General features: G+C 36.7%; 1 long non-coding RNA gene across 1 annotated transcript; it reads left to right on the forward strand.

Moving 5' to 3' along the window:
- The first annotated feature begins 17,510 nt into the window (after nt 1-17,510).
- LOC103105911 (uncharacterized) lies at nt 17,511-100,933 on the forward strand. Its single transcript, XR_470230.3, has 3 exons — nt 17,511-17,890; nt 37,463-37,558; nt 100,714-100,933. It is a non-coding gene; the product is annotated as an uncharacterized LOC103105911 (long non-coding RNA).
- Nucleotides 100,934-144,179: the final 43,246 nt, after the last annotated feature.

The following is a 144,179-nucleotide window of genomic DNA, read 5'->3' on the forward strand; positions in this document are numbered from 1 at the left end:
TTAAGGACTAGTCAATTGAGGTTAAGTGACTTGACTAGGGTCATATAGTTAGGAATTATCTGAGGTCATATCTGAAACAGGTCTACCCAACTGTAGGTCTAGCACTCTATCCATTGATACCCAGCTGCCCCTGAACTGATGTTCTCTCAAGTTTCTTCACCTGTAAGATGCTGTTAATACCATTTGATCCCTTCATACTTACAGTGACATTTTGCAAATTTGCTCAATAATGTCTTAAAGGTACTTTGAGAGCCTTGCAGGACATTTCTAGATCAGCTCTTAGACCAAGGGGCACAGTCGAAATGACTCAAACCTATATAACCTTAGAAAATCTTCAGATTTGTAACTGAGCAAGAATGGTTCTTTTGGATAGGTTTTGGGCATCTGTCTCTCCCCATCCATTCTTCCCACCTCAGTCATTATTTGAGATTTGTCTGCTAGGGCTCAGCTGAAGAAATCGTGCCTTGTCAGTTCCCAAGATACTGTGGGGCAATGGTCTCATGAAGGCTCAACATTTCATAGCCCTTTCCATCTTTTGTGAGCATCGTAGGTAGCTATCATAAATAATCCCTAAGTAGACTAAATGATATTTTTATATGGCTTCTGCATTACAGAGTAGAAACAAAGCCATCTTACACCTTCTTCATGTCACTTTTATATGGGAAGTTATAGAAAGGAAGCATTTCTGGTAGGAGGAAGGTGGCTAAAAGTGTGGAAACTAAATAGTAGCCTCTGCAACCTGGAGCATTTGAGTTCCTGAGGTGTGTCCAAGCGCTTCAGAAAATTGCTTGCACAGACGATTTCTTTAGTAATCAATTTAGTCTTGGACAATATACTGAGAATTAAGTTAAATATATCCTGAAGATTTGAAACTTGATTCTTGTATGGTTTGATATGCTTTGTCTGAGTGTGATTTGGATTTTAAAAATATTTTATTATCATTTTCTCTTTTCATGTGTCTCATGATTGCTATATTCAGAGAATTACAGAATTTTAGAATTCAAAGAGACCTCAGAAGTCCTCAGGCTCATTTATACCAGTATAGGAATCCCCTCTAAAAAATCTTCAATAAATGTGTGGCAGGTAAAAAGTGAAATGCCTGAGGAAACTAAGGTTCATTTTCTGAGAAAAATGATTTATTAAGCAATGCATGATAATTGCCCAACAAATCAGGACCAGCTTCTTCCTTAAGTTGACCCTTCTCTGCTAGCTATTTATCTTTTCAAGGACTGTTCCTTATGAAATGGAATATTTTTCCTCCTCACTTCTACTTCTTAGAATTCCTGTTATTTTCAAGACTCAGCTCAGTAACTTTCTGAAGAAGGTCATTCTTGGTCTCTCCAGCTATAGGGATTTCATCTTGGGGATGCCTTTATGTCTTCTGGCTGTATCTTGCATTTAAATACTTATTTACATAGATTCTTCCCCATTAGAATGTAAGCTCCCTGCAGGCAGGGATTACTGTCTTTCTTTGCATCTCCTGACCTAAGTTTAGCACCTGGAACATAGTAAGTACTTAATAAATGCTTGTTGATTGATTTTCAGTCATCCTTTGGAAAATTTTAGTGATTAGGAAAATATTACACCTTTTCAAAGAACAACAAAAAAATCTTTAACTTTTGTTGGAATCAATATTGAATATTGGTTCCAAGTCAGAAGATTAGGAAGGGTTGGGCAATTGGGTTTAAGTGACTTGCTCACGGTCACCTAACTAGGAAGGAACTGGGTTTTGAACCCCATGATCTTCCAACTCCAGGCATGGCTCTCTATCCACTGAACCACCTAGCTGCCATATATCTTGAAGCAGCTTATTCTATTTTTAGATGGTTCTAATTATAAGAAGTTTTTCTTTTCTTGGAAATTAAATGTGCTTCCCTGAGATTGCCTCAATTGCTTATAGTTTTACCCTCTAGAATTAAGCATATTTAATTTAAAAAATTACCTTGTTTCTTAGAATCAATACTGTACATTGATTTCAAAGCAGAAGAGTAGTAGGAGCTAAGCAGTGGGGGTTAAGTGACTTGCCCAGGGTCACATAGTTAAGAAGTATCTGAGACTTGACTTGAACCCAACATCTCTTGTCTCTAAGCCTAGCTCTCAATCCACCCTTCCACCTAGCTATCCCTCATAATCCCTTTTAACATGACAGCTTGATGGTTCAGCATATAACGTCAAGCCTGGAATTAGAAAACTCATCTTCCCAAGTTCAAATTTGTAGTGTAACTACAAATTTGTGTTGTGGGCAAGTTGCTTAATCATTTTTTGCTTCATTTTCTTCCTCTGTCAAATGAGCTGGAGAAGAAAATGGCAAACCACTGCATTATCTTTGCAAGAGAGCACCAAATGGGATCACAAAGACTCAGTCATGACTGAAATGACTGAACTTGAACATGGCAACTCTTTAATTAATTGATGACAGCTATAAAGACCTCCCTAAATCTTCTTTTCTGAGTTAAATAATCTCAAATGCCTTCTTCAGTCTTGCTATAGGATAAACTACATCTTGGTCCCACTCTTCGATTATCCTTCCTAAAGTATGACACACAGAATAGAATACAACAATCCAGATGTTATGAATACTACAGGATTAAACCTCCCTAGTTCTGTATATTCTATCTCTGTTACTGAAGACAAAAAAGTATATTCTTTGGGTTCAAATTAGACTTTGTCTACTAAAAATGCCAGATATTTTTTCACATAAATTTTTGTCTAAAACAAACCTCCCTCTGCCTTTTATTTGTGAAGCTGGTTTATTAAACCCATATGATATGTTGCATTTTATTTTGTTCTTTTTAATATTATTTGAACCATTGTCTTAGTCCAAAGAAATATTTTTGATCCTTTCTTGCATCATATAAGCTTTCCTCTACCAGCTATGTGTTGTCTGCAAATTTTATGCCTTCTTTGTTTTCATCCATAACATTGATAAAAATGTTAAACAGCCCAAATCTCAACTCTGCCTCTGCATCTTCTGATCATTGATCATCTCTGCCTCATGAGACCTAACAGAATAAGCCTGATCTTTCTTCCATGTGACAACCCCTCAAATACTTGAAATCAGCTATCACATCATTCCCTCAGTCTTCTCTTCTCCAGCTAAATGTCTTCAGTTCTTTCCTCTGGGGCTCATGTTGCATCATCTAAATTTACCCCAGGCAACGATAAACTCTCCAGTCCTGGACCCTAGATCTCCTTTATGTAGCCAAAGATTGCATTGCTTTCTTAACCTTTGAATCATGCTGTCAACTATATTGAACTTACAATCCATTAAAACCTTTAAATATTTTTCATATGTACAATTAGCCAGGCAAATTTCCCCCATTGCATACTTAGGAAGTTAATTTTTTTTTAAACTTTGGGTGAGATTTTGCATTTTCCTTTTAAATTCTATCTTATTCAATCCAGTCACATGTTCTAGCCTGTTAGTATCCTCGGCACACTTTTATGTCAATATTAAATTACTCATTCAAAAATCAGTTTAATAGAATTATTGTTAGCCATTGTTTTCAATGGACACAATAATAGTTGTCCTTCTCTACTAAAACAAAATGAAAAACCTCTCGTACTTTTCAAAATCACACTTTTACAATCACTATACATTTCTCACCTTTTTAGGTAGGGTTCAATCCTCAGGTTAATATAATTAGTAAACTAGTAATATAATTTGTGACAAGGGTAATAATAGTGATAAATAAACTTGGGAATATGGGACACTCAAATAGATTTTAGAGGATTTTAGAATGCTAGAGCTCAATGGGATCATAGTGATTTTCTAATCCAAATCTCACATTTTGCAGATAAACAAATTGAAACCCCATAGAACTTTGGTCAGTGGTCCAAGATTACACAAACTGTAGGTGTCAGAATTGGTATTTGAGCTTAGATCTCTCTCTCTCTGTTTTTCTGTTTCTGTCTCCCTGTGTGTGTCTTTCTTTCACAGGTCTAGAGCTTGGGTCCTAGGCTCAGGAAGACTGAGTCCAAATCTGGTCTCAGATATTTACTGGCTCTAGGTGACCCTGGGAAAGTCACTTAGCCTTGCTTGTCTCAGTTTCTGGAATCTGGAAAAGGAAATGGTGAAAACACTCCAGTATCTTTGCCAAGAAAACTCCAAATGGGGTCCCAGAGTCAGACATGACTGAAAAAAACCAACAAAAAACTGAACAACAGCAATCTTTCTTTCTCTCCTAGGGGAGAAAGCCTTTAAATAAACCCAGTGAACCATCAAGTTGAAGACCTGTTCCTCTGGTCCTTGGCTTTGGGAAGCTCCACTTTTTAAATTACTCATAGAGACAAAGTGTGTATGCCTGAAACAATTATGAATAAGTAACAGTTTCATCATATGCAAACATGCTGAGAGAAAAATCAGAAAAAGGGTAGAAATTACAATGGGGAATAGGATAAGGAAAAATTCATGGCATCTTAAGGTGAGTCTTAAAGAAAATATTAGATACATGGACTGAAGGAGAGGAGGAGTTGTCTTATGTATAGACACTGAAATCCAAGTATAATACTTTTGTACTCACACTAGATAACTTATTTGACTGTTTTGGGATTAAATTGGTTGTTAAGACCAGGCTGCAGCTGTATACCAATCAATGAATCTTTCTTTGAAAGCAAAATCTCATTATATGGTATATGTGCATGGGTGAGGGTTGAGGGAAAGAAGAGATTGGAGATTAAAAGTTTAATATATATATATATAAATGCGAGCTTGTTAGAGTGGCCAGGATGTCAACATTGGAATCAGAAAAACATGAGTTTCAGTCCTGCCTGTGACATATACTTGCTATATGTTCTTTGTCAAGTCAAACTCCCTGTGGTCCAGACAACTCTTAGGAACATAAGCATCAATTATATGAGCATTCCACCCTGGGGCATATATTAATCCCATTAAAATATTAAATTCATTTACCACTCTATTTGTAAAGAACAGAAATTAGACTTTTGATCAGTCAGTCAGTTGTTAATAAGCATTTGTTATGGACCTACTATATTCATTATTGAATAGAGAAATGCAGATTAAACAATTCTTAGATTCCCCCCCGCATATGTAACAGAATAGCTAATATGGCCAAAAAGGAAAATAACTGTTAGAGGGGATGTAGGAAAATTGGCACACTAATACACTATTGGTGGAATTGTGAACAGAATCAGCCATTCTGAAGGGCAATTTGGAACAATGCCAAAAGGGCTATGAAATGTTTATACTTTTGGATCTAGTAATACTATTATAGATTTATATCCTAAAGAGATCAAAGAAAGGGGGAAAAGGTCTATTTGTAAAAAAATGTTTACAGAAGGTCTCTTTGTTGTGGCAAAGAATTGGAAACCATTAATTGGAAAATGGATGAACAACTTTGTGGTATATGACTAATGGAATACTATTGTGCCATAAGAAATAATGAATAGGGTAATTTTCAGAAATACCTGGGAAGACTAATATGAATTGATATAAGGGAAGCAGAACCAGTCACAATAATAGCAATATTGTATGATGATCAACTGTGAATGACTTAACTATTATCTGCAATTCAGGGATCCAAGACAACTCCAGGGGACTCATGATAAAAAAAGCTATGCACTGACATAGGAGGAAATGATGGAGAATGAATACAGACCATTATTACTTTATTTCCTTTGTGAGTTTTTTTTGTTATATGTGTGATAGGTATCTTCTTTTACATACTATATTTGGAAACATGTATTGCATGATAGCAAATGTGTAACCTATATCAGATTGTTTGCCATCTTGGGAAGAGTTGAATGGAAAGGGAAGGAGAGAAGTTGGGTCACAAAATATCATAAAACAAATGTTAAAAAGTGTTTCTACATGTAATTGGGAAAACATAATAAAATATTACTGGAAGAAAAAGAAAAACATTGGGGGTCAGGGTCATGGCCAATCTGGGGAGGGAGAGGTGTGAAAATACCTACCATGTGCCAGACATGATACTAAGATCTGATGAGACAAAGAAAGGCAAAAGAAAGTTTTTGCTGTCAAGGACCTCCTTGTCTAAGGGAGGCAGGAAAGGGAGACATCATGAAAGGAACTAGTAAAAATAAGATAAATATATAGTGAAATATAGAGAAATTGATTTAACCTTTAATCTAGGTTTATTCTGCTAATGTAGAGATACAAAGGATGCATGAGGCTTTTTATCAATGCTTTTCTAGTACTCAACCAATGAATTCCTGTAGCATTTATTTGTCTTTTATGAATTTATAATATACTCTTTATTTATTCTTATTTATGTGTCTATAATCTCTCATTTTAGAACAATGAGAGTAGGGACTAAATAAATTCATCTTTGTGTCCCTAGTGCATATTATAGTGCCTTGCATTTGGTAGATCCTTAATAAATACTTATCAATTAGAAAATATTTTTTTTTACATAGTGTAGTGGGATAGAAGGAATTTTGTCTTTGATACTGACTATGGCAAAGTCATTGAACTGAACCTCCATTTCCTCATGCATAATTATTATATTACTTACTTCCAAGGATAGCTATGAAGAAAAAGATTTCAAAGCTGTATAAATGAGAATAGAGGTTATTATTGTTAGCATTATGGTGATTATTACAACACAAATCCAGCATTATGTGATAGCCTTTGAGGATATGGAATCAGAGACCCTTGTTGTAAAGTATCTTATAATGTGAGATAAGAACTGTCACTGGTATTGGATAATCCCAAATAATAAAATTCCCTCTACCAATATATGCCTTCACGTTCTGCTCGTAGAATTGCAGAGATGTTAAGTGACTTACCCAGGGTCACAAAGGATGTGTCTGAGGCAGAAATGAATCTAATTATTGACCCTGAGGTCAGCTCTCTATCCATTACCTCATATTATCATTCAACCTATAACTTAAACCCGGCTATTTTAGAGAGCCCAACCCAGTTACCTCATTGTTAGCTAAGAAGTCAATTTTTAACCAAACTTCATTAGAAAAAATTCCCATCATTCCTTATGTGCTTGTGAAGCTCTCTACTTTTGACCTATCAAACCTAGTGTTTTATCTTTAAGCTGGGGCAAAAATTGTATTATTCTCATCTATGTTTAGGCATCTGAGGCAATTTAAACTTCCTATTTGTACAAAGCTTTTTTTTTTTTTACCTCACCATTGAGATTGTGGTTGAAGGGCAGCTTGTCATCTTAGACATCTGTAGTGGGTAAAGAGTTGTATTTCTTAAAATACAGGATAGGAAGAACTGCTAATAGAACTGTGTTCCCTGAAAGACAATCGGTAGATCTGACACAAGGGCATCCTTGCCTTGGGTAATTTTACAGCTTAAATGGGTTGTGCAGTTAACTGGAAAATTCAAATTCATTTAACCAGAATATCCAAGAATCACAACCATGCTGGTTGACTGAAGTAATGCTGTGCCTTAAAAAGCAGAGATAGAAAACTGCTTGATCATTTGGTATTCTGTAAGCCTAGAATGACACCCACAAAAGCCTAAATTTAATGTGTATTTATGAACCTGAACTTGAGCATTACTGAAGAAAGATTGTTATTGACTCGGTATTGGAGACCCAGGTCCTAATTCATTGATGTGTAACTGAAATGCATTATTAATAGAATTAGCTAAAAAGCAGAGTCTATGCAATGTGTGTACTGCCCTGGATGAAGCCTTACTGACAAAACAAATGAAGTTTTCACTGGACCTTGTTACTCTGTCTGGTCTTTTAAGGAAGGTCTTAACTTGCATTATTCAGTGTTTGGGACTTATTTATAATTCTTGGAGGAAATGCTGCAGTAACCCACAACTTTTCCAGATGTCACTTATCACTGAATTACTGATTCAGGATTGCGAAGAAAGCCCCGGTGTTTATGCCAGTTTATAACTTCCTGAGCAAGGACAAGAAAACTAGTAGAACTTCAAGGAGAGGGAGAGAAAGTGAAATCAGTAATAATACAAGAGTCCTCTTGCCTAATTTTGTTTTGCTAAAAAATACAAAGGCTAATATAAACTAAAAGTGTACTGTTGGGCTGGGGGAAAGTTCCTTATATATATATATATATATATATATATATATATATATATTCTTTCAGTGCTATTATTATTTGATGATTGGGGATATTTAAGATCAGAGGAAAAAAGATTCAATTTATATTTGTGGGTGGAGAACAATATTGGGGGAGGAATATGGAAGAAATGTAGAGGGAGGTGAGAAAGAAAATGACAGAGGAAGCTAAAATGAGAAAGCGTGATTGCTTGTGCAAGTAGAGGATGGAAAAGGACATAAATATAGAAAGGATGCATCCTGATAATCTTACCTCTTTACCTGAAAGATAAGCTAATATACTCACATTCTGTGTTTCCTTTTTAAATCTTTCACTTCTAATTTTTAGTCAAAAGCCTGATATTATGACTTCTTTACAATTGGAACAATACATCAGATTTTTAGGGGGATTTGAAATCAAGAGGATTTGGATTAAAATCACTTCAAACATTTACTCGCTGTGTAAATCTAGGCTACTCACTTCCTTTGTGTCTCAGTCTCCATATCTGTGAAAGAGGACTTTTCAGACTTTCAATTCTAAATCTGAGATCTTAGACCATGAGGCACATTGATTTGGTCCCAAGGGAAATCAGACAGTTAACTGCCAAGGATGGAACATGATGGGTTAAGAAGAGTGGGGAGTGATGAAGGCCACTTTTACTGGCTTTTTCTTAATAGAAATGAACATTTTATTTGTAATATCTGGATTCTGTTCTCAATGACTCAAGCTCTTGGACATTTATTTTGAGATAAATTGGGGTGTTATAATAGTGTACTTTGTAGCCAGTCAATAAGGAATTTGATTAGTTCTTGGCCAGGCACATAAATACTTTGATGATTCAGTCATTCTTGATAAAGGGGAGATTTTAAAGGTAGCCTGCTTCTTATAAGTTATACCACCTTTAGAAAATGATACTTATTACTTAAATGTGACTATTTTTGAGTTGACTTTGTGTAATCACTGCCACCTAATAGGTGAGAAAACTGGGATTGCAATCTTAGTAAAATTTTTTTGTTTGATGGATGATTAAAAAAATCATCTTAGAATCAATACTATATATTGGTTCCAAAGCAGAAGAGCAATAAGGGCTAGGTAATGGGGGTACAGTGACTTGCTCAGGGTCACACAAGCTAGAAAGTGTCTGGGACCGGACTTGAACAAAACGTCTCACCTTTACATTTGGTTTCAGTCCACCAAGACATCTAGCTGCTTCCAGGTGGATCATTTTAAAGGAGGATCTATATTGTTGACCTATTTTTCCTATCCAGAAGGAGGCTTTTCCCTTTGACCTATCTTATTTTCATTAGGTAAAAATGTACATTAGAGAAACCCACTAATACAAATGGAAAAAAAAAACAAAATAAATATTGTCTTGAAAATCAGAGCTTATATATATGTTCAAGTGCCAAACCTCTGGGACTTAACCTCCCAGAGCCTCAGTTTCCTCATCTGCAAAATAAGAGTTTAGAATATGGCCCCCCAAGTCCCCTTCAAGGTTGTAGGTCTATAATTCTATGATAAAGGTAGGTAATACATAGATAAGCATATCTAGAGGAATATGGTATTTATTTATAAGGCATTTTCAAGGTTAATAAAATAACATTTACCATTTGCTTCAAATCCCAGTTCAAGAGCTACTGTATAAACAGATTGCTAATGCTAAAACTGATGGTTTTTTTGTAGCAATAACATTATCCAGCATTCTCATGAAAGGAAAGGTGATATTAAGTTATAGATCTCACATTATTATCATTATCAACTTTTCAGTAGGATTGTGTTTGGGTGGGAAAAAAATGCTCATCAGGCCACTCTGTGGGTAGTGGGACTTGTGTCGCTGTTTCCATCCAATTTCTTGCAATGACAGCTCCATTTCCTTCTTTTTTATTTTCCCCTTCCTTCCCAACTTCAAAGGCAATCACTCTGAAGACACCACCTGCTTCCCCTCCCTTGACATAAGCACACACTATTATGCGCTCTGCATTCAAAGCTGGAATTTGCTATTAAGCTCGCTACCTAGCTAAATAGAGGAGATTAATATCTATCTGAAAGTTGAACCATGCTGTGAAGCATTTTTCAGAGGCAACAACTGGAAATCAACATTTCCCCCACTTCATAGAATAGTGATTATGGCAGTTCTTGAAATGGCTGCCCAGGCCTTTAATGAGTGGTTGTCCTCTCCCTTCTTGCCTTTCTCTGGATGATTTAAATGATTATAAAATCACTTCAAGAAAGGAAATCATCCCAATATTTCAGATTATGATTAAAATAAGATAGAAGAATAACATTGCTAGAAGACAAAAATTATATTAGATCATCAGCTACATCATAATTGTAACTTTGTTCAAGAGTTCCTGAGGATGGAATCTTGGGAGAAAATTGCCTCTTCTTTGGGTAGAATCCAGCATTTATTGGTCTACATTTGGCTCAGGACGGATCTTTCCTTCATTTTGAAAGAGGGTGAATTTCCCCCCTTTACAAATTCTACCTTTCTTGACCCATAAATTCTGGCTAACAATTTCAATGTAATGTGGAAGAGGGAGGTAAAAGAGAGAGAGAGAAAGAACAGAGAAAGAGCAGAGGAGAAAAGATGAATATAAAAAGGGGGACTCTAATGGGAGGGGGAGAGAGAGAGAAAAAATAGTGGGGAAGTGGAAGAAGGAAAATTGAGAAGTAGAAGAGAGATCAGGGAAAGAGAAAGAGGCAGGGGGGAAGAAAGAAAGGGAGAGAGGAAGAATGTGTGGGTAAAGGAAGGATATATATATATATATATGCTATATATATATATATATATATATATATATACACATATATATATATAGAAAGAGAGAGAGAGAGAGCAAGCAACTCTTTGTTGGCCCTAGGTTTGGTTTTCTTTGTTTTTCTCCTGCTAGTCCTAATGACAATCAGAAGAAAGCCTAAAGGAACCAAGGATCATTTAACCTTCGACTTGCCATAAACCATGGGACAGTATCATTATCACAGCTCGTATGTCAGCATAGTTTTAAATTTCTTATAAAGTAAGAGTTTTAAACTTCAAGTTGGTCCACTTCCTGAGAGGAGTGTGGATATGGTACAGCTGTCTGGTTTGGATCTCTAGGAAATTTTCTCAAAGGTTACCTCCTGTTTGCTTCAAAGATTGCATATTCTGAACCAGAGAAAACTTACATATTTAATTTTTTTCATCCTTCCCTACCCCCTACTCTAGATTCTTCTCTTTAAAGATCATATTTATCACTTGTATGCAGCTTAAATATCTATATAGGAGGAAATATAATGGCTTCAAACTCTATCTCCTATCATACCACTACACTTTACCTTAGCTTTATTCAACCTTCATTGCTACCACCTAAATTGTACTTATCCCTCACCCTTCAAAAAAATCAATTAATTAACAAAAAAATTTATTGAGCATTAATTTACTGTGCACCAGGTAGTCACTTTGTTAGATCTAGGGATGTGAGACCCTTTATGCCCTCATATTTGTATCCATGGTTTCTAGCATTGTAGAATATTTAATAAGTATTTGCCAATTACTTAATTTGTACATTGACAGAAATAGGACTGGGGAGCACAGAAGGATTTTGAGAGTTTGGTCTTTAGAATATAACCCTTTAAATTAATCCAAAGTCTTGATACTGTAACTTAATAACTGTGAGATCTTGGAAAAGTCACTTAACTGTTCTGGATTCTGGTTTACTTATCTGCAAAATGCAAGAGTGATTATGGTATTTCTTGGAAGGATTGGACTAGATTATCCCTGTAGATAATCTTCCAGTTCTAAAATTTTACAATTCTATGATACTTCTGCCTATCACTTGAGGAGCAATGAGATAGAGAGAGCAGAGTAACCCCCAGCCCAGTCATTTAAATTTTAAATGTCTTTTTCCCTTTGGAAAAGGAACCTATTTTGGCAGAGAAAATGCTTGTATAGTCTATTTCCACTGGGGGGGAAAATAAAAACAGCATTTAAGGCCCACATTTTTTATTTTTGACAATTTGGCAGTCAGCATAGTTTATAGTCCTAGAAAGGAGGAAGTCTTGCCAACCATTTAAAAAAGCTTCAAAACAGAATTTTCAGAAGGAATTTTTCTTCTTTTCTAGTAATTGTAAAATAATTTCACTTAAAAAAATAAGATTTTTTCCTGATTTTTTGGGTAAATTAGGTTTTCATTCTAATAAATGCTTTACTTACTGGCCAATTCATCAATATGGATCTACTACAAGGTAGGGGTTTTTTGAGCCCATGTGCTGACAGCTTATGTGGCATACAGAGAATGGTGTGTGATTCTTGCCTTCCAGAGCATATGCTAAAGCAAATCCTAAACTTGGCTGTTATGAATTTGTATTGGAGAGGTTTATTTCAGAAGAAAACGCTCTCTGGAAAATACTGGAAGATTTGGTCTGTTAGACTTAAACTATAGGATTGTAAAAACATCTGTTGGTACAAAAATTTTTTAACATAAAAATGTTGCTTTTTGTTTTAATATCATAGTCATCTCCCCTAACCCTCTCATCCACTATTGAATTATTTCTTGTAACATGGAAAAACATTTCAATAAAGCACACATATACAGGCACTAACTCTGACCACTCGGACAGTGTCTCTACTTCATTATGTAGAGACCCTACCTCACTACTCAGAGGAAGAAGCTTTGTTTTCTGGATAGTTCTTTCAGGACAAGAATTTTCATTCTACTTTATCTGGATTTGACTATATTTTTAAAAAATCATTTCTTTCATGATGGTTATTTTATATATTGATTTTTAAAATTTCCTTCATTCTGAATCAATTCATAGAAGTCCGTCCTTATTTCTCTGAATTCCTCATACTCTTTGTTTCTTCAGGCACTAAAATAGTCTATTATATTTTTTTTAGCCATTCCAAAATGGATGGCTTCCATTGTGTTTCAATTTTTTTTTCTACCATGGAGTGACATAAACGTTAAAGATGTCACCTTCATTTTCCACCTGTAGATCTGAAGCTCTACATGAGAACTATTGTGCCTGACATACTTGCTGTGATGGCTGCCTTCTTGGGATCCTGCTGTCATTGCTTCTGTGGTCCCCATCATGGTGGTGATGGGGATGATGGTGGTAATACTGTGTGGATGAAGGTATATGCAAAGAAAGAGAGAGAAATATGGCAGACGTTAGAATACATAATGTTAAAACTGGAAGGGACAGTGAAGAAATCATAGCTGAGATATCTTGGGATTCATGGAATCTTCCCACCCCTACACTCCCACAGTCCTCAAGGGATCTGTGATTATATTTCATGGGTCTATGAACTTGAATGGGAAAAAATATATACTCCTATTTTACCAGCCACTAACTGCAATTTATAATTTCCTTTAATTATGGTTTATTTAAAAACACACACACAATTTGGAGAAGGGTTCTATAGGTTTTATGAGACCTCTGTAGGAATTCATGACAAAAAGTGTTAAGAATTTTTGATCTAGTCTAACTGTCTCATTTTCATAGAGAAACCAAGGTCCCAAGAAAGAAAGTGACTTGCTAACCATTATAGGTATCCCTTTCACATTGTGACTTTCCCTATCATGGTTTCTATATATCACCGGTTGACATAAGAAATGAATGGGAATTTTGAGGGAGTTGTGTGCAAGCTGTAGATGATATGCAAAGGCCAGGGGATGACGCAGAAAAGGTTTAGAAAATCAGAAATGCATAAAATGTATTTATAGCATTGTTTAAGATCAACATATTTTATCTTTTAATACCATAAACATATATATTTTCTTTTTCAAAGTTAAAATAAGTAAAAAAGTTAGTTTGTTAAAAGAACATGAAAGCCAGCCAATATTAACATTGACCCTATAGCCTATGAACAAATCCTTAACCCAGATTTTACAATAGGATACAGTAAACAGCCCATAAAAGAAAAAAGGAAAAAATCCAGACTCCTCTGGTGCAAACAGAGAGCCAAAAAATTTCATGTGGATTTTCCACATCATGGGGGTGTTTGTGCCCTTCACTCTTCAAATGTGGAAAGGATACCTGTCTATGAAGCATAAGTCAATAGTTGGTCCAGAATTAGAAGCCAGGTTTCCTGGTTTCCAGTACATCATGCTGAACTTCCTCTTCTAATAAGCAGGATCCTTCACATCACCTCCCAACCATAGCAGTTTACTCTGCTACCTGCACATCCCTGGAAGCAGAATCTGACATCATTTGACAACAAAGTATCTTTGCTCTATGAATACTCTTATAGGGATTTCTGGACCAGTCCATTACATTTATAGCTAAATTTAATTTTTTTGAAAAAAAGATGTCAAGTGTTTTTGTTTTAGTTAGGCATAATACACAGGCAACCCAAAGTGAAGTCTGAGTCTTCACAGTACTGCTAGCCCCCCAGTTTCATTATTATTGCATTCCTAATGATGTTAGTTTGTTTTAGCTTCTGTTTGCAAGTCATCTGGGTGACAGAGAACAGTGGCTTGAAATCTAGGGATCCAGTTAATGCGTGTGACCCGCTTCAAACCCTCCACGCACCCTCCGTGATCCCCCTCATTCTTTGCTCTCTGTTGTGCAATTTGAATGCTGCCTCAAGATGGAAGGTCAGAGGCACAGATTGTGTCATTACTTTATTTTTCTGCGTTGCCTCATTTATGATAACGTCCTCTGCTATTATGTTGAGAGCCAAGTCTGGTTTTTTAGGTGCATTTTTTACTCCAAAGTAATACTGGAGGAAAAAAATAGCAAGCATAGATCAGAACATCAAAGTAAGCCCCACCATGCCTACAGTGTACAAATAGCTGTTGATGAGTTTGCCATGCTTACTGAACTGAATAAATATAAAAGCTTTTCGTGTGCATTCCTATTTTCAGTCCCAATACAGTGCGTTAACCTCAGAATATCAAATTGAATCAGGGGTTGTGAGAAGAGCTGCCTGCAAAGCAGTTAGAATGACACTCTTCATTACACTATCTAGATTCAGGTTTCAGACAACCATAACCAGCGCTTTCACAACCTCTCACCTAAAGTCAGATAATGTACAGCCACCCAAATAAGCGGCTGAATTCCCGGCAAGGACTCCCAAACCTCTCTAAATGGGAAGCCCGTTGCTGCCCCGGAAACACACGGAAACGGTGATGAAGAGATGCAACTGGATGAAATTTTTCCTTGCCAGGCACAAATAAACAGCTCTCTATAGGGCGCTCACCACACAGTGTGTCAGCACATATTATACAGTCTGCTGCTGAGCCGATGTGTCAGCTGCCCATTAGACCACACTAAAATAGAATTGCTAGGAGCTTGAAGCATGAAGCATGATATTAGATAAAGTGATGAAATTTCACTCGATTAAAGAGCCAGGTCAAGGACAGTTACCTCAGGAAATTCTCCAGCCCCCACCCCAACCCCATCATATTCTTGCAACTTTGATGAATTTATCCCTTTCCTACCATTTTTTTAATTGTTCAGGACTCTATGAACAATGAAATATGCCTTCAGCAGGCCCTGACATATTGGAAGGGATCAGAATCAGAGGGTTTTTTTTTTTAATATAAAAAAGGAAGAAAAAAGACAGAATTGACATTGCTACAGGTCAAAAGCCCTTGGAAATGTTGGATTGATTTGTTTAGACAGTTGTTTGATTTTTCTCTTTTAGTAGAGGGGAAAGGAAAGGAGCAGGGAAGGATTTTTTTCTTTCTTTAAAGCTAGTTCAATGATAGAGGGGGGAAAAGCACCAGGCTTGGCAGAGATTTTTTATTTTTGTTTATTTGATTTATAAGGAGAGGGGAGAAATTCTTCTTTCCAAATGCTTCTTTCATCCAAAGGACTCATGAACTGAAAGTAAATGGGCCCTATAGCTGCCTTGCTTCTTAAACCTGAGGTCTGAAAGCCTCCCCCAGATGGGAAAGAAGTATCTTTGGCTGGTTTCTCCTCGTTGTTGAAGAATAAGCTGGCATTACTCTCCTCTATTAATTTCACTTAGGAAGAAGGGAAGGAGTAGTGAGGGACACACATACACATATAAGAGAAAGGGGGGGCAGAGAGAGAGGGACAGAAAGAGAGAGAGAGGGGCAGAGAGAGATAGAGGAGAGAGACGGGGGGGGGACAGAGAGAGAGGGACAGATAGAGGCAGGGACAGAGAGAGAGAGGAGAGAGACAGAGGGGGGAGACAGAGAGAGAGGGACAGAGAGAGGGGCAGAGAGAGAGAGAGGCAGGGACAGAGGGGGGGGCAGAGAGTGAGAGAGAGGCAGGGACAGAGAGAGAGAGAGAGAGAGGAGAGAGAGACAGAGGGGGAGACAGAGAGAGGCAGGGACAGAGAGAGGAAAAGGGGGGGGTAACGAGTTTTCAAAATCCACAGCTTTTATCAAAGTGCTAATGATTCCCTAACACTTCTTCTTCAACTTCTGCCAATAGGGGTCAAGGCGTTTGCATCAAGTTTACACCCTCAGATAGCAATGAGGGAATAGTGCTAATTTCAACTAGTTAGATCACATAATTCAATTCATTCAACTGGACATTCCTCAGGTCAGAAGGTTCACAGCTTCTTTAGACAAAAGCCTGGGGGGATGAAAGATGGAGAGCCTTCCAGAGATGTAAAAATCTCAGTAGAATCAGTAGAGAGCCCTTCCATCCCCTAATTTTTATAACTGACTATATAGGCTGGGCTCCTTGGATTTCCTACATATTTTAATTTTCTGTAAAAATGCTGTGTGTATTGTTCTAACTAAGGGATCTTGGGAACATCACTTGAAATGCTTTTGGATTCTTTTTCCATAAAAGGGGATAAGGATAATCTTATAATATTATTAGGAAGATCAGTGTGACCACATTTTAAGCAACTTGTATAGGCATGTTGACCTCTTTGGAAGAAAGGTCCTAATAACTCCAGGATGTTGTTATAATGATGAAGACATCTTAAGTGCTTAAAAGAGGGTGTTATAAAGTCTTAGGGCAGTTTAAAGCTTTAATAACTTAAAACTTCACTAAGACTTTTGTGACACCCTTTGTATGTTAGTTAGATCGAATGGAATTTTGGAGGGATCAGTCTAAGAGAGTTTAAAAGAACTGTGTTTGGTGAATTGACTTAAAATCAGATACTATTTTTCTTCAAACTCCCTGGGTTGATCTCTTCTCAGCTCTTTTTAATGGAAAAGACAGGGAAATAGCTGGGGATTTAAACTTCATGTGGTTAAAGATTCCTAAAATGATTTGTAAAAAACATTTTGAGATCCTTACAATCTAAAGCTCTTTACTAGTGAAAACCCAAAGAAATATTCTTTTTAATATGTTTTCTTTTTTAATTATAATTTTGTACATCAACAATCATTTTGATATACAAAGAATAATAAAAAGAATTTTATATGAAACTAAATTGCTATATATATTTTAAAGGGATAATTAAATTTAACACAATTTTAACAAAGCTGTCTTGCTTGTGTCCTCTTCCAAATGGTAATAGGAAAACTACATAGAAGCCAAGAGAAAAATTTATAATAGAACAGGTTAGAGGGCTAAAGGACCGAACCAGAAAATTGTGAATTTTGCGGTATGTTTTCCCCCTGGACCTAAAATAATAAAACTTATACAAGTTGCAGTAATGAAGTTTGAGAATTATCTTCAGTTTTAATTCTTTTTTCTCACTGCAGTACAGTTTTGTTTTCTGATAATAGTGACATGATTTGAGAGGTCAGCAGGAAGTTGTTTTAAATCTTTTTTGTTTTCTCCTTGTTAGTGTGAACATGATTCTACTCTCCTTAATCCTTTTGGGAGAAGAAGAAGGGAGCTGGCAGCACCCAGGGAATTTCAAGGTGGCATCAGGGAACTCTTTTTCACCAAAACAAAAGAAGGCATAAAAATATCCTGCCTGTAAGAAGATGATGAATTTGTTACTTTTCCTCAGTATGAGGTAAGGATTAGAGACCTGAAATCCTCAGACAAAAGGTAACCTCATGAGATGGGGGGATCTTAAGCTTTTCCTTCCCCCTCACTCACTGCACTGAGCTGGGTTCTTCAAGCCAATTGTCAGAGGACAGCAACCTGAGAGAGCCTTTGTTACTGGTTTCTCTGTGTGGTGGAGCACAGGGTCCCTGCAACAAAATTCCTTGTCTTTCTTCCTGCCAGTGTTTTTGTACTTTTTTTTTTTTTGTAAAGCTGCTTGAGTTGATGTCTCAGGTTGTCTGCTTATATTGTTTTAGTCAAACAAAATCCTTAACTAAGCCAGAGATTGAAGGAAATCAGATACTAAGTGTCATTTGGCAAGGTGAGGGACATCCTTTTTAAGAAAGACAGCTGTCTACACTACTTTCCATTACATGCTAGGACAATAATGGGGAATAATTACGTTGCACTATGGGTGCATTTTTGCTCCTATTCGTCCACCATTTTCCTCCCAGAGTTCATCCAGAACAGTTTAAAAAACCATTGCCAACAAAAATTGCTTTTGAAATACCTCATTAACCAAAGAAAAATTAGCAAACATAGGTTAATTGTCTACTATGTACAAATAACTAGCATTTAATTAAGATCTGAAAAGCATTTTGCACATCATCTTATTTGATCTTCAGACAACCCTATGAAACAGGGGTTCTTAATATTCTCTCCATTTTACATATTTGGAAAACTGAGTCAGAGTGATTACTTGATTTGCCCAAAGTCAGAGAATTAGTAGATATCTGAGGCTGATTTTGAACTCAGGTCTTCCTGACTCCAAGTCCAACACTTTGTCTATCCACTGAAATGGGCTAAGAACTTGGGGTGCAAATAAATAGAGCACCATGCCTGTTTTCTCTGAATCTTTAATAAATCTAGTAAATAATCTATTAGAAGGTGATCATTCCATATGTGGATTGGGTAACCTCTTGGGTAGTCTCAGGACCATAAATGCAGTAGAAAGTCACTCAGGGACACTTTCAGGGAAGAAAGAAGTCCTTTTTTTTTGTTTGTTCTCCTTCAACCTTTTCCCAAGAGGCTTTGATTAGTTCAAAGTTTATTCTGTGTCATTGAAACAGGAAAATTTCCACACAAGATTCTACAATAGAATCTCATGGGACAGCTAAATACCATGGGAAAAAAAGATGTCAACCCTATCACCTGGGGAAAAAATAAGCTGCTTTAAGAGAGAAGAGGGGAGAAACCTCATGTTTCTGTAACAAATATTACAGCTTTATTTTAAGATGTTCTTAAGACAGTAAAAAGCCTTCCCTCTGAGGGTAAGATTCTGTCCTGAGAGAATATCTAGCCTCCTTCTAGGCTCAGTACAAGTGTTGCCTCCAATACAAGGCTTGTCCTTTCCTTCTAGTTGTTAGCACCTTCCTCTAAGCTTAGTTCTCATCTACCTAGGACCTGATTATGAAAAACATAATAAACTTTGATACTCAATTCTCAATTATCCATCCTAATAGAGATGAGCTTCCCCAAACCAAAATTACTTTTCAATTACTTTGTAAATATTTGAGACTTTCTTATCATTCTGTATATCATTTAGCTCAAACAGCTTATAAGCTGTTTGAGAAAAGGAGCTATTTTTATGCTTTTGTACTTCTGGCATCCAGTACGATGCTTGGCATATAGTAAGTGCTTAATAAATTCTTTGTTGTCCTTTTCAGATTACCCCAGCATCTTAAATAGATATGTGTATATATACACACACATATATGTCTTAGACAATATAATGTAGAGATTTATGTTATTTTCACATGCATTATATTTTATATACTACCTTTTTATATATCCATATCTATTCAGAGCTATATTTAATGAGAACTATCACAGCAAAATATTTAGGAAACCAGTCAAGGAGCTGGAAGAACTCTATGTGTGATCTGCATGACCTTGTATGAGTCACCTAAACATTCAGTAAGCTCCTTCCTCACATTCCTTCCCCCCTTCCCCCCAATGTTTTAGATGGCTAGAAGTTTCAGAGCTAGAAGAGAAGCTCCCCATACAAATGTAAGCACAGGTTCAGCCTTACCCCAACCAAATAATTATCTGCCACATTAGCTGGTTATGAAGTAAGAGGCAATGTTTTTGTTTTCTTCCTTCCTACACTGGTGGAGACGAGATGACAAACTAATGATGGAATGCATGCTGATTCAATTAGGTCTGGTACTTAGAGCTATCAACACAACACAAGAAATTTTTTAAGCCTTTGTGACTACTTTCCTCATTGCTCATTAAGTGGAATTTGAATATTTCAAATTCAGAGACCCAAAAGATTTTTGTTTTGTTGTCTTTGATAACCATTATGAAGCACAATGGTCTTCTTCTGTCCCTGGGCAGGTAAAGCATAGCTCTTAATTGTGGGAAGCTAGTAGGCATAGCAGATGAAATATTGGACTTGGAGTCCTGAAGACTTGGTTCAAATCCTCTCTCAGATGCCTTGCCCCTTGGACAAGTCATATAGCCTCTCTAAGACTGCTTTAATTATCAGTTAAATGGGGGTAATAATAGCACCTCCCTCTTAGGTTTTTGTGAAGATCAACCAAGAAGAGATATGTACAACACTTAGCAAATGTTAAAGTATATATGTATATCATATATATATATAATTAAATGCTAACTATTATTATTTTCTTATTTAATGAGAGGCATTCCTGTTATGTAACCAGTATAATGAACTTTTCTTTGGTTTTGGTCACTGTTAAAAGGAGGGATTGCATGTCTTATGAGTGATCCATCAGTCATGTCACTTTGACAGATCATTTTCTTTCTCAAGAACTACACAGCATACATTTCGTGCTAGATTCAGATGGATGCATTCCTCTCTGGTTCAGTGTGTCTTTGGTGACATGATGTGCCAGAGAGCCTGCCTGAAGCCAATAATAGGATTTCTCTAGAGGTCTAGAGCACCCCTTAAATGGCATGGGAATTCCACAATGACATCACAGATATACTTCCTGTATAATGGGAGCCATAACCACAGCTTTTTGTTTTGTATTTTTTTTTTGCTACTTGTTGGCTTAGCCTGTAATTCTTGGATATGAGCAGGTGGTGATTCAGATACCTAACAGATTTCCATGCCAAATTAATCCCTACAGCATTAAATAGTTTGAATTTGATTCTATTTGAAATGTTATCTAGATATAGCTCATAGATTGAGATTTAGAATTGGAAGGAACTTTAAGAGGCCATCTAGAATAACCCTTTCATTTTTTTTAAATCCTTACTTTCTGCCTTGGAATCAAAACTAAGCATCGATTCCAAGGTAGAAGGATGGTAAGGGCTAGGCAATTGGGATTAAGTGACTTGTCCATGGTCACCCAGCCAGATTTTAATTTAGGACCTTCTGTCTTCAGGCTTGGCTATTTGTCTGTTGAATCACCTAGCTACTCTTTGTGACTTGGCTTTTAAAACTTATGTTAACCCAGCTCTTTCCTACTTTTCCAGTTTTTTTTAATACTTTATTTCCACTTATTTATTCTATAAAGTAAAGTGACACTATTCTCTTTGTTATTCTTCACACAAGATAAACTCTGTCTCCCAATTGTCACTCATGCCTGTTCCCATGGAATGCTCTCCCTCCTCATCTGTATTTTCTAACTTCTCCAGCTTGCTTCAAGTGTCAGCTAAAATCCCATTCTGGAAGAAGCCTTTACCAGTCAGTACTCCTTATTCTTAGTGCCTTCCCTCTGAGATTGTCTGTCTTGTAAGTGTCTTGTCTATATGTAGGTGTTTGCACATTTTCTCTCCTGTTAGACTATTAGTTCCTTGAGGAAAGGTCTCATTTTTACTTTTCTTTATAGTACTAGTATTTTACAAATAGTAGGAACTTAATAAATTCTTGTTGATGCTTGATCACATGGGTCAATGGGGATATGATTGGGGATGTAGACTCTAGACAATCACCCTAGTGCAAATATCAATAATATGGAAATAGGTCTTGATCAACGATACATGTAAAACCCAGTAGAATTGTGTGTTGGCTATGGGAGGGGGTTGGAGGAGGGTAGGGAAAGAATCATGTAACCATGGAAAAAGTTTTCTTAATCAATTCAATTAAATAAAAAAAATACATTCTTGTCAATTCGACTTTCTTGCTGAAAATGCTTTTGAGAGTAAGCTGGTGGAATTAGGAGAATGGGGTCATTGGAGTTAGAACCCAAATTGGGAACTATCTATTAAACTATTATTTCAAGATTAGAAATAAAGTTCACCCAAATGATTTCAATTTCTCAAATGAAGTATATGATGAAATATATTCATGGAAGGATTTTAAAAATAATTTTCTATTCCTCATTGACCTGGAGAAAACACCATTTCTGCCATTTCCCTCTAAAATACTTCAGTATTTCTGTAGATGTGTTAACATATCAAAAAAGGTATGACTTCAAGTAGTTCAGACTGTAATTCATCCAAGTTTTTTCATTTTGAGAAATTTTTGTCCATGTACTCCCATAAATGTTCTTAGGGGGTTAATTCAGTACTAGAGGCCATGGCCATGAATTTTTAATCTTTGTGTGTATGTGTGTGTGTGTGTGTGTGTGTGTGTGTGTGTGTGTGTGTGTGTTTTATAGACCCCTTTAGAAATCTGGTCAAATTCTATCAGACATGTTTTCCATTGCATAAAATAAAATACAGAGAAGCATAAAGAAAACTAATAATGTTAAGATGTATATTATTTTTCAATTCAAGTTCATGAATCCTATAAAATTAAACACTTGGAGGTCTGTGGCCCCCACGTTGAGAATCCCAGAATTATCTATTATTTTAAATATATATGTATATATATATATATATATTATGTGCCTGAATATCAGCACAGTACTCATGGAATCCATCTTTTATCCATCTTTTATTGTATGATCTTCTCTTACCTTTTCTGATCGTATTTTTCCTGCATAATATCTTTTGTGTCACTCCTAGAGTATGCACTTCCATTTTATTTTGGTAATATGAGGAATCTATATTCTCATCAATGGGCTATTCCCTCCAGTGGTGCAGGTTGCAATCCATTTGTGGGTTCTGTTTTTGTGTGACTATTGTTCATGTCCTTCTGTAAATCCTCCATCCGGGGATCCTCTGCATGTGTTGGGTGGACTCCTCTAAGTTATCTTGTTGTTGCACAGATACTGGTGGAGAATGTAGGCTTTCTATAGATAATTCTTAACTCTGCATAGAGGACTCTCTCACCTCCTGTTCTAATTATATATCATTCTGATGGCCAATAAGCATTTACTAAGGATTCTGTTCCAGGCACTGGACTAAGCATTGAGGGTTCACTAAAAGGTAAAAGACAGTTCTTGATCTCAAGGAACTCATAGTCTCATGGGGAAGACATCACACAAACCACTATGTACAGACAAGTTATATACAGAATAAACTGGAGATAATTAACAGAGAAGAGACAATAGCAATAAAACATATTGGGAAAGGCTTCTTATAGAAGGTAAGATTTCAGCTTAGACTTGAAGGCAAATAAGGAAACCTGGAAGTGGAGATGAGAAGGGAGAACATTCCGGGCATGGAGTGAAAACACCCAGAGTTGGAAGATTGAGTGTTTTGCTCACAAAAGAGCAAGGCACTTAGTGTCATAGAGACATGGTAAGGAGGAAGTATGAAGTTTGGAAAGGTTGAGAGGGCAGGATTTGAAGGCTTCTGAACACTAGAGGACTTTAATTTTGGACCCAGATATAGGAAAGAACTGCTGTTTACTGATGTGGGTATATGAGGCATGGCAGCCAACCCTGGGCTTTAGGAAGATCACAGTGATTCCAAGCGGAGGATGGATTGGAAACAGAGTGTGTGGAGTATTCCTATCTAGAAATATTTTGAAAATATCAATATACAGAGTAATTGCTTAGAAAAATCTATGAATAACATGATCTATAGCTAGAATCTTTGGTATCTGGGACTAGTTTAAAAATAAAAAAAACATGTTCAGGGTAAGTAATATGGAAAATACCTTGAGGGACAACTAGGTAGCTCAATGGATAGAGAGTCAGGCCTAGAGATGGGAGGTTGTAGGTTCAAATATGACCTCAGACACTTCCCAGCTGTGTGACCCCAGGCAAGTTGAACTGCAATGGCCCAGCCCTTACCTTCCTTCTATCTAGGAACCAGGACAAGAAGACAATACTCCAATGTGGATAGAGACAAGACATTGACTTATCTTAGAGAGACAGAAGGAAGGAAAGAAACCAGCATTTTTTAAACCCCCTACTATGTACCAGGTATTGCCTTTAGAACAAAGGACAGAAACACTGAATAGCCAGAAGTCGGTCCTCAGGCATGAACAGATGAGAAAAGAGCAAGGCCAGATGTTCAGGAGCTTGTCTGGGTTCTGGCCAAGGTCCACAAGTGCCATCTAAAGAATTCCTATTCTAACTCATTGTTGTTGCTAAGCAGGTGTTAAACCCAGCGTTTATGCCCTCTAACTTTTGGAGCCTTGAGGCAAAGTTTCAGTTTTCTTGACTTGTGTATATTTCTGGTCACATGATAGCATTTAGCCTAAATTTTAAGGTTGAGCTATTTTGATGACCAGGAAAAAAAGGTGTGAGGACAACCCAATTTGTGAACACCTCCCACCAGGTCAGATTGATAACAATCGCTTTAGGACTTAGATAAATCAAAGGGAGTTTCCAGAGTCACACAGAAGCTTATATGGCACCCAGGGGGATAGATCCAGTAAGCAACAGGAGTCGGGTCTTTAACTTGGGTCTTTTTTTGCCTGTAACTTCTCCATGATGCCTTCATTTCCCATCTTCATTTTACCAATAATGGAACTGTAGCTTGGCAAGGTCACATGACTCACCTAAGCTCACATAAGTCCCAAGTCAGAGCTAGGACTTCAATCTATATCTTCTGATTTATCAGTAGTGCTCTTTGCACTATTAATTTGGGGAGATGAATGTGAAAGGGAGAAGCTCTCCTAAATTTGGTGGCAGGGGCATAATTGGTCAATAAAGTGCAGTCAGTGCCTGTTTTTTTTTTTTTAACTCTTACCTTCTATCTTAGAATCTTCTAAGACAGAAGAGCACTAATGAACTAAGCAATGGGGGTTGTGACTTGCCCAGGGTCACCCAACTAGGAAATATCTACAACCAGATTTGAACCCAGGACCTCCCATCTCTCGCCCTGGCTCTCAATCCACTGAGCCACCCAGCTGCCCCAAGTCAGTGACTTCAGAGGAACATAGACTTTGTCTAGTCCTACTCTCTCTTTTTTACAGATTCAAAAATTCATTTGTCCCTTTACGTGATGTGTATTCCCAGAAGAAGATCAGCTCCTTGAGGACGGGGACAGCCCTATTTTTGTCTTTGTGTCCCTAGTTCCTAAAACGGCCAATGGGAACAGAGTCCGTATTTAATAAATGCTTCCTGAATTGGATTGACTGACGATCTAGAATTTACGGAACTCGAGAGGCTCACGGGGCAGCCCTTAGCAGATTCATTAGCCTAAGTCGCTGCAAAAGAAGACAGTGTGTTTGTCAACAGCAAGCTATTCTGAGGGAAGCAGCCCTGCTGAAAATGGAGGGCTGGTTGTGCGGATGGCTCCTCAGATTCAATCACGCACGGTGTGGTGGGAACACACACCTGTAACGAAGGGACTGAAGTTACCGCGAGGCAATTGCTTTAGGAGCCAAGTGCTTGTCAGTGTATTTAACACTGGTGGAGACTACTTGAAGTCTGGCAAGGATTCCAGGGTCTTGGGGCTGTGTGCTCTCAGCTTTTAAATTGCTTGCCGCTGCTTCCTATGGAAAGGCTTTAACAGAGTTAAGATCTTGGTAATAGACTTTTACTGGCATAATATTGCATACAAGAGTGACAAACTGTGTTAGAAAATGGGCTCAACCTCTCCCAGCAAGGTTCAATGTGTGGCGAGGGAGGAGACTGATGGAAGAATCGTGACTCTTGATGAGTCAAGATCATTTCTGGAAGGAGTTAAAGGAGAATTAAGCATTTCCGAGGAAATGAGTAACCCGTTTCAAGCGGTCTCTCCAGGCTGTCAATTCCTTTAAGTGCTAAGGAGGGGAAATCTGCTCAATTACTTTGTTGGAGAACTTAGAGATATCATAGGCATGATATGAGATTTCCATAGAAGTATTTTACCTCATAGAGGGGAGTCTGGCTTCAAAGAGGGTGGTGGTAGATATATTGGAGAGACAGCAACAAACAATAAAAGATGTACTGGATTTGGAGTCGGAAGACCTGAGTTCAAATCCTGCCCTTGCTCTATGGCATTGGGGAAATCATTTCACTTTGTCTGGGGCTCAGTTCTGAAAGTCATAAAATGAGCGGATGGGGACCTGGAGTTAGATGGTCTCCAGATTAGTTCTAAATCTATGCTATTGAATGGGAGTTCCTTTCTGATGCTTTAGCCTGAGGAATGTAGCCCTACCCTTGAACTCTTGAAAGCCACACACATCCTTGAAAAAAAGTATGATATATAAACATAATATGTGTAACAAGAAATAGAGAATACAAAGAAATATGGAATTGATGCAGAGTCATAGACATGGTCACTACCACCATGTCATTGAAAAGGAAGCCAAGCTCTGAGTAACTGGAAAACTAGTGAAGGTCCCAGAGAACATAATGAAACAATTCCCTCCTCATGGCAGAGAGGTGGGGGACAACTGGGACACAGTTGTGTACTGTCAGATATCATCACTTTGTTACGTGATTTTTTTTGTTTTGTCAGGAGGAAGGGTTCAATCTAGATGGGCTGGTGGTGGTTTCTGGAAATGATAATAATAGAAACAAAGATATTAACAAAGAGCATTGAAATATAAATCATTGCGGGGGGGGGGGGGGGGGCAGCTCTATGCTGTTCAGTGGATAGAGAGCCAAGCCTGGAGTTAGTTAGGAGTTCGAATTTGGTCTCAGACAGTTCTTAGCTGTGTGACTCACTCCCTAGCCCCTACTGCTCTTCTGCCTTGAACCTAAACTTAGTAGTGGATTGAAAGACAGAAGGTAGGATTTTTAAAAAATCAATCATGATGCTAAATAAAGAGGAAAATACTAATCCACCACTTTCAGGTGAGCTATCTTGAGAATTTTTTAAAAAGTTCCTTTTTTAAAGGTGTGAACATGGATAAAGTTGTAAAGTCAATGAACAATAGGCTACAAATCCCCAAATCATATGAACTAAAAATCATGGGAAGAGAACAAGGAAGGTCAAATGAATTTAGGATATTCTTAACTTGGGTGCTTCTTGCCTTGACTCTAAAGAGTCTTTCTGAATTAATTCTGTTTCTACCTCAGGCCCAATATGAGTTTTCCTGTTAATCCTTAGTTGTGATCTGAAGAAGCAACATGTCTCCTTTGTCTCATTTATTGATTATTTATTGAATTAATTCATTAATTGAAATACACTTATTGAAAAGCTACAGTGTGCTAAGAACTATGCTAGAGATGGATATAAATTCAAAGAGTAAAACAATTTCTACTCATAACTTTCCTAGTCTTTTCTCAGCTTAGCAATTGTTGAGTCTTGAGTCAGAGGATCTGGATTCAAATTCCAAATATGTCTCTTAACTATCTGTGCAACCTTGGAAAAGTCACTTAGTTCCTCTGAATCTCAGGGTCCTAATCTGTGTCCTATTCTAGCCAAGAATAGATGCCCTCTAAGGCTCCTTTTCATTTTAGGAACTGAAACAATTAAGTCCCATGCTTTCATTGCAAGGAAAAGAAGTGGGATTTGAATCTAATTCCTCTGACTTACAGGGTTTTTTCTCCATGCCCAGTGGCTTAGTTCCTATTTTTCCCAAGCAGCAAGTCTATTCTGATCTTTAACTTTTACTCAACTAGACTAGTTTTTTAAATGCTCTGGCATGCTTCTCAGTCAAATGCTTATATCAAGCTGCCAAAGTATTTGTTAGTTGGCACTGGGGTCTTGTATTCTTTACTAAGGAATTCTTAAAAGTTAGTCATAGTGTTAGTGAGGCAGCAAGGAGGCACCATGAATAGAGTGCAAGGCCTGGAGTTAGGGAAACTCATCTTCCTGAGTTCAAATCCAGCTTCAGACACTTACTAGCTGCCTGATCCTGGGAAAAGCCATTTAACCCTGTTTTGCCTCAGTTCCTCATCTATAAAATGAGCTGGAGAGTGAAATGGTAAACCACTCCAGGAAATTTCCAAGAAAATCACATCTGAGTCACTAAGAGTTGAACATGACTGAAAAATAACTCAACAACAGCACAGTGTTAGCAGAGAGACTATAACTCTTTCTTTTTTTAAACATTATTTTATTTGGTCATTTCCAAACATTATTCATTGGAAACAAAGATCATTTTCTTTTCCCTCTGACGCATTATTCCACCGGGTATCACACGTGTTCTTGATTCGAACCCATTTCCGTGTTGCTGGTATTTGCATTAGAGTGTTCATTTAGAGTCTCTCTTCAGTTATATCCCCTCCACCCCTGTAGTCAAGCAATTGCTTTTCCTCCGTGTTTTTCCTCCACAGTTTATCCTCTGCTTGTGGATAGTGTTTTTTAGATCCCTGCAGATTGTTCAGGGACATTGCATTGACCCTAATGGAGAAGTCCATTACATTTGATTGTACCACAGTGTATCAGTCTCTGTGTACAATGTTTTCCTGGTTCTGCTCCTCTCGCTCTGCATCACTTCCTGGAGGTTGTTCCAGACTCCATGGAATTCCTCCACTTTATTATTCCTTTGAGCACAATAGTATTCCATCACCAACATATACCACAGTTTGTTCAGCCATTCCCCATGAAGGGCATCCCCTCGTTTTCCAAGTTTTGGCCATCACAAAGAGTGCAGCTATGAATATTCTTCTACAAGTCTTTTTCCTTACTATCTCTTTGGGGTACAAACCAGCAGTGCTATGGCTGGATCAAAGGGCAGACAGTCTTTTATCGCCCTTTGGGCATAGTTCCAAATTGCCCTCCAGAATGGTTGGATCAATTCACAACTCCACCAGCAATGAATTAGTGTCCCTACTTTGCTGCATCCCCTCCAGCATTCATTACTTTCCCCTGCTGTCATGTTAGCCAATCTGCTAGGTGTGAGGTGATACCTCAGAGTTGTTTTGATTTGCATCTCTCTGATTATAAGAGATGTAGAACACTTTTTCATGTGCTTATTAATAGTTTTGATTTCTTTGGCTGAGAACTGCCTGTTCATGTCCCTTGTCCATTTATCAATTGGAGAATGGCTTGATTTTTTGTACAATTGATTTAGCTCTTTGTAAATTTGAGTAATTAAACCTTTGTCAGAGGTTTTTATGAAGATTGCTTCCCAATTTGTTGTTTTCCTTCTGATTTTAGTTACATTGGTTTTGTTTGTACAAAAACTTTTTCATTTGATGTATTCCAAATTATTTATTTTGCATTTTTGACTCTTTCTAAGTCTTGCTTGGTTTTAAAATCTTTCCCTTCCCAAAGGTCTGACATGTATGCTATTCTGTGTTTGCCTAATTTTCTTATAGTTTCCTTCTTTATGTTCAAGTCATTCACCCATTTTGAATTTATCTTGGTGTAGGGTGTGAGGTGTTGATCTAAACCTAATCTTTCCCACACTGTCCTCCAATTTTCCCAGCAGTTTTTATGAAATAGTGGATTTTTGTCCCAAAAGTTGGGTTCTCTGGGTTTGCCGTATACTGTCCTGCTGAGGTCACTTACCCGGAGTCTATTCCATTGATCCTCCTTTCTGTCTCTTAGCCAGTACCAAATTGTTTTGATGACCTCTGCTTTATAATATAGTCTGAGATCTGGGACTGCAAGGCCCCCTTCCTTTGTATTTTTTTTCATTATTTCTCTGGATATCCTTGATTCTTTGTTCTTCCAAATGAACTTTGTTATGGTTTTTTCTAAATCAGTAAAGAAAATTTTTGGAAGTTCCATGGGTATGGCACTAAATAGATAGATAAGTTTGGGTAGGATGGTCATTTTTATTATATTGGCTCATGCTACCCATGAGCAGTTAATGTTTTTCCAATTGTTCAGGTCTAGTTTTAGTGGTATGGAGAGTGTTTTGTAGTTGTGTTCATATAGTTCCTGTGTTTGTCTTGGGAGGTAGATTCCTAAGTATTTAATTTTGTCTAAGGTGATTTTGAATGGGATTTCTCTTTCTAGTTCTTGCTGCTGAACTGGGTTGGAAATATATAGAAATGCTGATGACTTATGTGGGTTTATTTTGTATCCTGCAACTTTGCTAAAGTTGTTGATTATTTCGACTAGCTTTTTGGTTGAATCTCTAGGATTCTTTAAGTAGACCATCATGTCATCTGCAAAGAGCGATAATTTGGTCTCCTCCTTGCCTATTTTAATGCCTTCAATTTCTTTTTCATCTCTAATTGCTACTGCTAGTGTTTCTAGTACAGTGTTAAATAGAGGAAGTGATAATGGGCATCCTTGTTTCACTCCTGATCTTATTGGGAATGCATCTAGTTTATCCCCATTGCAGATGATATTAGTTGATGGTTTTAGATATATACTGTTTATTATTTTTAGGAACGACCCTTCTATTCCTATGCTTTCTAGTGTTTTTAATAGGAATGAGTGTTGTATTTTATCAAAGGCTTTTTCTGCGTCTATTGAAATAATCATGTGATTTTTGTTGGTTTGCTTGTTGATGTGGTCAATTGAGACTATAACTCTTAATGAGAATTAGAGAATTATAGATTTTATTTACCTAACCTGCAACATTTGACCATACCAAAAGACATACCAAATATTAGCATTTGAAATTTCATGTTGTAATTCTTGTTACATCAAAAAGAGAAACTCAACATTGCATAGTTATAATGGCTAATCTTGGCCATGGTGAAGAGTTGAGAAAATACATCTCTCTCCTCCAATTTTTAAAAAAAATTTTACTTTCTTAGAATCCATACTAGGTATCAGTTCCAAGACAGAAGGGCTAGGCAATTGGGGTTACATGACTTGTCTAGGGTCACATAACTAAGAAATATTTGAAGCCAAATTTGAAACCAGGATCTCCCATCTCCAGGTCTACTTTTTTGTTCTACTGAACCATCTAGCTACTCCTTTGTTATTCCTTTGTCATAAGATTCTTTGTATTTGGACCTGGGCACTAATATAGGTTCAAGTTTCCTAATTTAAAAATGATGTTATATTCAATTTTATTTTTAAGGACAATGTGTGCATGGTAACGGGTTTTGGTGGATTTTAGAGAGAAGATGATGCAAATACTTTTTTTTAAGAACATACTTCTTTGTCCATATATTTTGATCTAGAAATCCCATTTCTAGGTATATATCCTAAATAAGCAAAAAATATAAAATAAGCATAATTATAATATAATATAAATAAAAATATAAAATAGCATAATTATCACAATATTAATTGTAACATTTTGTGGTAGCAAAGGACTAGAGACAAAAGAGGTGCTCTTAACTGGAGAATGGTAAAACGAATTATATTACATAATGTGATGTAATATTATTGTGCTTTAAGAAACAATAAAAAGGAATAATCTAGAGAGTTATTGAAGGATATATAGGAAGTGACATAGAATGAAATATATAGAACCAGGAAAACAATATATAAAAGGACCACAAGAATGCAATTAAGTAAAAAGAAGAAACTCAATATTGTATAATTATAATGATTTATCTTGGCCTTGGTGAAGAGTTGTGAAAATGCATCTCTCTTCCCCTAATTTGTTGCAAATGTAAAGAACTACAAAAAAGAATATTAAATATACTCTCAGACCTGGTGGATATATTGGTACTTTGATGAACTATTTTTGTTTTGGTTAAACATAATGATTCACTGGTGGGCATGGGGAGTAGAAAGAGATATATTCTGGATGAACATGATATAAAAAATTAATTAAATTAGATTAAACTTAAAAAACTTACATATGAACTCAATATTAGAATCAAGGTAACTGTAACCAATCTCTTGTTGGGAGAAAGGGCTACAATAATATTTTTATCTTAGTCCTCCTTCATCCCTTACAATTCCCATCTGCTTCTTGTTATGGTGTCAGATGACAGTAATTAACTAAAGGCTCTATTTGTGCCTACTCTGTGATTTTTGGAGTTATCAATGGAATCACCATGGAAATCAGAATATTTACTCTGGAAGATTGAGTGATGCTTTGTGCCTTTACTATTTGAGACCTTTCAAGAAATGGAGAGCAATAAGATCTGGGCTTCATCAGTTCCCGAGAACACTGACTATATCAGGATGCAGGTTTTAACTAAACTAGGTAGCTTCCAGAGGATCACACCCAAAGTGGTAAAAACTCACAGGTTTATGCTCTATGAGAGTCATTTGAAGGAACCAGGAATTTTTAGCCTGGAGAAAAGATTTATAGGATGCATAGTAGATGTCTTCAAATATTTAAGAAAGCTATCCCTTAAAATAGAGATTTGTGTTCTCTTTGATCCCATAGGAGATAGCAAGATGCAGAAGGTAGAAATTGCGAAGAAGAAATTTTATATTTAATAGTAGAAAGAAAAGAAGAATCATAACAATTAAAGCTATCCAAAGTGGAACAGAATGTCTTAGATAGGGACTGACTGACTTCAGAACCTCCATTTCTCCCTTAAAGCCCTCTTGACTTGCTTGCTAGTCTAATAAGTTCTTCCCAGTTTTCATGTTAGATACTCTATTCTCAGATAAGAATCCATTGTTTGAGTATCTTAAACTAAAGTCTAGAAAATTATCCATTTCAAATTGGTATTCATTCAAAAGGGACCTCAGAACCATCTAGACTAAGTATCTACCCAAGAGAGGAGTCCCCTATACTCACTGGAAATTTTTAAGTGAAGGTCTAGTGACCACTTGTTTATGTTGTACATCTTTTTCACATATTATTTGGAATAAATGGACCCTGAGATCCCTTCCTATTTTGAAATCATTGTTCGGATGGCCTAAATTTCTCTTCGTTATTTTCCCCAATGTAAAGAGAATGTGAGGAAATTCACTGGCATGCTGGGTAGACCCTCAGCAGTGAATTTATGGAAGACATGTATGAGAGTTCCCCAGGATAGACAGGAACAAATAAACTCTGATCTGCACTATTGGCAGGAATATCTACATTGATGACATCACATCCAGTAGGGAGCACAATCCTTGCTTATTAAAATTTCAAATATAATTTTCCTCATTAGATAGCTACTGCGAAATATAATTTTAAGAGTTTTTAAACAAATGCTAGCTTTGTGAAATTAAAAGTGCCTGGTAAGAATAATGATCCAAATCTATTACATAATTTTAAATTGAGATTTTATGTATCGAAGTTTATTATGAAAGAGGAAAAGGAAGAAGAATGACATGTTTGCCCTTTGTTCATTATTTAAATAGAATATGAGCTTCCTAAGATACAATTGTTAGGGCAAATTTGGGATATTTTTCGGGAAATCTATTTTTATGTAGACTTCTTTTTTTCTGACTCATTTTTAGCAAATAGAATTTCATTATGTTTCCTTGAAAAAAATATCTTCAGAGTATTTTACTCAATTTATTTTCTCTTTGGCAATCAACTATATACCCAATCTTCATTTTATTTTTAATTTAGAATGAGAAAAATTTCAATAATAAATATGGTTTAAAATATTTAAGAAACACTGTGCTCTGTTCTTCCTCATCGAATAAGTCATCTTTTTGAATTGAGTATAAGAAAATACCATTTAGCAAGGTATTGTTTCATTTCAGAAGATGGCACCCTACTGGCCTAATGAGTTGATTCTGTCTCGTTCTGTGTCAAAGATTCTATCAGGGAAGATTTAAGCTCAGTACAATGCATAGTCTCTTGATACTTTATGTAATTTAGTTTGGGGGTTTAAGAAAAATAGTAGCACTGGATCACATTTAAAAATATATATATATTCAGGATAACTTTACTGTCTTATAACAGTCAGGAGAAACAACCTTTAAATATGTTCAAAGACTTAAAGTAATTAATTAAAGTCAACTTGATTAGGTTGTTTGGCTTTTGGTTTGTTAGCCATGACCATATGACTATAACGCAAAGATTCTGTATAAGGGATTCTTCTTTTGGGTAGATATTTGGTCCAGATGGTTCTGAGGTTCTTTTTATTTCTTTGTTTCTATGATTTTGCCATTTGAAATAGATAATTTTTAGACTAGTTTAAGATATTAGAATTATGGTTTCTTAGCTGAGAATAGAATATCTAGTATGAGGACTGGGAAGAAATTATTAGACTAGACAACGGGCAATCTAATCAAGAGGGCTTTAAAAGGAAATTGAAGGTTCTGAAGTCAGTCTATCCCTATTTTCAAATGTGTAACTTAAAAGAGACTCCTTTTCTTCAAATTTTGTCTCTGCAATAGGAGTCTTTTCTCTTTTCAAGCCTCTTAAATATATTTGAGCAAAATATAAAAGGATTAAATAGTTATGCAATTATTTATCTCAGGATTCTTCCAGAATGTGCTAGACTTTTCTTGCAGCAATTGTTGAGTGCAATGTTGCATGTGAATGGATAAATGGAATTTAAAATCTTTTCCAGGGAATCGATTATATGAGAAAGTGGAACATGATGGATTTGATTGAATACTTGTTTTATATTTTCATATCCCAATAAACATTTTACCCCCAAACTGGATATTAAAGAAATGAATGCATTAATTATGCATCATGTATAAAGAAGACATTATTGACCTGTAGTATGGGCATCTCTTGGACCTGTTTTTTTTTTTTAAATACTAGTAATGAATAGTACTGAATCAGTCATACCCTCTTGCTTCATCTGCCTTATAATTAAAATTACACACTTGAGAGGTGACTGACCAGGATTAGGGGCAAAAGTAATCTGGGGTCTGAACATGAAAAATTTTGTATAAGCCTTGGGTTCCAATTCAAACTTTGCCATTTAATAAATCTTCAGTTTTGCACAAGTTGTTTTACCTTTCTTAGCCCCAGGTTCCTTAACAGTGAAAAGAGAAGTGGCCCTGGATTTGGAGATTCCTAACATGGAATTGATGACCTGATAAATGTAAAGAATCCCTACACTAATTGTCCTCTAAAATCTATAAATTTTATGATCTCCTGAATCTAATTTTAACCCTGAGTTTAGGATTCCCTGACCAATTACTCTAAGTATATGTAAACACATGGATGGAATTCATTTGAAAAATAGTTGAAGTTGCAGAAATGTGAGATTCTTGATTTGAATTTCAAGCCCGGAGACGGTATCTATTGAGCTAACTTTATCTGGCACCCAAGGAATCTCCAAGCATATCTTGGTGATAAACATTTATTTTTGGATAATTACGATGATATTTGTCATGAAGAAATACCAATGATGCCCACAACGGTGGAGAGAGACACTGAGGGCTTGAATGTGGTTCTAAATTTAATATTTCCTTAGCATGGTGAGTTGTTTGGGACACGATTCAAGTAGATATTTGTAGTTTCTAAATTTTCAACAGCAGTTGTCTTCTGCTATGTGTCACTATATATTCAGATTTGACATCTGCTATCTGAGCCACAGAAGCAGTGCCATGTTTTAAACTGCATCCGCAATTGGCTTCTGTTTTATCTTCGTCTAGGCCATGTTATCACTGCATGTGACATCTCTGTATATGTGTTTGTGAAACTGGGATAAAGTTGGCAAAACTTGCCATGGAGGAAATGGGCGCTGAAGCATAATTTTTTTCAGTCTCTGAAGAACAGGTGGTGTAAGCGTGTCTGGCATAGAGTGCAGAAGGAGAAAGAGGAGAGAGAAGGGAGATGAAGAGGAAGCTTCATCTAGGCATAGAGTGCAGAAGGAGAAAGAGGAGAGAGAAGGAAGATGAAGAGGAAGCTTCATCTAGGCATAGAGTGCAGAAGGAGAAAGAGGAGAGAGAAGGGAGATGAAGAGGAAGCTTCATCTAGGCATAGAGTGCAGAAAGAGAAAGAGGAAGAGAAGGGAGATGAAGAGGAAGCTTCATCTAGGCATAGAGTGCAGAAGGAGAAAGAGGAGAGAGAAGGGAGATGAAGAGGAAGCTTCATCTAGGCATAGAGTGCAGAAGGAGAAAGAGGAGAGAGAAGGGAGATGAAGAGGAAGCTTCATCTAGGCATAGAGTGCAGAAGGAGAAAGAGGAGAGAGAAGGGAGATGAAGAGGAAGCTTCATCTAGGCATAGAGTGCAGAAGGAGAAAGAGGAGACAGAAGGGAGATGAAGAGGAAGCTTCATCTAGGCATAGAGTGCAGAAGGAGAAAGAGGAGAGAGAAGGGAGATGAAGAGGAAGCTTCATCTAGGCATAGAGTGCAGAAGGAGAAAGAGGAGAGAGAAGGGAGATGAAGAGGAAGCTTCATCTAGGCATAGAGTGCAGAAGGAGAAAGAGGAGAGAGAAGGGAGATGAAGAGGAAGCTTCATCTAGGCATAGAGTGCAGAAGGAGAAAGAGGAGAGAGAAGGGAGATGAAGAGGAAGCTTCATCTAGGCATAGAGTGCAGAAGGAGAAAGAGGAGACAGAAGGGAGATGAAGAGGAAGCTTCATCTAGGCATAGAGTGTAGAAGGAGAAAGAGGAGAGAGAAGGGAGATGAAGAGGAAGCTTCATCTAGGATCTCAGGAGAAGAGATTGAGAATGGGAAGGGTTGTGGGGGTCCATCAAGGGTAAAGCCATGCTTTGGCCTTTAGAGATGAAGAAACTGAAGTGTAGAGAAGTCAAATGACTTGCCCAGGGTCCCACTGCATGTACATTACTGTGGCAGGGTTTGAATCACATTCTTTGTGACTTTATGTTCAGTGCTTCCCCCTTTATATCATAGATCAAAAGATCTCACTAAGGAAAAGCAGTAAGGAACTTAGGATGTGGTTCAAGCAACATAAATTGAAGAACTCTATATCATTTTCTATGTGTAGTTTTCCCAACTAGATGGCAAATTTATTAATAGTAGGAATGGTATCTGAGACATCCTTCTATGTCCTGGGCCTAGTATAGAGTCCAGAAAAGAATAGACAGTCAATCAATATGATTCAGGGCAGCTAAGTGGCAGAGTGGATAGAGTGCTGGGCCTGGAGACAAGAAGACATGGTTGCGAGTTCAATTCTGGCCTCAGGTTTGAGCTGGGAAAATCACAGAATTGTATTTGCCTCAGTTTCCTTATCTGTAAAATGAGCTGAAGAAGGAAATGGCAAACCTCTTCAGTATATTTTGTCCAGAAAACCCCAAACAGGGCCACAAAGAGTTGGACACAAATGAAATGAATGAACAACAATAAGATTCAATTTAAAACAAACATTATATACTTGCTATACGCAAAATTCAAGTAATAGACAAAAATGAAATAGTTCCTTCCCTCAATAATAACAATAGCTCACATTTATAGAGCACTTATATGTGCCAGGCTGAAATCACTGAACAACAGCAACATACCAGGCATTCTGCTAAGCACTTTTTAATTATCTCATTTGAGGCTCTTGGCAACTCTGGGAGGTAGGTGTTATTAGCACCCTTATTTTACAGAAAACTGAAGCAAACAACTTAAATGACCTGATCAGGGGTCACATGAATATTAAGTATCTGAAGTACTTTATGAATTCAGGTCTTCCTGGCTCAAGCCAAGAATTCTATGGAACTTTCTCTTTTTTACAGATGGTGAAACTGAGGCCCAACCAGCTTAAGTGACTTGCCTTGCTTCACACAGGCAATGAGATTCAGAGTTAGAAGAGGAACCCAGATACTCTAATGGTAGGAATATACTGCTCTTTTTTTTCTTATTTCTGGTATTCTTTTCGTTGTTTCATTTTGCCTTTTCTTCCAATCCCCCTTATGAAGCCAGTTGAAACTCAGGTCATGCAAGGTAAAAATGGAGCTCAACATGATAGAAGACAGTAAGACCAGTTTAATTATAATAGTCTGAGAATGACTGCTAGCCATGCCATGTTTTGCTTTTTAAAGGACCTGGATTACTCGGATTTGGGAACCAGATATCAGAGTTATTACAAGATTTCATGCCAGGTCTGGTCCACATTTGGTTATACAAATCAGTGCTTCCTTCTTCAGTATCAGGGACTAAGTAGCAACTACCAACCAAGTTAGGTACAGCTGGGGTAATTTGTGGGAGGGAACATAATTATTACTAGGGAATAAACCCAACAACTAACTGACTGACCAACCATTTTAGAGTTCTGAATTGTACACTAAAAGACACTTTAATTCTTTGAAAACTTTGAAACCAGTAAAGACCTTCAAAAGAGGGATCTAAAAAAATGAGACAAGCAGAAAAAATTAAGATTATAATGTTAAAGATTTCTTTTAATTGAATTTATTTTATATTTTTCTATTACATTTTTATTTAAAAAATTTTCTGTGATTCCATGATTCATGTTTTCTCCTTCCCCTTTTCCCTCCCCCCTCCTGGAGTTGATACACAATTACACTGGATTATACATATACACATACATATATATTATCACTTGAACCCATTTCCATATTATTAATTTTTATAGAAGAGTAATCCTTTAAAAGCATAACATCAAATAATAAACCCATATAAACAAGTGATACATTTTATGTTTTCTTCTGGATTTCTACTCCCACAGTCCTTTCTCTGGAGGTGGATGACATTCCTTTTTATAAGTCCCACAGAATTGTCCTGGATCATTGCATTGCTATTTGTAGCAAAGTCAGTTACCTTTGATCTTCCCACAATATTATATTTTTTGTGTATAATGATCTGGTTCTGCTTATTTCACTCTGCATCAAATCATGTAGATCTTTCCAATTCTTATAGAAATCCATCAATTATTCATTCCTTATAGCACAATATTATTCCATCACCATCATATGCTATAATTTATTCAGCTATTCCCCAATCTAGGGACATCCCCTCATATTCCAATTTTTTGTTACCATAAAAAGCAGAGCTATAAATATTTTTGTACAAACATATCCTTGCCCAGATTTTTTTTTAATCTCTTTGGGATATAAACCCAGTAGTGGTATCAAAGAGCATGCATTCTTTTAAGACGATAAGGTTAAAAATTTAGTTAGAAGGGACGTTACCATTGAGTTCCAACTCCCCTCATTTTGCAGGAGGGGAAACCAAGGCACAAAAATGTTAAACGATTCACCTAAGGTCATACATAAAGTAACAGTATTAGTCAGAATTTGAGCTGAAATTTCCTTGATTCCCCAAAACAGTGCTCTATCATTTTGAAGTATGTGTAGCTATTTTCTGAGGCTGGTTCTTTCATTGGCAGCATACGTCCATTAGTAACCCTGAAACATTCTCTGTGTTGGAATAACACGCATTAGCATTTAACCTGGGGGGAAAACACACATGAAGTTATTTAAAATTTACATAAAATTATGGAGTAAACTCCAAACAGGTCGCCTCAGCAATGTATAATTACACTCAGCAGTGCTGTCAGCATACATAGAAACAATTTTATTTCTAATCATCTTCTGCTTTTATTCACTCAGGAATGTATCATTAAAATTTCCACAGAACAATGAACCTTAATAGGTGCTAATGCAATTGTGAATTGTGGTAATTGTTACCTAAATTAATCTCTGTACTTTCAATTTCTCGTTGCCCTCTGCATATGAGGAGTGTGAAGAAGATAATGTAGAAACTGAAATTTGTATAAATGATGTAAAAACTTATCTTATTTGATTAAAAAAAGAATTTTCCTGGAACTTGCTGTAGTTTACAAAGTAATTTCCATGAACAGACTCTTTAGATTCACTATGGACAAACACAGACAAGGAAGACCAACGTGAGTTTTGTTTAATAATACTTTGTTAGGTTGATCAATAATGGAGAAAGTTGGGTAAGTTGGTAACTTTAATTTTTACCATAGATGCATTTCTGTTTCCATATGTGTATTTCATTGATATAATTCTTATATCCAAATGTTTGACATATTAATAAATTTAACATTGCATACTACTTTTTTATTTATACATTTCTTTGATATCTTCTATGCTGCTTTTCCATTCTAGTTATTCACTGATAATATATTTTACAGTCTACTTCTACCCTCTGTATACTACTTCTCTTTTGGATTCTATTAGTATTTTCTAAGCTCTACCTCGATTGTAAATCATATCTTCTTTCCATTTACCAATGGGGTTTGAAGACATGGGATTGTTATTGTCCATGAAGTACTTTCCAATGCATTGATTGCTGCTGCTGTTGATTTCTGTCTGGATATAATAAACATTTGAAGGGTTGTTTTGTGGAAGAAGAATTGTATGTCTAGGTCCCAATGTGCAATTGGCTTTTGATCAATTAGTTACAAAGAGGCCAGATTTGAACCTACTTTAACAGAAATGTTTTTAGCAGTTAGAGCTGATCAAGATTGGAATGTGCTACCTTGGGGGTAATAAGTTCTTCACTGATGGAATCCACAGGAAAAAATACTATTCACTATTCTAAGCATTGTTGGACTCCATTCTCATTACAGTATGGTTCAGACCAAAAGGTCTATAATCCCTTTCAGTTTGGAGGTTCTGTGCTTTCTGTTCAACAAATATCATTTCTGAGAGAACAGGGCATGGTGGAAGAATGGTAGCACTGAAATCAGGAAAGATCTGGGTTGAACTTAATATTTTATTAATTGTAAATATGGGTGGATCACATATCTTCTCTGAGCTTTCATCCTCCAACCTTAAAAAAAAAATGGGATGATAATTAGAATACTTATCTCACAGGGATTTTGTAAAGATCAGATGAGATAATTTATAAGTGTTTTATTGACACTAAGTTTGATAGCACTGATGTCTACAAGAATTCTCCCTCCCCAGTCCTGCAATGTGGACCAGGAAAAGCAAAAGTAGAACTTGATCGACTTTGGAATGGGGCAAGGATCAATCCGTGCTTTCCTTGATGCAGCTTCCTGCTGGCGTCTGGCCATGATAGCTTGGCTTCCTGTTTACCTGGGCTCATAAACGGTGCCACTTTCTGGAGAGGGAGGTCTATCAATTCAGTTACTGTCAGAAGACCACATGATCACCACAAATAAATAGGGGAAAGGATGCAGCATATATAGAAGCTACTTGCTAGTATATGCTTATTATATAGCTGTGTCATGTTCAGGCTAAATAAATCTCCTTTTGAAAATTGTTAAAGACCTTCAAGTGCCTTATTTCACCCCATCTTTAAATATAAATATAAATGGTATAGGAATTTCAGGTGCAAAGTAGAGAATAGAGTGGCTGAGCAGGAAGGAGTATGTATGAATTGGGAAATAAAATAAAATCATGTTTATTAGTGCAAAGGGTTTTGCATGGTATTTATTCAACACACATTTATCGAGTATTTACTAAGTGAAAAGCTCTATGTGGGACATTAAGAGAAATATAATAATAAATACAATGTGGTCCAGGATCTCAAGGAATAGTCATTCTATATGGTATCCTGAGGGAGAAAAGACATTGAATTTGGAATTAGAGGGTGATTCCCAACCTGCTGATTAAAATGTATGTGCTGCTCAACCACAAGGGTCGATGGCAATATGATTGGGGATATAAACTCTAAATGATCCCCCTAGTGCAAATATTAATGGTATGGAAATGGGGCTTGATCCAATGACACATGTAAAACCCAGTGGAATTGCACTTCGGCTATGGGAGGGGCTTTGGGGCAGGGCAGGGAAGGATCATGAAAATTTGTAACCATGGAAACATATTCAAAATTAATTAATTAAATAAAATTTAAAAATTAAAATCCATGTGACTTTTGGCAAAGCCTTTCATCTCTCTGGGTCTCATCTGTAAAATGTAGGGGGCTTGAACCAGATGATTTAGTAAAGCATGAGAATACTTTCTAGAACATCAAACAGGTATTAGCTACTGACTTCTGAGCCTGTTTCTATATTGCAGTGTACATCCACTGCCCCTCTTCTGACCTCTGATTCTTTCCTTTATGATGCTAGAATTGTGGTTAGCCGCAACATGCCAGATTGCATTGAGGCACCAATTACTTGGTATTCATGAATAATGTCACCTTTGGAATAGAACAACATAAATAGGCAAAGAAGCACTTACTAATTATTGGACTCAAGATATTCCATAATTACCTCTACAACTGAGCCTTTATGATTGCAATGATAATTGGATGCTGGAGGGTAACTGGAGAAGGGTAATCGGGATAATGAAGGGACTCATACCGTATGACAGTTGGTTGAAGGAAGAAGGGCTATTTAGCCTGAAGAAAAAAAGACTTGGTTGAAGGGCTGGGGAGTGGGGTGGGGATGATGCCAGTTGTCAAATATTTGAAGGCTTATTTCCTAAAGGATGAATTCACCTTTCCCCCCTTGGATCTAGGGGGCAAAAACCAGAAACAATCAGTGCATGTTGCAAAGAGGTAAATTTAAGCTAGTTTAGAAAAACTATTGTAGCCATGGAAGACAGTCAAAAGTGCAATGGATTCCTTTGGTAGCAGTGGATTCCTTTTCTCTGGAGATACTAAAGTAAAGGGTCACTGAACATTTGTTGATTATTCTGCGAAGGGGACTGATTCTTGTTTGTGTACCAGTTCAACTAGATAGCATCCAATCCAAACCTTATAATTCTTGCTGAACCCAACACTCTTAGATGTCTCTTTTCTATTTTTTAAACTCTTACCTTCTGTCTTCTTAGAATTGATACTTATTATGGTTTCCAAGGCAGAATTGTAATAAGGGCTAGGCAATTGGGGTTAAATGACTTGCCCAAGACCACATAACTAAGAAGTGTCTGAAGCCACATTTGAACCCAGGACCTCTTGTCTCCAGATCTGGCTCTCTATCCACAGAGCTACCTAGCTGTGCCACAAGTCTCTGTTCTCAGCAGACAATTTTTTATAACCAGATTTATGATCTCATCGAATTTCCCCTGTAAAAATCATGTCCACTGATGTAAATTGAAAAGTCATAATAGTTTTAGAGTTTTCTGTTACATGGAGAGGTTAACTGTCTTGCTCAAGGTCATACTTCCAGTTTGTGTCAGAGGTAGGACTTAAATACGAGTCTTCTTAACTCTACCACTATTCTGTCTCATGAATTTGCTTTGTCATTGAATATATTATCAGAGGGGGATCTTGCACTAGTTACTCTTATTCAGACAACAATAGCATTAGTATTTTGTAAATTATTCTTTAAGGCTATAATTGACAGAACAGGTGCCATCCTACAATGTAGAATGAGTTTCTCATTGGGAATTTCCCACACCTGTGAAAATGAAGGTACAGTACAAGAAACAAAGAAATAAAAAACCTTCCAAATTGCATCATAGAATTCTTAGATTTACAAAGTTCCTCCCCAACTAAGAAATGGGCAAAGGATATGATGAGGCAGTTCTTAAAGAAACTAATACTCTACTTAGTCATGTAAAAAAAAAAGTCATGTTTCAAGTCACTATTAGAGAAATGCAAATTAAAACAACACTGAGGCATCACCTCACACCTACCAGAATGGATAACATGATATAAAAAAGGAGGGTATGTGGAAAAATTGGGACACCATTGGTGGTAATATGAATGGATACAACCATTCCAGAGAGCAATTTGGAACCATGACCAAAAGGCCATCAACTGTGCATACCTTCTGACTTAGCACTATCACTAGTAGGCCTTTATCCTAAAGAGATCAAAGATAGTAGAAAAGGACCAACTTGTACAAAAATATTTATAGCTGTTCTTTTTGTAGTGACAAAAAATTATAAATGGAAGAGATGTCCATCAACTGGGAAATGGCTGAACAAATTGTGGTATGTGATTATAATGTAATGCTAGTGTGCCATTAAAAAAGCATGAACAGGAGATTGATCATAAAAAATCTGGAAAGACTTAGATGAAGTGATTTGAAGTGAAGTGATCAGAACCAGGAGAATGTTGTAAATACTAACAGCAATATATGAAAATCAATGGTGAATGACAACTAGTATCAGCAATATAAGGATCCAAGACCATTCCAAGGGACTCAATGAAAAAAAAAAGCTATCTAGCATCATAGAAGGAACTGATGGAATCTGAATGCAGATTGAAGAATATTTTTTCACTTTATTTCCTTCACAAGTTTTTTTCTTATATAAATGATATGTTTTCTTTTATTATATGATGAGCATTGAAATATGTATTGCAGGATTGCACATGTATAACCTATATCATATTACTGCTTTCTCAGGGAGGAGGAAGGGTAGAGAAAGATGAAGAGTTCATGGATTGAAAAATGTCAGAAAAAAATTACCAAAAATTGCATTGACATATAAATGGGAAAATATATAATAACAACAAAAGCAGAAAAATACACAAAAAAGATTTACAAAGTCTTTGCCTCACACACATTATATGATGGGTTGAATATTATTGTGTCAATTTTATATAGGAGGAAAGTGAAGAACAAAAGTAAAATGGTTTGCCTTGCTCACCCACTTTGCAAATGGTAGATTGAGTAATTAAATTCAGTTCTCCTGATATCAAGTCTAGTGCTGTTTCCAATTTCATTCCAATGTAAAGCTCCTGTATTTACAGTATTTGTAGGATAATATAAGTATTGATTGCCAATATCCCAAGTTATCTATGTAAATCTCAGATTATGATAAATCCACTATGCCAGAAGTTCTGAAATGGGAAGACCTTTCTAATACAACTCTTCAGGATGATCAAAGGGATTAATTGTTTGGGACAACACATTGACTCATCTCATGAAATGCAATGCAGGGAACAGCCAGGAAAGAAAATACCTGAAGAATTCAAGTCATTCATAATCCATTTCCATGAGTTTTTAAGCTAATGAAAAAGGCCTTTTGTGAGAATATTAAATCATTTTCCCAAAAGACAGCTATCATATTCTCTTGGCCCTGTTTCATTGGCATACCTATCTAATCATAAATTGGTCACATGAAAGTGTTTCTAGAAACTATGTCTAATGTTCTGAAATCTATTCTGTTATTAAAAAGAGCATAAGGAATGCAGCATGTGCCAGGTTATTTGGCATAATTTGTCAAAAGCAACTTTTTTCCATGCTAAATGATCAAGGATCTTCATTTATTTGGCAGAACCATCAGATGGAAGGACTTCTTGACACTGATAAACACTTTATGAAAATGAACATAAGTCCTAAATCCAACTTTCACCTCAATAATTATAGATCTACATCAGGAATCTACTGAACACAGATTGCCTTCATGTTCTATCACTTCTATTAATGGACTGTTGACATGAGTTAGAACCTTATGGGATATGCAGGGAAATAATGAAAAAAAATGTGAAGGAAGGTGGCCTAGCAATACCAGGTCTCAAACTATACTGTAACGCAGTGGTCATCAAAACAATATGATACTGGTTAAGAGACAGAAAGGAGGCTCAGTGGAATAGACTTGGGGTAAGTGACCTCAGTAAGATAGTCTATAATAAACCCAAAGATCCGATCCCAGCTTTTGGGACAAAAATCCACTATTTTGCAAAAACTGCTGTGAAAATTGGAAGACAGTATGGGAGAGATTGGGGTTGGATCAACATCTCACACCCTACACCAAGATAAACTCAGAATGGGTGAATGACTTGAATATAAAGAAGGAAACTATAAATAAATTAGGTAAACACAGAATAGTATACATGTCAGATCTTTGGGAAAGAAAATATTTTTAAGACCAAGCAAGAGTTAGAAAAACTTACAAAATATAAAATAATTTTGATTAAATTAAAAAGGTTTTGTACAAACAAAAACAATGCAACCAAAATTAGAAGGGAAGCAACAAATTGGGAAAAATTTTCACAACAAAAACCTCTGACAAAAGTCTAATTACTCAAACTTATAAAGAGCTAAATCAATTGTACAAAAAAAAAATCAATCCATTCCCCAATTGATAAATGGGTAAGGGACATGAATAGGCGATTTCAGATAAAGAAATCAAAACTATCAATAAACACATAAAAAAATGTCCTAAATCTGTTATATTCAGAGAAATGCTAATCAAAACAACTCTGAGGTACCACCTCACACCTAGCAGATTGGCTAGCAAAGGAAAGTAATAAATGTTGGAAGGGATGTGGCAAAGTCAGGACACTAATTCATTGCTGGTGGAGTTGTGAATTGATCCAACCATTCTGGAAGGCAATTTGGAACTAGACAAAAGGGTGCTAAAAGGCTGCCTACCCTTTGATCCAGCCATAGCATTGCTGGGCTTATACCCCCAATAGATAATAAGGAAAACGACTTGCACAAGAATATTCATAGCTGTGCTCTTTGTGGTGGCAAAAAATTAGAAAATGAAGGGATGCCCTTCAATTGGGGAATGGCTGAACAAATTGTGGTATATGTTGGTGATGGAATACTATTGTGCTCAAAGAAACAATGAACTGGAGGAATTCCATGTGAACTGGAAAGACCTTCAGGAATTGATGCAGAATAAAAGGAGCAGAACCAGGAGAACATTGTACACAGAGACTGATACACTGTGGTACAATTGAATGTAATAGACTACCAGTAGCATTGTGATGATCCTGGACATTTCTGAAGGACTTATGAGAAAGAACACTATCCACATTCAGAGGAAGAATTGTGGGAGTAGAAACACAGAAGAAAAACAACTGCTTGATCACATGGGTAGATACGGAGAAGATTGGGGATATAGTTTCCAAATGATCACACTTGTGCAAATATCAATAATTTGGAAATAGGTCTTGACTAAAGACACATGAAAAACCCAGTGGAATTGTGTGTCAGCTATAGGAGGGTTTGGGGGAAAGGGAGGGAAGGAACATGATTCTTGTAACCAGGGGAAAATGTTCTAAATTGACTAATTAAGTAAATTTAAAAAAAAAAACTTATGGGAGTTGATTTTACAAACAATATTTCTGAGAAGTCACTACAGCTACAAAATAGATATAGAATTCTTAATTTTTTTTTCTCTTTCTCTCTGGCCACTCAATTGCTTGAAGTCAAGTTATTACACTCACATGTATAATTGAGACACAGCATCACAAATGTCTGTAAATTTCCTCGTGAAAAGTTTTCATTAGAGGGAAAAGATGCTACGTATGCCAGGGAGAGCTATGGTAAAATGTTGAGACTATTTATTTTCACTTCCTTTTAACATTTGTCTTTTACAATTACTATGGTTTGTACACTGCAGTGATGTCCTTGGTACTACATTTTTCTATAAAAAAAGGATTGTCATTCAGTCAACAAACATTTATTAAATGGTTATTAATGCTTGTCTATTTTTCCTGATTGTCCTAGAGTATGTATCTGCCTTCAGGACCTCTTTTTTTGTTAGATAACAGTAGTAGCAGAAAGCACACAATGCTTTTCTTTATGGACAAGGTTTTATTTTTTTTAACTATCACTCAGTTGTAGAGGATAACTTCTGTGGTGAAAAAAATCCAGGAATTTGTAACAAATGTATACTTTCATTTCAGGATCAATATATTTAGGAGAATGGTAGAATGTCAAAGGTATAAAGGACCTTAGAGACGGCCTTATCCAACTCTTTCATTTTATTGATACAAAAACCCATACACCCAAAGAGGTGAAATGTTTTGTTCAAGGCCACAAAGCAAGTAAATGTCAGCGCAACCTCTCCTGATTGGTATGTATGTTTATTCCCAGACTTAGAAAGATTCAGAAATTGTGGACTGAGTGAGCACACAGCTTGCACCTTAGAGCAGGAATGAGATCAAGAGAATTTATTTACCTTGACACATCTAGGAGTGAGAAGTGGGAATTTTTCAGTGAAAGGGGGTCACATAGACAAGGTCTTAACAGATACTCGGAGGACCCTTTTGTCTGTTTTCCAGGTACAGTATAGTCTTTAAAAATGCTGAAAATGTATTGACTAGTTCAGGAGGTGTGTTGATCTAGGGCAGTCCAATAAGAATGACAGGCCATTCTACACCAAGATAGAAGCCTAAATAGCAGATGACAACTCCAGCAGATGGCGGCAGCAGCTTGGTGAGAATTGGTAGCTGGAATCTCCAGAGGCATAGAGAAATTGAAGATGATAAGTGGGTCTAAAGTGGATGATGACTGCGGAGATGGAGTGGAGCAGCAGCATCAATTCAGTGAAATAGGACTTTTTCCACAAACCTTTCTGAGATGAGACTTTTTGACTGATGGCTTTAGAGGAGTATGCATTATTCAAAGGGAACAGAAAAGAGAGGAGACAATAATATTGCACATTAAGAAAATACAATTGATAAAATCCAGGAACAAGAGGGGAGAAGCATGGTATAGAACATTTGGGTAAAGATCAATTGAGAGAAATAGATAGAATCTTTTCAAGGGTGTATGCTATAGATTACCTGGACAGAAGAAGGAAATAGATGAGCAGTTTGGAAAATAGATCAGTAACTTAAGATAAATGCATGATATATAGTAGTTGGAAATGTAACAGCTAATTTATCAATTATCCATCTCTCCATCTGTTTCTCTATCTTTCAAAATCAGAACAGCAAATCCATTCTTGACTTAATTTAATGACAATTTAATCATTCAAAAGATAGAGGAAATGAGAAGTCAAACCTCTATCTCTATCTCTGGGCAAAAAGATGGATTGTTTGTTGAAGAAGTAACAATTGGAATCTTGTTGGGTTTGAGTATGTGTGAAAGATTACTATGATATCTTAGAATATCTGATAGAAAGGAGAAGGAAATCCAAGGATGGTGTGACATACATCCTAGATCTTGGGAGAGGAATTCAAAGAATGTAGAGAAACTATAGGTATAATCTCATGACCTAAAATTATATAGGGGGAAATGAGCCTTATAGGGATTAGAAACTTTCGAGAATGAAATTTTGATGATACAAAAATGAAACAATTCCAGTGTGAAAGAAAGGAGGGAATTTCATCAAGAGAACAATGTGGCTACATAGGGGACCCATTAACCAATTTATGTATTTTTTAGAAACATGAAAAGAAGGAAGCTAAGGCAGATCACAGAGGTGGAATACAAAAGAGACGTATCTTTCTGAAAGAGTAATGCTGGAATTGCTAAAGCTTAGAAAGAGCTGAAGCTGTCAGTGAATAGTGAGCAAAATAAAAAGAGCTCTTTTAGCTATGTTGGGGGGAAAAGATAATCAAAGAAGAGATAGAACCATTGTTCATAGAGGATGAGATAATGATAATGGACTATTGAGAGAAAGCAGAACTAACTAATTCCAATTTGTTTCTGTTTTTTTTTCTCTCTACCAAGGAGAGTGATTCTTGGAATAGAAATGATGGAATAAAAATTGTTAATAGTAAGTTGAAATCCAATATAAGTAGGAAGAGAGTAATAGAGCACTTAGCTGGCCTCAATGAGTTCAAGTGACTTGGCCCAGATGAACTACATCCCTAGTATTGAAAGAACTGGTGAATGTCAGTGTTAGTGATCTTATAAAGATTATGAAGAGCTCAAGAGGCACTGCAGAACTAGAGAGAGGAAAATGTCTGGATTTCAAAAAGGTAGAAGATAGTGAATTTTGATTTCCTGAAAAATTCTACAAGGAATTGGTTATAAGCATCTAGAAAGGGAAGAGGTGATCATCAAGTATCACCATGCCCTCAAGAACAGGTTATGGGGGCAGCTAGGTGACTCAGTGGATAGAATGCTAGGTCTAAGGATTGGTTCAAATCTGGTCACAGTTACTTAGATGTGCAGCCCTGGACAAGTCACTTAACCCTAATTTCCTAGCGCTTATTATTTTTCTGCCTTGGAACCAATACTTAGCATTGATTCTAAGACAGAAGGCAAAGGTTTAAAAAATAATAGGTTAAGGTAGACTAATGACTTGCCAGAGGACCTGTAATGTATTAAGTGTCTAAATACTTAATGATAGAGAAGCAACACTGAGTAATGAGTGGAGAAATGATCTCAAAGCCAGAAAAACTAACATGTATTGGTTATGTGAACTTGTGCATAAGTCAGTGCTTTCAAGAAATTCTCTAGGATTATCAGGTGCATAGAAGCAGCTTACTTGACTGGTAGAGGAAGTTTTTTAAAAAAAAATAATAATGGAATCCTGTATAAGAAAGAAAAAAAAGAGAGAGAAATGCTTATTGAACTTTTTGCACTTCTATCAGTGTTTTTGGAGTGGCAGATAAGGGAAATTCTGCAGATTTCCCTAGATAGCAGCAAAGCATTGGAAAAAATGAAAAAAAAGATTTGGAAAAATCTTTCATGATTTTTTTTAAATGAACTAACTTATTTTTTTCCATTTACACTTAGAAACAATTTTTGACAATTGCTTTCTGAAATTTTAGGATTCATATTTTCTCCCTCTTTCTGTTCTGTACCCCCAAGGCAATCTATACTCTAATATAGGTCATACCAAGGCTTTCATGTGATGCATATTTCCATATTGTTCATGCTGTGACAGAAGACACATCCTATGTACAATAAAAACTTATGCAGGAAATAAAATGAGTGATGGCATGCTTTGCTTGCAATCATATTCCAGCAGTTCCTTCTTTGGCCAAGGATAGCAATTTTCATCTTCCATCCCTTGTTGATATATCTTGGGAATGTGCTTTGCTAATAAGTTTAGTTCTTCCCAGTTAATCATTGTACAATATTTCTCTTGTTGTATACATTGTTCTGGTTTTGCTCATTTCAGTTTGCATCTGTTCATATAAGCCTTTCCAGTTTTTTCTGAAGTCATCATGTTTGCAATTTCCTCTTATGATATCTTTGTATGGGCAAGGGGAAATGTGGGCTAAGTGATGCTGTAGTTAGCTGGATTTAGAAATGGTTTAGTGACAAGAACCAAAAAGTAGTCAGTAACACACTGATGTTAACTTTGAGGGAGATATCTAGTGGCATGTCCTGGCTAGAACCAGAATTTTAAAATATTCTATAAATTAGATGATTGTTATAGTTCAGCTGTTTCAGACTCTTCATGACTCTATTTCAGGTTTTTGTGGCAAATATACTGGAATGATTTGCCACTTCTTTCTCCAGCTCATTTTACAAATGAGGAAAATGAGGCAAAAAGAGTTAAATGACTTGCCCAGTCACCGAGGTAGTAAGTGTCTGAGTCCAAACCTAAACTCAAGAATATGGGTCTTCCTGACTCCAGGTCTAGCACTTTATCCACTGTTCCACCTAGCTGGCCTCTACGAATTAGAACAATGGGACAAATTGAACAGGATGTAACAATAGAAATAAATGTTAAGTACTACATTTATGTCAAATGAGCTGTACAAGCACAAGACAAACAAGGCTTGGGTACATAATAGTTCTTGTAAAAACATATGGCTGTGTGAACCTGGGCAAGTTGTTCATCCCTGTTTGCCTCAGTTTCTTATCAGTGCAATGAGCTAGAGAAGGAAATGGCAACCACAACAGTGTCTTTGCCAAGAAAACTCCAAGTTACTTAACTTCTATTAAAAATGAAGGGCTGGAGCAGCTGGGCAGCTGAGTGGATTGAGAGCCAGGTCTAGAAAGTCCTAGGTTCAAATCTGGCCTCAGCCACTTCCTAGCTATGTGACCCTGGGCAAGTCACTTAACCTCCTTTGTCTAGCCTTTACCACTCTTCTGCCTTAGAACCAATACACAGTATTGATTCCAAGACAGAAGGTAAGGTTTTTTGTTTTTTTTTTAAAGAGGGGCTGAACTCAATGGTCTATGAAGTCCCTTTTAGCTTTAGCCTAAAACCTAAGAGTATATATGAAATATTGGAAGGGTTTGCTATAAAGAATATGTTGAACTAGGTGCTCTTTGAACTTTTTTCCAATTCTGAAATACTGTGATTCTATAATTCTATAATTTTGTAATTCCTAATGATTCAGTTTTTGAAATTTCTGTTAACTGTGTCCTTTTTTCTTTTCCTACTGCTACCCATTCTTTTAGATGTCCAAGAACAGCCTTGAATGACAGACTTTTAGTATATAACTAAAATAATAGTAGCTAATATATATATATATAATATAATAAAATAATAGTAAATAATCTTAATATACCTTCCCATCTTTAATTCCACTCTTCTCCCAAATAATCCTTTATACTGCTTCCAGGCTTATACTTGCTATGCTAGAGAGGCAGTACATTGGATGTAAAGTCACGAGACCTAGTTTGAAATTTGACACTACTACTTATTACCTCTATGACCAACTTTTAAAGTAACATCCAGATTTAAATTTATGATCTTATTATTGGAAAGAGGGATTCTACCATCACCCCAATTAATCAATCAATTAAGGAATTTTTCCTCTGATTCATCACAACCTATAGCCAAGATCTTAATCAAATTGAAATGATTATAGAACTTTGGGCCATTGGATGAAGGCAGTCTTGTGCTTGGCTAAAAAGATCAGCTCATACATCTTGAATATGTATAAAAGGGTCAGTTAGTCTAAATGTAAGTGAGAAGAGGTGAACCAGTCATGGACCAAGTATGGGACAGAAGAGTTATAGTCAAGCCCTTGAGAGGGAACATCCATGAGAGAGGAAGAAAGTTTCCTCCTTCCCATCACCTCCATGAACATGTGATAGAGGAGATGAGAATGATAGGAGACAATGAGTCCAGAGGACCCTTCAGAGATAAAAGATGGACAAATGTAAACATAGGAAGATCTGGTGATATCGCTACCTTAGTGAGGAAGAAACTTTGACAACTATGACTCCTTGCATAAGAGAAGAATTTTGAAGAAAGAAAAATGTTGAAGAAATTTGAAGAAAGGACTTCCAGTGCTCAGGAGTTATGACAAATCGCCCTTTGGATAAATATGCTAATCACATCTGTTTTATGACCATTGTACTGTAAGTTTAAGCCTTTTCTTTCCCCAGACATATTTGTGAGAAAGACTGAAAAACATTCTCCAGCTTGGGAAGAGGGCGGTGATGGTGATGCTTTGTATCAGTTGGGGAAGTAGATCTGGATGGTGGTCTTACACTATGAGAATAACATCCTTATGAACTAGTCAAATATTTCCCTTTTTTAGAAATGTTCATTAGTTGATTATTGCCTATCTTTAAAGTTCTCATTTTTTCCCTCGCATTAAAGACCTTCTACTTTCCATCCTTGCATCATATTATTTTTATCCACATCTTATTTATTTAGTTAAATTATTTTCCATTCCCTGTCCATGCCTGACGCTTTCTTTCCTTCTTGCCTTTGCTCATCCTGCTCTCTATTCCTGGAATGCCTTTTCAGCTCTCACTCCATCTTTACCTTTTGTATTCTTGTCCATCTTTTAAAGCTCAATTCTGCCAAGAAGTCTTCTCTGACCCTTTTGTTATGTAATGATCTTTCTTTCCTATCAGACCTTATACAACCCTTGGCTTATGTTAGTCATTGTATTTTTCATGTATTATTTTGGGCTGTAAGTAATTGGCTTGCCATATCCTTCCATTAACTTCATAGGCTAGGTATGACGTTTTACCTAATTTTGCATCCTTCCTCCCAATTGTCTAGCAGTGTTCTCTTGTACATTTTACCAGAGAGGTGGTTAAAGTGAAATTAGTCAGAAAATCCTAGTTCTGAATGCTGCTGTAGGCACTTATTAGCTAGGTGATCCTGCATTTAGCATGGTGCTTGGCACATGGCAGATATGTAATGTTGTCATCATTCTTTTATTTGTGAAGAGGATCAGTGACATCACAGGGTGTTGGATTTAAGTGAGGCCGACTTGCAAAAAATTATTAGCCTCATTCTCTTCTGGAGTCATCAAAGTCCAGTGGCAAGACAAAAATCAGGAGGACTGAAGATGGCCTTGGATGCAGTACAAGACCTTGGCTTCTTTGGTGTCTAACCAAGCCCTCTACAATCCTTGCTTCAACTGTCTTCATGACTGTTGGAATAAATTGTTCTATTTTGCCGACCTTGCCAGGGGAAATCTGAATGACTGACTAACCCTGGGCAAGTCACTTACTCCCACTGAGTCTTTGTGTTCTCATCTATAAAATGGGTATACCATTACCACCTATCTCCCAGAGTTAAGGTGAGTATCAAATGAGATAACATATATAATGTTTTGCAAACCTTTAAGCACTATATAAATGCTAGCTATTCTCATTGATAAATATTTACTTTAAAAGCACAGAGAATGTGTGATTCATGCTTAAGAGATATACAAAGTATTAAACAGGGAGAGTTCAGAAGATTAAACAGGGTCACTGGTTCTAGTCATTGGAAACTGAAGAATAAAATGTCACACACGGGTATAGAGTATGAAATAGCTTGACTGGCACAGATAGAGTGATCTTCCTCTGTAGTTCTGTAATTTTACTCTTTCTAGTTTAGCTGGGAAATAAGGCAAGGCACTTGTTGCTCATCTCATCTGGGGTTAAAGTTCAGCCATAGCCCATGCTTTTATTTTTTCTGAAAAGAGCTGGTGAAAGGGACTCTTAGGAGGTTTCTAACTTTAAATATGTTGTAGTTTTTGGCACACCTACCTGTTTTCCATCATTGAGGCCACCATTAGTCTTTTACTTCAAGATATTACACTAGGAGGCAACTAGGTGGCTCAGTGGATTAAGAGCCAGGCCTAGAGATAGGAGGTCCTGGGTTCAAATTTGGCTTCAGATACTTCTCAGCTGTGTGATCCAGGGCAAATCTCTCTTTCCCTCTCTTTTTTAAATTTTAAACATTATTTTATTTGGTCATTTCCAAACATTATTCACTGGAAACAAAGATCATTTTCTTTTCCTCCCCGCCACCCCTCCCACCACCTTTCCCTCTCCCATAGCTGACACATGATTCCACTGGTTATCACATATGTTCTTGATTCGAGCCCATTTCCCTGTTGTTGGTATTTGCATTAGAGTGTTCATTTAGAGTCTCTCCTCAGTCATATCCCTTCAACCAGGGCAAATTTCTTATCCCTCATTGCCTAGATTTTACTGCTCTTCTGCCTTGGAACCAACAAACAATATTGATTCTAAGATAGAAGATAATGGTTTAAAAATAATATTTTTGAAATATATACATATATATGGAGAGAGAGGAGAGAGGTAGGGAGAGAAAGAGGATGAGAGGAAGAGAGAGAGAAGGAGAGAGATGGAGAGAGAGGTAGGGAGAGAGAAAAAGAGAGAGAGAGGAAGAGAGAGAGAGGGAGGTAGGGAGAGAGAGTAAGGGGAGAGAGGGAGAGACAGAGCAAAAGAGAGAGAGAGAAAGAGAGAGAGACAGAGACAGAGAGACAGAGAGAGAATTTAATATCATCACTCTGATTTGGGGTATCTGAGATTCTCAGATTACAATAATCTAAGACTAACAACTCTTAAAGAGATATTAGAGGCAGAGTTTAAATGACTTGTACAGAGCTACATCATATAAAATCAGATTTTACTGATTTTCATCTCAAAACCATTCACTATAAAATATTATAATTAATAAAATACATATTTTAAAAATACTAATTACATATGCACATGTATGTATATATGCTTGTAAAGCCTATGTATTTGGTACACAGACAGCATGTTTGCTTATTTGTAAATTTGTATATGGACTCATGGGCCCTTTGAAAATTATCCCTGAGCCTTTCTGGATTCCAGGATAGGAATCATGGCTCTCTTCAGTCTTGTAGCCATCTGAGGCCCCCATTCAGATGACTCTCCTCCTTCTTTGCTGAACTCACCCCCACCTCTCTATTCTTGGCTGTTCCTATCTCCGACTTGTACCCTGATCTCCTCCAATGGCAGACTTTGCTTTTGTGTTTCATCCTTGACTCCTCCATTGCTGGCTCATATCTTTCTCCCACGCTGTTTCTTCACCATCTGGAATAAGCTCTACAAGTCTAATTAACTCCCTAAGCATGTTCAGTTCCTGTTTCAACAGCCATCATTTCTTTTCCCCTCCCTGACTTTTGACTCTTGACCCTCTTGCATAAAACAATCATGTCCTGTTTAGCTTCCTCATGCTCAGTTGTCTCTTGCTATTCTTGGCAGTCGTACCCTTTTCAGTCATCCCTTCTGTTAATAGATGTAAGTTAGATGGTACACTGTAACCTGTTTATTTTCATGTCAAATGGGTAAAATGGAATGTATGCAACAAAAATTATAACATATAGGAGAAAATATTGTCTAAAGAATACAACAACATAGCTGCAGGTAAAAAATTGTGTAGTATATTCTACCAAAGTAGCCCCTGAGGTTTTTTAAATGCATTCATAAATAAACTTAGGAGACTTATTTTTATCAGTGGTGGCAACATTCTTGTTCATAATTATCTTAGGAGGTATGTTTTCATTAAATAGGTATTAGATTTACTTGACATAAAAGACATTTTGATGAGTGATACCTGTAAATAACCACAATGTGCCTTTTTTTCAAGCAAAGCAAAAAAGAAAGAAAGAAAGAAATAGCCTTGTTGGATGGGAACTTTGGATCAGGTTGGAGGAAAAGAGTTTTATTTTAGCTTCTGACAATGTGTAGTAAATATGAACAACTAAGCACTTTGTGCCTCCATTTGGAATTCCCAGAAAGGAAAGAGACAGAAAAAAAAATGACTTCTTTGTAATTGTATTGGAATAGATACCAGTACTATGTAGCCACACAATTAACTTTAGAAAAATCATTTGTCTGTTGCTAAATTCTTGCTGTCAATAGGCAGCTAGGTGTCACAGTGGATATATAGCTGTGCCTGGAGTCTGGAAGATCTTAGTTCAAATCTTGCCACAGATATTTACTTAATAATAATGGGCGTCATCTAACTTATCCCACCCTCGGATTCCTTATCAGTAAAATGAGGATAATAATAGCACTTATTCACCAGGATTGGGATGAGGATAAAATGAGATAATATATACATAACACTCCTTACAAAACTCTAAACACTATATAAATGCTAGTTATACTTATTTTGAATGTAGAAAGTAATAGATATTAATTGATTTTATAATTTAATGTGTTGCAGGAATACTATATCAAAAGGAAGAAGACAAGATTCATTTGTCATTTGTTTCTCAAGAAGGCACTATAAAAATGCCATTACTGTGTGTACTTTTATTTTTATGCTGACTTTTTATAATGAAGAAATATTTGACCTGAGAATGGGATGACATTTTTATCTTTTGTGCTATCTTTTTTATTTTTATAATGATATTTTATTTTACCAATTACATTTAATAACAATTTCCAATATAAGTTTTCTGAAGTTTTATGATACAAATTGTCTCTCTCTATTCCATCCCCCTTCCCAGGCATGGTAAACAATTTCATCTGGCTTATATCTGTATTATCATGTAAAACATACTTCCATATTGTTCATTTTTGTAAGAGAATACTTATATAAGACCAAATAACCACAATAGAAACCCAAATGAAGTGAAAAATAGTTTGCTTTTATCTGCATTCCAACTCCAACAGTTCTTTCTTTGGAGGTAGATAGCATTCTTTGTGATAAATCCTTCAGAACTGTCCTGTATTGTTTTATTTCTGAGAAAAGCTGAATTTTTCACAGTTGATTATCATACAACATTTCTGTTACTGTGTTTAATGTTTTTCTGGTTCTGCTTATTTCATTCTGCATCAGTTCATGTAGGTCTTTCTGGCTTTTTCTGAAATTATCTAGTTCATCATTTCTTACAGCACAATAGTATTCCATCACCATCACATACCACATTTTGTTCAGCCATTCTCCAGTTCATTGGACACCACTTCAATTTCCATTTCTTTGTCACCACAAAAAGTGATGTAGATATTTTTGTACAAGTAGATCCTTCCCCCTGGCTTTTAAAAAATCTCTTTGGGATATAAACTTTGTAGTATTATTGATGGATCAAAAGATAAGCATAAATTTATAGTCCTTTGGACATAGTTTCAACATATCCACCAGAATGGTTGGATTAGTTCACAACTCTACCAACAGTGATTATTAATGTCCCAATTTTGCCACATCCCTTCCAACATTTATACTTTTTAAAATTGTCATATTAGTCAATCTGATAGGTGTGAGGTGGTACTTCTCTTTTAGGATATCTTGATACCTACTGAAGAATGTCCTTACCCATCTGGGGTATAGACAATAAATAATATCTCAAGGACAATTTTATAATTTCTATTATTTTAAATATGTGTATGCAAATATATATATACATATATATAAACACTTTATACAGATATCAGAATAATTTTCCTAAAGTGCAGATCTGAACATGCCATCCCCATTCCTCATCAATCCATAAACCCCAATGTTAGAGGCAACTAGATGGCATAGTAGATAGAATTTAGCATTTGAGTAAAAATCCTGACTTCAAATACAGTCTCAGACTAGCTGTGTGATCCTGGGAAAATCATTTAACTTGTTTCACTTAGTTTCCTCAACTGTAGAATAAGGATAATGACAGCACTTACTTTATTGTGCTGTTACAGGGATCAGAAGAAATAATATTTGTAAAGCACTTAGCACAGTGCCAGGTACATAGTAGGTGCTATATAAAAGATATTTTCTTTTCAATTGCTCCCTGTCACCTCCAGGTTCAAATATAAAATACCCTCTTTGGCTTTTAAAGCTCTTCATAGCTTGGTTCCCTTTTATTTTCCCCCATCTCTGTACAATTGTTTCCCTCCACATTTTCTACAATACAGTGATACTGGCATTTTTTTTTTGGCTATTCCTTCTCTTGTCTCTGGGCATTTTCATGACTGTTTCCATGCCTGTCCATTTCCCACCTTTGCTTCTTTGTACAGCCCATTCCCCATGCCTAGAATGCTATACCACCACTCCTTCACTTTTGGGAATCCCTAACTTCCTTCAAGTTTGCCTTTGGGTCACCTCTTACTGAAGACTCTTCTTGATCACTCTATTTCTTAGTACTTTCTCTATATACTCTGAAATTGCCTGAGAGTAATTATTTATACATTTTCAATTTGAAGTCCTTGTTCATAGACATTCTTTAGCCATGTCTAGCACCTACAGTGCTTTTGCCTTCAATCAGAACCTAATAAATGTTTGTTGAATTCAGTTGAAACCTCTGAAAAAAATTCTCTGCAAAGTTTCTGAATGGAAAAATAGGCAATACTCCCATTGTGAATGATGGATTAGCAAGTTGCCAAAGAAGAATTCTTGGGTGAACAAAAACAGGAGGCACCTGTCTCCCATACAAGACTGATTACTACGACTTTTACTATATTCATTTCCACAACAGGAGATCCTGTAAAAAGACCTCAGGACCTTTCTATTTTCAACATTAGCTATATACATTCTCTTTCTTTATCTCACTCTTTCTTTTAATTAATAGTCAGTAGGAGGGGTTAAGAAGAAAGTTTTCTTACATTTTCAAGAGAGCATGGAGCCAGAGACATTCATACTCATACTTTAATACCATCCGATCATTATGATTAATGAGGAAGGAAGCATCTAAAATCTAAAACAAAACAAAACAAAAAAGCAAAATCAGACCAAGACTTCTCATGATAAAAGGGCATTGCTACAATGGAGGAAAAGTAGGAAAGCAAGAAAAGAAGTGAGATGGTTTAGGAGAAAGTATATTTTATGGATATTCAGGGAGATGGTAGAAATTTGGGGGTTATGCTGACAGTGAGTCTGAATACTAGCCAAGAAGTGTGCTACATTGCCTGATATCAGGCTTCCTCTGTAATTATTACATTGTTCCCCTACTCAAAAGATGAGATATCCATTCTATGTAGCATATATATATATATATATATATATATATATATATATATATAGTACATATATATGCATATATCAGAATGGGTACAAACTACTGTGTGAGGTCCTATCTAGGAATACAAGTACAAAATTGAGATAATCCCTGCCCTCAAGGAATATGCTTTCAACTGATGGAATATGTTCATAAATAAATAAAGGCAGAATCGACATGGAATATTTGTACATTTGAGGGGATTTGATTTGAGGGGAAGGATGCCTACAACTGGGATACTTAAGAAAGCTCTTTAAATTGGAACCTCAAAGTGATTCAGAGATTCTAAATGTTGAGAAGGGAAAACATTTCAGAGATGTAGGGCAGTTGCCTCTGCAAAAATAGAGAGGAAATGGAATGTCCTAGTACAGAGAACATCAAGTTGGCTACTTTGAGGGGAAGCAAATTGTAATCAACTGGGAAAGATAGCTCAGAGTGCCAAAAAGGGGGGTTGTATTTTATTCCAGAGGCTATAGGATACCATGGAAGCTTTTTGAGCAGCAGAGTGACACAGTCATATCAATACTTAAGAAATGTCCATTTGGCTGTTATGTGGAGGATGGATTAGAGAGGAGGAGGAGACTGGATTCAGGGAAATCCATTAAGAGGCTCCTGCAATTGTCCAGACAAGAGGCTATGAGGGCCCGGACTGGGGTAGTTGTGTTATCAATGGTAAGTGGATTGAAGTGGATAAATGTGAGAGATATTGAAGAGGTGGAAATAATTAGGCTTGGTGAATTATTGCATATAGAGAGTATAGAAGAATGAGTAGTTCCAGATGCTTATTCAGCTGGGTGATAGGGTCTTTGGCAGAAACAGAAGTCTGAGGAAGATATGGCTTAAGGTGGAAAGACAATGAGTTGGACTTTTTGACCTTGAAATTCCTACAGGAAATTCAGGTGGAGATTTCAGCAGGCAATAAGAGTTGTGAGTCAGGAGCTCCAGAAACAAATTAAAACTGGAAGAATATATTTTGAGTCATTTGCATAAATATAAAAGTTGAATGCATAAGGGGAGTATATATAAATAGGTTTATATATATATGTATATATATATATATATACACACACACAAACATATATGCATACATACATATAAAAGAGGAGAGGGCCAAGGGCAAAGGGTGAAGATGAAGATCCTTCGAAAAGAGAAAAGAAAATAGAGTGAGACTGATTCAAAAGAAGGGGAAAGAAAGTAATGCTGATTATTTAAATATTGTTAATAATAAGGGCAATTCTTGAGGGAAAATACTGCAGAATTTCAGGATGGAAAAGAAACTAGCCAAGGCATAAATGAATTTATTGTAGAAATGAGGAACTAATTATTATTATTTTCCTATAAATTTGCTTCCATAGTATGTTCCATGTAGCTTGTGGGTATCCATATTGGTTGTATAAATATGGTTTGCAAGGAAGTAAAAATGGAATTTTGCCCTACTAGGAACTTCTCTTCCTGGAGGAAAGAGCAGGAAATCGATGCAAGTAGACTGCCACTCTGCTCTCCATGGAGGGAATAGTGGTCTATAATTATATCTATCTGGCCTCCTAAATATTTCTAGTGTAAAGGAAATTATTTTGTTCTTTCATTCAAGCTTCTGTCCTATTTGCTATCCCTTAAAGCAAGGATACAGTTTAAATCTAAAGGTTTAATCAATTTCTTCCCACCAGATACTAGTTAGGCCATGACAAATAGTGAATAGTGAATAAACCCTTTAACCAACTAGAGAGCAAAGAGAAAACAGGTTAAGTTATAAAGATTAGACTATGCCAGGCAATATAGAGTTAGAGTGAATGAAATCTCTCTCTGGGAGAAATATACCTCAGGTCAACTGAGAGAGTACTTGAGCTCTTCCCAGAGAAAATTCCCCCAAGTCTCCAAGTGGTCAAGGTGGAAATCAAGGATATATCGAGGCATTGTCTTCTCTGTATGTTTGCTGCTTACCAATTTTTTTTCCTTCTTTCACTCTGATTTTATCCCTGAATAAGGTCTGGAACCATTTATGCCTTTTCTTAAAATAGTAAGCATAGAAGCAGACCTCACTTCTTACGAACTGTTGCCAATGAGGAAAACCTTATACAAATAAATGCACCAGACTTGAAACCTGGATTTCATTGATACCAAAAATACCTAGAGAAAACTTCATGTTTACAGAAGTTTGCCCCCAAAGCAAAAATGGAGACCAGATTCTTTGGAGGTTATCCCACTTATCATAGAAAAGTCATATAAAATGTTTTCATCATTAGAGGTGGCTCATTTGTTCTTTTAGTTAGAATGATAGTATCCAGCTACAAGATAGATTTCGGATCTGTTGAGGGAAATCTAGACTTTTAAGGGAGTACTTGCTCAATTTCTTCATCCATAAAATGGAGATACTACTTGTGGGGTACTAACCCTAATCAATTATTGGGGAAAGATGGACTAAGTTGACATTGATAATATCTCACATGTACTTTGTCTTAGTAATTGTGGTCACAACATATATTCTATAAAATCTAACCTTAGAGGTAAGATGGATGTCAGAGAAATGTAAAATTAGGTCAGCAGTTCAGCTGGGGGTTAATTAGAGTCTTTATGCGTTCAAAAAGAAAGAAAGGTAGCCAGAGCCACCTATGGTGCCCTATGATATATTTGTCAACTAAGCTTGGTTGAATTAGAGCAGATAGAGTAGAACCAACAAGAGAATTCAGGGACAGAAGTAAACCTTAAGTCTGATTGAGAGGACCAGCTAGGTGGTGAGGCGTGTAGAGGCCTAGGCTTACAGATCAGGGTAGGACACAAATGAAAGAGAGAACAAATGAAGGAGAAAGGACAGAGGAAACCAGAGAAAGAGAGACTGAGAGTACTTTCAGAATTAAAAATGTAAAGAATCTTTAAGGATAGATGAAGGGATAAAAGGCCAGTAATAAATTTGATTACTCTTCACAATTGGAACTTGGAAACTTTTGGAATTTTCAAAATTTTCCAAAAAATCTGGAAATATGGGGGAGGGGAAAGAGGTTGGAGGGAAGAGAGAATAGCAAAAGTAACTTCCACAGGTCAAAACAATTGGCTTGGGCTGCAGTATCCCAAGAATATTCAAACTGGATGTCTATGAATGTGTGGAACACCAGTCTAGAGAAGTCAGTGGTCTGGACAGTGAAATTTATAGGGAGAAAATTATGACTTGAGTTAATATCAAAGCTAAGGTCAGACTGGAGGCAACAGAATCACAGTTAACCTAGTGTCTATATGTGGTTCTTTGGACCAGTATTATAATATAAAATATTTGTAATTTATTATAATTAAAATTGTCACCCTCTTTTTTTCTGGGGTGGGTATACACACTCCTCTACCACATTTTCTACTCATAAACCTTTATCATTCACTTTATTTTAAACCAAAAGGGTGGTGTGTGGTTTTCATGGCATGAGAAAGTGGAGGGATCATAGGATCATACATTTAGAGCTGGAATGGATCATTCAACTCAATTCCCTCATTTTATAGATGAGAAAATGGAGTACAAGTTAAATTAAGTGACTTACCTAGGGTTACATAGCTAGCAAGTATATGAGTAAGAATTTGAACCCAAGTCTTTCTGACTCTTAATTTAGTGCTCTGTCCAAAACTATACTGCTTTGAAAGAGTTATATAGTCCTAGGAAATGGAGATTGTAAGAAGTAGAAGAAAGATAATGCAATTAAGTAGAAGACCCAATTTTTCTGGATTGTAGATAGCTGATGAGAAAATGAAACTTGCTCATAAGACTGGAGTTACATGAAGAATTGTAGTTCCTTACTCCCCTTTCCAGGGTCCAACCATGAAGGATCACATTTATCCACTCATTCAACTTCCTTGACATGGGATTTTGAAAATAAGTAACTATGGGCTCTAGAGGCCTCTGAACTCTCTCGAAATTCAGTGCGACATTAAATCCATTGCATTATTTATTTCTACAAGCTAAAATAGAATTTTCATTGTTTTTATTTGAAATAATAATAATTAATAACAATTATAAACTGGTGACCAGTAACATATTTTGAAAACAGTAAACCATCCCTTTAATATAAAGGAATGGATTGAAAAAAAAGTCACATTAAAAAAATGCTCTTCTGTTGTTAAGGGTAGAGATAGAAAGAAATGATCTTGTATGAAGTGACATATGCTGGTAAGATTGCACTGTAAATATGACGTTTGGTGAGAGCATATTTCATCTGGGAGACTAAATTCCAAACAGAAGGCAATAGAGAACCTTGCAATTAACACAGAATAGGAAGGAGTTAAGAGGAAGCTTCAGATGGGGGTTGGGGGATGCGGGTGGGCTCTCTTAGCAAGTACAGATGGAGACAAAATCCTCAAGCGCTTGGATAGCTTGATAATTTTGGTGGAATACTTGACAGTGGGCCCCCTCACTTCCCTATTGTTCCTGGAAGAGGCCCTGATTAGACAAAAGACTGTTGCCAACTTTTTATTCTATCTTTACCATGAACGTAAGATACTCTTTTTATTCCGTGCTCAGCCCACACACTGACGCAGCACTCCATTCCGACCTCCTGCTTCCTTGTCTTTTTTTGGGCAAATTCTATCCTCTTTTTCAAAGTGTTTGCGTGGGGCAGGGAACATGCCAATACCCTGTTTGACTGGCAAAGACTTCAATCAGTGGCATGCCACGAATGCATTCTGGTGACATGATTTGTAAATGAGAATTTTTCTTTCTTTTTTTTTTAAAGACACCCTTCTTGATCTGCTTTTGGCATCTTAGTCTTAAAAACTAACTCCTGGGGGGTCTTCCTTGTCTCCCCAGCACCTTCTGATCCTAGTGTACAAATAATGTTTATATTCCAGTTCACAGAAAAGAAGAAAAATGAAAATATTTCATTGAAAACTGACAGATTTAACGAACTTTAAAGGTTAGCCCTGGTGCTAGTTAGCATATCTATTCATGTCTCCATCACTCTATTGAATTACTCAGCTGAACACGTACACAAAAGCAAAACTTGAAAAAAAACTCCATAAAGCCAACATTAATAATTCATAAATACGAGAAGCTTGTGACTGACAATTTTTCCCCCTACTGTGTTGAAGTCTGTTAAGAACTGAATCCTGATAGCTCCTAAGTTACTTTAGAAGCTCAGTGAGAGACCCTGCCCAGGAATGTTAATGTTTCTGTAAGTGGTTAGCTACCAAAACATATTGCGAGTTTTCATCCCCTCAAGCAGTTGTTCATGTTCCTTTAGATTAGGAGAAGGTAGAGTTTTTCAGGAGATGTTTAACTGACAGTTTTTGTATTTGAATTTCACAAGCATCTGCAGACCATAAAGAACTCCAAATTCAACCATAATCCTCTGTTACAAAGTAAATCGGAATTTTTGAACAGATTCCAGATGCAATTATGGTATTAATGAGGATATACAATCTTGCTTGTCTTCTTTGGTGGGATCAGAAGGGACACGGTAGTCCTGAGAGACTAGCTTGCCCTTAACTTCTTCTCCCTCTCCTCCCATTCCCCACCTGGCCAATAAATTAAAATTTGGATTATTAAACCTTCCAATTGAAAGTGAAAGCTATTAACATGTTTCTCTCCCAGAATTACCCATTTTCTTGGGAACCAAGTGACAAATGCTGCAGCTGTTGCCAGACAATGAATTGATTTCAGGCCTTGGTGTATGAAGAATCGAAATCCAAGCTTTAAGCAATTAGGGAGATTTAGCTGAGGACTCCCACAGAGAACTAAGAAGAGAGGGCTTTGGAGTGTGGTCTGTTCTGGCCTCTCAAGGAAGTTTCTCCATTATATTCGGGAGAGACCAGAGTGGACCACAGAACAGACATTCTGAACTTGTTTGTAGAAAAATCCAAGCCTGTAGTCTGAAGGGCCCAAGACTCCTTCAGGCTTTGGGTTTTGCTCTACCTTTCTTTCCTTAAAAGATTCCTAAATTCTTGTTTTCCTTCTCGATGTTTCCACTTTTTGGAAAGGACGGTGGGAGTGCTTGTTTAAGAGCTGCTTCCTTACGAGAAAGTGCCTTCCTAAACACCGGATATAGCCACAATCTCAGAGACCATCTCTTCTAACTCCTTTGTTTCACAGAGAGTCTCAGGTAGTAAGCCACAGGAAGGATTGTTATCCAGGTCCTCTAAGTCCAGAGACAGCATTCTTTTCCATTATACTTGATTGCTTTTCCCCATTGCCACCTATGGACCTCACAACAATGTTCCCTCCTATCCAGACCTACACCTGTGTGCCCTAAATCTAGAAAGTATTTGCCTCACTAAGTTCTGGGCCAGAAATGTGTTGGTTTATTTTCTAAGAACTTAAAGAAATTACTCAAAACTTACTGTTGTTACAAGCTGTGCAGTTTCTGAAGCAACAACAGCCTGGTAAATTTCCCTTGGTCCTCTTCCATCAACATGAATGAGTCATATAGAAGGGATTCATATGAGCCATTTATGAGAGCCCAGAGATATCTCTAGGCACATAGTAGGAACTCTTCCGGATCAGTACTGTTTGATTGGAGAGGGCAACTTTGGTGTTTTATTGGAGTTGGATTGGTCAATAACATGATCAGTGCTCATGTAACTGTTTGTTTTGCAAAGTTAAATTAGCTTTGATCTGGAGACAGTAGATGTGGGTTCAAATATAATGTCTATAGGACATTATTTCCTATAGGACCTGAGGCATAAATCTATAGGCTTTAGTTTCCTTTCCTGCATAATGAAAATGTATAAATAGTCCAGAGGTTCTTAAATTGGAGTCTGTAGACTTTTTTTTCAACAATATTTTGAGAACTCTATTTCAATATCTTCAGCTTTTTGTTTGGCCATTCCTATATATTCTATTTCTTTTAAAAACACTATTCTAAGGAGCTGTCCATAGACTTTACCAGACTACCAAAGCATTTCATGCCACAGTAAAAGGTCAATAACCACCTGGATTAGGTGGAATAAAAGAAGGATTTAAAGTTAATGTCTGGATTGGATCTGGAAGTCAAATCTATTGGCTCCTGTCAAGTTGTAAGTATGTTATTTCCATCCTCTCTCAGCACCTTTCCTTTTGTAAGCTCCTTAGTACAAAGAATCAAGGAAACTTTGCCTTGCTAAAAGTAATAAAGATAAGATAGTTATTTAATGAGACTAATACAAATGTAGTTGGAATATTGCATTGGTTTAGGTACCTAATGGGTCATAGTAAGACCTATATTGTAACAAAATGGTTAAGTAGTAGAGGGGGATAAATGCAAGAGAATCTTTAATATTTTATGGCCATTTGGCTACTGGTACTCTTGAAAATGTTCTTATCTTTATAATGGATGGATTGGTCAATGAAGGTCTAGTCCTTGATGGTTATGCAGATATTCTGTGCCTGACTAGTCAATCCAAGAGGCCATGTGAAAATTTGAAGAGCACTAGGTTTTGGACTAAGGATTAATTCTGTTGGAAGGATTGATAGATGTGTTAGGAGAGGTTGAGCTATAACTTAGTGTTCATAAGAAGGGTTTGAAAGGACCAATCAATTAATTAATAAACATCTATTAAGCATGTGTTCTGTGTTGGGCATTGCGCTAAGCATTGGGGATACAAAAAAGAGGCAAAAGACAATCTCTACCCTCAAGGGACTTATTGTCTACTGGGGAAGACAACATACAAACAAATATATATAAAAAGCAAACCTATGCACAGGATAAATAGGTAATATCAACAGAGGGAAGGCACTAGAATTAAGAGGGTTGGAAAAATCTTCTTGTAGAAGACAATATTTTAGTTGGGACTTAAAGAAAGACAGGAAAGTCATGAGGCAATTTTGAGAAAGGGGAGAATTTCAGGCATGGGGTTTAGCCAGAGGACATACTCAGAATGGAGAGATAGGTGTCTTGCCCATGGAATAGCCAGGAGACCAATGTTACTAGACAGAAGAATAGATTTCAGGGAATAACGTGTAAGAAGACTAGAAAAGTAGGAGGAGGCCAGATTATGAAGGACTTTGAATGCCAAATATAGCATTTTATATTTTTGGCCTTGGAAGCAATAGAAAGCCTCTGGAGTAGAGGAGTGACAGACCCGTGCTTTAGAAAAATCACTTTAGTGGCTGAATATAAGATAGATGGGAGTGCATGAGAGACTGGAGGCAGGCACCACAGCAGAATATTGTAATAATCATGGCATGAAGTGACAAGAGCCTTCAATAGGGTGGTCACAGTGTCAAAGGAGAGGAGGAGTTATAAAGGGGAGATGTTTCAAAGGCAAAATCAACAAGCCTTGGCCACAGATTGAATGTGGGGAATAAGAGATAGTGAGGAATTTTAGGTTGAGAGCCTAAGGGACCGGAAGGATGGTGTTGCCCTCTTCAGTATGTTTGGACAGATGGTTTAAGGGGAAAGATAATGAAGTCTACTGTGGATATATTGAGTTTAAGTTCAATATTGAGACGTCTGAAAGGCAGTTGGAGATGTGAGCTTATAGGTCAGCAAAGAATTTGGAGCAGAACTGATAGATTTGAGAATTATCAGCAGAGAGAAGATATTTCAACCTATGATCTCTTAGTCTCTGCCCTGGTTGGTTTTGAGTGACAAGAATTGTTTTGAGTTGCTGGGTTGAGGAGGGAAAATTGTTGCTTTCTCCCCAGATTTCTATTTATGAGAAAAAGGGTGGCTCTAGCTTTTGTAGTTCTTTCCTGATTTTCGATTAATGAATATCTTGAGTGGGAACTACCCAAGAAACTGAAGATCTCTCAATGCCATTAAAGGTACTACTAACTAGATAACCAGACATGGTAGCTAAGTCCACCAGAAGAGTAGTGGTTAACAATAGATGAAGTGCTTGCACTTTGTGAGTTGGAAAGACAGTTCAAAGAGGGCTGTAGCTTTAGGAACTATGCCTCCCTCCCCCATCCCCACCATGTCAGAGAGAAATGGTAGCCATGGATTATATAATGAAAATGATCTACCAATTCAAAAAGAAAGCTCGACCTAAGGACAATCTAATAAGAGCTCCATGACAGAAGTAAAGGACTTCTGGGGCCAGGATTTGGAGGGTATCCTTCAGTCTTACATATTTTTACTTAAATCTCAATAACTTGACCATTTAGTTTGGGTTCATTTTTCCCATAGATATTGTATGTACCAGGAGACAGTGTGCCTCCAAGGTGGAGGGGTGGAGGATGTTTTATAACTTTTATTTTTGCTATTGCTTCTCAGTGAATACCCTTATTTATATATATCAATAATATATTTATATATATCAATATTATATACATATGTCAATAAATCCAATGATTTATTGATAGTGGGGGGGCACATTGAATAAAGGCAACAGTGTAAGAACACTACACTCAACAATCCCTTTGGATTACTCCCAGAACTCTGAGGAGAGTGAGGAGAACAGTAGCATTCACCTTTCTGGGCATCCAACCTCCCAAAGGGAGTGAGAGTTGAGAAAGTGAACCCAGGGAGTATGCAATATCCTCAAGCCAATTAAAAAAAAAGAAAAAATATGGACACTAAAAAACTCACATAGGTTACTTATATGATTCAGTAGTAGTTATACTTTGTTTCTTTTAAAAATATTTTAATAGTCTTTTGTTTCATTATACCAAATAGAATTAATTCATAGACTAGAGAAGGTAGTGCCAAAGCAATTTTTTTTCTTTTTCTTTTAAAAGGACAGGTTAAATTTTAGAAAATGACGACTAATAGGAGCTTGGAGAATGTTCATCATAGGATTCACTCATTTCTTTATCTTTTACTTTTAGTCTTTAAAAACAAAACAAAACATTTAAAACTAAATGGAATCAGGGGCAACTATGTAACTCAGTGGATTGAAAGCCACACCTAGAGACAAATCTGACCTGCCCATTTCCTAGCTGTGTGGCCCTGGGCAAGTAACTTAACTCCTATTGCTTAGACCTTGCTGCTTTTCTACCTTGGAACCAATACACAGGAGTGATTCTAAGACAGAAGATAAAGGTTTAAAAAAGAAAAAATTGGAAATGGAATGAACAAATGCATAACCAGTGATTGCATAATTGCTTGATCTCTTCCTTCTGATTTTGTGTTCATTTCATTCTCAAAGCAGAACTAAAGTTGTAAGCTTTGAGTTGCAAGCCAAATGTAATTGTTGTGGCTTTGTTTATGGAACCTTACTTAAGTCACTTGATATCTTTACTGTTTTAAGAGACTTCACTTACAACTTTTTCCTTAGAACTATAGTCATCCAAATATTTTTTCAGTGCCCTAGAGGCAGGAAACTTTAAATACAATGATAACATGTAGTCCCTCCCATCAAAGAGTTTACATTCTATATTCATACCTATATTGACAGACTATTAGATAGTGTGCTAAAATTCAAATTCTATTTCTTACTAGTCTTGTTAATTCAGTGAGTATGAACAAGTTCTTAAAACTTACTAAATACAAGTTTCTTCCTCTCTAACACGAGGGTGTTAGATTCTCTGACCTCTAAGATCCCATTTAGTTATGAAAGAATATTCTATGATATTAAAGAGTAAAGAAAGTTAAATATGATTATACAAAACAATATGCTATTTCCAAGGGGGAAAGAACTTGCCTTTGGAAAAGTCAAGAAAAGCCTTGTTTAGGGAGCATCTCCTAATGTGCTTTGAAGGAAGCTTGGGGTGCTATTAAGAAAAGAAAACAGGAGTCGGAACAGGAACATGGAAGTAGGAAATGGGATTTCATTTGCAAGCAATAACTTACAGTCCCACAAAGGCAAAGGCAAATCCTACAATGATAAATCCTCCACAAAGGGGAGAAACATGAGACTAGAAAACACAGTTAGGGAGCATATTGTGCCATATCTAGATTTATCTAGAAATTTGATAAAATGGCTAATGCTATTATCCCTGGCTCACAGTTATTGTTTGAAAGCTAAAATTTGAAGATTAAAATCCTTCCCTTTTTCCAATTTTAATAAGCTTCACTTATACCCGGGTAACTGCTCAGGAAGTTACATTGTCTCAGGTTAGAGCAACATGATTTCTGATTGCTAGTACTCTCCTTCCTCTGCTTTTTCCCTATTAAGAGCTTGATTTGGTTTGGTATCATAGTGGATAGAGTGCTGGTCCTGCAGACAGGAAGACCTGAGTTCAAATCTGATCCTATACTAGTCCTGTGACCTGGGCAAGTGACTTAACCTCCAGTTGTATTTGTTTTCCCATCTATAAAATGGATGCAATAGCTGCACCTTTCTCTCAGGGTTGTTGTGAAGGTACGAGATAATATTTGCAAAGTAATCTTTCCCCTTTTCTTTTAAAAGGATGGGTTAATTTTTGGTTAAGAAAAATAATAACTAATAGGAGCTTGGATAATGTTCACCACAGAACACAGCCATTGTTTCTTTATGTTTCACTTTTGGTTTTTACAACACTATATAAATGATATTGTTTGTGCAATTTTCAGTCACATCAGATTCTTCATGATCCAAATTTAGAGTTTTCTTGGCAAAAGCACTAGAGTGGTTTGCCATTTCCTTCTATAACTCATTTTATAGAGGAGGAAACTGAGGCAAACGGGGTTAAGTGATTTGCCCCAGAGTAACAGTTAGTAAGTATCAAAGGCCAGATTTGAACTCAGGAAGATGAGCCTTCCTAACTCCAGACTCAGTCCTCTATCTACCATGCCATCTACATATTTATATATAAATGTTAGCTGCTGTTATTAGGGAAGGATGAAGAAAGGAGGTCTGGGAGAATCTTTTTTTGTTATGGCAACAGCTTCCTATTAACTGTATTTGATGGCTGTGGACAGGTATTTAGAATAAATGGGCTATATCCTTCTTAGTAGGTGAATTCTTAAATCACCAATCCTTTGTGTTGTTGTCCAGATAAATCAGTTTGACACCAGAGGCTTTCAAAAAAGGCCCGTGGAAGCACTGGGTTGATTCCTAAAAGCCACTCAGAATCTCAAGTAATGTTCTTTTTTCTTTCCTGATATTTTCCTAATAGTTTCTTGTTGACTTACCTTTTCCTCTTTTCCATTAAGTGTTGCTGTTAATTGAGCATATTTTAGTTATTATAACAACTTATGTTAAGAATGATGAAACTATAATTTTTGTCCACCAGATAACATACTGAGCGATGTCAATCCATCGATTATATCCTTCCATTCCCTGACTTGACTCATTTTAATTACAGAAATTGTTAGCCTTAGCTGCAAAGGTGGGTAGGAACCTTAACATACCCCAAACTGGATTTAAGAACAGTTTTCCTGTTTAGTTAGTGTTCAATTTGTCACAGGATGGGGGGAGAAAAAGCTGTAGTGATCTCACGCTGTTCTCAGGTTATACTTTTCAGTAACACTAAGAGCTTAGTTGGCTGGGTAACTTGATTATTCCGAAGAGCATGCTATTAGCAGAGCAGGAAAGAATAAAAGGAAACAAAAAAGAATCTACATTAAGACCACAGACATGGTATGCAATACAATTACTACAGTTTTTAGATTCAAAGTGCTATTTAATTATTATTATTATTATTATTTCTTTCAGCATGCTGGTGTTCTGGTATGGGGCTTAATAAGAGTTGAGAAATGGACAATTGCCCAGAAAAGGGCCAAAAGATTGCACTGAATGGTGGAAAAGAACATGAGGTTGAGGTTCTGGAGGTGCTAATTGTCCCCTCATCTCTTCTTCCTGAATTGGTATGTTAAAAAAAGGGTGAATCCTTTCATTGTACCTCAGTCTCCACATCCATAAAATGGTAATAAGAATTCCTTTCAGCTGACTACTTCATGGAGACACTGCATGCATGAATGAGATCATATGAATTAAGTACTTCAAGTCCTTTGGAAGAAAAATGGTTTATGTATTAGAGTTATTATACTGGAGCTTGCTATAACACTATTCAACTAGACAGCAGAAATCAGTTAAGTGACAAGGGTACTTTGGGTCCTATTCAAAGGGGCTTAGTGACTAGAATACTAAAAGGACCTAATTAGGAGGGAGTTTTACCTATTAGGTGGTCCCCCAGCATGAATCCCAAGTATAGCATTATAGTCAGGCTTTTGAGTATATTGTCCTTTTCTTATCTGCCCTCCCTTAGGTGCCTTCTAATTGGCAGAAGGACAATTGGAAATAAGCCCAAACAGCAAGGGGAATTACCAGGAAGGCCATGGAAAGTGTTCAAACCCCTAAGGAGAATCAATGACTGGGTGGCCCAAAGGGATTCATATGTCATTTTCAACCTGTGCTGCATTGCTTTTCTTTGGAACTCCCTCAATGGCTCATTGGAGGCTATAATAACTATTGTCTACTGACTAGGAGGGGTTCATCCAAATCCAGCAGAAAAATGTTTGAAATTGCAGAGGAGGTTAATTTCTCTCTTTCTCTCTCTCTTCCTCTCACTCTCTCTCTCTCTTTCTTCCTTTCATTCTCTTTCTCTTCCTCTTTCTCTCACTCTTACTTCCCCCTTACTCTCTTTCTTCTTCTTTCTTTCCCTCTTTCTTCCTCTTCCTCTCTTCCTCTTCTTTTTCCTCTCTCTCTTCTTCTCTCTCTCTTCCTCTCTCTCTCTCTCTTTCTCTCTCTCTCGCTTTGATCCCCCTTTCATTCCCTACCCCATTACACACACACACACACACACACACACACACACACACACACACACACACACACACACACACACACACACACACCTATCTATATATAGCTAAGTGGATAGGGTTCCAGGCCTGAAGTTAGGAAAATATATTTTTCTGAGTTCAAATCTAGCCTCAGACACTTCCTAGCTCTATGATGTGGGGAAGTCGCCTAATCCTAATTGTTTCATTTCCTCATATATAAAATGGGCTGGAGAAACAAATGACAAACTAACCTAGTGCATTTGTCAAGAAGTCACTAAATGGGGGCACAGTCAGACACAACTGAGATGACTGAATAATAACAATATATATCTACACACACACACACATATATCAATTGATAACTGTTTTTCAATATAGTTGCTTTCCTTTATAATCCTATGTATTTTATTTAATGCATTTAAAACATTATTTTGAGAAGAGGTGCATAGGCTTCACTAGACTGCCAAAGGGATCCAGGGGAGAAAAAGGATAACTGCCCTCATCATGCTCAACCCTGATTGGTGGACTTTGGGCTTATCTGTCTGGAACTAGGCTGCCATAATCCTGGCCCCTTAAAAGCAACCACTCTCCCTCCCACTGACTTTCTTGCTCCTTTTCAGGTCTTTCCCCTACCATTAGAATATAAGCTTCTGCAGGTCAGGGACTGTCTCACTTTCATATACAAGAATAAGGACTAGGTAATGGGGGTTAAGTGACTTGCCCAAGGTCACACAGCTAGGTAGTGTCTGAGGCCAGATTTGAACCTAGGTACTCTTGTCTCTAGGTCTAGTTCTTAGTCCAATGAGCCACCCAGCTGCCCCCATAGTAAATGTTTAATAAATGCTTTGCCACTGATCTATACTATTGTACAGTGGAAAGAAAACTAGTTCTAGAGTCAAAAGACATAGTTTCAAATTTATTCTATCACTGTCTAACCTTAAAGAAATTAATTAACCTCAGCCTGCCTCTGATTCCTCAACTGTAAAAGGGAGATAATAAGAGCACCTAACTCAGAGAGTTGTGATGATCAACTGAGATAAAATTTGTAAAGTGCTTAGCACAGTTCCTGGCACATAGTAAGCATTTAACAAATATTCCCTCCCTTCGAGTTTACCTCTCTCCTTCCTTCCTTCCTTCCTTCCTTCCTTCCTTCCTTCCTTCCTTCCTTCCTTCCTTCCTTCCTTCCTTCCTTCCTTCCTTCCTTCCTTCCTTCCTTCCTTCCTTCCTTCCTTCCTTCCTTCCTTCCTTCCTTCCTTCCTTCCTTCCTTCCTTCCTTCCTTCCTTCCTTCCTTCTTTCCTTCCTTCCTTCCTTCCCCTTCCCTCCCTCCCTCCCTCCCTCCCTCTCACCTTCCCTCTCTCCCTCCCTACCTCCCTTCCTCTCTCCCTTCCTCTCTCCCTTCCTTCCTTCCTTCCTTCCTTCCTTCCTTCCTTCCTTCCTTCCTTCCTTCCTTCCCTCCCTCAAGTACTTTTCCTCCATGTAATAGACTCTAATGGTCTTTGGTAGCATCTGCTTGTAGAATCATACCATTATAACATCTTTACCCCCTTGTTTTGCCTTCTATTTATATCATTCCTTTCTGGATTACAATAGCAAAAGTAATTTAGTAATTCTGTGCCCCTGTTCCTTAAAAATAACAAAATGACATTTATCCCACATATCAAAACACATTCTGATACTTAATAAGGACCTGGTGCATTTGTAACAAATTTATAGTTTCCTAAATGAAAACTTCTTTGGGAAAATATACTCTCTTGATGATGGTAATAACAGACCACTAACCCACTCCATGACTTTAATATTCTTCACACTTTCCACAGATGACTTGATTGATGTATTTTTTTCTCCCAAAGCCCTAGAGAGTTCTCTGCTTCAGTATGAAATACTGAGATGTGGTGCTCAAGGCTCACTCTGTGGAGTGCAACTTACAAGAAGATCTGGCCGTGTGGAATGCATTTAGAATGAGTGTGTGTGTGTGTGTGTGTGTACCTGTGTAGGGAGAATTAGATGAATAGGGAAAGTAATCAGGTAAGAAGGTTTGTTATTTTGGCTTTTAATAATATGCCAACATTTTTGAAGGGACTTACATTTGTAATTTATATTTTATATAATTTATTTTATATAAATATATTTAAATACATATATATATAATTTATATCCATTATCCCACATCACTCTCAGCAAACTTTTGAAATAATAGTAGGCAGACTATTGTTCCTATTTTATAGCTCAATCAATCAAAATTATTTATTAAGAATCTACTATATGGCAGGTCTAGAGATATAAGTACTATACAGATGATACATGACGTTCCAGAAGTTGAACAAAGTATATGCTGGAGCTATTTTGCAAGAACTAATTATTACATGTGAGCTTTTATACCTCAGAAATGGGCAAATATTGCAAATGAATGGGCATGATTTATAATTTTTCTTTATTTTCTAGATTTATAAAAGTGACAGGAAATATTAATAAGCAGATTAAATAAAAGGGTCACAAGCACATTTTTCCCACATTATAGAGTCAGTTGATGAATCAGCAGATCACTGGGTAATCATTTGCTTTGAATTTGCAATTCTTAGGGGTAGAGCTGGAGGACATAAACCAAGTCTTTTTTTTTTCTGTTGGTCTCCCTTTAAAAAAATTATTATCATGCAAAACATTTTCATATTGGTCATTTTTGTAAGAGCACACTCATATAAAATCAAAATCCTGAAATAAAACCATAAATACAACTGATGTAAAAATAGTATGCTTTGATCTGTGAATATCCAACTCCAACTGTTCTTTCTCTGGAGGTTGATAGTATTCCCTGTCATAAGTCTTTCAGGATTGTCTGAGATCACTGCATTGCTGAAAGTAGCCAAGTTTCACGGTTGATCATCGTATAATATTGATGTTACTGTGTACAATTAAACCAAGTCTAACTATAGATCCAGCTCTCTTTACTTTATACCATGCTCCTTCCTCTAGGCTTTTCCTCCCAGTTAGACTTGGTTTGCATTCCTTCCTCACAGTCCCAGGTGTGAGTCCAGTGTGTTGACTACTTATGCTGAAATGATTCCTGCCTAGCCTCAGAAGCTGAATCCAGGGTTTTATGGCATGCATCTAATGTATGTGTATATATATATATATATGTATGTATGTATGTATTTGTGTGAATGCATATATATATATATACACACATGCCCATATAGATAGGTGTTTATATATGTGTGTATATATATATATATGTGTGTATATATATATATATATATATATTCAGAGTCTTTTGTTTTTATGTTGGTTGTTCCTAAGGATTAGTTAGTAATAAGTGGTTGACTAATTGAATAAGAGGCTTAAATAAAGATGAGCACCACTTATGTATCATTTTTGGCATGAAAAGATTCTAGACCCGTCAAATAGAAATCATTTAGTTTGACTTTAATTCTTGTAAAAATTTGGAGCACATTATGAAAGGAATAGTTTGTGAAAGTAGAAATAGAAGCAAACTTCCCTATGAGCTGGGATAGCATGGGTTAATCAAGGGAAAATGGCCAAGATAAGCTCTTTCTTCTTTTATTGTATTGAATTACTAGTTGGGTGATTGTTGTAACACACCTAAAACTCAGTGAAAAATTTGGATCACTTTTTCCGTATTTTTTATGAACAAGATAGATGCAAGTTGGATGATAGTTCAGGGGAATAGATTAGGAAATATTCAAGTAACCAGATCTACAAAATAGTGATTAATGGATTTATGCCAACGTGGCATGAGGCCCCTAATGGAATGCTACAGGGCTCTATCCTTGGCCCTTTTCTGTTAAACATTTTTATCAGTCGTTTAGATGAATGCCTGGCTTATTAAATTTCAGATGGCACAAAGCCGGGAGGATAGCAAATATGTTAGATGGCAGAAATGATGGGCCAAATCTAATAAGATTAAACTTAATGGGAATAAATGTAAAGTAAAAAAGTCAACTATATGAATACAGGATAAAAGAGACATAGCATTTCAAGATGAAAAGTTCTGAGGATTTTAGTGGACTGCAAGTTCCATAAGCATGACAACATGGAGGGATAAGGTAGATCTTAGTCTGAATTAAGAAGCATAGTTTTCACAATAGACCTATATTTTGACCTGGTTCTATTACACCTGGAATATAGTGCTTGTTTTTGAGAATTACATTGTAAGGAAAACACTGACAAGCTGGAGTATTTCCAGAATAGGGCTAATGTGGTAAGTGGACTCAGAACACTAAATATGAATTATCATTTGAAAGAAATTGGATGCTACTATCAGTGTGATCTTGGGCAAGTCACTTAACTTTTGGTTGTCTTAGTTTCCTCAGTTGTAAAATGGGGATAATAATAGCACCTACCTCACAGAGTTGTGAGGATCAAACTAAATAGTGCTTTGCATATTGTAAGCACTATATAAATGCTAATTTTTCTTCATCTTCATGAAGTTTCCCTTCAGCTTACCTGGAGGAGAAAAGACTTTGAAAGACAATAATAGCTGTCCTATTTTTTGAATGATTGGATTCAGAATATAGAATTAGCAACCAGAGGTGGATGTTGCAGAGAAATACATTTCAACCCCTTAGAAGAAGAAGAAAAAAAAATTTTTTCCCCTAACCGTTAGAACTACCTAAAAAGGAAATGGGTTGTTGGGAGATAGTAAGTCTCTCATCGTGGAAATTCATTAATTGGAAATATCAAGTTAACTTGGAAATATTATAAAAGAGGTTTCTACTCAGGGACAGGATATATAAGATCGCCTTTGAGACCCTTTCCAACTTTGGAATCCATTGTCAATAAATGATACATCATATGTATCTTTTAAAAAAAAATTCCTTCTTTCTAACTTTGCATTATGTTTGATCTTTGCTCTAAGAAGTTGTTGATTTGACTACGAATAGGAAACTGTGAAATTACTTTGTATTAATGGTTGTAGATTTTGTAATTGCTTTTTAAACTACATATTGTGCTAATCCCCAGAAGAATATAAGGTCCTTGAAAACCATCAACCAGCATTTCTTTCTTTTTAAAAAAAAAATTGAGCCAAATTATTCTCCTCCCTATCCTTTGTCTTCTACCCTCCCTGAGATGGCAAGAAATCTGGCATAGATTTTTACATGTGTAATAATGTAAAACATTTTCTCATATTAATCATTTTGTGGAAGAGAACTTGAACAAAAACAAATTAAGAAAGTGGAATATAGTATATTTCATTCTGTATTCAGACTCCATTAGTTCTTTATCTGGAGATGGATGTTATTTTTCATCATGAGTCCTTGGGGATTATCTTGGATCATTGAATTGCTAAGAAGAGCTAAGTCATTTATAATTTTTCATCATACAATATTGCTATTACTGTGTACGCAGTGTTATCTTGGTTCTACCCACTTTACTTTGAATCAGTTCATTTGGTCTTTCTAGATTTTTCTGACATCATCTTGCTTATTGTTTTAATAGCACAATAGTATTTCATTACAATCATATGCCCTAACTTGTTCATCCATTTCCTTCATTGATGACCATCCCTTCAATTTCTACTTTTTTGCCACCATAAAAAGGGATGCTACAATTATTTTTCCCTCTTTGATGCTCTCTTTGGGATATAGACCAAATGATAGTGCTAGATCAAAGAATATGCACAGTTTTAGAGCCTTTTGGGCATGGGTCCAAATTGTTCTCCAGAATGTTTTGATCATCAGATGTCATTTGTTAAGCACCTACTATCTTCCAGATGCTATGATATGCACTGGAGATAAAGAAAGAAAAAAAAATAGCCACCACTGAGTCCTTTCTCTTAAGAAGCTCATAGTCTAACAGGGGAGTAAACATGCAAACAATGATGTACAAACAAGATAAATTTCCAATACTCTTATGGGGAAGCACCAAGGATAAGGCATACTGGGAAAGTAAAAAGTAGGACTTTAGCTGACCAATACACCTGAAGGAGGCCAGGGAAGCTGGGAGCGGGAGATGAGAATGAAAAGAGTACCAGTCATGGGAGACAGCCAATAAAAGGGCCCAATTTGGGACCTAGACTGTCATGTACAAAAACAATAAGAGGCCGGCATTACTGTTCAGGGCAAGTGTTGTTTCATTTTGGAATTTATATCTCCAAATGCTAGCACAGTATCTTGTGCATGAGGTCATGGTTTATCACTATAAGGGATCTCAGATCTCATGTAAGCCCATACTCCTTATTTTATAGATGAGGAAACTGAGATTAAGTGACTTGTTCAATGTCATACAGTTAAAAAGAGGTAGAAGCAAGATTTGAAACCAGGTCTTCTGACTCCAGCACTCTTTTCTCTATACTATGTTGTTTCTCATAATAGATGCTTTAAAAAAAAAAGTCCTTACTTTATGTCAGTATCAATTCTAAGACAGTAACGCAAGACCTAAGCAAATGGGTTTAAGTGACTTGCCCCTGTTCACACAACTAGGAAGTATTAGAGGCCAGATTTGAACCCAGATCCTCCTGACTCCAGGCCTGGCACTCTATCCACTTTGCCATCTAGCTATCTCAATAGATGCTTAGTAAAAACTTGAGTTGATCCAGTGAAGTTGAGGGAGCACATTTCATATCTTTAAGGAAGGTCAAGTCATTTCCTTACATATCCAAGGAAGATCTTGGCTGCTGATATAAAACTATTTCAAGAATTACCTATAGAGTATTGTGGGGTGGTATTCCTATTGGATAGGTCTCAAAGGGAAAAGGATAACCAACTTCCTTAAATCTACAGAACAAAGATGAACAAGAGAGTTCTACAATGAAAACCAGATCTAGTGGCATAGTCTTAGGGAGTAAGAGAGCATTATAAAACTGATCACCTTTGATAATGTGTTTAAGAAGCAGGAATTGCCCACCCAGGAAAGGGAAGTTTATAAACATCCTGCCAGAACTCAGGGGGCTCTTAACTGTGGCTCTGTAGTCTCTGGGAGAAATATCTGGTCAAGGAGAAGGAGAAGAGAACAAACATTTATTAAGCACCTATGATAGTGATGGTGAACCTTTTGGAGGAGTGGGTGATATGAAAAAATGTCCTCCAGCATCTGTGGAGAGGCAGAGGAGAACAGGCTGGCCTCACATCCCTCTGGCTTTCTAGTAACAAACTCTGACAAACTCTGTGCTGGGACAAAGATGCATGTGTCCACAAAGAGGGCCCTGAGTCCCCCCCCTCTGGCACATGTGCCATAGGTTTGGCACCATGGTCTGTATTAAAGCTGGATCATGTCTCCTGATTCCAGGTCCAGTGCTCTATTTACAGATTTTATATTTTTCACCTGGTGATTGTCCATCATCCACACAATTTGTCTTGGTTTTTTTTTTTTTTTTGGCTACCAGAGTTGATGTACTGCAAAGCTTCCTTAAAAAGAACTTCTTTTCCAGCCAAAAGCTGGAAAAGACTATCCTCTTCAGGACCATGGCTAATGCCAAGTCACCCCTCCTCCAGTCCCTCAATTATTTTTGCTTCAGTTAAAAATGCTAAGTCTCAGATGGAGACTCCCTAAAGTTAGAGTAATCTTTTTTTCTTGTCTATAGTAGTTAAAAAAGATATTGAACTTTTGGAAATTTGAAATTAATATTAAGGGTGCTTAGTTCCCCAGCAACATTATGATTTTCACAGATAAATAATATATAATATATATTTAAGTAGTGATGTGACCATCCAAATGAGAGACTGTATATGAAAAGTATAAATCACGGTAACTCACATTTATATAGTACGTTAAGATTTGCAAGACATTATACCTAGCATCCCATCTGATTTTCATGATAAACTTATCAATTAGTTGGGTGCTGTTATATTCCACTTTTTATAGGAAAGGGATCTGGAGCTCAGAGAGGTTAAGTGAGTTGTCTAGAGTCACATAGCTAGTAAATATCTAAAAAGGGATTTAACCCTACCTCAGTTTGGTTCCAGGACCAGGGCTTTATCTACTATGCTAAACTGCAAACTTAAAAAAAATGCTAATTATTCCCCAAAACATTATATGAGGTGGTTGACAGCCACTGACAAAACTTTTTGAAGATGAGAAAACTAAGACCCAGAGAAATTAAGTGATTTTCCTGAGTGCATAAAATAAGACAGAGGTGAATTCAGTGATAATATTGAGGTCCTAGAGCAATCAGAGTGCTGGACTTAGAGAAAGGATGATCTGGGTTCAAATCCTATCTCCCATGTTTCCTAGCTGGGGCTACTTGGTAGAATAACCCTGTTCAAAACACCCCTTGGCCCCCAATTTCCTCATTTGTAAAATAAAGGGTAGAGCTCCATGTCTTCTAAGGCCCCTTAGAGGCTTCTTAGCTCAAAAAATCTAAGTACCTATGCTCAAATATTCCAAACACTGCTACCTAGGGCAGCTGTCTCATTCCTAGGCATGAAGCCATTGGTTTCAAAGTTGAATCTTCTGAGATTTCAAGTGAGCAAAGTGGGCAGCTAAGCATCCTGGAGGCATAAAGATTCCTTCCCCTTCTGCTCTGCTCTGTCCTCCCTGCTCTGATCCATATCCTTGGCTTTTGAGAGTGTTACAGCTCAGGGTGAGCAGAGTATCATTTGTTATTGTTTCTTGGGAGGTTCTGTCATAGAGGTTTCAATAACACTTTTATCTGATCACTGGAAAGAGATAGTGTCCACAGGACTCCTTCAGCCCCTGTAGCTTGGAGGTTTGGGGTTGTTTTCAGCTCCATTAGGATGTTTATATGACTCCTCTGGCCCCATTCACATAAGCATCACATTTAAAAAAATGAGTTTCTTAATTTGCATTGCTTTATTTCCTGCCTTCATTCTCAAAAGCATCTTTTCCTTAAAAAAAAAATTAAAAGCCTTTAATACAGTGTTCTTGGTTTTCCGTGCCACTGTTGAAATGAGTTCTAAATGTGGAAATAAAATTGGGAAAAAGGGAGAACAAATGAAAACTGGCTATATTCAGTTCTGTAATGTAGAACTTTAAGAGGGAATCTCCCCATCTTCATTTTAAAGTAGCTCAATATATTGTAAGTGGGAATTTATGAGGCAGTTGTATCAAGTGGTTAAAAGCACTGGGCTTGGAGTCAGGAAGTCTTGAATTCAAATCCAGTCTCCTAGCTGTGTGATTTTGGGCAAGTCATTTAACCTTTGTATACTTAGAAGGGAACAATGTGGCTCAATAGATAGAGTGCATATCCTGGAACCAGGAAGACCCGAGTTTAAATCTGGCCTCAGACACTTCTTAGCTGTGTGACTCTGGGCAAGTCACTTAACCTCTGATTCCCTGACAAAAGGATCCACTGGAGAAGGAAATGGAAAACAAATTCAGGATGTTTGCCAAGAAAACATCTTAGATATCTGTGATTCATGGGGTCATGAAGAGTTATACATAACTGAATAACAACAAAGAGATTGATGAAGGGTTCATATATGCAATTCTGTCACTAGAGCCTTATTCTATGTATGACAGAGTTGATTCAGCTGCCAGCAGAGTTTGCACCCAGCTGTGCCTCTAAACAGAACCTTACTTCCCCTATCTCCTTTCTTCCTCTTAACCCCTGGAGTCAAAATTCTAGGTTTAAGATCTTGGGGAGGCTCAAGATAGTGTCTTAATTTCTCTTCAGGACTCACTAAACTGAATTTTAAGAGTCACCTGCAGGAATAGCCCATCATTTATTTTTAAAGTGTTTTATTTTCCAAATAACACTTAATAACAATTTTCAATATATGTGTTCTGAAATTATAAAATCCAAATTGTCTGCTGCTCCCCCTTCTCTTCCTCATCCCAGAGATGGTGAGTGATTTCAGCTGCATTATACACGTATTATGCAAAACATACTTCCACGTTGGCCACTGTAAGACAATACTCATATAAACCTCATATAAAATACTCATATGAGCAAAACCAAAACCCCCCAATAAAAACCCAAATAAACCAAAGTGGAAAATAGCATGCTTTGATCTATATTCTTATTCCAACAGCTCTTTCTCTAGAGGTGGATAGCATTCTTTGTCACAAATCCTCCAAACGTGTCCTTGATCATTGTGTTGCTGAGAGTACCCAAGTCTTTCAGAGCTGATCATTGTACAGTATTGCTGTTACTGTGTACGATGTTCTCCTCGTTTTTATTTCACTATGGCTCATCATTAATTCTATGGTGTTGCTTCCCATCTAATTTGCTCAAAAGACATATTCACACCTAATAAATGGATCAACTATTGTTAAACTTGCTTTTCCAGCCTCCTTTTTGTGAACAAATCTATGAAGATGAACAATCTTAACTCTTCTCCCAGTTAAATATTTGTCAGCCCTAGCCAACCAACCAGGGTATAGTTGAGCATGTTGATCCCAAAGTCTGGATAGCTCTCTCGCAGTTTCAGGTCTACGTAACATGAAGGATATGAAGGACATGTGATTTTCATCATAGTACGTATAGAAACAATTCTATAATAATACCAGTAGGTCAACACAATAACAGAACATACATAAACAACAGCATATAAGCTAATGGGCAAATAACACTATTAAGTGATCAGTTCAGTTGTCCTCTGCACATAAAGAAGACCAAAATGATACCATGATGTTGGAGTCAATGTCTAGTGTTCCTGACTCTGGTTGATTAGACCAATAGGAGCTCAGAAGTCTCTACCCCAGGTTGGGCACAAATAAGATTATTTGTATGAACGTTTGTGTTGGAGATATCTCTAAATCTGTACATCTCATGTTTCTTTTGAGCTACTGCAATTCTGCTTTGTTCGTAGAGCAGAGTCTTCTTTGATGTGGGCATATGATGCTGGACAGTCTAATGTCAGTGTCTCCAGTGCCTCACAATCAATACCAAAGTTCCTTCAGAAATACCTTGAGAGCATCCTTGTATTGCTTCTTCTGATAGTGTGTGAGACCTTGTCTTGTGTGAATTCTCTGTAATCAGTCTTTTAGGGGAAACACAGATTTGGCATTTGAACAAGGCCAGTCCATTGGAATTATTTTCGCTGTAAGAGAGTTTGAATTCTTGACAGTTCAGCTGGAGATAGAACCTCAGTGTCTGGTACCTTTTCTTGCAATGATATTCAGAATCTTCCTAAGACAATGTAAGTGGAAGCTGTTAATTTTTCTTACATGGTGCTGGTGGACTATTCAGTTTTCAAAGGCATACAACAGTAAAGTCAGCGCAATAGCTCTGTAGACCTTCAGTTTGGTAGGCAGTCTAATACCTCTTAAATAAAAAGACATAACTCGTACCATTATGCCAAAATTAAATGCAGCTAACTGACAAATGTACCTATGGTACCTAACCATGCAGTGATTCTCATATGCAACAATACATTTATAGGATTACGTGCAAAACACATATATACATTTAGAGAGTGCTTTCCTAACAAAAACATAAGGCAGGCAGTGGGAATATGTTACATCCATTTGATAGTAAAAGAAGCCAAGGTTCAGAGACATTACATGATTTGTTCAAATAAACAATAAAGTGGCAGAGAAAAACATTCAGTCTATGCCTTCTTACTGAGTTCAATCCTAAATCTACTAGCAGTCAACCAATCAACCAACAAATGAGTATTAAGAATCTACTGTCAGTCATAAGTACACGATATAAGTACAAAGAATGAAATAATCCCTACACTCAAAGTACCTATTGTTCTAATGAGGGACATTAGAAGTTCATATACAAACACATACAGCATATATATGAAGCTGATGATTTCAAATCTATAAAGTATTTAAATAACAGGGAGTTTGGAAGGGAAGGCACAGTGCCTAGCAGAGGATATATTCTTAATATATCAGGATATATTGCTGATTGATTTATATAAAATGTAACCAACAATGCAAAGTTAGTAATAGATGTTATAATTTGGAACCTTGGTTCTAGGATCAAATGCTTTATATACACCTGAAGGCAAAATAGCCTCGGTAACCATGTTAAAACTTAGCATGTAATGAATTAGCTGTCATTTAAAGATTCCAGGATACAAGGGGAGAAGAAAACATCCTGGAGTATTGATGGAAGACAAAGTAGAATGAAAATGATACAAATGGTTTATGCAAGAAATCTATGGCCAGGGCATCCAAAAATTAGGTGTGGAGATTAGACAGGTATGAAGACACATAGGAAGATAGACTTCATTTTAGGAATTAATGTCCATCTGCTAGTAGGAATCAGCCACAAAGGGGAATCTAGGAAGCAATATGATACAGTAGAATGACTAGGTTTCTTTCCATGTCCAGGCAGATTATACATTTCATGCATATCATCTCTCTTTATAGCATGCTCCCTAAGGGCATGGACTGTTTCATTTTGTGTTTGGGTCTCCAAAATCTAATACAATACCTGACCCATAGCCAGTGCTTAATAAATGCCTCTCAATGAGTGATACTTAGAATTCAGAAAATGATGAGTTCCCCATGGACTAAGATGGCTGGTGTAGGCTTGGTGCCTGAGTTGGGTCTTGTTCTGAGGCTTGAAGAAAGGACAAGATTTCAAAAGACAGAAAGGAGGTAGGTTCCTTTCTACCAGAGCCAGTCTTGAAAATCTATATCTAAGCAGAGCCATGGTGCCTTACCATTCATTTGCCTGTTCTATCCACTTAGATATCCCCACCCCATCCCTAGATCCTAACTTGCAGGCAATATCTAATAGGTACTCTCTTAACCCATGTTTGAAAGAAAGCTAGAATGCTCCCTTGCCTGTGTTTAAGTTGTTTGCCTATGACAGAGTATGAATAACAAGATCAGAAGATTCTCCAATATAACTCTAGTAGCCCTGTGTGCCACATTTTCCTATTGTTCTTTTTCTTTTTCCTTTATCTCTAGTATGGTAAATTATTGGCTATCTACTATAAGCTTTTCAAAGATGAATGGAAGTCTTTAGATTAATTCATCCAAGTAAATTTTTCAATAACTTGCACAAGTCTAATTGGAACATCATATCAAAATGAAACAAAACAAAACCTACATTAGAAGATGAAATTCAAGAGAAATCTTCAGTTTTCAATAGAAAACGCATCTCTGGTTAACTCAATATGGTTTTCAGAATCTCACTTGAAATTAATTCAACACATAATTATTAAATGTCTCCTCTGTGCTAGGCAGGAGAAACACAACATTAAAAAAATTTTAAAAATCAGTCCCTGACCTCAAGAAGTTTATAGTGTATTGGGGCTAGGATGGCATTAACATAGCACAAATGAGCAAAGATGTGACTCCTGGCTGGCAAGAAGAGGAGGTAAGAAGAAGGTAAGTTTGAAAGATGGAAAACAACTTGTATAAAGGCAAAAAAAATGTTGGACTTGCAATCGGACTATCTTCTAGGTGGCATTAACCCTTTCATTCTTCTTTATACCCACATCCCTCTAGTTTTTTCACCTTTCAGTTTTCATAAAATAGATTTTGTTGGTAGAGAATGGGATGTCATTGTTGTTTGTACTTCTTTCTCAAAGAAGATCAATGATATCACTGAGTGATCTCTTGACTTGTACATGAATTGGATTTAAGTGAAGTGGCATCTTCTAATCATTGAAGGCCAATGATAAGACTGAAGTCAATACAATCAGTGGTGCCGTTTCTGGACCCAGTAGATGACCTTGGTGTCTTCAATGTCTGACAAGTCCATAAGTACTCTATAGTGCCTGCTTCAGTCACCTCCATAGCCATTGGAACAATTTATTCTTTTCTGCCCATTCTGCTGGGGTAAGTCTTCACATACCTGGGGTAGATATCCCTCTAACTAACCTGTTGGTTTCCCTCAGAGAATGGAATAGGTGTATGCAAACACTTTAATGTTTTGATAAAACAGGATTCCAGTTATTTTCATCTTTGAGTGTTCCTTGTGGGTACCTACTAAAATGACAATGACCCACTTTGATTTATCATTTTAAAATGATACACTTCATACTTTTTACACTTAAACTTACTACTTGCTAGTCAGAGATTAAGCAAAGTTAACACAGGGTGCTCCAAAATTCTTATTGCAACTTTAAGCTTAAAGCTTCACTAAGTTCTTTGGAATACGCCATGTAGCCAAAGACAAATTTCCAAATATCAAGTATCAATTTATGATAAAAGTTATTGATTGTAGATGAAATTTTTGTTTTCATATCTTAATATTGTTGACAAATAATTGCACAGCTTTCTAGAAAAGAAATAGTTTATATAAAATAGAGAAAGATAAAAGGAGATGACTCAAGAAAAGTTCTTAACAATGAAGCAGCATAAGAGACCACAAAACACCCCTGCCCCCTGACAGTTTCATGTATATAAAAAAGTTTTTGCAAGAATCAAGTCAATTTGCAAGAATGAAAGCAATCAGAAGAGAAGCTAAAGAATGGGAAGAAAAATATTTGTACCACACACAGCTGATAAGCCTAATTTCCAGATATATACACATTGATGTAATTGTAGAATTGACATTAATATAGAGTATCAAAAATTATTTCTTAATATATAAGTAGCCAAATGATATGAAAAGACAGTTTCAAAAAGAAGTATGAATTATCAGTTATTCTGCGGAAAAGTGAGTCATATCACTAACAATTTTTAAAAAGCAAGACATATGATAATGACATGGACATGTAAAACAGGAAAGGTTCAATAACAATAATTAATAAAAAACACAAATCATCTTTCCATTTTAAATTCATTTGTGCTAATCATTTGTTTAATAAAATCTTTGGGGTCATCAGATGACACTATTGGCTGAGCTTCCAATGTTATTGTAAGTTGCAAAATATGTAAATCAAATAAATTTGTATTTACTCATGAACAATAATGATCCCAATTAAATCAGGATTTCTTATTTAAATAATAATTTTATATTCAACTAGTAGTAGCTTAATCTGTTGGCTAATTCATAGTTAGAACAGATTAAGACTCACCATATTTAATGATAAGATGGAGAGATGTGGGTTGGATGATGATAACACTTTAAGGTAAGCAAAGTTCTTTACCTATGTAATCTCATTTGATTAGATGGATTCTTAGTTTATTGATGCTCCTAAATCCTTTGTTTTATTTATCAATTAACATCACTCAAGACAGGTTACTGGTGGTGTATCTGGGAGATTTGTCCTCTTGCATTGTTCAACATTTTTATTGGTAATTCAATTGAAAATATGCTTTTCCTAACTGTGAGTGAATGAAACCAACATTTTAGATGACTTGCTCAGGATCCAAAGTGATTCAATAGTCTGGTACTACTGCCAAATGGGTCTAATTTAACAAGACAAAATATAATAGTGACAAATGTATGTCTTGTACTCAGCTTCAAAAATCCAGCTGCACAGGCACTAGGAAAATGTGACTTGATCAAAATTTATATGAAAAACATTTAGGAAATTTAAGGGACTACAAGCTCAGTGAGAGTCAGGAATGACTGCCAATCACAATGCTGCAGACTTTGCTAACAGATGATTGTGTTTTCCAATAGAATTTTTCCTGGCCAACCTAATTCTCAAATTAGGATCTGTAGTCAGAGAACATGGGTTCAAATCCCCCCTTTAATATTTACTATTTATGCGACTGAGAATATCATTTAACTTCCTAGTTTTGAGTAGAACACTTTTGTCTGATTTGAGGTTGACCCCAAATCTGGGGTGCTCTGGAGGGCGATATTAATTTGCCATTTTTAGCCAATCAGGAAACCTTCTGAAAACCTCCTGAGTAGGCTTTGGTGGTCTAATAACATTCTTACATCATCACTAAGTAATTTCTTCTTCCTCTTCCAGATAGAAGGAAGAAAATTACATTGGGAAATATATTATTGCAGTTGGCTCATCCTCATCAAACCCAGGATAATTTGTTGATACTCCTTTGAGTCCCAGAGTTCTTTTTTATTTTACCCTTTGAAAGGCAGTCTGAGTTTTGGACTTGGAGTCAGGAAGACTTGAGTCTGAATCTTGCCTCTGAAATTTATTAGCTATGTGTTCATGGGTCATTTATTTAATCTCTCTCCTTTTTTCTTATCTCTGAAACTGAAGATAATGCAGCATATGCTTCACAAAGTTAGTGTGAGATCAAATGGCTTACTTTACATAAAGTGCTTTGTAAACATTAAAGTTACATTAATGATAATAGTAATAAGAATACTAGCTTGTATGTATATAGCTCTTTAAGGTTTGCAAAACTTTTTACATATTCTACCAATTTGACTCTCATAAAAACCCTATGAGTTAGGCACTATTATTTTTTTAGGCACTATTATTATCCCCATTTTACACATATTACAAGTGATGCCAAGAGAGTTTAAGCAACTTGTCCAGGGTCACATAGCTAGTTATCATCTTATGTTGTTATTAGTACTTTTATTGAAGTGGTTATCAAAAGAAATCTAGTTTATTGGATATATAGTTGAAATGAATGAAAAGGAAAAAAAGAAAGCCTCCCATATTTATTTAGTGCCTTTCTGGGTAAAACACTGAGCTAAGTATATAAATTCAAGCAGGTAAGTCATGCCCTGATTATCCTTTATGTATTTACATTCTAAAAAGGCAAGATAATACAAAAGAGGAACAAGAGTTGGGCAGTTAACTGGGTAACAAATTAAGAAACAAGGTAGAGCATATTGGAGCCTGCATGGAGATGTCATGGATTGCTCAGGATTAAGTGAGGTCAAGTGAAAGTTCACTAGTCAGAGTCCAAGTTCCCATTGGGTCAGGAGTCTGGGAGGGAAAAGGGAGAGAAATAAAGGCAGTATAACTTGGAGATGGTCTGAAAATCTTATGATAGGTGGAACTGGTAAGAGAAGGTGATAACCTTGCTAATTAGAGTATTAGTTAGAAGGGATCTCAGGTCATCTAGTCCACCTTGGTCATTTTCAGGATGAGAACAATGAGACCCAGAAAACATAAATATGTTCCCGTAGGGCTACCTGGGTAAGTATCAGAGGCAGATTTCAAAACCAGGTCCTCAGTCTCTAAATCTAGTGTCTTTCTACTATATTGTGCTGTTTCTCATAAAGGCCAGTGTCTGTTATGGTGTTCTCTTTTGGTGAAAATATAAATAGAATTGTCTGGGCCCATGAGGGCCTTTGTCCCTTGGTGCCTCACTTTTGGGTCCATTCATTCCATTTTTAAATGGAGCATGGGAAGGAGTGAAAGAATGGGGAGCAGGAAGATCCACTAGGAACCACTGTGACAGTGAACCCTGAAGGGACCATGTTAATTGAATCTTCTAGGCAGACTATGTGTATCTCATCTTCATAACTCCCAATCAATTCACAATCTGGATTTTTCCAGTCTTGTCATGAAAATCCAGTGTCATTTGAACAATGTGAATAAGCCTTTGTTATCCTTTGCTTTTAATCCCTAAACATCTTTTTGAAAACTTCTGCCTGAGAAGATAAAGTCACTTTGGAGTCAAGGAGACAAAGTTGTGAAGTAGGTAAAGATCATCTCCACCTTCTCTGACCCCTCTTTCATTCCTATGTCCCCTCTGCCCCTGCTCCTTGCTCCATGCCTTCATGTGGTCCTTTCGCTACCCAAAGCCTCCACTTTACACCTATTTTTTTTTTTGGCCTAGTTTCAACTGCATAGAATAAGATGTCCAATCACCAGGTTAAGCTCATCAAGCCTTAACTAACCCAAGCTTTGATTGACACCACCTCATTGAGTCTCCTAATGTCTCTGATTGGAAGGCTCCTCCCAATGCCTTCTTTAATAGAGCCCAGAAACTTTTGAAATCACTCTGATTTTATATCTGCTGTGCTTCCTGGTTTCAACCCCATAGAATAAAATCGCCCAGCTTCTACTTTCTTCCCTTCTTTAATGTGTTGTCTCCTCCTTTAGACTATAAAATCCTTGAAGGCAGGGACTGTCTTTTCTTTTATTAGTTATCTCCATAGCACTTAGCAAAGTTCTTCGAATGATCTAAATCTTTCCTTCTGTTTTCCCTAATTCTAATCCCCCAAAGCACCCCCAAATTAGGGTTTATTTATTTTATATACTATAACCCATTACCCCTTAATTAATAGTCACCTTAGACAATAATGATAAATTAATTCCCATTAGTAGTAAGGTTGTATAAAGAATTAGTTTTACCTTTCTCCCCAACCCCTGGGGACATTCGCATTTTAATAGGGTATTCTTAGAAACTCATAGCTTTAATTTACAGTAATGATCTCTAAAGGAGGAATTCTAGCCATTCTGACCTGAAAGTTTTCTAGCTTTCCTCAAGTCACCACAAAATAGATGTCCACCTATTCTGCCTATGTGTAAGGTGGACTTTAAAAAAATTTCACAAGTCTTTAGCCTTATCCCCTCCATAGGATTCTTTCTGAGAATATATTCTCTTAATTTCTCAGATGACTTTATTTTTTTCTTTTTGAATAAACTTAATGGGTTCTAGCAATGTCTACTTTACAAACGAAAGTATTTCTTTTGGATTGGCCATTCATCAAAGCGTCTGTTCCTCCTGAGTTTGGGAAACTCACATTCCTTTAAACAAATTAAATGTAACTCAAAATTAACTTCTTCCTGTGTCTTTCATTGTTCATTGATGAAGAAAAAGTTGGAGCTATTAATTTGAGAAGATAATCACTGCAGATCTTCAAGTCAAGAATCTAGGAACTTCTGTTAGTACTAGTAATTCCTTTAACTGATTACATCATTTCAGATTACACACACACTAGTATTTACTTATCTTTTGTGTTTTTGAAAACTTATCCCTTGCTTTGACCTAAATTCTAACAGTATCTTCTTTTTTTCTTGAGTCCATAAGATGGAAGGGAGCCATTGATATATAATTTTGTTTCATGGAAAATTCATAGAGCTAGTCACTTTCCCTTCATTCTCAAACATCTGACAATACTACTTGTAGAGTGAATTTTAGGATTTTCCTCTTCTCCTGCCCCCAAGACTCTACTTACATCATCACAGAAATGAACTCTCTGTATTCCACCAGTAGGTGAATGACAACTTACCCTTGAGGTTTCATATTGGCTCCTGCTATATTGCACTGGATTAGAGATTAGACCAGGTGACTCTTTCAATTCTGAGGTTCTCAGACTCTTGAGTACTAGAGGTTGTAGGCAGGTAAAATTCATGGAATGGGAAAATGCTTTACTTCTCAGCCCTGCTGTTCCTGGAGAATGGAGTCAGCATGGTATCCAGTGGAGTTCATTATAATTGAGACACATAATGAACCACTGAAAAATCTGTCACTGATCAGCAAACACCATCTCCCCCCTTACTTCCAGGATGGATACTCTTATGACTAATTTGTCATCTCTTTTATAATAATAAGGTTTTTTTTAAGGTGCTTATCCCATCCACAGCTTTTTAAAGCAGTGAGTTCATTTAAATAATTACCCAGTCATTTAGTTAATGCATTCTTTTTTAAACTTGCCTAACTATAGCAAATGTAGTTTTGATGGAAAAAGAGCCCCTTTTATGTAATAGTGCTGTTTTTCCCCCTCTGCAAAATAAATGCAACACAATTATTTTACTGCAGAGAAATTAGCTCATTTGCAAATGCCACCTCGGAACACAAGAAGAATGGCATTTATTGAAGCACTAATAAAGGCACCATGTTAGAATAATTTTATGCTGACGGGCCCACAATCACTCAATATTTTAAGAGCTGTCATCACACCAGCATGAGCTGCATGCAGAAGTACAAATTTATGCTGTGACATCATGGCTCTAAGAGTATAATTGGAATAAAATTACACTGCTTCATTTCGGAGTTCACCAGCTCAGCCTGGCACTTTAGCTGCCCACTCTGAACAAGAACCTGCCTGATGGGGAATCACTGTGACAAGGATTCTGGTAACCCAGAATAGGGATTTGGGAAGAGCTCAGTGTGTCCTTATGGCCTTTTCCAAAGCAAGATTTCAGTGGGTACTCAATGGTCTGTATTGTTCATCTCCAGCAAGTTACACACTACCAGAAAATCACAAATCAGCCAAAGCGACTGTTAACTCTTTAGCCATGGCTAATTAAGCAGGCAGTCACTACACAATGGCTCAGGACTGGCCTTATAGCATCAATCTGGAGAGTTAATAAATTCTAGTCATGGTCCTTGATTCAAAGCTAAGATTTAACAAATGAACACATCTGCATAAGAATTGAGACTTTAAGACTCAACCTTTTGACTTTTCTTTATTCTTAACTGGAATAAAAAACCCCCTCAAAACCCAAACCAAAACTCTACTCCCCTAAAACTTACCATTGTCATAGAAAAAAGAGTTGGAGAAGGGCAATGAATTATATTTCATGTTTAGACAGAATATCTAGCTTGCAATCTCACATTTCTTTATTGGTTTACAAGACTTTTTAGCACTATGAGTCATGTCTTACATTGTAGAAGGAAATGTCTATGTTCCAACTCAAAGTCTGTGTTATCATAGAATGGCGCCATCTTGGAATTGTAGAGAACCTCAGGGGCCAGATGGTTTTGTCTATACCAGGACAAGTGTCAGCACTACAATATATGCAACAAAAGGTTTTCCAGTCTTTTGTACAGACCTCCAGTGATGGGGAACCCACTATCCCTCTAAAGTAGCCTATTCTTCTTTTCAACAACTTTGTTAGAAAGTTTGCCCTTATATTCAGACTAAATCTGCCTCCTTGCAACTTCTACACAATGTTCCTACTTCTGCCAAAAGGCAGCTCTGTGATTCAATAGATAAAGCCCTGGCCTTGGAATCAGGAAGACCTGAGTTCAAATCCTGCCTTAGATATGACTAGTTGTAAGACTCTGAAAAAGCTACTTAAAACTCTGAGAGATTGAGGTTTTTTTGTTTTGTTTTGTTTTTGTTTTTAGAATGGGGAATAATAATAGCACACATTTTGTTAAGAATAATATTTTATAAGTATTTATAAGATAGAGAAAGTTGGAGTTGGAGAAAAATAAAGGCACACTATCATAAAGCTGCTCCTAACTAATCTGAGTTTGCCACTCACCTCCTGTATCCATTTGCTAGCTAAAAGAGACTGTGCCAGGAAAAATCAAAGGTGTGAGAGGTGCCCCACAAGGCAAGTTTTCAGACCAAGGGACTTGCTGCTTCCTAGATTCCTAACTTATAACCCAGGTGACATCACTCCTTCTGAGTCTCCCTGATTGGACAGTTTACCTCAGGCTGGGCCAGAGGCTAGTCTTCTATATGCCAGGAGTCACATGGGACAAGAGGCAAGCATCTTCCTGGATGCCAGGGAGCATGAGAACTATGGCATCCTTCCATAGTATGCATGTGCACCCAATCAAAGGGTGGACTGAAGCCCCAAAAGATTTTCAAAACATGCCTTTCTAAAAGGAAAAAGGGGTACAATTTACATTAAATTTTTACAACTTCACAGGGTTGTTGTGAGAACCAAGTAAGACGTTATCTCAAGTCCTTTGAAAATGTGAAAAATATTTTAAAATTATTAGCTATTATTCTTTCATTCATTTATTTATTCATCCATTCACTCATTTATGCATTAATCTACCTATCCATCCATTCATCTAGCTATTTTTCTGCCTTCTGGGGTCGAGCAGAATAATTATCAAACAGACTTCCATGGGCCAGCTCTTCTTTAAGCATATGAAAACAGCCATGATGCCTTTCTAAGTCTTCTCTTCTCTAGGCTAAACATCTCCACTTCCTTCAACCATTCTTCACATGGCCTCCATATTCATACAATCAAGGCATCTTACTTCCTGCTGACACTTCCTCATTTTTCTCTCTTTCTGATCCTTTCTCCTTGCTCATAGCACCCTAAGGACCAGGCTTCCAAAGGCCATTTTTTCTCCCTGGAGAGTTAATTCAACTCATTTTGGAACTCACTCTTAAAGCTGATACCCTGGTTAGTAAGTGAGCAAATTCACCTTAAAACACTCTATCTGGTAGACACTAGACCATGTTTCACATCTTATCCATAGCCATCTACCTGATGTTTTCCTTATCTGCTCAATAGCTATGTGCATATCTTTCCCTTCCCTCTCTTCCCTAAACCCGCCTCCCCCTAACTCTCTACACAATTTGTACCTCTTGCTCTGGAAATAGTCAAAAGGTCAATATTAGAAGAGCTTCTGGAATGAATGAGGTATTTTACTATCCCTAATTCTGCATTAACAAATTCTGTAGTTCCCAGACCCAAACTCCTTTAACTAGCTATTACTTCCTTATGTTGTCTTTCCTTATTAAAATCTGACCAGACATTGTCTCATCTTTTTATTGGTATCACTGGTATTTTCCATTTCTGTCAACAGAGACTGTTTTACCTTTGAATTTGTGTCCCTAGTATCTAGCACAGTAGTTAGCAAATAGTTGATTCTTAATAAATGCTCATTCATTCATTCATTCATTCATTCTAAATAAGATTCTTCCTAGTTTGTCTATGATTTTATATACCACAATGTGCACCAACCTATTCAGGACACAGAGACAATGAGAAAGGCATCCTCAAAATACTCATTTCTGTGATATTCTTATACTGGCTCTGCTACTAACAAGTAGTGAGATCTTGGACAAACTCATATTTCTGTGTCTCTTTTCCCTCAACTGTAAAATTGATTGGGTTATATAATTTTAAAGATGCCTTTCACAGCTAACATTTTAGTTTGGCCTGATTTGGTTAGTCAGGTATATTCCATTCTCCATTGGTTATAAGAGGTATACAGAAGGTAGATAATTAGTTGTTTTTGTAAGACTTTTGAATTTCTTTATTTACTTACTGTTAGGATGCATTTTGGTCCTTGAGGACAATATTATGGCCCGTAAGGCCCACTGGTTTCCTTCTCTTCAATTTTCAAGAATTGAGAAGTTCTGAGTTTTGTCACAATTTCTCCAAACTCTGGGTTGGGAAAAATTCCTAACATCTAAACAGAGGCTTGTGTTCTTTTCCTAAACACATGTGTGTATATACATGTGTATAAAATTACAAACAAAATGCAATATTGTTGAATTTCTATAGCATGAAAGAAAGCAAATAGTTCATATTTACATTTGGGGGATATAGGTGGTATGTATATGGTCATAGTACAATTAGAGTATATGCTAAAACATGTTTATTTAAAATATCTGATAAGTTTTTCCTTGCTAGAATAACCCATCTTGCTAAGAAAAATCCTAGCTGCTCATTCATTCATTCAAAATAAGCGAGTCAAAGGATAGTTGTTTTCATGTTGAATCTAGAGTTAGACTGGATCTCAGATTCACCACTTAATTTCTCACTAACCTTGTGCAAGTCATTAAAACTTTTGGGTCTCAACTTCCTTATCTACAAAATTGATTTCTAAGATCTGTCATAAATCTTGATTTTAAAGAAGGATTCATGACAGTTTACTTTAAAATGAGAATTCTTGTACATTTAACTATTTGTTTGCAGTGGGTCATGTATGAGGAGATGATGGATATTTAAAGTACTCAGAAACATAGCAAGTTGAAGTTAAATCAGAAAGGAAGATACAAACTAGCTCCAGTTATACTGCAAATCAGTAGAGGAATAAGACTGAATAGATAAAAGCCTCATTCCCAGGCAGCTTGTCAATAACTCACCTCTTGAGTAATAGGAGGAACACTGGTCTGTGGGGATGACAGGGCCAATTTAAACATTCATCTACTTTTCACCAAATGGATGTATTAGGATAGTCCAAAGCAGTTCTTTCTTTTTCATTCTTTACCTAAATCAATTACCAAGTCCTGCCTTTAAAGAAATGGCATCTAGTGGAAAGAAAGTCCAAACAATGCATTTTGATTCTTCTTTGTAATGTACTCTGTTTCATCATGAGACGATTGTTTGTGAAAATACACATTTCAAAAGGAAAACGAGCTTGATTGGAAGGAGAAGAGGTCTTGTTTGTCAAGTTGATTAATTAACAAACCACAGATTCTCTCCCCTCTGTGTAATACCTGGTATATTTGCATGTCATTTTTATCTCCACCACTCTCTCAGATCTTGAAATATAATTTGAATCACTTAATAGCCTTACAAACAAAGGAACTGTAGCTAGATCATGTCCATAGGATTGCAGTATTTGTGTTACAAAGAATCTAATCCCATCCTCCCATTTTTGGATTGCTTGGCATTGTCCTGTGAATATGTACTGAAATCAACTGTTTGGAGACTTTCCAGTGGGCACAGAAGTGGGAAATTCTCCCAGACTTCAGAGGTTGGCAAACACAGCGAGGTAGGCTTTACAATAGCTGCAGTTTATATATTTTCACTGGCTCTCCCCACCTTTCATTTTAATCTAAACACATATGTTCATTATTTTTAAAGTACATATGCTTGGATATTTATTTGGAAATAAACAAAGCCAAATTAAATCAAGATTATCTTAAAAGCTTAGGAAAGAGAAAAACAAAGAAAAGGCTCTTGACTGATCTATGCTCAGTTTAAAAGAGTTAATTTGAAGTTTTGACACATTTGCTGGTTTTCAAAATGTATTTCCTGATATTTTTTCTTTTAGCTTTATGGATTTGTTCATTCTAAACAATGGGGGTAGAGTGAGAAAATGGCTTATAATTATTACTTACTTGAACTGGGACCTAGCCAATACTTTTTTTTTTTGCCTCAAACTCATTTAGTTAACAAATTCAGTAAGATCCCTTTAGCTTCTACTATAATCAGTGCCTCAGTGGAAGAAAAACTATCAAGTGCTGGAAGCACTGATGAGAAGTTTTGCTTTTTTACCCCTCAAGAAAGTTTTAATGTTCAAAGATATGATGACAGTCTTTAAATTTCAAATGGGTTACCTATAGTAAAGCTTTGATCTTGTTAACCAGGGATTCTTTTTAACAATTATTTTTATTTTATTCCAATAACAATTTTACCCATACATTTTCCAGTTACATGATTCATGTTGTCTCCCTCTCCTCTTACTTTTCTCCCTACCCCCAAGTTGATAAGCTATTCCACTAAGATATATGTGTATTCTCACTCAAAATATATTTCCATTATTATTCATTTTTATAAGAGAATAATATATAAAACCAAAACCCCACATTATATACCCAAATAAACAAGTGAGAAATAATGTTTTCATCTGCATTTCTATTCCAATAGTTCTTTCTCTAAATGCTTATCTGGTATTCTTAATGGGAGAGGAACTTAAAGATTTAGGCCTAAAAAGTTGAAGTTATTACAAATTTGGGAAGTGCATGAAGACTGGGACTCCTAAGTTTTATATTTTTCTCTGTCTCTAAAATGATATCATATATACAATGTTCTTTTAAATTGTTTACTTATTTGAATTATTTATTTTACTTCCCTAGGAGAAAAGAATGGTACGTTCATAAAACTTGAATAACAATCATATGACAGTATTTACATGTGATTTTATTGGTTAATTGTATAAAACAGTCCACAATATAGTAATAATTATCTATAATGTCACCTAATATCCAGAAACTAAGGACTGGTAATCAAATCTCCCACCATTTGTCTACATTGATATTAAAACATGATTGCCTTTTATTAAGGTCAGGAAGCTTTGCTAATGTTTCTCCAAAGCTACCATTCCTGGAATTGAAGGAAAGTTCATTCATTATTTTAGATAGAATCCATGTTGAAAGAGAAACTTCAGATTTCTTTCCTTCCCTCCAGAGACCCAAGACTTCTCTTGACTCCCTAGTCTCTAATCTATGCATAGCCTTCTCCAGATCTCACCAATACATTTCTAGAAGGTCTGTCTTCTTCCTTTATAGGTCCAAACAAGTATTTTTGATCCACAACAGCCTTATTCACTCATCCTCAATGAAGTTTGAATGGTCCAGTATGTGTATAGCTGACCTTCTCAGTTATACCAACATGGTGTCAATGGTTCTATTCCTACCTTCAATAGGTAAATGAGTTCAAAGACCTTTGAACCTACTAGTTTAGATCAGTCTGAACAGATGTTCACATCTGTTCCCCCAAAGGGCCCCATCCTTTTCACTAGATCTGTTCCCCTAAATGGCCTCAATCTGTTCCCCCAAATGGCCTCATCCTTTTCATTAGATCTGTGCCCCCAAATGGCCTCATCCTTTTCATTAGATCTGTTCCCCCAAATGGGCCCATTCTTTTCACTAGATCTGTTCCCCTAAATGGCCTCATCCTTTTCACTAGATCTGTTCCCCTAAATGGGCCCATTCTTTTCACTAGATCTGTTCCCCCAAATGGTCCCATCCTTTTCATTAGATCTGTTCCCCTAAATGGCCCCATCCTTTTCATTAGATCTGTTCCCCCAAATGGGCCCATTCTTTTCACTAGATCTGTTCCCCCAAATGGTCCCATCCTTTTCATTAGATCTGTGCCCCCAAATGGCCTCATCCTTTTCATTAGATCTGTTCCCCCAAATGGGCCCATTCTTTTCACTAGATCTGTTCCCCTAAATGGCCTCATCCTTTTCACTAGATCTGTTCCCCTAAATGGGCCCATTCTTTTCACTAGATCTGTTCCCCTAAATGGCCTCATCCTTTTCATTAGATCTGTTCCCCTAAATGGCCTCAATCTGTTCCCCCAAATGGCCTCATCCTTTTCATTAGATCTGTGCCCCCAAATGGCCTCATCCTTTTCATTAGATCTGTTCCCCCAAATGGCCTCATTCTTTTCACTAGATAAATCACATTATATCAATAATAATGATATGATGATGATAGTAACAGCAATATTAGTAAAAGAATAGTTACTGACATTTATGTATACAGAAAGTATTTGTAAAGCCTAACTCACTTGCACTCAACCTCTCATTCATTAACTCTTTTCTGGCTCATAATTATCTCTCTCTCTTTGTTTCTCTCCCCTCCCCCAAATCAAGCACTCCCTCAGCCAATGAGCTCTCTGTTTATGTCCTTCCTTCATCACATGCAGGCCAGTTTCCAAACTCCAAAATGACAAACACAAGCCCTAAGACAATTTCCTTATGCCCATAAATAGACGTGAGGAAAGACAAGTAGCTAGCTATATATTGCCCACAGCCTGGGGCATACACCTGTTTTTCCTTTCCTAGCATATCCACATTTGACACTAAGTAATTCAAGGAAACACGTACCATGTTTCTTGAGAAATATATTTGGGCTCAAACCACCTATAATATTACATCAAATTTTCACTTTCCTGGCATGTGTAGATGTGATACAGTTGTATGTTTTTAAAGAAACTTGCAGTATGAAAAATCCTTATTTGTACAAAAGAGAAAATATGCTCTCTCAAATAGTTCACAATGATATTCCTTTGGATAGGAAGCTTATCCGATTCATCTAAAATGTCCAATTAAAAGCAATTCCCTCTACACTTCAAATTTCAGGGTTGATTAGATATTAATTGGGTAAAGCATGCTCCATCAATAAGGTAAAGTATTTAATGTTACACTAGTAAAATTTTAACTTATTAATTTCAATTTTATTTTCAAACAGAATTAAGCCAAATTGCTTTATTTGTGAGAGCTTTCCAGAAGTTAAAGTATTCTTGTTTAAATTAGTACAAAGAGGGGGCAGCTCCATGGATTGAGAGCCAGGTCTAGAGATGGGAAGTCTTGGGTTCAAATCTGACCCCAGATACTTCCTAGCTGTGTGACCCTGGGCAAGTCACTTAACCCCCATTGCCTCGCCCTTACGACTCTTCTGTCTTGGAACCAATTCACAGTATTGACTCCAAGATGGGAGGTAAAGGTTTAAAAAAAATTAATACAAAGACAGATTCAGTGTATTGTGATTGGTATAGTTCATTCCATGTATATATTTTCTTCATCTATAAAATGGGGATAATATTACCTTTCCCACATATTTTCTGGTTGTAGTAAGGATTAAATAGCAATGTATATTTCAGGAATCCTTTAAAATTTATAAGATACTATTTCACAATAAATCCTGGAGTTAGATAAAATGAATATTAATATTGCTTCTATTTTACAGATGAGAAAACCGAAGCTAAGTGAGACAACGTATACAAAAGTACTTTGAAAGGTAGATATGTTAAGCAAAAGAAAGTATTGCCCACCTTCATCATCACTCACGAGGTAAGATTTTTAAAGGTCAGTAAAAGTAAATACTTACAAAAGTGTTGCTTCACAATATATATTTCACTTGGTTTAATTTTCAGAGCTGACAGTATAAATTGGAGGATTGTCCTTAATAATCACCTACATTTTCATTATAAGTTTCTCCCTACAGAGCTTTATACAAAGTTGTAAATATTCACTGTGGGTTGAGATCTGCCCATGCTAGACCTGCTTTGATTCTTGATATAATTTTTCCTTCAAAATCATAGGCATAAATCTTATTTTCACCTATTTAAAATTATGCAATAAACGTAGGTTAGGTTAGATGTTGTCATTTCCACTTATAATGGAGAAACTAAAGTCCATCATGAACTCTTGTTATAATCTAGAAAAGTAGAAAGGCTTGTAACATATAAAATCAATTTTAAAAAACCAATTGACAATATTTAAAATAGCTATATCTAGGAATAGGCATTTATTAAGTTACCCTTAAGGTTTTTCCATGCAATATTTGAATTGTGCAATATTAAGCCATCAAAAAAAAAGACAACTGACCTTGTATTTAGTGCATTGTACACTGAGGAGAGTTGACATACATAAACAGTTAAAAACAAAGTTGTCCAGTTTCAGGGAAATAATTGCTTTTTAGTCAATGTGTTTATTGGATAGAACTTCATTCTATGAGCAGTTGATTATGTTTTAATAAACATCCAGAACATTTCCGTTAACTTCCATTCCTTTAATATTTTAAGTGAAGAGTTAGCAATTTTCCACTGACATTATCTATAAATCAATCACTTAGTAGAGTCAGAATTACTGGTAGATTGTACAAATGAATTAGGTGCCTATAATGTGCTGTGGATACAAAGTCAAAACCCCCTACTCTCCAAGAGCATATACTATACTGGGGATTTATAACCTGTACATGGATAATTTAATACAAATACATACAGAGAAAATACAGTGTGGTTCTAGTTGGGAGAACGATGGATGTTTTGGGTTCCCTGAGGATTTGGTTAAGACATGTGTACTATACTGCTTACAAAAAGCAATCCAGTCTCTTTAGTTGGTGTGGAACAATATATTTCACAAAGATTATACATTATGACCAAATAGAATTTATATAATTTATTCAGAGATGATTATAAGGAAAACTGTTAACATAATTGATTACTTAAAACAAAATCAGATTATTATAGGAGTAGATGCAGGAAAAGCTTTTGACAAAATACAACATATGTTCCTATTAAAAACACTTGAAAACAGGTATACATTGATTTTCCTTAGATTAATAAGTATATATTTAAAACTATCGGCAAACATCGAGTAAAACAAGGATGCCCATTATAACCAATGTTAATTAATATTGTAGTAGAAAGGCTAGAAATATCAATAAGAGAAGAAAAAGAAATTGAAGGTATCAGAATGGGCAAAGAGATAATGAAACTATCCTGTTTTATAGATGATATGATATATATATATGTATATATATAATCCTAGAGATTCAACTAAAATTAATTGAAACTACCAATAATTTGAGTAAAGTAGTAAGATATAAAATAAACCCACATAAAGCATCAGTATTTCCATATATAACAACTTCCTCCGAGAAGAGTAAGAGATAACAATAGATATATCACAATATCTAGGAGAATTTCTTCCAATACACATCCAGAAATTATATTAATATAATTATAAAACACTTTTTATACAAATAAAGTCAAATTTAAATAATTGGAGAAACATTAATTGTAAATGAGTGTGGGCAGAGCCAATATAATTAAAGTGACAACCTTGCCTAAACTAATCTATTCAATGTCATCCCAACTAAATTACCAAAAAATTATTTTATTGAATGAGAAAAAATAATAACAAAATTTATCTGAATAAACAAAAGGTTAAGAATATCAAAAGTAATAAAAAAAGTTAAGGAACAAAGTCTAGATTTCAAACTGTATTTTAAAGTAATAATTATCAAAACTATCTGGTACTGCCTAAGAAATAGAAAAGTTGGTTACTGAAGCAGAATAGACATTATAGTAACCTTAAGTTTGATAAAGATGAAGTTTTAAGTTTTTGGAATAAGAATTTACTATTTGGCAAAAACTGTTGAGAATACTGGAAGGTAATTTGGTAGAAAGTGGAGGAGAGACCAAGGGCATCAAAAGATGTATATAACAATTATTAAGTTAATAAATATAAACATGTATTTATATACACAGGCATATATGACAACATACACACATACATATATGTATGTATGTATGTATGTGTACTCAAAGTCATTAAATTCAAGATTGTTTGGGAGAGAGGACCTTAGCAGTTGGGGGAGTTAAAAAAAAAAAGGCTTCATATAGCAAATTGTGCCTAAATTGCATCTTAAAGGAAGAAAAAGATTCTGTGAGGAAGAATGAAGGTGGAAATGCTTTCCAGGCATGGGCTAAGGCCATCTAGTCCAACTTCCTCATTTTGTAGATTTGTAAACTGAGTCACAGTGAAGTAAAACAGGCTGGTAAAGGTAAAAGTAGCAGATCCAGGATTCTCCTTTTCCAGTCTCTGTGCATTTCCACTGACTCCCCTCCATTCCTGAAATGCTCTTTTTCCTTATCTCTACTTTCTAGCTTCCTTGGATTCCTTTAAGACCCAGCTAAAATCTCATCTTCTAAAAAAAGCTTTTCTGATCTCTCTTAATGTTGTGATTCCCCTCTATTGATTATGCCTCTACATATCTTGTTTGTCCATAGTAATTTGCATTTTATCTCCCCATTAGACTTTAACATAGTGCCTTGAACATAGTAGGGGATTAATTAATGCTAACTGACAGACTTCTCATTGAATACTATATCTCTCTAGTCTATGGTTTCTATCCTCAGCACTATTGGATTGGGAAATGCTGAGTTGGAGTCCTTTTACCTAGATAGCTATGACATTCAAACTTTAATTTTGTCACTTTCAGGAAAAAAATGTTATTTATCATTTTACAGTATAATCCATAACAATGGGCTGGAAATCAGGAGACTTAAGTCCTGGACTGGTTCTGCTACTGCTTCTTTGTGTAGTCTCAGGCAAATAATTTTACTTCTTTGTCCCTTGTTTTCTTCACTATTGTAAGGAAGGGCTTTTTACAAAGGAATTCATTTACTTCAGAAGGTGTAATCATGAATATGTAATCACATTATAATTACAAACTTTCTCCCTCTAACATGTAGGAGGCATAATCCTTTCTCCTCTTGCACCACCTCAGACTCTGGGGAGCAGAAAGATAATAGGTTCATAGCTTAGTTTAGTACAGATTGAGCATACTTTCAGTTCTAGGTCCAGAACCTATCTCTGGGTCAATTCATGCTATCCATTCTGGGTGGATCAGATACTAATTCTCCCAGCAAATAGGAGTCACCAAAAATAAAGTGAAAGTGTTGCAGAGATACTTGGTCTCACCATTTTTAAAGATGCAGGTAACCAGTCAAAAAGGTTATCCCTATCCAACTGGTCTGAGACACATGTCTGACAAACTAGGCATGCTCAAAAGGCCTCTCAAAGTCACCTCTATGCCAGAACCATGCCCAGAGAAGTTGGACTACACCATAAAATCGGAATAATAATTATTATTTCTGAATAATTCATATTTTAGGGAGAGTGTCAAGTGTGATATAATATGTTTATATAAGAATGCAAGATGCCATTCCTATTACAGTGATACAAAAGTACATATATATATAAAATATCAATAGTTTTTTTTAATTGCAGTTTATCAAACCTCCTTTAGAATATCTATAATGATATTCTTATGAGGCTGGGTCACCAAGCAGAGTTTTATAGAGCCATAGAGTTTTAAAGCTAGAAGATCATCTAATCCGTTCATTCTTCCCACCACCCTCATTTTACAGATGGCTAAGTTGAGGTCAATGAAGTGAAATATTTTTGTCAAGGAAATGTTGCTTCTACAGTGATGTCAGGGAAGAGAGATAGAGGATGCTTTTTTTTGGGGGGGGGGTATACACAAGTATTTAACTATTGGCACTTTCAGAATGGGGGAGAAAGAATACACATATAATGATTGGGCAGTCATCTTCAGGGTCAGATTTGGTTTCAAAGGACTCTTCTAATATATACAGACAAAATGATTATAGCCAAGTTATTTAGTCTCTTACTGTCTTGACGAAACTCTCAGCACCAATCTACATTGGTATAAATGACTGTCTCCTTGAAGAAGATCCCTTTACTAATTAAATCATGAATCCAAACCAAAACAAAATCCTAAGAATGAGATATTTGTCCAACAGCCAATGAGTTGTTTTTCTATTTTGAGTTGAACCATGTGAATATTGACATTCTTGTTATAAATGAAACCAGGAGATATAAAAAAAAATTGTATCAAAATGGAAAGACAGCTCATAGGTTTTTTATTTCCTTTCAGTAAATTCTATATGAGAAGTGGCATCACTGGGTCAGTAAGCTTTTTATTATATTTTTATTTTTCAAAAAATTTTCCCTTTTGTTATTTTTTATTTTTAGTTGTATATTGTAGAGATTTTTAATTTCCCTTTAGAGAATGCTGTTTTTCCCTAACAATCCCTTTTATTTGTTGAACAAAATTCATCCCCTCTATTAAGTACTTTGTTCAATTTTTTTCCATTTGAAAATTTACTTTTTTATTTGTTTGGTATAGTAAAGTTCCAAGGAAACTCCTTCCATTCTCCCCCTCCCTGCATTAAAGAAAGCATCATTTGACAAAAAGATATATGTATTTATAAAACTATGTGTTACATATTTCTGTTTATCATTTCTTTCTGTGGAGATGGTCATATATGTCTTCAAACAATATTTTTGTTGCTGTATATAATGTCCTCTTTGTTCTGCTCATTTCACTCTTCATAATTTCATGTAGGTCTTTCCATGATTTTTTTTAAACTGACCTATTTATAATTTCTAGTATTCTATCATGATCATATGCCACAATTTATCATTCCCCAAATGATGGACATCTCAGTTTCTAGTTCTTTACCACCACAAAGAGCTGCTATAAATATTTTAGAACATATAGGTTCTTTTCCTTTTTGCTGATCACCTTTTTATAGTTAAAAAGAAATTTGTTTTGTATTCAGTTGGAATTTACTTGGGTATATTCTAAGATTTGCATATGAATCCCTTACTTAATAGATTGTTAGACAAATTGGCATTTCTCAAATGAATGATGGCCCCTTTAAATAGTTTTTCTTTTCTGTAGGTTTATCAAACAGTAATCTTTTGAATACATTTGGCTTAATTCCTGATATATATATAAATCAATTGCTCCATTTCTCTTTTCTGTACAATCAGCTTTCCCTTCTCTCTTCCCCACCCCCAGTGCTAGATAGTTTTTGATATTTATTTTGTAATAGGTTTTAACATCTGAAAGTGAATATACAACTTCCTTAGTCATTCTCCTCAGTGTGCTTCTTGATATCTTTATCCTATTGTTTTACCATACAAATTTTATTATGGTTTTATCTAGTTATAAAAGAAAAGTACCTTAGTATTTTATTGGAATTATATAAAATATGTAAATTAATTTAGAAAGTATGGTAATTTTGTTATATTAAACTGCCCATGAACTTTTTGTCCCTCCATTGATTTAGAGATTACTTTGTTTTGGTCATTATAGTTTTACAGTGGTCATTATATAGGTTCTGAGTATTCCTAAATAGATTAATTCCAAAATACAAGCTAATTCTTATTTTCATTATAAAAAGTTTTCTTGATATTATGTTGCTTCATTTTTATTATTAATGAATAAGGATTCAAGTGATTTTTTTGTTGGGTTAATCTTATACTCTGCAACTTTACTGAACTCACTTATTGGGTCCATTAATAATTTTGGTAGAAGCAATTAGATTTTCTGGATTCTTTAACGTGTTATCTACAAAGAATGATATTTTGGTCTGGTGTCCAGTATTAGTTACTTTCACATCACAGTTACTAGAATTTTAAATACTATGTCAAGCAAAAGCTAAGAGTACCATTATCCTTGCTTTGACCTCTTTTTAAGAAGGGATGCTTCTGATGTGGTCCTATGTTATCATTCATTTTTCCAATTCACAATTTTATTTTCATGTTTTGTCTATACAACTATATTGTAAATCCTTTGAGGGGAAAGGATCATGACTCCTTTTTTATTTCTCTTATACCACTTAATATGATGTTCCAAACATAGTGGGTACTCCTATTGAATGTTGTTTAGTTGTTTGAGTCATTTCTGACTCTCCATTACCCTATTTGGGCTTTTCTTGGCAAAGATATTAGAATGGTTTGATATTTCCTTCTCCACCCCATTTTATTGATAGGGAACTGAGGCAAACAGGGTAGAGTGACTTCCCTAGGATCACACAGCTAGTAAATAAGCTTTCCAGATACCTATTTTTATAACTTTGGTACCATCTTTTAATTTTCACTCTTATTCCTCTTTACAATTAGCTGCCAAATGTAGAAATACTTTTTAATAATCATTTTCTGACAGTTTGTGATTTTGTGTTTTTTTTTTAAACAATGCAAAAACATTTATTGAAAAAAAATCCAGTGGAGACTGCAAGTTTCAAACCAATTTGTATTAAGTTATAAAGGTGAAACTCCATGATCCAAGTCAAGGGCTAAGCAGTTACACTATCCTGAGAGAGACTTCAGATCAACAAGGCATGAAGTAAATCCTTCATTATATAAGCCACCCAGAATGAGGGAGAAATGATGTTGTAACAAACTTCTCAGCAGAAGGTGGTGATGCCACCCTGAGAGAGGGTCAGAAATCTGATGTTAAACAACAGTACAATGTGGAGGTTCACAAAATTCTCATATAAGTTATATATGTGCTATCATGTGATATATATTTCCACATTTATCATGTGGTGAAAGAATACATCATTTATATTAGAAAAGAACTCATGAAAGAAATGAAGGGGAAATTATATGTTTCAATCTGCATTCAGACTTCATCATGTCCTTCTAATTGTCAAATCTTAGTTTCTTTCTCTATTCACATCTCCATCTCCACACTTATACAACTACCTGCTGAGTTAATATCATTATTACCTCCTAATTGGTCTCTCTGCTTCAAGTTCTCCATGCTCTGATCCATTCTCCACAACTGACAAAATTAGCTTCTTAAGGGTACTGTATAGTAGGTCTGACCAAGTTACATTTCCCTTCCCCAATCCAATAAGCTTCAGTGGTTCTACATACCTCTAGGAACAAATATAAGTTCCTTTGTTTGGCATTAAATTTTTCTTCCCTCCATGCACTCTCTTAGCTAGTCATATGGTCTTATTTAGTGTTTCTCACACATAATTTTCCATCTGGCATCTTCTTGTCTTTGCACTTGCTTCCATGCCTATAATGCTCTCTTTCCTCTTTTTTTTCCCCTCTTAGAGTTCCTATCTTTAAGATTCAGGTCAAGTACCATATCTCAAGGGAGGTATAACCCCATAAGCTGTTAGTGCCTTTCCTTGAAGACTTCTCTCCATCTACTATAAGTATCTTATATGTGCTAATTTATATGAATGCTATCTCCCATCAAAATGTAAACTTTTAGTTTTTGTTGTTTCTTTGTATCCCTAGAAACTTAGCATAGTGCCTAACACTTATATTAAGGTACTTAATAAACGCTTGTTATTTGATTGATATATTAATATCTACCTACTTCATAGGGATAATATGAGAATAAATAAGATAAAAAATTTAAAAAGCTACCCCAGAAAAGATTCTTTTTTTTTTAGAAAGATGGCCCTTGAATACAGGAATTATGCAATTTAAAAAATGTAGAATATGTCCAAATTAAAAGTTTTGTTGACTTTGAGTAAAATTCCTAAACTAGAGAGGACTCAATTGATTGGTAAGAGTGGCTAAGGTTAATCTTTTTCAGTAGATTTAAGTACTATTGAATGTTGTCAACTGTTGGCTTAGTATATTTTGCTGACCCACAGCTGCTGTTTGTCTCAGCCTACCCTCTCAGCAAGGGAGGAATGTTTATTTATTAAATCTCTTTGGAGGATCTACGCCAGAGAAGGAGTTCTAATGGAAATAGTCTGAGACTAAGAAACTGTCTGCTTTTTTTCTTTTCTTTTCCAGTTTATTTCAGGGTAGAATAATTAGTGAGAAAATAGAAAAAAGTTCTCATTATGCCTTTAATAGAACCTTGGTCAGAGAGCATTAACTGATTCAACATGGTGTTGAAGATTCTAATTAGAAACCAGAAGACCTGGGTTTGAATCTCAGCTCTGCTGCTTACCATATTGGAATGATCACTTCAACTCTTGGAGCTTCCACTTCTTTATCAGGAAATTGATGGAACTGACAGGAATGACTTTTAACTCATGTCCTGTAGCTCTCTTTTCACCCTGGCTGGATATTTTTCATTTTCTGCATAATGTTCCTGTATGGATCTTTTGGCTTGCTGTTCCCGCTTAGCTAAGTCCAGCAGTGAGTACATCTCCTATGCCTTATTCACATGCTGGAATGTAATCAAATCTCCCTTTCCACTCTTTCTTTGAACATCATTTTTTGTTTATTTGTCTCATGGATGATAAAAATCATAAGCAAGTTCAGATCAGGTCTCAGAAGTGTTTACTGAAAGATAAGCCTTCTTATCTTGGATTTACAAAAGTCCTGGGTTCTAGCCTGGAAGGCTTTGATAATATGGTGCATCAGTTTACAGTGGAACAAAAGCTGGATTTGGAGTCAGAGGATCTGACTGAATCCCAGCTCTGTCATTTACTACCCAAGTGAATTTGGATAACTCTCTTAACTTTCCTAGGCTTGGTTTCCTCTTCTGTAAAGGGAGAGAGTTGGACTCAGTCTCTTCCATCTCTAAATCTATGATCCTATGATTTTCTTTACAAGGAAAATGACAGGCAGCAAACACAGAAAAGCAAACATTTGTCAGAGAGGAAAATATCCAGAACAGGTTGAGACCACAAGTGCTATTGAAGAGGCCAGAAATCCTTTTTTATGGATGATTCCACTGGAGCTTATAGCCTGGCTGAGAAATAATATATAACTAACCTGTGCTGACACCTTCTCTCCTTGGTGCCATCTAGTTCAGAGCTGCCACCAGGTGGTGGAGGAGATATATCTTTACCTATCTGCATCTGCCTTCACACCTTTTGTCTATGAGAGAGAACACCCCACAGGTTCAGCATTCTGGCTTATATATACAGGTATAGATGAGCCATGTGCAGCACCCCCACTACCACTCTCTTCCAAATCATACATTTAAGACTATTTCTTAAGTGTCTACTTTCACACAGAGATTCTTCTATGGTTCTTCTTCTATCTATATTGTAAACTGGCCGGTTTAATTCAGGGAAATGGTATCAAAATGCTATTGGGTAACCAGAAATATTTTCCATATCCTCACAAAACTGTTAGCATATATATTTTATGAGGGACAGTGGAGGAAAGAGACCAAATAATTCAATACACATCGTGGTCATTTGCTCTTTGAATTCATTTTCTACAATCTGGCATTCACAAAATTACAGAGGTTCAAAACTGGAAGGGACGTCCTTGGCATCTAGTCTAATTCATGCTATACAGTAGCTTCAGTTGTGTCTGCCTCTTCATGACCCCATTCAGGGTTTTCTTGGCAAAGACACCGAAGTGGTTTGCCATTTCCTTCTCCAGCTCATTTTCCAGATAAGAAACTGAGGAAAACAGGATTCATGACTTGCCTTGTTAGTAACTAGTCCCACAGCTAGTAAGTGTCTAAGGCTAAATTTGAACTCATAAAGATGGCTTTGAACTCATTTTGAACTCATAAAGATGAGTTTTCCTGACACCAGGACCAGCACTCTTATCTACTGTGCCATCTAGTGCTAAATAAAGCCTTATTCATACCTGAGAGGAATACCTGACAGGTGGTCATCCACTTTCTGTTTGAAGACGTAAAGGAAAGAAAACTCATTCCCCTTTGAGGCAGACCATTTCTATTTTTGGACAGTTCTAATTATTAGGAAATTTTTCTTGACTTATGGACCAATTTTGCTTCTTTGAGACTACAATTCATTGGTATAGTTCTGCATTCTGGAGCTAAAAAGTGCAAGTATAATCCCTACTCCATATGACAGCCCTTTAAATTCCTAAAGACAGCTATGATGTTCTTCTTCAGGGCCCCTTCCCCTTCAACCCAGTATTCTTTTCTCCAGGCCAAATATCTCCTTGTTTTGTTTTGTTTTGTTTCATTTTTAGTTGTTTTAAAGTAAAACTTCAAAAGTTATATCAGGGATTAGAGATGACAAAGGGGGAGAATGGAGAGAAAGCTCATTTTCATTCCTTTTTCCTTTATTTGGTATTTCTTCTTATCCCTAAATATATTTTTTAATCTATCCCTACTTGTGACCATTTACAAATGCTTGTCAATTAGTGATTTAAGACTGGCTCCATTCAGACTATAGATTTCTATAGATTGCATTCTCTTTGTCCTGAGGAATGTGGTCTTTTCACAGATTCTGGCTGACAGGAAAGTTCTAAAATAATATTTTTTTCTGATAGAAATGAAAAACTTGACCTGTCAATTTGGGGAAGGTCTGAGGATATGATGAATCATCTCTTAATTAGCTATCACCAATTAAAGATATCTTGGGGTGTTCAAGGGAAGGGTTGAATAATGTGCTCCCCAAAAGGCATATAGGTACTTGTGCCAGGAATTTCTTTTTGCCTTATGATGGTTGAGAACCATGAGAATGTCTTGCCAGGGCAATTAATAAATTCTTTAAAAATAAAATATCAGTCTCTCAAGATAATTTTAATTGCTACAATATTGACATCATTATGCCCACTATCTTTGAGAGAAGAGGCATCCTGCTGTAGTGAGAAGAGTGTTGGTTTGAGAGTCAGAAGACCTGTGTTCAAGTCTCGACTTTGCAGATGACTATTTCTGAAACTCTGGTAATTTCTGATTTCTGATTTGCAGGTTACTCATTTATCCAATGGGTGGGTTGGGTAGGTTTCTTTCCAACTCTAAAAATGTCTACGAATCAAACAGAATCAAACAGGCATGATGCCAGTCAACATTGTAGCTAATACTTCAGCAAATGTAATCTAGGCATTTGAAAATGACTGGTTGTTTACTTTATGTTTGATAAGGAATTTCTTTTCTGTAACTTAAGTATTTAGTCTTCCTGATTGAGTAGCTAAGTGACTTGCCCAGCTAGTCCTCAGCCTATATGATATATTTTAGAGATAAGATCTGAACTCAGGTTTTCCTGACAGAAAGACCATTTTTCTGCCCACTATACCATAGCTGCCAATTTCTTTTGATAGAGGAAGTTTCCTTATCAGCAGTTCACTATACTAATGAAATCCAGATGTAAAAAAAATAATCCCCTGTTAAGTGGAATAAATATAAACATCTCTACTTTTCATCCATCAGAGTACCTCTGGATACCTGAATAGAGACCATGTATTCCTGTCATAAAAATACTTATTGAACACTAATTTTCTTATGTTTCTGACTTCTTTCCAAAGGCACAGGGAATTTTGCATCATTGCCTGAAGAAAGGAGAATAATTGGCCAATGTTTTGATAACTGTTGTACATAGTCTATAATTGTTCCTCTTCTCCTTCCTTTTCTTTTATATGATTTGCTCTTATTTTCTTTATTCTCTGGCTATGGCCATTGAGAAGAGAGTGTTGAATCCTAAAGCCTCAGGGTTAGATGGGACCTCAAAAAGTTTTTAATTCTATCCCCCTGCCCCCAAACAAGCAAAATCCTCAACAATGTCCACAGCAAGTCATCATCCATTTGCCTGATGACCTCTAGTGAGGGAATACTCACCATTTCCAGAGTTGCCCACTGCATTTTGGGACAGCTTTGTTAAAGAAATTTCCCCTTATATTTGACTATTTTCTCCTATCCTTTGGTTGTAGTCCTTCCTTTGGGATAAAGAAAAGCAAGCCTGATCCTTTCTCCAAATGAATCACAGATCTTAGTACTGGATGATAACTCAGGCTATCATCTGATTTAGCGTTCTGCTTCAGGCAGGTAAAGCATTAGTGTTCCTACTTAATAGAAAAGGCAACCCAGTTGATGAAAAGTTATGTTGCTTAAGGTCATACATAAAAGTGGCTGTCTCTCATGTCTGATGTGCTCTCCCTCCTCATTTCTGTTTCCTAGCTTCCCTGGCTTCCCTCAATTCCCAGATCAGTCCCTCCTATAGGAAGCACTTCTATTTAGTTCTATTGTCTTTCCACTGTTAACTATTTCCTACTTGTCCTATCTTTGGTTTGTTGGGATGTATTTTTTTTTTTGGCTTGTATCTTTCATCAGATTGTAAGCTTCTTGAGGGAAAGATGTGTTCTTTGCTTTACATTGTATCCCTAACTCTTAGAATACTTCCTGATACATAGCAGGCACTTAAAATAAATGCTTATTGACTGACTAGTAAATAGTAAAAAGAGACTAGAACCTAAGTCTGATTCACCTCATCACTTTTCCCATGATATTGTCTGAGATATGTATTAGTTTCCAAGTAAGAGTCAAAACAAATGCTGGGAGAGATAAAGTAGGGATAAACTTGTTTGTGCTGATTCCCTGGGCAATGAGTAAAAATAAATACTAATCCAATCAAGGTGAAAAAAGTCTCATTTTTTTTTTTGGCATAAGGTGGACAACATTCAGACCTATTTCTACCTCTGTGACAAAAAGATGTCTACCTCTGGATTTTAATGTGAATGAAAATAGCTAAAGAAAAATGTATCCCTATATTTCTCCCCTACCACTCTGCTACATATTCCTTCACTAGAGTCACTCTTTTGGGTGAAAAAGTTGTATCCAAAATATTTTCCCCAGAAGGGTAAATTCTTTAATCCATTTACTCTTCTAAATACATTAGCATAAAAATAGCTTATCAGAGAGATAGGCCATGAGGGAATGGGAAAAAAGAACAGCTGTTAGGAACAGGACCTGATGAGGTAACTCTGTTGATTGACATTTGGAAAGTTTTAGAGCAGGGATTCTTAACTTTTTATGTGTCATGTACCCCTTTGGCAGTCAGTTGTAGCTTCTAGATCCCTTCTTGGAATAATGTTTTTAAAAAACGGAAGGCAACACTGAATTTCAATTAGAGGCTTTTGAAAATAAAGTTGTAATTTTTTTTTTTCACCACGTAGGATTTGCAGCAGATTTAGAATCCCTGTTTTAGAGAAAAATCTTTTCAATGAAGAGACCTGAGTTTCTAAGGGCAAGTATATATGGGCCCAGATTTAATTTTTTTCCTCTTCTTGAATGACTTTGCAAGTTATATTCCTTCTTTGGGGCTGTTTCCCCGTCCATAAAGGGGTTCAATGTTCATTACCACTACATATTTATAATCCTATGAGTAGGGGAAAGGAAATAGGAAGGGAAGAAGAATTTATTCTACATCTAATATGTCAGCCACTATGCTAAGTATTTATTGATGTATCATTTCATGTAACAACAACCTTGTGAGTTAGGTGCTATTTTGATCCCTTCACTTTCAGCTGAGAAGAAACTGAGGCAGAAAGTGGTGAAGTGACTTGTCCAGGATAACTTCACTGGGTACAGATGTGATCTTGACTCTTTCCAATTTTAGGTCCGGCACTCTCCCCATTGTACTACTTAGCTGTTTCTCTGCTAGGTGTAGACCGAGCCTTTTGGTTTTTTAAACCAGAGTTCTTTCCTCTACTTCTCTGAACTGGATCCTTATCCTGCTCTTGTAGTTAATTTCTCTCTGTGCTCCTGAGCTGCCCAGATTGGCTAGGAATCCAGCTCATCTACTTATTTATTATAATGTAGGCTTCCTCTAAGACCAAACATTCATGATTGATTTTCCTCCCCCAATGGGGCATGCAATTTAAGTTGTTAATGATGACAAATAGCATTGTGAGATAAATTCACTTAGGATAATGACACAGCACTTAAAAAATACCACAGGGAAGGCAAGTGTACTTTGAATCACGGGGACATGCGGGGAGCCAGCAGACACCCTGCTCCTACTGCAGCTCACGCGTAGCCTGATGAACTAACTCAAATGTTCTTAAGTTGAACAAGTCTTTTTTTTTTTAAATGATGGTATGAACCTTTTGACTCTTTCCTCCTAGTCAGAGGCAGTGACTCCGTCTTCAGCATGCCAGTAAGGGCTAATTTGAAGAGGAAGCAGAGTTTTCTTAGTCTTTTCCACAAATGTAGATTTTTTTTTTTTGGCTTTTAACTCCCGGGTGTTATGGCCTGAAATGAGTAATAATAATGGCTATTGTTGAGCTTTGGCCTTTGGTTCTCACGACAACACTGTGAGGTGGCATCCTTCCCAAACCTCAGCAGTAGGAAGAACCTGAGGCACCATATAATCCAACCTTCTCATTTTTATAGATGAATGTGAGGTCACCTCGTTAAAGAAGGACAAAACAGAGATTCAAATCCAGTTCTTTTGACTCAGATCCAGGACCCTTTCTATTATATTACATCATGTAACTTGGCCTTTATCACCCCAAAAGCAATTTATTTCCATCCCAGTTATAAAAGGATGGCTCCACTCAAGATGGCTTTAGACATGAGACGTTGGCTTTGTAAGGGTTTTCAAATCTTAAAACACTATATAGAGGCAGCTAGGTAGTATAATGAATAAAGCAGCAGGCCTGTAGTCAGGAGGTCTTGAGTTCCCATCTGAACTCAGACACTTCCTGGCTGAGTGACCCTGGGCAAGTCACTAAACCCTAATTTCCTAGCCCATACCACTATTTGGTGTCAGAATTGGCACAAAGACAGAAAATAAAGGTTTTTTTAAAGGCACTATATGGTTGTTATAATAATAATAATTACCATTATCAAAATTATTATTAATAGTCTGACTCAGAACATGGAGGTCATTTCCAGAAACTTATTAACTTCCCAGTAGAAGACTCTTAGAGAACAGGTCAATACAGGGCTACCAGTTGAGATCTAGAAAGTTGCAAGTAAAAAAAATTGATTAAGTAGGACCCATGACCCAAAATATCTATATACAGATGTCAAATGTTTAGGCAAAAATAAAAAGTAGCTAAGTGTCTTAACACAAACAGGCACATTTTATGTGATAGATATCCCACAGAGAGGCAGGATTGCACAGTGGATCAGGAGCCAGCCTTGAAGTCAGGAAGATATGGTTCACTTCTGCCTCTGATATATACTAAGTGACCTTGGGAAAGTCACTTAACTCCTTACTGCACCAGGGAACTCTTTGAGATGATAAATTACAAAGAAGACACTCTGCAGAGGGAGGAAGTTCTTCACCGAGAGCTCCCTACAATGCTGATATAATTTGATATCATTGGTCCAGTTAAAAAAAAAAGAGTTATCATTGAGACCTGGTATAATGGAAACTCTATGATCCATTGAAAATAAACAAGATAGGTAAACGAAGGTCAGGTACGGATACTATTACATAGTAAGAAGATTTATTCCTGTAAAAAAAAAAGTCACTTAGGTGAAGATCAATTAGAGAGAGAATGGCTTTATAGACATCAAATTGTATTATAGACCAGCTGATCAGAAAGAAATCGATGAAGAGTTCAGGAAACAAACTACAATTCAAGAAAAATGGAGCTATGATATAGTAGTTATAGGAGACTTCCATTAACCAGAAAGCTGCTGGAGCTCTCTACCAAAAACAGAGCAGCTAATAAATTCATGGCTTGACTTAATGATAACTTTATATTTTCAAAAGTAGAGGAACCAGCAAGGGAAGAATTCTATTCTGGATGTGATTCTCTCTAACAGGGGAGAACTTGGAGCTGGTGTGGAAATTCTGGAAGATGGATCTGACCACTCTTTTCTATAACTGGTTACAGAAATGGAGGGGAAAGCTGGGCACTGTTTGATAGGTACCTTGGGATATGGGAAAGCAGATTTCAAAGGACTTAGAGGAAGGGAAAGTAGGATCCAACAGACTAAAATTCTGCATGTGACATCAGCCCAGAAATGATGGCGTAATCCTCAACAACAAAATTCTGAAGTCACACAAGAAAAAAAAATTCAACAAAAAAAAATTTGGAGTAATCTAAATAGATCACTGTGGATGCTCCTTAACCAACTTAAAACTTTTAAAAGAAACATATAGAAAATGGAAGCAAGGACAAGTTAACAGAGGATTAATATAACAGTATGACATGCTCCTAAAGGAATAGTATAATAAGGGCTAACATTCAAAATGAGCTAAAGCTGGCAAGAGAAGTAAAAAAAAAATGCAAATAAAATACTTTTAAGTTATATTTAAGGGGAAAGAGGAGGATCAAGGAAGGGTCTGCTGCTCCTTGGGCTAGATAGGGCAATAGTGACTAATATCAGAGAAGACAGGAGGTACTCATTTATTATTTTGCTTTTTTTTCTTTGCATTGGAAATGACAGCACAAAGAAGGCTAATATGGAATTAAGGTGATATTAAGAGAACATCTAGTCATCTTTGCTGAATTTAAGACCCCTCTTCTAGATGAACTACACCCTGGGGTGCTGAAAAAACCGAAAGTGTGGTTAATGAGCTACGGTTGGTGATATTTTTAAGATGGTGGAGACTGAGAGAAGTACCACAAGGCTACAGAAAGGCAAATTTCCTTTTTTTTCTAAAGTGAAAAAAATCTCAGAATTCTGAAAGAATACATTGTTGAGTATGACACTGATTTCCTGGCAAAAGTCTTGAATGGATCTTGAGTGAAAAGATCTTCAATGGATGAAGAGATGGTTAGTGAACATCTGGTTTCCTTTAAGTCTCGACTAAAATCCCACCTTCTATAGGAAGCCTTCTCTAATCCTTCTCTCTATTAATTATTTTCTACTGATCGAATACAGTTTGTTTTGTATATATTTGTTTGCTTGTTGCCTCTTCCATTAGATTGTGAATTCCTGAAGGGAAAGAACTATTTTTTACCTCTTTTTTATAATACCAGAATTAAGGTATTTAGGTGCTTAATAGATGTCCATTGATTGAGCTAGAAAAAGAAGCAGATATTATACGTAATTATATATAAGATAAATATGTTATACATTATATGTACAGTAGAACACACAGGATAAATATAGATATGCATGTGAAAATGTGCATTTATGTGCATACACATATGTGTGTACAAAATATACACATACATAAATTTTAAGTTAATTAGAATATTAGCTTCTTGAGGTCATGAAACATTTTTTGCCCTTTTTCTTTTCATCCCTAGAACTTAGCACAGTGACTGGTACATAGTAAGCATCAATAAGTCGTGATTTGTTGAACCAGGATGGCATAGGACTTTGAGTGAATTTTTTGTGAGGATTAGTTGAAGTAATTTGGGATGTTTAAACTAAAGAAGGGATGAATCAAGGTTACAAATAAGGGCTCTGTTCAACTATTTGAAAATCTGTTTCATAGAAGTATCTGGTGAAGTTTGGCCCTCGAGGCGAGAATCAGATTTCATGCCAAGGAAGACTTCCTAACAGTGAGGTCAGTCTGAAAGTGAAATGGGATGCCTTAAAGGCAATGAGTTTTCCCATACAGGAGATCTTCAAATAGAAGAGACATGACAACTTTCAGGTATATTATACTGGGAATTCTAAGTTAAAGGATGGGTTTGACTAAACATGGGCAATTGCATGGCATGGTGGATGAATTGACAGACCTAGAGTTAAGAAGACTCATCTTTATAAGTTCAAATCTGGCCTCAGGAATTTATGAGCTTGTGTGACCCTGGGCAAATCACTTAACCCTATTTGCCTCAGTTTTCTTTTCTGTAAAATGAGTTAGATAAGGAAATGGCAAATCACTTAAGTATCTTTGCTAAGAAAACCCCACAGGAGGTCATGAAGAGTCAAACATAACTGAAATCACTGAAAAACAACAATTGTTTAGATGACCTTTGAGATCCCCTCCAAATTTATGGTTTTGTGATTCTGCAAAAGGTCATGATGGTGATATATGAGAAATTTGGAGCTCACTCTCTATGAATGCAATAATTGATATCACTTGTTCATTATATTGCCCTCTAAGTATTAATTTTAACCTGATGTCACTTCATCCCCTCATAGTATATTAATAGGAGATAATTAATTAACGGAGGGAAGGCACTTGAAATAAGAGGGGTTGGGGAAAGCTTTCTGTAAAAGGTATGCATAGGCAATATAGTCAGATTTTTACATGATTTGGCTACAAAGATAGAGGGGGTACAAGGGAAATCCCATAAGATACCTTTCACATTATACTTGCTAATATCTATTGGAGAGTCCTTCCTTTTGACAAATACTTTAGTCAATATTTTAGTCCATTTCACTGCTTATACTCAACTTCATTCTCTTTTTAGTCACTGAAGTGATTTTCCTAAAGTGCAGGTACAAGCAGGTCACCTCCCTCCATTACATACACTCTTAATAAACTTTAGCCGCTTCCTATTGACCCCAGGATCAAATTAAAATTAAGTTTGGCATCCAAAGTCCTTATAATCTAACCCCCTTCTGCCTTTCTGGTCTTCTTATATCTTTCTCCCTGGCATGTACTCTCATCCAGTGACACTGTCCTCCTCATTGTTCCATGAACAAGACTTGGCTGCAGGAATTTTCTCTGGCTGTCCCACATGTGTGGAATGTTCTCCCTCCTATGCTCCAAGTACTGATCTCTTCTGCTTCCTCCTCATCTAAAACCCAACCTTCTACAGAAAGCTTTCCCCAATTCTCTTAATTCCAGTGCCTTCTCTCTGTTAGTTATTTACCTCCTATTTATTCTGTATATTCCTTGTTTTCTATATATTTATTTGGATTGTGTCTCCCCTTAGATTTTGAGCTTTGGGGGAACAGAAACTGTCTTTGGCTCTTTTTGTATCCCTAGCACTTAGCATAGTGCCTGGCACATACTGAGTATTTAATAAGTGTTCATTGACTGATTGACTCTCTGAGTTCAAGGTCCACTTTCCTCTATAGCAAATCACTCTCTTTTCTCATGCAGAGACTACTAAGATCTCTGAAATGCCTCATTCAAATTGAACATCTGTTAGGTTCATTTTGGTAACCAACCTATCCATCTGGGGATTTGCCTCTAGACTTACCCACAAACTTAAGGGGATTCACTACCAAATGAGGCCACAAGCCACTTTCACTAACTCAGAAGTTATCTTTCACAGGCTTCTTGACACGAATCCTTGCATCCACCCAGTCTCTCCATGCACAGGTTAACTCTCTGCCCATTTCTTCACAATTCTCTCTATCCCTATGCTCAGGATTCTACTCTCTGTGTTACCTATACCTTTCCTTGAAACACTCAATCACAAACACTCAGGGACTGGATCTTGGACCACTAGACAATGATCACCATTGGCAAGGCTCCTTATTATAGGCTAGGGAGGAGTAAATAGTTATAGGCAGCTGGGAGACCATTTTGCCTTCCACTCACACAGCTGTCTGCCTTTGCAAGAGGCAAGTCAAGATCCCCAGAGTCTAACAGTTTTTAAAGGCAAATACCCCTGGGAAGGATGGTACATTGCCAATAGCAGATGTTTATAAAGCTCTTTAAGTTTACAACAGTTTGGGACGCATCATGAAATTTTTTCAACCAGTGGAGTTTCAGATTGAGAGCCCCTTTTTCCTCCCTCAAAGCCCTTTATCTACATTGTTTTTGTTGACACGAACCTTCTTGTTGTTTCTCACACATGGTACTCCATCTTTTGACTCTGGGAATTTTCACTGACTGTCCCCCAAGCCTGGAATTCTTTCTCACATCATTTCTATTTTCCGACTACCCTGGCTTCCTTTACATCCCAGATTAAAATCTCACCTTCTGCAGGAAGCCTTTCCCAATTTCCCTTAATATTTGTGCCTTTTTATGTTGATTATTATCAATTTATCCTTTAAAAAAAACATCAAATCTTTCCTCTCTATCATAATATAAATTCTTTTTTTTTTGTGACTCTTACCTTCTCTCTTAGAATCAATACTGTATACTGGTTCTAAGGGCAGTAAAGGTTAGGCAATGGGGTTAAAGTGACTTGCCTACAAGTCTTGCCTATAGACTTGCCTACAGACAGCCTACAGCCCTGAAGTGTCTTACAGCCAGATTTAATCCCAGGATCACCTTCTCCAGGCCTGGCTCTCTATCCACAGAGCTACCTAGCTACCCCTCCAATTTATCTTTTATTTACCTAGTGTGTATGTGTTTTTTTCAAGTTGTCTCCCACATTAGATTATAAATTCTTTTGTTATTGATTTGCTTTTGAGTCTATCTTTGTATCTTTAACTTTTGTGTCTGTATATCTGTATATCTTTAAATCTCCATATTTCTATGTATATATGTATCTATCCATCTATCCATCCATCTATCTATCTATCTATCTATCTATCTATCTATCTATCTATCTATCTATCTGTCTGTCTGTCTGTCTGTCTGTCTATCCATCCAGCTTTTCATCCATCCATCTATCTACTCTCTCTCTTTCTTTCTCTCTCTCTCTCTCTCTCTCTCTCTCTCTCTCTCAGAAATATTTCATAGCTTTTTTGGGATTTTCTTGGCAGAGATATTAAAGTGATTTGCCATTTTGTTATGCAGTTCATTTCATAGGTAAGGAAACTGAGGCAAACAGGGTTAAGTGATGTTCCTAGAATCTCACAGAGCTAGTAAACATCTGAGGGCAGATCTGAATTCATAAAGATGTGTCTTCTAAACTCCAGACCTGGCACTCTATCCACTTAGTTGCCACATCCTCAAGGGTTGCTATTTTCTTTCACTTCTTTTTGTCTCCTTAGAACTTAGCACAATGCCTTGCACATTTAAGGCATATAAATATTAATAAATGTTCATGTATAGATTGGCTGTTCCCAGCACTTGCCATAGTGTGTGGTACACAGTTGTTGCCAATAACTGCTTGCTAACTTGAATTGGTAAGGGTCACATTCCTAGTAAGTTATCATAGATGAGAATCGAACCTAATTTTCCTGGTCCAGGACTCTGATATGTGATCTATTACTCATGATGCCACTGTTTGTTATTGTGCAGTCATTCAATCCTGTCTGACTTTTTGTAACCCTGGGGACCATTGCACACCAGTACTGTCTGTAGAGTTTTTTGGCAAAGATACTATAGTGGTTTCTCATTTCCTTTCCTAGTAAATTAAGGCAAACAGAGGTTAAGTGACTTGCCTAAGGTCATTAAGCTAATAAGTTTTTGAGGCTTGATTTGAACTCAGGTCTTCCTGACTCCAGGATTAGTGCTCTATCCCCTGAATCATCTAGCTGCCCCAAATCACTGACACTTTGCCATGAACACAAGTTTATAAGAGTGGTACTCTTTAAGAAGGGAGTTAACTCTTTAAATCTCAATTCCATTTTCTCAACTGTTAAAATGATGATAATTATATTTTCACTCATTATCTCTTATTGTTTTGAAGATAAGGGCTCTTTAAACTTTAAAGACTATGTACTATTACCAGGCCCTGTGTAGACCCATTGAGAGCCACCAAAATGAAAGAGACTTGATCCTTGACATCAGAGGATTTACAGTTTGATTTGTAGCTTACAAAACATATTTCTTCTTCATAAAAATCTTGCCTAAACCTAGAAAACAATCTGAGAGAGATTCTGTGGAAGTGGGGCTGGGCAGAGTGATGTTAAGAGGAGTTAGATAAATAGGGATATAAGAGTAAGGGAATTAGGGGACCAGTGGGAATAACCAAGGAGGAACCTACTCTGATTTCTAGTAGAATATAAATTCCTTGAAGTCAGGGACCATTTCTTTTCACTTTTTTTTTTAAATCCTAAGAGCTTAGAATAGGGTCAGAGATAGTTTTAGTGTTCCATCTCTAGAACTTCCACTGTGGGGCAAATTGGTGACAGTCTCCAAGAAAGGTATAGCCATGCTTCAATTCACTCTGTCAATCTCACCTTGCTACAGTACACAAGAAACCTTTTCTTCTTCCACCTTTCTCTTCCCTCAGTTCTGGAACCAACAATTCTGCCATCAGTCCTTGACTGCATGAACTAATCTATGTCTTGATAGGACCATTTCTGTTCTTCATCTTTAGTTTTTGATGAGGACCAATGGCATCACAAAATTATGTCTTGACTTGTTCATGTGTTATATTTAAATGAAGCAGTCACACAAACTCATCAGACTCGACTTACAGAGTCGTTGAAGTAGAGTCATGATAGTGATTGGCCTTGGCATCTTCCATGTCTGACCAAGATCTAAGAATTTCACAGAATTTCATGCTCGGCTTAGACAATATCCCTAACATCCTCAAGGGTTTGAGGCTAATTGGTTATCCTCAGTCCATGGTTTAGCCCATGTCCAGAGATAGTTTTATCAGAGTTTGACTGTGATAGCTTCTTAGAGCCATGGGTGAGAGTTGGGTGAAAGGTGAACCCAAAGGTGGATGAGCAGTCCTGATGAGGTTTCAGCAGACCCTCACACTAGAGGTGCAAGCCATACCTAAACATTCCATATAAACTGATAAAATCATTGATTGAGAGTTGGAAGTGACCTCAGTCATTGAGTCCCCTCATTTTACAGATGAGGAAAATGAGGCTTATTGAATTGAAGTGACCTGCCAGGGCCACATAAGTAATAAATGTCTGAGATGGAATTTGAACTCATGTCTACCAGACTCCAGGTATAGTGTCCCATCCTCTATGATATGTTCTATCCCTAGAACTTTCAGTACTGAAATGTCCCTCCCTTTCCACTATTCCCCCTATGTATGTTGTTTCCCTTTAGTAAAATGTAAACTCCTTGCAGTCAAGACCTGCCTTCACTTTTCTATTTTTATCACCAGCACCATTAAGTGCTATAAGCATTTAATAAATTGATTTTTCATTAATTCATTGAAAGAGATACAGTAGTTATGAAGAACTTAGTATATGCTAAGCACAGTTGTAAATACTTCAAATAATAATCCAAAGAAAAAAAGGCAAGACAGTCCTTGCCCTCACAGAGTCTGCATTCTAATGAGGAAGACAATAGATAAAAGGGAACTGTGTGGTAAGAAGGGAAAAGGTGGAAAATTAGTGTGGAAATTCAGGAGCTGATCCAGATTCAGAGCACAAAGTTGAACTGAACTGAGTTAGAATCATAGGAAAGTAAATATAGAGCTTGAAAGGGCCTCAAAGGCCATATGGTCCAACACTCTCATTTTATGGATGAGGCACTAAGGTCTTTGAATTGAATTCCTTAGAGCTTTGATGGAACGGCCTCTATCAGAGAATGCAACAAATAGAGTCATCCAGGACGTAGTAATAACCAAGTAAAGTGGGTTTCTTACTATTTTCAGAAAAAGGGATCCAGTTACCTAGAAAATAAAAAAGTTCAATAACATTTCTCATCACCACTTAGCTAGGTGAGCAGCTGGAGATGACTATAATAGATGAAACTTCAATAGCTTCTTTTTGATCTATTTTCATTGATTCCGGAGATAACTAGTTTTTAATTGTATATTTGTTTTTTCTTTTGTTTGGAAATTTCTCCTTCATTTGGCAAATATAGTCCATTATCATACGTTATGTTTTCCAAAAGCTAGTGTGAACAAATATTCCTGGGTGGATTTTTATTTTTTTTGAGGGTATTGGTATCTAGAAGTAAAGGTAGGAATTAGGTAAGAACTAAATTTTTTGCTTATGGTATTTAATATGATTTGGAACATATTATAGGTGCCAACCAAGAAAAAAGTCATATTGAAATTTTTTTGTGTGTCATCCTGTAATTTCATTGGCACTGCCATGAGAGAACTCCATCTTTGTGGGTTAGCATTTGCTTTTTATCTTAAGGTTTTAGAGGGAGAATGAGAAGCTGTGACTTGACCAGGCTTACGTCACCAAAAAAATGACAGAGTTAGAACTTGAAACCAAGTCTCTCTGCTTCTGTAACTGTCTCTCCACTCTGACTTGAAAAAAAGATTATGGTGTGAAAATAACCAGACTGCATCTCACCAAGCTTCACTGAGGCCATCTACCTTGTCCCCCCAACCATGCACAAGGGCTTCTGCATGAGTCCTTTTGTAAGCCTGTTTGGAAAATAGAACAGGAGTGGGAAGGAGGCTCACGTTCAGCTTTTTCTCTCTTTTTGGCCCCAGAGTTTCTTAGAGTTTGCTGCTGATGCATTCCTACCCCAGAAACCAAGCCTGCTCCACTGTGGACTTCCCTGCTGTGTTCCTTAGCCCCTAACAAGCCACTTGTGATTTCAGCTAGAGCTGGTTTAACATCAATGGGACCTTTGTGGACCATTTTGTTCTGTCTGTCTTAGGAGCAAATGCCAGCATGGTCAAGATGGAGAAACTTGCTGTTCCATTGTAATAGGATCTGCATTTAAATGAGAACCATGCAAGCTGAAGGATACTCATGTTAGCATCAGATTCAGTGAGCCAGTGGGAAAATCTGCCAAGCCTGCCGGAATCGCTGAGCCTGAAGGGCTTAAAGGCGGGATGCCTGACTGGCTAAGAACAGCATGTTTTTAATGTAGATATTTTGTTTCTGCCACACCACTGGCAGTAAAACATTGCAAATAAATCCTATTATTTTTCCCCCTTTCCTTTCTAACATGTTATTTCCACACTTATGATTTTAGAAAGATGTTATTTCCAAACTTTGGGTTTAAAGCTTAACATTTCTTCCATTACACCTGTCTCAATGTTGTATTCCTGTTCATCTTTCACCATAAAAGAAGGGCATTTCCATTTGGGAACTGAGTCCTTAAAATATCACTTGCTAGCCCATGGAATCCATGGCCTGAATTCAGTTTACTTTTTTTTGTTTGTTTGTTTTCTGTCTTATAGGTCATTTTGTACTTAACTTCCTGTAAATGAAATTGGTGCCAATAAAAAGAAAATTAAAAATCCATTAGGAACTACACTGGCGGATTAGCAAAAACTTGGATAATATAAATATTCAAGATATGCTGTTAAATCTTATGAGATTAGAGGGAACCCGTAGAGGTCTTTAAGTGCAATTATTTCAAAAACAGCTTTAAAAATGCAATGTAAATGTAACACCAATGCTTCTTTTGAAAAAGTCCTTTTTTAAATTTAGAAGTAAACTGGTTATATGAAGAGCATCTCTGTTTCTTGATATAATTGCTGTGTATGTTCTGGAATGGGAAAGAAAATAATACGATTTATTTGCAATGTTTTACTGCATGTCATTGATCACACTCACACACTGACAGATGCCCTATGTGAATGGATTTCACATGAGAAGTATGTTCCCAAGCTTCAACTATTTAAATAAAAGATTATAGGCACATAACGGCAGGCATCGTGCAGGAATTTGAAGAAAACCTTATTCTGACTTGGAGACTGATTCTCCCATCAATATTCAATAGAAGAAAAAAAAAAACAAGATAATTAACCATCTCATGTGGTAGATCCAGATTATATAACAGTGGACTATAGCTATGATGCAGTCATATCTATAAAGAAAGGGATGTTTTCTAAATTTCCTGGGATTCTCATCTCTTAGGAGCTGTTAGTTATTTCCTTGTTTCAGATAATACTCAATGGTTTATCACTCCCTTGCCTCACGCATATATTTTCTTTTGATTTATATGTAGTCTATCCTTACATGAGCAATTAAGATCTAATCCCTCTCTACCATCTTTTCAAGCATGTAATTCCCTTAAAGGAGTGTGGATGGGCCTTGGCAGACTAGTTAAGTCCTCTGAAGACAGTGTGGGTCAGTGGATAGAGAGCAGGGCTTAGGGAAGTTAATTCTCCATGACAAAGGCAAACAATTTTGTTGTGATGAAATAATCACAAAAATAACAATTTGAGTGGGATTGACTTTCATATTCCCTTCTCAATTAAACTAGGAAGGAAATAAAGAACAGGTAGATGGGTGGTTCGAATCCTTCTTCCGACATTTATTAGCTGCCTCTAAAATAAACAAGTTATTTAATCTCTCTAAGTCTTTGTTGAATGGATAGTGGATCTAGGTTCAAATTCCAGTCCTCTTAATTGCTAAATGTGTAAACTCGAGCGATCCATTTTCTTTCCCTGGATCTCATGAGGGGATTGAAATAGAAGACTTCCAAGGTCCCTTCTGATCCTAAATCTATGGTTCTATGATATGCAAAATAAGGACCATCAGTCCTGTGAACCTATCTCACAAATCACATCAAATGGGACGATGTATATGAGTGCTTTGTAAATTAAATGCCAGAAAATGAGGGGATGTCTTTCAATTGGGGAATGGCTGAACAAATTGTGGTATATGTTGGTGATGGAAGAGTATTGTGATCAAAGCAATAATAAAGTGGAGGAATTCCATGGAGACTGGAACAACCTCCAGGAAGTGATACAGAGTGAGAAGAGCAGAAACAGGAGAACATTGTACACAGAGACGGATACACTGTGGTACAATCAAATGTAATGGACTTCTCCATTGGTGTCAATGCAGTGATCCTGAACAACTTGGAGGAATCTACGAAAAAGAACACTATCCACGTTCAGAGGAAACACTGTGGGAGCAGAGACACAGAAGAAAAACAACTGCTTGAATACATGGGTTGTGGGGATATGGTTGGGGATGTAGACTGTAAATGAACATCCTAGTGCAAACATCAACAGCATGGAAATAGGTTCTGATCAAGGACATGTGATACCCAATGAAATTGCACATGGGCTGTGGAAAGGTTGGGGAGGGTAGGGTGAGGTAAATAATGTGATTATTGTATCCAAGGAATAATGTTCTAAATTGACTAAATAAACTAATTCAAATGAAAAAAAAATAAATTAAATGCCAGCTATCATTAGTAGTAATTTGTACTGTAGCTTCCAATCTGTTTATTCCAGAGGTGTCTTCTATATGGAACAGAGAAGGAATTAAAGGTAGGAGGCAAAGGAAAGAAAATGGGCAAATGCTTGGAGGTCCCTCTCATCCCCCAAACCACTTACATTTGCCTCTTCTTTAGTGTCTCTAGATAGGCCTAATGCACTTTTATGCTGTATTACTTTACCAGTAGGAAGATTCCTCTGTCACTATCAGACACATGTGGTGAGCAACTCTCTTCTCAGTATGGACAGCTGCAGGATTCAGGAGGGACCATCACACGTTTTCAGAGTTTTGAAGGGTCTTGACTATTTGCTTCAAACCTTGAAAAAGAGAGGTATTTCCTAGCAATCTCAGGTAGCTGGAGTAGGTTATGAAAATGAAGGCTAATTGAGAAAATAAAATGTCCAGGGTGTTTGATGTTGAGAAACAGAGGAGAAAACAGAAATGGGGTCATCAGGAGACCTGCCAGCAGTTTAACAGAAAAGAGAGTGAGGGACAGAAAACTGAATATGTAGGCAGGAGTGCTTGTGATTCCACATCCCTTCTTCCAGGCATTTTAAGCAGGCAGGCCAGGAGATAAAAGCAGCATCAAGAAATAAGGCTGATTCAGAAAGACTGCAAAGAATACCAATAAACCACAGAGAAAATGCTTCTCTGGATGCCAACGTATCCTGAAAGGGAGCAAGCAGGAGACTGACTTTTTTCCCTTTTCCTTTTTTTTTTTAAGTTTGGTAAAGTCCTTTCCAATCCTTCCCAGAGCTCCAGGATAGAAAAGATTGAATATCTTAGAGCTGTCTTTTAGGAAGCCTCTTCTAGCTAGTTAAAAGTCAGGGCAGACTTGATCTTGGGAGTAATAACAGGCCCTTTTACTAAGCTACATGTAAAACTTCCCTGTTGAGAGTATTCCTCAAGAATGTTTGGACAAATTCAGAACAATTCATTATTTGTCATTTCCTGAAGTTCAGTAAAGGGATGGTCACACTGACTTTGGGAAGACTCAGCTTTTCTTTACTGTTCTCATTAGCAGAGTCCAGACCCTTTCCCAAGAATTCAGGTGGTCATAAGGAATGATTTCTATCAGCCATGAAGCAATGCAATTATATTATTTCTTTGCTGTCTTTGGAATGATCTGTCCCTTTTCAGTTTTAATTATTTGTGGCTTTGTCTGAAGGGCACACCCAGGTATGCACTGAAGGGCTCTTATCTGTGGTTCTTTAAAAGCTCAGGATTTTATGATTGAGTCTCAAGGTTTTATTAGACACTTAGAAATCTTGAGCAATGAGTGATAAAGACAGCAAGCTAGGTTGCCCAAGTTGGGTTTAATGTCATTTCATTAGTGTAGTATAAAGGCTAAATATGTCACAAGATAGAGGGCTGTGACAAATTTTAGAAAACCTCTAATTCCAAACTCTGTATTTTACATACGAGGAAGCTGAGACCTAGAAAAATGTCCAAACTCATATGGTGAGTAAGTAGTACAACTAGGATATATCTCCTTTGTTTCTAGATCCATAATGGCAACACCTGTAAGAGAAAGGTGACTAGTGGGCAGAAGGAGGGGAGTGTTTGGGAAGGCAGAGAGATGGCAAGTAGAGCCCTGGGGTAGGGGATTTAGAAGCCTTATCCAGAAGCAATTGTAATGTTGAGTTGATGCTTGTACATTTTCTAATTTCGATTTTATTCCATCTCCCTGTCTCTGGGACCAACTCATCCAATTTTCTAACAGAGCAAACTGCAGTCTTTTGTATCTTAAATCAGAAGACCCAGGTTTGAATCCACATCTACTAGTAGCAAGTATCCAATATAATCTATTTTATGCCTTAGCTTCCTCATCTGTAAAAGGAAATTAATAATACTTCTACAATCTAACTTGCCAAGTTGTTAGAAGGAAAACCCCTTGTCAATTTTAAAGTTCCAGAAGAAAAAATTAATAGTAGATACCTAAATATTTTTACAAGGTCATTAAAAGTATTCCCTACTATCCTGGACCATTCTGTGCCATTAACAGGGAAACCTTATTGCATTGAGCCAGCTCTAGACTGCTGCCTATAGTTCATCTTGATCACCTCCTTTCTGTGGTTCCCAAACAATGCCATGCCGTCCCAACTGGTTATCCAGAGACTATGCCCTGGGGAAGCTGAAACCATTCCATGTTGGAATTTCTGCCTTGTCACCATGCTGTGTTGATTGGAGAGAGCTCAGTATATCTTGTTGGGCCTGGATCCTTGACAACAGCCCCAGCCATCTTTCTATCATGCTCCACGAAATTTTTAGGTTCCTTCATCCCACAACTTTCTAGCTCTTGCTCTGGAAATGATAATTAAATCACTACTATCATTGCTTCTGGATAGGGCATAGAAGTTTCATGCTCTAGAATTCCACTCACCACATCTACATGGCCTTTCTCACCTTGCCCCTCTTCCAGTAGTCGCCATTCTCCTATGTGTGCCATCTTTCTTTATCAGAATGCAAACTTCTGGACAGTGGGAATTGTTGCTGCACTCACTTTGTTTCTAGACCTTTTTTAGTAGCTTTCTTGAGTAACACAACAGTCAATAAGCATTTATTAAGTGACTACATATTAGTATGAGCAAGACTTAAGCAGTCTATCAATTAAATTATCCAGATCATTTTCAGATGAAATACTCTCTAACCATACTTCCTCAATCTTGTACAAGATGTAAAGTTGAATTTTTGTACCCAAGCGTGGGACTTGACATTTATCCCCATTAAATTCCTTTTTTTTTCAGTAAAAAGAATTCCAAGGTTTATTTTCTCTAGCCAGCTCAGGAAATGGAAGACACTAATTAGGTGTTTTCTCTCTCTCTCTCCCTGTCCTCCCTTTCTATCTCTCTCTCCACCTCTTTGCTGTGTGTGAGTGTGCTCATAGGGTCTGACATGATGATGGTGGTGGCAAATAGTTGTTTGTCCCTCATTTCAAAGAGAATCAGTGACTTTAAGGGACAATGCCTTGTTTGAATGCAAATTGAATTTAAGGGAGACATAGTTACATGACTTTCTTTTCCAGAATCATCAAACTCCAGTGGCAAGACACAAGTCAGGATGAGTGGTGATGGCTGGAGATGCAATGGATAACATGAATGTCTTCTATGTCCAAGCTCTAGATATTCAAGTGCCTGCTTCAGTGGCCTTCACAGCTGTTGGAACAAAATTATTCTCATTCACTCATTCCACTTAGGTAAGTCAGCCACATGCTTGGTGTGGATATCCTCCTTCAGCTTGTAAGTTACCATCAAATTGGGTTAGCCCATTTTCCAAGATGGCTTAGTCAGGTTGTGGCCTCTGCGAATGCCTCAGGATCTTGGAGTCACAGGTGAGAGCTGGATGACAAGTAGGCCCCAAAGGTGAATGAGCAGCCCTGAAGGGCTCAGCAAGCCCTCATATCAGAAGTTCTAGTCCTCCCTACATACCTCTTCCAGTCGAATAAACCCTATAGAGGAAGAGGTACCCTTACAGATTTATTTAAATAATGAACTTCAGGCAGTTTCCAAGGGGTTTTGCAGAATATTCAAGCAAAAGATCCGTTATGCCAAAGTGACTAGATAGATTTCATTCTAATGTTAAAATGAAGACATTTCTCTGATGCCATAAATACTTTTCTGCCAGTATGTTAGTCACCATTACGCAGGCAATATAATAATTCCAATAAAATTGTCTCTTCTCCAAGAAAGCTGTGTGAGGGGGGGAAAGTTATAAGAGAATGAAAGACAAATTTGACTAGAAGACTTTTTTTTTATTCTTAGTCACAAAGCATCAGTTGGAACAAGACCTGCTAGGACAAAGTTTGAAAGAGTAGCAGAAAAGCCAGCCTAAGGAAACTATCTGTCTAGCTGAAGTACTTCTTTGGCACAGAATGTGGCAGCTGCAATGGGTACCCTACAGGGAGCTATAGGTTTTTGCTAATCCTCTTGGAAAAAAAAAAAAGATTAGCAAATGCATTCCTTCCCAGTGTCCTGCAGGCTCCCAAGCTTGGCTTGACTACCAAGGAAAAAATCTAAAACCCCAAAGGATCTCACAACATTTCTCTCATCACTTTGCTCACTGTGGTTTGGATGGGGCTTTTGAACTTCTGCTTAACAGCAATGAAATTACCAAATAGTCCCATTATGTCAGAGAGTTTGGCATGATATACTGAGTATGAGACCGTGGTGGGGGGTGTTGGTAGGACTAAAGGAGAGATATATCTTTTTATGATAAGGCCCCTCCCCAGCTTCCCCCATCGTGGGTACACTTTTTTTTTAAACCCTTACCTTCGGTCTTGGAGTCAATACTGTATATTGGCTCCAAGGCAGAAGAGTGCTAAGGGCTAGGCAATGGGGGTCAAGTGACTTGCCCAGGGTCACAGAGCTAGGAAGTGGCTGAGGCCAGATTTGAACCTAGGACCTCCCATCTCTAGGCCTGGCTCTCAATCCACTGAGCTACCCAGCTGCTCCCCTCTAGGTACACTTTTAAGGGATTGAGGAAGTTCTGTTTCTCTCCTTCCCTACCTTCCATGGGTTCTTTGTCCTCAATTGTATTCCATAGTCAGCATAATAATATAATAAAAATAGTAGTAGTAGCTATCACTTATCTACCTACAAAGTGCTTTTCAAATATTTTCTCATTTTATTGCCATTCTACAAAGTAGATATCATTATTGTTCCTATTTTATAGATGTGGAAACAGAGGAAGTCATTTGCTCCATGATCACATAGCTAGAAACCTTCTGAGGCTGGATTTGAACTTAAGACTTTTTGATTCCATATTTAATGCCTCATCTACTAAACCACCTAGCTTTTTATTATAGTGTCTGAAATTTTACCATTAAATATTTATTTTAGTTCAGGTGTAGTTTAGGAGCACTTTTTAAAAATGCAAATGCTAAAAAGAGCTTAGTAAGAACATTCTTTATAAGCTCATTTCCATTAGTAACCCTTAGGTAGGGCTGATCCAACTCTGATGTAGAATTAGAAAATCATAGTACTCTATGTCAAAACTGAAGGTCAATGAGATTGTTGCTTCAATATAACAATTAAAAATTAAATGCATGGTATGCATAGAGATATAAAATTTAATGCAGTTCCTGGCCTATAGTCTAGGAGTGCAATAAGAAACATGGGCAAATCAATGAATCACCAACTATGTTCCAGGCATTGTGATATCTATAGTACAAAAAGAATACATAATAAGAGATAAAAGTGAGAAGAGTAGCAACAAAATGATGTCAGAGAGAACCACTACTCCTGTGAAGACTTCCTTGATTTATTCAAATTGATATCTATTCTCAATTCTCTCTCTCTCTCTCTCTCTCTCTCTCTCTCTCTCTCTCTCTCTCTCTCTCTCTCTCTCTGTCTCTCTCTCTCTCTCTCTCTCTCTCTCTCTCTCTCTCTCTCTCTCTTTCTTTCTCTCCCATCTATCATCTATTTATCTACTTGTATGATAGCCATATCTTTATGGTGAACCATAATTTCTTTGAGAAAAGGCACTACTTTTCCACCCTTTATATTCCCAGTGTCTTGTTCATAGAGTGCATTTAATAAATAACTGTTGCCTTGAGTCAAATTGAACAACCAAATGAAGCCATCAGGGGGTGTGATATTTGACTTGAGTTATGAAGGACATCTAGGAAATTTTCTGCTTGAAGGGATATTCAATTCAGTTCAATAGAACACATATTTATTAAGCATCTATTATATTTAAAGAATTATGTTCTTGGTTTTGGGGATACAAAAACAAAGATGAAAAAGTCCTTACCTTCAAGAAATTTACATATTGCTGGGTCAGATAATTGTGTATCAGATAAGTAAATACGAAGTAATTTTAAGTAGTCTTGAGGAAAAAGAAAGAATCAGGAAAATGGCTTTGTAGAGTGGCTGAACTTGCTTTGAAGGAAGCCATGAATTCTAAGAAACAAGGGTGAGGAGAGAATGCTTTCCAGATATGGCTGACAATTCGTACAAAAGCATATGGAGGGAGATAAAGTGTCATGTATAAAGAATAGTTAACAGGTCAATTTAATTGGAATGGACAGACTATGAAGGGATGTAATTTGAAATGAGTTTGGAAACACAGGTTGAAATTATGGAAGGCTGTTGGGTTGAGTATTATGTATTAGAGGCAATAAGAATCCACTGAGGAAGTGATGTGATCATATCTCCATTATAAGAACATCGATTTAGCAGTTCTATGGACAAAGTATTAGTGAGGAGAATGTAGAACCAGAGAAGTGAATTGTGAAAATCACTGCAATAGTTCAGGTGAGAATGATGAACATCTGAACCATGGAAGAGACTCTTTGAGTGGAGAAGAGATGTATATGGAGAGAGAAGAGATAAGACTTGGCAAACTATAAAATATAGTGTGGGGGTTGTGGAAGACAGAGAGATTGGAAAGCATGCAACAAGAGTTTGCTTTCCAATCTCTCTGCCTTCCAGAGGGTGATGATGAGAGAGTGGAGTCAAGAACATCTCTTTAGTTATAAATGTGGTTTACTAGTAGGATAGTTGAATTGTCAGCCAAAACAAGGACATTTTGGAGATGGGATGGGGAAAAATAATATGTTTCATTTTGTATATGTCGAGTTTAGGATGCCTACTGGACTTTCAGGTGAATAGATCTAATTGGTAGCAAATTATATGGGATTGAATATATGGAGAAAGCTGAGATTTGGGATTCATCTGTATAAAAACAATAGGGTTAGGGTATTCCTTGTCTTTGGTGTCTGAGAAAAGGCTCAGGTGGGAAAGTAAGACATGTTTTTAGGAGATGGCACATAGGCCAGTTTGATTGACAGTGTAAATAATTAACTGGAGAGGTTCCAGCACATGAACATTCTAATTAGAACTTTGGGAATAATTTACTCTAAAACTTTCTGTCTACTTGATATTCTTCTTGTCCTGTGGTTTCAATCTTTTACACATAGTGACCAATGAATTCTATCAAGTTCTACTTTATCTTGTAGTTTGGAAAATCCTAATCCTCTGGTTTCTCCACTCCCTGTCATTGGGAACCATGATGTCTGCCTGGATTAACAATACCACTCCCTGTAACCTGCTTTAGTTAAATGTCTTACATTCTTCCTATCTTTATTGACTCATAAATCTAGGAAAAGAAGTGATTCTATTTCCTGTTCCCTATGATCATTGTTTTTCCTTCACTTGGCAACAATAATTTACTCCTTGAAAGTCCAGCCCAACCAATTATACTACCTTGTCTGAATTTTTGTTGCTGCCATATATGGACCTCCAGGTTACCTTCCCAGTTTCCTCAGGGATGTAGGCTCTGGCTTAAAGTATTTCCTTCTATCTTAGCATTTGCTATAATCATTAGTGACTTTAGTATTATTATTGATGACCTGTCTTAAAGCTTGGATTCTCAGTTAATTAACTTACTCAACTTCCCTCATCTCCATTTCCACTCTAAATTAGTCACCCACAGGACTGACCACATCATTAACTGGAACTCTTCCAATTCCAATATCCTGAGTACTTACTGTCCCCTCTCTGAGCCTTATCTCTGGTCTGTTTCATTTATTGTGAAGTTTTTCTATCCCTTCACCATGATCTGTTTCCTCTACCACTACCTCTGTCCTGTTTTCACTTCTCGTCCTTCACACTTTTGACCTTTTTGTCAACCCTTTTGTCCTGAAGATCTTGAATTATAAGGAACCTTAATGATTGGCTAAATGGATTCCCTCAACTCACAAAAAGAGAAAACTGAGGTCCCAGAGAGTCTAAGAACTTGCTCAAATTAAACAGATAATAAATGGTAGAAGTTAGAATTTGAACCCATCCCCTTGACTCCAAATCGAAACTCTTTCCACTGTATTCCTTAGCGCTTAGTGTTGTTTTTTTTCAACTCCCAGATTTTCCCTTAATACCTACCTCCTTTGTTTCTATTCCTGAGCCCTAGAGCTCATGAAAGTCATCACGCCATGCTAACTGGGTCTAGTGGAGATTCATGCCATATGCTATCTAATATCAAGTGGATACTTTGCCAATACACTATAATTATTCTATTTATCTCTGACTTTCTATCATATTCCCAATATTTATTTTTCTGAACTTTTCTTACCACAAGGCTGCAGATCCATCCTCGACTTCCTCCTGAAGTAACCTTGGGAGTAGATGTGTAGAAAAATCTGGACCTTGGATTTCATCAGGGTACAAACACAACTGATGCTGATTAGCAACTTATCTGTAATTTATAGTCTTAAAGAGTTTTATGATGCCTGACAGTTTGAGTGACTTGTGTATAGACACACAGATAGAATGCATTAGAGGTAACATGGTTCAAGAGCATAAACTATAATCAGTTTAATTTTGGGACTTTCTCCAATGATGTGTAATTGACTCAGAGGAATTGAACAAACAGATTTGGTTTATCCAGATTTATGGATTAATTTGTTAAGAATGATATTAAGTCAAGAGTGGAGATAAGTGAGGGTTTAAAATAATAATATAATAATTCAAATTTGTATCACACTTTAAGGTTTGCAAAGAGATCTCGGAACAACTTTTCAAGGATGATTGTTACAGAATAAGGGAGATAAATAAGAAGTATAAAAAGAAGTCAAAGTTTTAGAAACAATAATTCGACAAAGAACTTATTTAGTATGATGGAGGGAGCACAAGTTGTGCTTTAGATAATGGGATTTCAGAATTCAATTTATTGGTGATGCAGTTAAGTGAATCATTGAAATCTAAGGAGAGAGTATGCTGCTATGTACCTGAATTTTAGGCGGAAAAGAAAATGAGTGAAGGTAATGGCTATCTACATGGGTTGAGATGCTACATGAGTTGTCAATGTGAATACTGGAGTCCTTGAAGGTGATGGCAAGAGCTTGGGGAAGGGAAAGATCATGAAGGAAGTACTAACATCAGAAAAGCTATCAAAAGACTTACCTGGAGTTTGGTTAATGACAACAGCAAGGATATTGGAGGAGACCAATAATTTCATATTTATGCCTCTAGTTAAAAATGAGTAGGGTAGATAGGTGGTAGAGTGTATATAGAGTGATAGGCCTGGAATCCAGAAGACTCATCTTCATGAGTTCAAATCTAGACTCTGACACTAATTGTTTGCCCCTGGGCAAGTCATTTAACATTGCTAGCCTCACTTTCCTCATCTCTCAAATGAACTGGAAAAGGAAATTACAAACCACTCCATTATCTTTGCCAAGAAAATCCCTGATGGGGTCACAAAGAATTAGATATGACTGAATGACTCAGAAACAAGGAAGACATGAATAGTGAAACAAGAATTTCAACTTAGTGTTTTAGGCTTCAAATCTAGTATTCTTTCCATTGCTCATCCCATCTCATTTTTCATTAATCTTTGACTATATGTGAGGTCTAGGAAAAACAAGGATGTTTCCTTATGTACAGGCCAAAAATGAGCTATGTTTATAAGTTGGTGCCTCCATTTCCCAAATGGAGACAAAGACACAGACAATAGAAAGGATTCGTGGATTTATACCAAAGAGTACTGTAGATGTCATAGGATTTAGAACAGGAAGGGTCTCAGGAAGCCATCTGGCCCAACTCTATTGCTTGACAGATAAGAAATTGAAACCCATGAAGATGATGGTCTCATAAATCTGAGGCAGAGGAGGTGGGATTTGAACCTACATCCTTGCATTCCAACTCTGAAATTCTTTATACTCTGCTTCCCCGCCTCTCCAATTTAGAAAGCCTTGCTGGGGGAATGAGGCTGCTGTAGTATAATGGGGAATAAAATAACCACTTGTTTTGAAGAAGATAACCTAAAAGGAGAAGGATTGGGTGTTGAAAGAAGAAAAAAATTAGAAAGATACCGAAAGGTAAAGAAGCAATGACTATAAGGCAAAAATTGTGAACTATATAAGTAGGATTTAAGCCTACTTTAATCATTTTCCAAAGGTTTCTTACAATTAATATGATGCCAGAAATAGAGCAGAGAAGACAAAAGTTTGAGAATCACTGTTCTAATCAGGTTCAAAAACCCTTTGGGATAATTTGACTGATAAGTGTGTGGGTGTTACTCCTTGTAGATTATTATCATTTTCTTTCTGAATTAATTTCCTTCTGTAGAAATAAGAACCTGTGTCATTGACAGGGCATTCCTCTGAGGTTGTGTGGGTTTCCCTAGATGTGAAATTGTGGAATAAGAAGACTGGCAGTTATATCAAGAGGTCACCTAAATCAAAAAGCTGGACTGCCCTCAGCAGTAGCACACTAATAGAGTGTCAGTAACAGAACTCAGGAGGTGGTTGATTGACCAAACTGGGGACAAATGAAATTTGGAGCATATATGGGCCATTGAAGCACTTCAAATGACCAAGAAAGGCCCCAGCAGTGTATGCAAGGAAATGGTCCAGGTGGTGGAGACAGATGGAAAATATAGCAGTAGGCAATAATATCTGGAAGTCTAGCCAGGCAGGTGATCAGTATTGGGGGCTGCCAATCCAGGAATCTAGGGAGTTCAGTGTTGCAGGAGAGACGAGAAGCATAGGATTAAAATAGTGAGAGTGCAGTCAGCAAATGGACTGTCACCTAGAAATGTCCTCTCAGTGTTATTCAGTGTTATTCTTTTGTATGTCACACAAATCACCACATTGTAAACCTTTATTTTTGGTAGTGGTGAAAGACAAGACTTACAATTTAATTAATATAGGACATTAAGGAGGAAAACTCCTACTATTACAGATTGGCCTCTTCTGCAACTCAAATATTAAAGACTTTCTCTGGACACACAGATGAAGTCATTTACCCAAGGTCATTCAGCCAATATATTTTAGAGGAGGAAACTTGAATATTTGTGGATTAGTATGAAGGAAAGTGCCTTATTACAAAATGCAAGGCATATAAGGAATTTGATTGTCTGTAGTTAGGGAATGATAGGGACACGATTTACTTAAAGTTGAATTTTGTCTGATTTTTATTCTTAGTTCCACCCTGCCTCATTACCTCTACTCCAAACCTCAAACCTTCAATTTAGAGTCCTTGAGTTAATAAAGAAAGGTCTCTGCTGGGTCATGTAGGTACCATCAGCTTTGGATTAAGCTAATTCCTTTTCCTAGGTAGTCTGTACCATCCAGGCTGGCTGTTTCACTTGATCTGATTTCTCTCACCAAATTCCTTTTACTAGATTCTGTCCGTAAGGATGTGTGGCTTAAAGTCAATTTTCCATGAGTTTTCTCTCTTCTAGCTTTTGTCATTTATTTATTGGGCTTTGACTACAATTCATTTTGACTATGTATTCCTGTCTACTATTTGTTCTCTCTTATCTATTGCAGTCCACAGTCATCATGGTGGATCTACTTCTTTTAGACACCTGATGGCCACTTCTTGGCTCACTACCAAATTACTTAGATACTTGTCCACTTAGGTAGTTCCATGATCAACCTTCTAGGCATGGCCTCCACCAAGAAAGATCACAATCTACCTATTCTTTCTCAGCCTGTGCAATTCTCATCAAGTTCTTTCCCAGATCTTCCCCAGAGGATCCATTGAATATTCTGGAAACCTTCCCTTGGTTCTCTTAATATCTCAGAGGTATCCATTTAGCACTTGGGCTGCTTGCCTATTGGCATGCTCAATTCAATATGACACATACTCTGGTTGGATAGACTTAAGCTGGACTAGGAGGCAGGAAGATCTGGTTCAAGTCTCTTCCCCTTTACCTTCAGCACTTAAAAACTGTGTGAACATGGACAAGTCACTTCACCTCTGTCCCCAGCATCCTGATGTACAAAAATGGAGATAATAATAATAGCACAAAACCTGCTTTGCAGGTTTATTGTAGGGATAGTGCAACAATCTATTTAAATGGTGGTGTAAACCTCAAAGGGTTATAAAATTGTCAGTTATCATAACCAGAACAACCTCCTTTCTTTTTCAGCCCTACAAGTCCTCAATGATATAATTTATAGCATTTCTCATGTGAAGCCTTTCCTGATGTCCCTGGCTGTTGTGTCCTCTCTCCTCAAACTACTCTATATTCATTTTGTATATTAGGTACTTATATATTTTGTCTTTTCTGTTATAATACAAACTCCAAGAGAGAAGGAATTGCATCACTTTTTTATTGTTTTGTTTCCCCAGGTCTTAGTATATTGTCTGTAAAAGTATAATAAATGCTGATTGATTGATGAAAAGTGATCATTGGAACTAGCTGTAGCTTGTTTATTTCTCAAAGTTATTTTTCTATTGTTCTTTGGGTTGCCTATAATTTTTCTTCTTCTGAGATCATGTAAATCATTTGTGATTTACAATGACATAACTGCAAAGCAACTGAGATTATTGGTGATGAGCAGATGATAGTACTTTTATAGTAGTGAAGAGTTTGACATAATTTAAAGTGTAGTTTCACAAATATAATCCAGTTCAATTCCCTCCTATTCAATTCTAGGCCCAACTAGTTATCTATACTACAATCTGTAATACCTTTTCAGGATTTATCTGTACTAATGGACTGACTATAGTTATAGATGCATGTTAAAAATCTGGGCAATGTGGATTTTTCCATGCAATTTGTTTTCCCAAAACAGATGTTTAAATGGATTCCTTTTTAAATCATTTCAAAATTTGCAGAACTTTCAGAGTTGGAAGGGAACTTTGTGACAGTCTATTCCAATCATATCTGTAAAGGAATTCCCTCTATAATATGCGGAATAGGTAGTTGCTTACCTTTTCCTTGAAGACCTCTAATTAAGGGAATTGGGCATCTCATATCGAGAAAGCAAATTGTAGCATTCTTTAGCAATATGCAAAAAGCAATCCATATAAAAAAAGAATATGTGGAAAATCTCAACATTAAGGGAGGCTCTGTCTGCACATCTTCAGAGACACTCTCAACATAATTGGTAAGCATGTCTAATAGGTACCTTGTCCCCATGACATTAACACCCACGTTAACAAATTTATCTCTGAATACATATTTGTATAATTTCTAACATTTTATTTGAAGAATTCAGTAGTTACATTTAATTAAACTGAACAACATTTTAAAAATATTTTTTTCCAATTATATCTAAAAACATTTTTGGTACTTATTTTCTTAAATTTTGAGTTCCAAATTCTCTCCCTCATTTCTCTCCTCCCCTCTCATTAAGAGAAGGCAAGCCATCTGATATAGGTTATACAGAGATATTTATGTGAAACATTTGTATGTTATTCATGTTGTGAAAGAAAATACAGACCCCCAAGAAATCCCCAACAAAAGTAAAGAGACATCTTTGATTCAATCTGTATATAGATCTTATTAGTACTTTCTCTGGAAATAGATAGCATTTTTTTATAAGTCCTTTGGAATGATTTTATATCATTGTATTTCTGAGAATAATTAAAGTATTCACACTTGATCATCATATTAATGCTATTACTATATAAACTCTTCTGGTTCTGCTTACTTTATTTTTATCAGTAAATTTAAAAACATCTGTAGAATGGGAACTAATAGACTTTATAACTCTCAATTATGAGACTGCAAAAACATAGTCTACCACACAAATCTGTCTTCTAAATCCTATCTATTCTGTTCTTATGTGTTCATCAAGGATGCCCTTGGTGTGTACATAAACCATTATTGTAAAGATTTAAGATATGAGAAAAATATATAAGGTTTATATTTATTGATAACTGGATGTTTTTTTTTTTGTGAGGGAGGAGTATAAAATGTTTCCCCATTATTTTAGAATCTTCTTGTTCTTGAGAAATCTCAAAAATTGATTTTGGAATGATTCTTTAAAATCAGTTTAAAGATGTCCTAAATTTCTTTCACATGTGATTATAAAATTAGCATTTGCAAAGTTTGCATTTTCCTTGCTTTGGTGAAAAGGACTATAATAATAATAAAAAAGAGGGCCTTTTCATCACTAGATAAAGTATTGGACCTGGGGTAAGGAAGACCTGAATTCAAATTCTACATTTGTCACATACAATTTGTGTGAACCTGGCTGAGTCATTTCAGCGGACTCTATTTCTGTAAAGTGGAAATCATAATACTTGGGGTTCCTACTTCCTAGGGTCACTGTTAGTACTTTTCAAACTTTAGAGTGTTCTCTAAATTTCAATGATGATCAAAGGATCACATCTGGAGTGAGTAGGAAGGAGCCTCAGAGGCCATCTAGTCCAACTCCTTCATTATGAAGAAAGTATGTTCTAGGGATGTAGAGGACCTGTCCAAGCTCATACAATTAGTCAACATTAGAGACAAGATTTGAACTCCCGTTCTCTTACTCTACAGCTGGTGTTTTCCCCCTTGTACCACGACTGATGTGGTGAAACCTACCTGGCGTAGGTTATTTTCAATAAGACTTAATCAGTGCTAAGTATAAAAGAAGACTTCCCTGTGGATTCCCATGCGAAGGGTCGACTTCTGCGTCCACAGCAACAGCTGTGAGATTGGTCAGCTCTTTGCAAAGTAAGAGGAAACTTAATGAACCCAAACAAGTCATGATCCTCTGTGGCTATAAAAGTTGCACTTTGAAAAAGCTCAGCTGGTCAAGAGCCACTTCAAAATGTTGTTACTGCTGTGGAACTCTGTCAAAAGTCCTCTCTTCTGGGTGAGTTTCCTCTTTTTGGGTGGAAAACAAAGAGAGGTTTTACAGGCTAGAGAAGAGTCATTTTGCTATTTAAAAGGACACATTCAAAAACGGATCTCCAGTTCAATTGGGAACCGTCCATAGCCGGTACTTGTTTATTTGTCCAGCTTTACACCATGTAAGTGATGCAGAGTCCTTTCCTTCTCTAATAATAACATGAGGACTCTGAGTTAATGGAAAGCTGGAAAGGCATCATGGAAGCCGCGGCTCAGTGTGCTCCGTTTAACCACTGTGGGTCAGACAAGTCCACAGCTGTGGTCAGCTTGGTGGAGGCAGGGACGGGGGAGTGAGAAGAGGACATGGGGAACCTCTCTTAAAATATTCTTGTCTATTCAACAGGATTCTGGTGAGAGCTATATTACCACCAGTTGGAGCACTGCAAAGAGGAGGGGGAATGGCCACCTGATTCCCAGCTTTGAGCTCTTTTCCCTGGGCAATAAATTTCGGAAACCTCCCTGATGGAGGATTCTTTATTTGTGTAGCCCCTGGTGCACTTAGAGAGCCAGCAGCCGTGCCTAATTATTATGTGGTTCTAGTTTCCTTCAAATTTGGATTCAATCAGAATCCCTCAATCTGACAACCTATAATCAAACAAAGGGAGTACTTCTGGTAGGTAGGGATTAACAGAGGGGAATTAAACTGTCGTTTTTGCAACAGCTTAGACCAATATGAAAGCCCATTTATGAGTCTCTCAATAAATATCCCTTTTGTTTTGTCTAATTGCTGGTTTGAATGTATCAGACTCATCAATGGGATTAGGGTTAATAGATGTTTGGTCACGCAGAACATGCAGAGGAGGAATCTGATACACACACAAAAATTGCACTTAATGAGCTTAGCAAATGTTTGCTATATTTTTAATGAACCCTGGGGCTGTCATTTAGAAATGCTTAGCAACTGCTTTTCCATCCTTGAAAATAGAGCAACTGAAGGACATTAACACTATGTACACCGTAAATAAAAGGAGCTATTTAAAGAGACCAGCCAGGAGGTAGCAATGATGACATTTTCTGTCCAGGAGCCAGTGATACTTAACACTTTGGGTGTGGGGTTGATGTGTGACAACATAGATGGGTGTTTTGGGTTTCCTGAAGGGCACAGCTGGGTGTGAGGGTTTTACAGAGGCTCAAGTAACCTCTTTTCTCTCTCTCTCTTTTTTGTAAGTGAAACCTGTTTATAATTGATGACTCTAAAATTTCAAGCTATTTCTTCCTTCTCTGCCGCCCACCCCCAACATTCACAACTTATCCTGACTTATTCTATTAACCCCCACTTCTGTTTGCCAAGTATCTGTGGAGGGCATTTTAAAGAGTTCATTTGCCTTGGCTTCTCTTGAGTCTGTTCCTGTTTTTGCCATGAAGGCAGCATAGGCACTTAACTCAGTGATGAAGCACCCAATAGAAAGGCAACCCCAAGGGCACTGATTATCTGGAAGATCTAATGATGCATCTGAGAACTCATGGACCAGGAGTTTAAGACCAACACTGACTGCAATGACAGCGAATTAAAAGAGCAGACTGTAGTATGGACATTACTTAATAGGAACAAGTTTTCCTTGGTAAAATTTGATGGACCAGGGCAAAACAAAATATTAATCTGGATCATATCTAGAGAAAATAAATAATGCTTTAGGTAGGCCCTTCTTTGTTTAGATGCTTCTTTGACATTTAAAACACTGGGTCCAACCTATATTTCTAGCCTTATTAAATATTAACCCCTTTCATGAAATCTCTGGTTCAGCCATCTTATTGTTCTTCACACACAACATTCCATCTCATATCTCATTGGTTCTAAGTACTTATGGTGGGGTGAGAAGAAGAGATAGCTAGAAATTTTTAAAAAGTACTGACTTTGGAGTCCAGCAGAAAGTTGGACCAGCTCTACCAAAGGGGGTCTGTTTGAGGACTCCACAAAGGAAGAAAAGGACTTTCATAGCCAGGAGTAGGGAGATACCCCTTTGACTACATCTGCTGTTCACCCAGATATTACATTGCCCTTGTCCTCTAAGTTTAAATGGACTCTTCCCAGAGACCTTATGTGCAAGGGGATATGTAGAGAGAGTATT

The sequence above is a fragment of the Monodelphis domestica genome, chromosome 7 (genome assembly GCF_027887165.1).
Source record: "Monodelphis domestica isolate mMonDom1 chromosome 7, mMonDom1.pri, whole genome shotgun sequence".
Lineage (NCBI taxonomy): Eukaryota > Metazoa > Chordata > Mammalia > Didelphimorphia > Didelphidae > Monodelphis > Monodelphis domestica.